At 42.0% G+C, this 144,179-nt stretch overlaps 3 protein-coding genes and 1 pseudogene across 6 annotated transcripts; 2 read left to right on the top strand and 2 right to left on the bottom strand.

Moving 5' to 3' along the window:
- Positions 1-10,486: 10,486 nt before the first annotated feature.
- Positions 10,487-77,262, top strand: FU (kinase family with ARM repeat domain-containing protein). 3 transcript variants are annotated; one of them, XM_087384490.1, is made up of 22 exons: positions 10,487-10,634; positions 10,741-10,815; positions 11,110-11,202; positions 11,388-11,462; positions 30,930-31,022; positions 31,367-31,430; positions 31,625-31,709; positions 31,870-31,942; positions 43,776-43,844; positions 43,932-44,012; positions 44,128-44,260; positions 44,403-44,579; positions 52,401-52,542; positions 58,936-59,107; positions 59,331-59,429; positions 73,044-73,601; positions 73,758-74,918; positions 75,048-75,284; positions 75,443-75,586; positions 75,794-75,874; positions 76,095-76,283; positions 76,391-77,262. In XM_087384490.1, the coding sequence occupies exons 1-22, from the start codon at positions 10,545-10,547 to the stop codon at positions 76,652-76,654; spliced, it is 4,155 nt and encodes a 1,384-aa protein (XP_087240616.1). In that variant the 5' UTR covers positions 10,487-10,544; the 3' UTR covers positions 76,655-77,262. The 3 variants fall into 3 exon arrangements, with proteins under 3 accessions (XP_087240616.1, XP_087240617.1, XP_087240618.1); XM_087384491.1 differs by having other exon boundaries at positions 75,054-75,284; XM_087384492.1 differs by having other exon boundaries at positions 44,412-44,579.
- On the bottom strand, positions 17,066-18,455 carry LOC147894849 (uncharacterized; annotated as a pseudogene).
- Positions 77,263-109,827: 32,565 nt separating the features above from the next.
- Positions 109,828-113,160, bottom strand: LOC147894850 (pentatricopeptide repeat-containing protein At3g26782, mitochondrial-like). Of its 2 annotated transcripts, none has more exons than XM_087385386.1 (3): positions 112,749-113,160; positions 112,489-112,670; positions 109,828-112,395 (listed from the first exon to the last, which is right to left on the bottom strand). In XM_087385386.1, the coding sequence occupies exons 1-3, from the start codon at positions 112,788-112,790 to the stop codon at positions 109,881-109,883; spliced, it is 2,739 nt and encodes a 912-aa protein (XP_087241512.1). In that variant the 5' UTR covers positions 112,791-113,160; the 3' UTR covers positions 109,828-109,880. The 2 variants fall into 2 exon arrangements, with proteins under 2 accessions (XP_087241512.1, XP_087241511.1); XM_087385385.1 differs by having other exon boundaries at positions 112,489-112,673.
- Positions 113,161-127,396: 14,236 nt separating this feature from the next.
- LOC147894851 (endonuclease V family protein) lies at positions 127,397-135,949 on the top strand. Its single transcript, XM_087385075.1, has 2 exons — positions 127,397-128,574; positions 135,812-135,949. The coding sequence occupies exon 1, from the start codon at positions 127,562-127,564 to the stop codon at positions 128,387-128,389; it is 828 nt and encodes a 275-aa protein (XP_087241201.1). The 5' UTR covers positions 127,397-127,561; the 3' UTR covers positions 128,390-128,574; positions 135,812-135,949.
- Positions 135,950-144,179: the final 8,230 nt, after the last annotated feature.

Raw genomic sequence — 144,179 nt, forward strand, 5'->3', positions numbered from 1 at the left:
GGAAACAATATGCCCCAGAAAATGAATTTCAACCAGAAAAACTCACTCTTCTTGGGGTTTACAAAAAGCCTTTACTTCTTGAGCTCTGCAAACACAATCGCTAAGTGCTCCTGATGCTCCTCTTCATCTTTTGAAAACATAATCGTGTCATCAAAGAATGTACTTACAAAGGCTCTGTAATTTTGAAAGATCATGTCCATCATGCGATTGAATGTTATAGGAGCACTAGTGAGTCCAAAAGGCATGACTAAAGACTCATACAACCCAAAAGAAGTCCTGAATGTCATCTTATGCACATCTTCTGGGCATAGCCCTTTTTCCAAGAGTTCATTAACTTGACTCATGATCTCCTCAAGTTGTGCCGCACTGACCTTGTAAGGTGGTTTATTAGGTGGACTACTGCTAAGTATAATATTAATTCCATGTTCCTCTGGCCTTGGTGAAAGCTCACTAGGCAATTCATTTGAAAAGCAATCTGAAAACTAATTTAGAAAAATAGCCCTTTCTCTCTCCATACGAGAAATAGTATGCTCTTCATTTACTGGAGGAATGTCCCTAGCAAAAACCATGTACGTAGAAATATGACTTTTATTACATAATTTATGGCAAAAGCCGTTACAACTGGGACATATTCCCCTTTCAATTTTGCATCAATTACATGGGTCTTCCCTTTATGACAAACTATAATTTTTCTTTTTTTGGCTTCTAACACTGCATCCAAATGGTGCATCCATGGAATTCCTAGCAAAACATCACAACCGGAGAGAGGCATGATATAGAAGTCTTTGCTGTCCACCAAAGATTGAATATGCAAGCAAAGCTTCCCTATAATAGGAGTGATAGGAGTGCTAAACTCTAGATTTTCCATGTCGGCTTCACAACTCGACCCCATCTCATCTGCACGGATCCCCAATCTAGCTGCCATATTTGTAGAAATGAAATTGGCCTTGGCACCAGAATTGAGGAAGATGAGGGTTGTTTGACAGATCCTTGCATTTAAAGTACTTATTTTCCTCATATAAGGACTTCGAGTCTTCAAGAGATAAATAGGCAGCCGCTTTCTTATTCTTTTGATGCTACCCTGCAACAAACATAGCTTTTTGGCAGTTGGCCTTCTTCTCAATTCTGAAAGAACTAGACCCAAATTTCTTTTCTATGCTATCCTTCTTGACCTCATGCTTTTGACCTCCCTTGAATCCAAAAGTCTTTCCCTACATCAGTGTGTATGTTGTGCTTGCATTCTCAATTAATTGAGACATGTTAGAAACTATCATTTTTGTATAGTAGTCTCCTAGCTCCTTTGGTAAGCCACAACAATTCTTCTCCACCTTCTCAGAGAAAGGGACATGCCGATAGGAGCTTACAGGCAACAAAGCCGCCCAAAACTTATTATTGTACTCCTCGAGATCTCAGCAGTTGTTTGAATTTAGCGCATGCCAGGTAGTCATAACATCAACCTCAAAAGTGGTAGTAAGCCGTGCAGCTGAGAACACTTGTTTGACTACCCAAGTAGTAGGTGTTGTGTTCTCCATAAGCATGGTGGTCCACCATTGGAGAGCATTATCCTTCAGAAAACTTGCAGCCTGACATATCTTAGATGCTTCAAAAAAGTTTCCTTCAGTATACATGCTGCATCAAATTGTAGGAGAAAGGTTAGAGCCTTGAGCTTGTCCTATGTACCACTGAATGTCTCACATTTTAACTGTAGCCCTAGCTTCCTTGTAATCTTTCACTTTCCCTTTCGGTGTTAGATTATCATATGTAGGTGTCTGAGCAAAGGGTACAGGAGCACTCACACTATCTCCCACACCAAAACTATGAGGCAAAGCTGAATTATTTAGACCAGCACTTGAATTTTGCATGTTTGGCATAACCTTATTGCCTGCTACTGGATTAGACATTCTCATTTGTATCCCTGGGGCCGCACCAACATTGGCATACATCAAATTATGTCCCATGGGTGGCATGTTTGGCATAACCATATTGCCTACTACTAGATTAGCCATTCCCATTTGCATCCCTGGGGCTGCACCAACATTGGCATACATCAAATTCTATCCCATAGGTTGCAAAGTAGGCTGAAACCCCACCATCTTACTCGCAGGCATACCAACAAAATGTGCTTGAGGGCTGGCCATCGCTTGAAAAACTAATCCTCCAGTGAAATAACTCTATTGCACTGGAGGTGCCATAACTCGTTGTTGTCCGAAAGTCATAGACTAAAAATTATTCGCTTGATTCGGCGCCATAATAGCATTAGATTGCTGCAAACCATAAGGGCTTTGTGAGGGCTGATCTTGAAAGCTAATATGCGGTCTCTTATTAGCTTCGAACTCCCTATCTGCATCATCAAGCTTCCTTTTCTTTTGTTGTGCATCAGAATTCAGCATCTTTTGGAAGCGAGGGTTCTATGTAAATAATGTGAAAGCACTCACAAAATCCACATCGCGCCTTGAATAAATCCACATCCTCCTCATAAGTATTGTCAACCTGATGCTCAGCAACATGCTGGTACTCCTCTCTTGCACCTTGATCATCAATAGGGGTTTGAGACATCCACTCTTCCTATTTCTCTTCTGTAGGAGTTTGAGATCTTTCCCTATAAGACATATTTACTTAATAGTATCCTATTTCCTTCGCCTAGTCTGGTGGACTTCCACCAAGCCAACCGTAGGCTCACCTCTTGAAGAAGTTAGGTGGATCCCAACCCAATGGAACCTTTGAAACTAGCTTTCACAAATTAAAGGGTGATGAGATTCACTTTAACTATAGCATGAACAATAATTAGCCAAACAATTAATCACGGGGAGCTAGAGCACCCCTACTCAAAAACAAGGACACCAATTGGCCCCAAATGTTGGTGCCCCTTGTGGTATTTCTTTAATTTTAATATAAAGCCAAGCGGTTGATTACAAGGTCTCCTGAAAGCTGCACCACAGGCAAACCACTGCCCATAGACTTCCAATATCCTGCACACCCTACAATCCCTACTCAATCTTATATGGCGAATAGACGTCCAATTACTAGGCAATCCTGCAATGTCCCTGGCAACCAAGTGTGCAACAGAACTGCAAAGGCATCAACTGACTGTGCGCTTTTTGCACTTGCACAACCCTGTGCCCAACTAGCCAGACATGGCTGAACAACTGTAGAAAAGCCCCAAATAGCCAAACTCTGGTGCAATCAATCTGCCATTTCGTTTGGCCACTGTATCGATGTGTAGGGTCATAGGTGTAGAAATATATATAAGATCCCCTAGCAAGTAATTGAGACTCACTGTGAGCTTTGATGCTCTCATTCATGAGTAGGGCTGCGTACAAGTAAAATGGAGTCCAAGCAAATGGTCAATTGAAACAATTGCTTAACTATAGTATACTGGCATGTTACATCACATTAGGGCTTCCGATCCATGTCTCCTCTACTACTATAGCACCTCAAACAAATCTACTGCTTCGTATACGACCTAAAGTGAGTCTTAAACAATAGGCACATGTGAATATATCGACAAGAAGTGAGTATTAGATATGATCGAGCTTACAATACTCATGGGTTGATAGGTCTTGCCAGCTAGGCAATCGACTAAAGAGTGTATAAAGATCTAGAGCTCACATAAGTTGATATAGAGCTGCCATAACGTACTATTGAAATGAACAAAGTGGTATGCCAGTGGTCCTCAAGCTCAAATCATATATGAGTTCACAAACCAATAGTGAAATAAGCATGTTGTTCATGCTCATCGAGTCTGGATATACGCATTAGTTTGCTCTCTAAGATCTTGTGTACATCCCACAAAGCCTTTGAGCTCACGTAGAAGTTTCATGCAAAGAGCCAACCGAGGACCCTTCTAGTTTGCAATGCTCATATTTATAAATCAAATGGTCATGATTCAAGGCTAGGAAGTCATCCCACGGTCTGAGTGCAGACTAATGATCACATGTGATAACAGAGGAAAGCGATCAAACATTATGTTCTTTTTGAAACTATCACCTTCGTTGCTCGCTACCTCCATAGTCAATAGTTCCGTGCCCATTATTCAGCCCTTGTCATTGAGCGACTATCTATTGAGTGCAAAGAATCAAGTGGCTTATCAAAAACTCCTATACTCACGACATGACAGTAATTGGTGGCTGCAACAATTAAATAGCTTTGAGGCCGAGAGTCAAAGACACCCAATAAGGTAGAACTCATGGAGTAAATTTTCCTCAGGCTAGAACTCCATGAAATTGCCCAAGATTAATGTAGGAGTAGAGTCTTCTAGTGTATCAGTGGGCAACTATGAAAGTAAGTGGCAATATATAAATCTCTGGGAAAGGCTTTCGTCACCTACATTATCGACCTTCCCACAGTTCAAATCACAAAAAGCTTTGGAAAAGGCATTCTGATAGAAAAGGCATTGTGATCGAATAATAGATGGGTGGCTAGACCATACGGGAGGCCAAATGCTTAAGTGCAGTGACACAAAGTAAACAAAGTCAGCAACATACGCTGGCTCATCAGAATTCTCACCTGAGCTTGAAGGAGAGGTCCATTGGCTTCAAAGCTTGCTCAATCACAATATTAGTGGCAATGGGCAGTGTTGACCACTGGAAAATGGCGATCGTGGAGGGACCAACAAGTTCAATCATCATGGACCAGTGCGTAGTCTTTGAATATATATTCTACTATGCTCTATTAGTGTCACGATGGTAGTAGTCTAGAGCTATGCATCCAATTATAATAGAAACCAGGGTGCACTTGGGTTGAAGCTCCCACCAAGGGACTCATATATTGTTGCCACGGCCCAAGAACTTGCATGCCATTCTAGCTTGCATGCTCCATATGTTCTAGCAGAAGTCTGAGGGGTATCCATGCACTGTCCAGCAACCAAATGGTCTTTCATCCCGCTCCCTTGAGTTTCTCAAGCTTCAGACTGTGAGCTCTTTGAGCCATGTGCCAGGCTGCTTAGCTTGCACTTCTATTTATACTCATACTGCGTGTTTACAAGGACATTAGTTAGTGTGCAAGGAAGTCAGTTATTACTGGTGATCAGTTGAGTGGGAAATTTAGATAGAAAATCAAAGATGAGAGATGAGAAGAAACCAAGCTAAGTAGGAGCTAGCAAAATGCTCCACCCTCTCCCGCTTCACTTTTGTATTCAAGTGTCCAATCCAACAAAGATAAAAGTAGAAATTATTTGCATTAAACAAAATTGGTCTCCTAAAAATACATTATCATGTATTTGTAAACACAATTGGTCTCCAAAAGAGAAATTATCATATAGATGTAAAAGAAAAAAGTGTATTGCTCTACGTTACTGTCACTAGTATTGTTGCTCTCTTCATCATGGCTAGAAGAGTCACTCACTATCTCCTCTTGCACATCCTACTCTGTGTATTGTCCAATAAGATTTCAACACTCTGTCCTTCACGTGATAGAATTTGGTGGAAATTGACATCGGCCCCTCTCGAATATCTATGCCAATTGTCAAAATTCAAAAGGAATAGTCAACAATATCAAGACAACATGAAGACTCTCCAAACAAGATTTGTTCAACAATCAAGATCAAAGAGGACTCCAAAGCAAATCACTCAATCAAATGGCTACCCAACAAAATATCAACATGGAACCATCAACTGAAAAGGCAGTGGTCCTTCAACAACAATTAATATTCTTAAAATCATATCCAATCCAAACAACCAAGGGAAAAATTTATCTGGATACAAACTAAAGATGTGCACCTTTGTACCCAACAGACATCAACACTTGGATAAAAGATTAAGGTGGGCATGGAATCCCAAAATATGTATCAAGAAAGTGGAGAATTCCCCTGCCCCAACACCAATTGCAAATATTGATAGACCATGCAATGTGCTAAAAGAAGTATGGGTACCTCAATGACAATGTGCAGAGCCTATAAAGAGTGAGTCTTATATCCACAAAAATGGGGGACACGCCAAGCATGTCACCATTTAAAAGTGGTCCTTGACATGAAGATCTCTAGCCCATCCTAGCCACAAATGGAATGCTTTCAACACGTGAAAAGAATCAAACCCAAGAGATTGAAAGCAAAGTAGATATAGATCTACATGCATCATCAAAGACATACAAATCAGCAGAGGCATGCATCATTAAAGGATGGAACACAATCCAATCATCCACCTTACAAAATGAAGAGGTTGCACTTTTGGCAAAACCATATCCAGATATGAACTAAAGTGTCAACTCCCTATCTAGTCCAACTTGCCAACATGCCTATCGACTCAAATTCAAGACTAGGAAAGCTTCAACCAAATCCAAAGACCAACATGACAGAGTTTCTCCAAGAAACATGTTCCCAATGATGATTTGGTTCTTTGAAAGAAAGAAGGATAAAAACAAATAAAGCAGTGGCATTTGGTAAAACTCCATTTGGGGGCCTAACCATGAATAATAACATGGTTCCTCAACCATGGCATCAATTAACAAGGTAGCAGATGTGAATCACAGGCATCGATATGTTAAGCACTCAATCACAAAATCAAGGCACAGTCCTCAGGATTCCTTAGGTGAATAGGTGTTCATATTGAATATCTGCTTTATGCAACATGAGACACCCAACAAACTCCAAGCATGCACTTTCACAGTCTTTAGGTGACAATAGGAAGTTGATATAAGCACCACATATGATATTAATGCAAATCGGTTAAAACCAAGTACACTCCACTCAAGTTATTGACATTGTCAATACCACAAATTTTCCCATGGGCTCCAAAGCCATACATAAAAGTGCTAAACCTCATCATCAAACACCTCATCCTTTATTCTCTTAAGCATTCCTCCCAAAAAACAATGAATCAAATTCCAAGATCTAAGAAGACATACATTCTATACAAAAAGATCGCATCAAGCACTAGAGTATGTTTTTGTGAGCCAAATTGAATGCTTGGGGTGCCAACTCCCTTTAGTAAGAAAACCTATAAAAATCTTGAGTATGAGATGAATTTAACAATACGATATGAGTACAAATTATTCATATTAACATGGTCGTGTTCTATACTAAAAGAGCTTCAAATATGTCTTTACACCTTGAAATTTGGGTAACACATGAAAAAGTTACATTAATTTGAAAGGAGATGGGTTTTCATATTTTAGTGTATTTTTTCTTTTACTACCCCTCATCCAAAAGACCCCCCCTTGTGCCTCGCATATTATGAAAAATATGTACAAATCTTAAAATCTTGCATATTTTTCAAGGTATATACCTTATGTTTGTGGGAGGGGGGGCATGAAGATTTCATATCTTTCCCTTGTATATTTGAAAATCTTTAAGGAAATCCATGCATATTATATATGGACCTTGTCCCCCCATACCCTAGATTTTGGATGAGGGTAGCAACATATTACATATTGAGTTGGTGCCCCAAGATTTGATGCCAGACAAGGTAATCAAACACAAGGCCTCTCAACATGTGCATATACATACCATGTACAAGACAAAGATGAGACATGCAAAGCATTATCAAAAGGAAAATTAAGGCACACATGCAATCTACAAGAGAATAGAAACTTTGCACACACTCAACAACAAGGCAAGGACTTTTTCAATGACATAATCACATTAAAAGAATGTACATCAGACCAACCCCAACAACCAAACAACTCCATGGAAGGAACAAAGTTCAAAAATATTCCCACTAAAAGCATCAAATACATGATGACGGGTAATCAAATCGGTTTGGGGGAATGTTCACTCTGCGGCAACAAGGGACTGAAGTACAGTCTATAGTAGCAAAACAAAGATGAGATCATTGTGTGTGTAGACTAGCGGCAAAGCTCGGCTTGTAATATCTTGAGCTTGAAAGATGGTACGATGAATCTTAAAGGATGAGGATAGTCAAAGTCCTCTCTAGAAAAGATCCAATCATACTTGCAAAATCAAGATCTAAAGAGAGAAAGACTAAACTAGAGAGAAAAAGACAAAAAGCAACAGTTTTTAAGGTCTCCCCACTTTGTGAAGGGACTCAAAAGGTCCCCTCACTTTGTGTAGGGACTCAAAAGGTTCCCCCACTTTGTGCAGGGACTCAAAAGGTCCCCCTACTATGTGTAGAGACTCAAAAGGTCCTCCCACTTTGTGTACAGACTTGTGAGGTTCCTCCACTTTTTGTAGAGACTCAAAAGGTCTCCCCACTTTGTGTAGAGACCCAAAAGGTCTCTCCAAAAAGTGGAGGGACTCTTGTCTAACAGGTCTCCTACAAAAGAGGTCCCACCCTAGGAATGGGGGAGGATGGGAGATTTCAAGGTTGGAGCATGCTATCACATTAAGGGAGCATGGACCCAAGGAGAACAAGCACATGAACACTAAAGTGAAGTGAACACTGATCCCCAAAGAGTGGGAACCTCATTCCATTGCGAGATATTTATACATGTTGGTCTCTTCTCCTCTTCCTCCCTTCTCCTCCTCCTCCTCCTTCCCTCCCCTTCCCTCCCCCCCTCTCCCCCCTTCTCCTCCTCCTCCTCCCCTCCCCTCTCCTCCTCCCTCTTCCTCCTCCTCCACCCTTGATCCTCCTTCTCAACCCTTTATGCCTTGAAGTCGCGAAGGAGACTATCTCTCCAGTCATTAACCCTAGACTCCTCTTGAACCCTGCAACCCTCTCCGAACCCTAGAACTCCTAGTTAGCTCTCTCAACCTTATCCCCCTTTTGAACCTTGCAACCCCTTTCTAAACCCTTGAACTCCCATGGAGGCGAGAGCCTCCACCCACCATTGTGATACAATCCTCTTTCTCACCAATGTGAGTATGAGAGTGCTTTCCAGGCTTTAGCCTACACCTCTCACTGGATTACGACCTGAGGACCTACGTTACACTTGTGAACACCTATGCTACAACGAGTAACAACATGATTGTAGGTGACCAACACCCTCAAAATCTGGACTTGGGAAAGAGAGTGACAACGCTTAAGACTGGCTTGTAGTGACATACTACTGGTGAATTGTTGTTGCCTTAGAGAACATGGCTTTCATGAGAGGACTCATGAACAGCTCTGATACTATATTAGAGATGGTGAGAGAGAGACTACATGATTGAGACACAAAGATTGATGCAATTACTGAGGGATTGATTGAATATTTTAAAGTACATGGTACCTCAGTTGTTTTAGACAAAATCTCTATACTTCGAATGAATTCAACATAGAAGATACCTAATCCTGTCATGCTCCTGTTTGTGTCTGGCAATGATGGCTTAAGGATTGAAAGCTCAAGGGATTTTAATAAAGCTTATCATATTGAGCAATGGCTCCTATGTGACTAAGACCCTGATAGAGGAACCACTTGAAAATTAATGTGTGTGTGAAAGAGAGAGAGAGAGAGAGAGAGAGAGAGAGAGAGAGAGAGAGAGAGAGAGAGAGAGAGAGAGAGAGAGAGAGAGAGAAGAGAGAGAGAGAGAGAGAGACTCATCACTACTTCATTGATTACTTGCTATGATGTAGGTTGTGTTGATGTATGTGTGCTAAAATGATTGACATATTTTAAAGTTTGTATGTTCTTATTGCCATGCATGTATCCAGTTAAATACAACCATTATCTACGAAAGAAGAGCACGAGCAACTCATCAAAGGTGATCTTTTTGCATCCGAACTACATAAAGCATAACAGAAAGCTAAGCAAAAAACAAAGCTAAAAGCACAACTGAAAGCTGAGCAAAAAACTAGGCTAAAAGCAGAGCTGAAAGCATAATTGAAAACCAAAACTGACAAGAGAGGAGCACACTCTCTCACATTATAAATAACCAAAGAGGAAGTGTGCCACCTCTCCCATACATCACGTATGGATTTTTTAAAATAAAAGGCTTTTAAAAATTTACGTTTTTTTCTGACTTTTACTTTAATAATTTTATTATTTTGGGGTTTTACAAAAGGGGAAGAGCTTCCTATATTCATAAATTGAATATTTAGAGTTCCTTTAATTCAAAATTAAAGTTATGATTTTATTTAACCAGTCCTCTCTTTTTTCAATGCATGTTCTTGATGTCGAGTAAAAGCTACGGAATCGAAAGAAACACCCATGCCACATACAAAATCAAAGGACGATAACACCAATATTCACGTGATCATTGTCTAGCTTATGATATCTCAAACATTCTAGTGATGATTACTTTGAAGTTATCAAAGACAGAGAACTTATAAGCTCATGGAAGCAATCCCTTATTCATGTCTCCATTCGGCTTTAGTTTCCAAAAAGCACATCGCGGATAATAAAAGCACTACCCCAGATACTTACGGAGAGGATGAGGTCCGATGGACTGATGTGTTTCATCTCATCTTGAATAGATTTATTGTTTATAATGTGATGGGTAAAATAAAAAATTAAAAATCATGTTATGGGAGGGGGCTTGTGTATTTGAAGATAAGAGGTTGCATCTATGCGTCTGTTTTGTAAAATTATTATTTGTCTTCCCGCGCTCTATTTCAAAGCAAACTTTGAGGTCCGGACGACATTTCTAAGCTCGCTGCTTTGAACATCACAACCACTTCTCATTTCCAGTTCCTCGTGCGCATCACGCCTTCCTTGCTCGTCGGCTCGCAATCATGGGAGTCGAGAATTATCATGTTGTAGAGCTCGTTGGCGAAGGATCTTTCGGTAAAGTTTACAAAGGCAGACGCAAATACACTGGCCAGGTTTGGTGTTGCAAATGTGTCGATTTTCAAGCCATTTGTGTCCTCTGCTCTTTCGTTAAGGCGTGTACAGAGGCCCGATCGACAATGCATTTGTTGTTCGTTGCAGACGGTCGCTATGAAATTCATTCTCAAGCACGGCAAGAGCGATAAAGATATCGAGAACCTACGACAAGAGATCGAGGTGACCCTCACAAACAATTATTCTTTTGGCCCAATCATTCCCTGGCCAGAGAGTTTCGAAAATTACAGCATGAGAACGACATGCTAACAGTTGCCCTTAAAATACGTTGTGGTGTGGTTGGCAAGATTCCTTTGTTCCCGATTCGGAATATAATCACTGTTGTTCCGATTGCTGGTTATTGAAATCTCCTGTTTTCTTATAAAAGTATATATCGATATGAATTGTCTCCATCTTATAATTTGACTTGCACTGGCTATCATTGACCAAATCCTTAATTTTAACAATTTGATTCAGATTCTCCGTAATTTAAAGCATGAAAATGTCATAGAAATGCTGGACGCCTTTGAAAGCCCTCAAGAATTCTGTGTGGTCACTGAATTTGCACAGGTAACAATATTCAGGTCGTTCCTTCTCTCATGCCTTTATCTTCTTCTTCTCCGTGATAACGCTGAGTACTGCTTGATCTCCTGTGATAAAATATAATTAATGTGATTAATTTTTTACAATTGGAGCCAGGGGGAGTCTTATAGCTAACTGGACTTCTCATGTCAGCTCTTGAATAATGTGGACAGGGTGAACTCTTTGAAATTCTTGAGGATGACAAATGCCTTCCAGAAGCCGAGGTTCAAGCAATTGCCAAGCAACTGGTAAATGATTGCTGTCTTTGCAAGCCACTTATTAAGTAGTAGCTAATGCTGTGTGGTCTGTTCTGGAAAGATGGTTTGTTTCTTACGAAACGAGTCCTCATGGTGCAGTGTGCTATCTAAGAATACTAGTGACGTTGGAAGTTAGCCTTTGTATGCTCTTCAGCTTTTCCATTGTATATTATGTATTGTGAACCCATAGAGAGAGAGCCCCCCATGGCTGTACCCAGCATTACAATTTTCTTGGTCCGATGCCCCTGGTGAGCCAGCATACTTAGGACGTAGAGAGAGAGAGAGAGAGAGAGAGAGAGAGAGAGAGAGAGTATTAACGTCCACGGGAGACCAACAGGTCTATGGGACAATTCAAAAAAACCCATCTAGTACATTTGCTTATGGAGGGCACATGGCAGCTCCCAAGGAGTCCAAAAAAGTGACTCCAGTTATTGAGAGAGAGAGAGAGAAAGAAAGATTAACATCCTCAAGAGGCCTCATGGGCCTATGGGACAAAACACACACCAAAAGGTAAACACCAAACATCAATTATAGATTGAGAGTCTCGTGGGAGTATGTATATCACTCACAAAGTTATTATAGGTTAACTATGGTCTACTACAAAAGACGATCGTCCTGCATTACATCAGTTTAAGATTGGGAGTCTTTGGGTTTGGATTTGAACTCTTTGATTAGTGCTTTTCCATCTTTGTAAACAGCCCATTTTCCTTCTTTTCGAGCATCCTTCAGGAGACATGGAATTATTTTATGGTGGTTGCATGTGGGAGGTGTTGGATCAAGAGCCTTGTTTCATGCAAATAGTGCTAATCTTCTCCTCACGCATGCCTTGTGCAGCACAAACCTTGCTTATAGTCTCTTAGATAATGCCATAACCAGCCATATGACTTTATTTCAAATCTTAGGGCTCACGTTTGTGAAGTAATTGAATGGACAACAATCCACTCTTTGATGTTGGTGTCTGATTGTCGTTATGATGGTCTCTTGTGCAAAGATGTTATCCTAGGTGAGGTGATCTTGTTTGAAATCAACTTGGAATTGCTCTTGTATCTTGTCAATCAGCAACTTCTTTCAATTAGCTCTTGGCTTATCAGTTTCTCTTTCTCTCTCTTTGTCTCTCTTTCTCAGTCTTTGTTACCAGCTATGCATAGAGTTGCACCTCTCTTTCTTTATAAAGGAGCTGTCTTTGGCGGAGCTCTCTCTGAGGAGCTGTCTTTGGAGGAGCTCTTGCTAAGGAGCTGTCTTTGGAGGAGCTCTCTTTGAAGGTCTTTGGAGGAGTTGTTTTTGGAGAGACATTGTTGCATCTAGCTTTGAGACCAAGCTTATTAGAATCTCTATCTAGATTTAGGGTGTTGACATTGCAAAACGAGGAATGTTTTGTATTGGGGACTAGTAGGTCCTATCTAGTGGAATTGAGAATGTCTTTTCATCTCATTGTCCTTTGTCTTGTTGCATGCTTCTAATTTGGAACGATGGGCTGTCCTCTCTTAGAGTGCATAGTATGAGCCCTAGTTTGACAGTTTCTCCCTTGCCTTACTTCTCTCCCTCTCTCTCTCTCTCTCTCTTTCTCTCTCTCTCTCTCTCTGTGTGCGACTAGTAGAGAGTGGTGTTGATACGACATGGTATGCACGGATATCCACGTGGTTTGGTAGTCACAGCATTCATATGGACAAACTTCCCCCTTTTCAGTACAGTTTGGATGCGCCACGTGAGATGATCCCACGAGATGAAATCAACCATATCATATGGTTGGACCTCCTTGAGCTCCACATCTAGGGCTTGGGGGGGAGAGGAGTTCTCCACCAAGATCTAGCTCTACCATGACCACTTCTTGAGGGTCTCAGAGCATGCTCTTGTCATCAGACCTTAGTATCTCGAGGACAAGAGAGTCTCACATGCATTGAGGGTCGCTATTGGTCAGTTGCGACTCTCATCACATTAGCTGCGGATTGAGGCTGGGAGAGTTGTAGGCATATCTAGAGAGCAAAGGACTTGCACACTATGCCAGATGGAGAAGATCGAGACGTAGGAGCATTTTCTAAGTGTTTGCCCAGTCTATCATGAGATACGAGGATGACACCATTGCTTCTTTCAGGAGGGGCATGGCTTTGGTCCACTTACATGGCTGATCCATTTTCACGATCATGTCTGTGTTGGGTTCTACTTGATTGAGATGCATCGACGGAGAGACATTGATGCGACGTATCAGACAGTAGCAGAAACTGATGCCATAGGTCACTAATATTGACAGGTCATTGACTTTTGTTATATATTTCTATGCATTTGAGTCAGCTGCCAATGAGGTTGAGGGAGAGGAGCTTGAGGGGATGAGAGCATCATGGATTAGCAGTAGGAGAGTCCACCACGATGCTGCCAGACGAGAACACACTCCACGTGCGACACGGATAGGGACCGGCACGCATGATCGAGGTTCGGTCTATCTCAACCCTTCTTAGAGGCGACCGTGAGAGGCAAGGCATCACCCTTGATGTAGTCCACCGGATCCAGAGATCAAGGAGACCACTCCCTCCCCCACGTTGCGAGACACCTCAACAAACATAGATATGAGAGCTCCTCACATCTCATCAAAGAGCCACTAGGTTACCTGGATATATGGAACTTGAGCATGTACTAGGAGTGCTAGCTCTAAGCACCTGATACTTCTCTGTTATTTGGCTTTCCCTACTCTAGCATTTCGACACTTGTTTCATTAGTTTAGCACTTTGGCTTTTTAGCTTTCAACAAGGGTCTTAGTGAACCCTTTGCTTCAGCCCTCAATGGCTTGTATGAGTCACCTTTTTGGCTTGTACTTTGTCTCATAGGCCCGCGAGGACTCTTGTAGATGTTAATACATCTTTCTTTCTCTCTCTCTCTCTCTTTATAAAGGTGTCTTTGGAGGAGCTCTCTTTGAGGAGCTGTCTTTGGAAGAGCTCTTGCTAAGGAGTTGGCTTTGGAGGAGCTCTCTTTGAAGGATCTCTCTTTGAAGTAGGTCTTTGGAGGAGCTATCTTTGGAGGACACTGTTGCCTCTAGCTTTGAGACCAAGCTTATTAGAATCTCTATCTAGAGGTAGGGTATTGACATTGCAAAATGAGGAATGTCTTGTATCGTGGACTAGGTGGGTCCTATCTAGTGGAATTGAGGATGGCTTTTCATCTTGTTGTCCTTTGTCATGTTGCATGCTTCTAATTTGGAATGATGGGCTATACTCTCTTAGAGTGCATAGTACGAGCCATGGTTTGACAGTCTCTCCCTTGCCTTACTTCTCATCAATATCTTTTAACAAGAATCCACGGCTTCATGGATTGAGGTTGCATGGCTCAGGACACCCTTATGGTGCTGCTATATAAAGCCTCTTGGAAGGAGGATCTAGGATTGGAATTTGGCTTTGATACCAATGTAAAAAAGCGAGCAACTTAATGCTTAGGTTGCATGTTGTTTAACATTGCATCTTAGAAGCAACGAGTATAACTTTTTTAAAAATCATAAAGGAATCTACTCCAAACACAATTAGACATCTTCCATAGAGATTAGGGATTAGAGAGGCCCTTTTCCCCCATTGAGATTGATTCTTGGTGCAATATGATCTATTTTAAAATTGATTCCTTATTAGCAAGCCACACAGTGATTGTAGAAGCCTTAAATTCATAGCACCAGAATACCCAAAAATGGTACAACTAGCACAAGTACTACCCGATCGTAGATTTTTGGAAAGACGTGAAGAAGATTTTCGGAGTAGATTGAGAGGTAACGATTTCTCAAAATGACTTTTTTTGTTGGAATATTAGTCCAAGTGGTTAGAGCATATGTGGGACATGAGCAAGAATAGATGGTGCGATGACTATAGAGAAACCCAGTCTAGTATCTTTCTGATTGGATACCTTGCTAATGACTCCATGTTGCGGAATTACACTGTGTATGCAATGAAAGAATCTCAAGGACCAAAGGAATCAATGTAATCTGACTTCAAATAATATGTGTGCACAAGTAGAAGAAGAGAACGCTTCAGTTTTGGAAGATAACTTGCAGTAGAACAGCCAAAATCCTTAGGTATAGATAGATGAATCAAGCACAAAACCTGCAGTTTTGTTAGCAACTACTTGGTGCACTGGTAACTACTACTACTGCTGTAGAACTCCTCTTGGATCACCATGTGCCCCTTTGATAGGCTCCAGTAGCTTGCTCTAAGGCTGCTCCCTCTCGCACATGCTTGTGCTCTCCTATTGGCTATAGGTGTGCACAAAGTGGTGCCCCAAATGGTTGAGGGCTGGTTCTCTCTTAACTACTCAATGTGCCCATAGTGGGCCTTTTTATAGGGCTAGGGAGTTGACCAAATCCGTTAGTTAAACATCTGTCTAGATCACTCAGTCAATGACCAATCAAGATCAGCTGACTTGCCATGTTTACATCTGTACGACCAACCTGTACTAGAGTTTGTCAACCTAGCAATTGACAGATTGCCCTATGGCTTTGTTGCTGGTGCAATCTATTGGGCCCTTTCCTAGCTCTTCTGCCCACTGCCTGGGCTCAAGCTCAAGGCTGGCCACAACATAGTCCTTAAGCTTGCCTTGAACCGGTGTTTTCAGTCAGCCCTAATTGTTGGACTGTGTTGCAGTCCATGTGGTAGCTTGCACTGTTGCCACATGGCTGCTTATGGATGTCCTCCACCTTGGTTTTCCCATGTGGCATTTGTATGTGATGCTCACACAACAGCCTTTGAAGGCTCCCCCCCACCCCACCCCGTCTTTGTAGGCAGCATGTCCCCTTGCTTCCTCATATGAGGGCTTATGGGTGTGACAAGGGATCTCCTATTCCAACACTAGTGGTGGAGATTGTCACGAAATTGTACTTCTCTCAAGAATAAAGAGAAATCTTTTATTTATTGACTTTGGTCAAAGAAAGTTTGGTTAATTAGAGCAAGTTTACTTTCCTTTGTTTTACATTTATTAGTGAGCATTGTGGGGATGCCCCCAAGGGACTAGGATTAGTCCATGAACTAGAATGCATGCTTAGCTAACCTCTAATGGGTTGAAGTGTTGGATATTGTATATTGTTTGTCCAGGACCTTGAAGAGTGCTAAAAGGCCCACGTTTTAAGGGGAAAGGTGCACGAACTTGCATAGTTACTAGGGAACGGGAATGTTTCAGGAACGGGGGGGGTCGGAACGGGAACGTTTCGGGAAGGGGGAATGTGGGAACGGGAATGGGAACGCCACGTCATATGACACGTCATCAATCACATGGAAAGATACCAAAATATGCTAAGAAAAACTAGATGTAGCAGCTTTAAGATTTCCATTTGATCTTTAGACTTTTAAAGACAAAAAATCCTTAGAAAATTGAAATATAAATCAATGCAAATTGAAATGTCCATTGTGCAATGTGCAATGTGCAATGTGCATAAACTTTAAAGTTTAAAGCTTTAAGTCATAGAATTGCAGATCATAGAGGCTCGAGCATATAATATGCAAAATACAACAAAATGAGGCCATGCCTCAAGCTTGAACAGAAGGCCTCAATACCAAATAGTAAAAAAAAGGACTCGAGACTCTCGAGTCAAGTACATGGTATATAGGAAGATAGAGAGTTAGGCTTGCCGCCTAATGGTCTACCGGAACAGAGGACTCCCCCTCATCCTGCTGAGCGTGATCTTTAGCCTCGACTTGGGGGTCATCATCCTCATGCTCATCCTCAGGCTCAGCCTCGTGAGCACCCTCTGCATCACTGTCGGAGTCCTCACGTGGTCGAAATCCAAGATACGGTTAAGGAGTGTAATTTGCCCTGAACTTGTTAAGCAAACGCAAGTTTGCATTAACAAATACAAGATCATTTGCCTTCTGAACGCCAAGCCTGTTCCTCTTTTTTGTTGCAATGTTCCCAAAATTACTCCACAACCGCTCAATGAGTGAAGAGCTAGCCCCCTGGCTGAGTATACGAATGGCCATATTCTGCAACAATGGAGTATTTGCCCCATAGTCCTCCCACCAACGAACGGAGGAAATCTTGAGCCTTTCTGCTTGTGCATCCTCCAATCCAAATAACCCTTTTCCTTGCCTATAAATTGACAGCTCCTCCCGCACCTTCTTCCTATCATCTGTACTTGGGACAAGTCATCTCAATATCCGCTCCCATCCTTGCACTGCCTCCTTATCTGTTTCTTGCCCCTTCCCTTGAAATTTTGGATCCAAAATAAAGGCTGCAGCCTCTAAAGGTGAATGATATTCCGTCCATCGAGAGGTTGCAAGTGCCCTAATCTCCTCCTTCCTCCAAGCATATAAGTCATCAATGCCCTGAATAGTCTCAATCATCCTATCCAGTCCTTCATACACCTTCCCAATGCAAGGACTATCCCCATCAATAAGCCTCAACATCAAAATAATAGGCTTTGAAACCCGAAGCAAGAGGCGAACATCATAGACAATGGTCTTGCATCTCTGAGCCCTTGTAGTGCTATGCTCACGCCATGCATCCCACTCACTCGAAACAACAAGCTGTCTCAATTGAGTTTTCAGCTTAAAAAGACGCCTCAACATGATGAAATTATATGCAAAGCGCGTCTCAGAATACTTTATGAGATTCTTGTTGGGGGATATCTTCCAAAAAACAGCCAGGATGTAGTGGTGGCGAGTGATGAAAGAGACAACATGATTACCCATATCAAAGATAGGATCCACCCAATCCAACTTACCAGTATCCTTTAGGAGATTATTCAGCCCATGTGCCATGCAAGGAGTGAAGGTAAGATGAGGGTACTTCGCTTCAAGAATCCTCCCCGCTGCCCTGTTGGCGTTCTTGCCATCTGAACAAGTTGGATTGGACATGTTGTGCCCCCACTTACTCAATGGCCTCCATACAAATGCTAGCCAACCTCTCGGCTGACTTTCTCACCTCTGAATTATCAATAGCTTTAATGAAAAAGCTAGCCCCTTTGGAGTATGCAATGATGCCCTGAATAGAGCGGCTCCTAGTGTCACTCCATCCATCTCCCATCAATGTGACATTGCATCTCAGCCATATGTCTTTGATGGGAGTCAAAGCATGCTCTATGGCCGTCTTCTCTGTCGCCAAGATTGTGGTGTGCAGCGCCTCACATGAGGGGGGAGTCTAAGATGGACCAAATGCTGCAATCTCCTTCACCATATCAATGAAGTAAGGATTGCGGGCCTTCATCGTGGGCACATCTGCTCCATAAAAGAATCGGCCCACTGTTGCATCTACCTGTGCCCTCCTCCCAGGATGCCATGAGGCCACAAGGCTAGCCTGCACGACTCTTGGAGCCCGTGAACTAGCAGCCCTTAAAGGTGTGGATGAAGCTCTACTCCCGAAGAAGGAGGCAAAAATGGAAGCAGCAAGAGTTGCTGCACTTAGGGCTGGTGGTGGCATTGGTGGTCGACCTCGAGGATCAAGAATGCCAGGGCATGCTCATGATTGGGAACAACATGGCAACAATTAATGCCTCTATTTGGAACTTTGCATAGATGAGCTTGCACTCGGTCTGCCCCTCCACTTGCAAAGGCAATTGCATGCTCCTCCTTTTGAATTGGCGTACTTGGCCACAGGATCCACCTCCTTCCACCACTCGGATTTCTGGTCCGTGTCAATGCCTCTTGGAGGAGTCATTGAGTGGGCTCGAGAGAAGAGGGAGGGAGTGTGGAGAGGGGGGGGGGTGCTGTTGGTGGAGACTTGGAGAGGGCTGAGCACCGAGTAGTGAGCAATGAGAGAAGGGGGCTGAAGGGAGTGGAAGGAGTAGAAGAGAGTGGAAGGAGAGGGGGCTGAGTGGCTGAGTGGAAGGGGGTGGAGAAGGGAATGGAAGGGGAGGGGGCTGAGTGGAGAAGGGAGTAGAAGGAGAGGAGGCTGAGTGGAAGGAGAGGGGGCTGAGTGGCTGAGTGGAAAGGGGTGGAGGAGGGAGTGGAAGGGGAGGGGGCTGAGTGGAGAAGGTTTAAGGGAGTAGAAGGAGAGGGGCTGAGTTGAAGGGAGTGGAAGGAGAGGGGGCTGAGTGGAAGGGAGTGGAAGGAGAGAGAGTAGAAGGGAGTGGGAGGGGAGGGGGCTGAGTGGAAGGATAGGGAGTAGAAGGGAGTGGGAGGCAGGATGGAGAGTGCGAAAACCCCCCATTGGCAGCTATACATGTTCCTGCGCAACTCAAACCGGGAATGCTAAACCCTAGACGTTCCGGCCGTTCCCTGGACATTCTCTAGCCGTTTCGGCCGCGTTCCTTGGCGTTCCCAAAATTGGGAATGTTCCCTGGAGTTCCTGGTAGGCGCTCCACCTAGGAACAACGTTCCCACATCCCAGGTTGACGGAACGCCATTCCCTCGTAACTATGGCACCAAGGTGGACAACCAGCTTTGAGGAAAGGGGCCTATGGAGTAAAAGCGCCAACTACAGCTTTATGGGTCGCCTGTTCCTAAAAAGACTAATTCAGCCAACTTTCCTTGGCTGAAAAGCTTGGTCCTTTTTCTTCTACAAGACACGTATCAGTTGTTGCTTCCATCAAGTGTCGTGCACTAGGAGGTCTTTTCCAGATTTAGGCCGTGCTTGTAGAAGATTACATATTTCTTTTGAATGGTTGCCCATGGGGGTGGTCTACCCATTGGCCCTTGGTTGGAGTAGATGTGTAGTTACTAGTGATGGGAGATGCTATCCCTGCACACAGATGGAGACCTTGAGACGATTCCATAGCCTTTGGAGTTGCCCCAGCACAAAGGATTTGGCAGGGGTCCTTCGGATAGTGACTTGGATGCATACGTTGCAGTGGGACGACAGTGTTTGGGAGACGGTGTCCAACATCACTGCTTGGAACACTTGGGTTGGTCGTTGCAGCTTGGAACATTTGGGTTGGTCGTTGCAGCTTGGTGATGGGAGGTCACCAAGTCTCCCTAGCAGTCACCCTTGTCATCATCTCCCAGGATATAATCTATACCCTTGCGTGCCATATGGGAGTGCGGGATGTCATGATCAAGGGCGACAATTGAGAGGCATCATAGTTGCACAAAACGTCGTTTCGGCACGTAGAAATGGAAATGCCAAAATGGCATTGTTGTCGAAATGGTGAAACGGTGTTTCGAAAACCTACTTGCCAAAAAATTGATAGGGTTTCTGGCTCACATTCTAGCCTCTCCTACTCCTATCCTACTCTCCTATTCCTACTCCTACTCCTACTACTCTCCTACTTCTCTCCCACTCCATCCTCTTCTACTCCTCCTACTCCTACTAACTCCTCTCCTATGCTAGCCTCTCCATCCTCCTCTATTCCTCTCCTCACTCTCTTACCCTCCCTCCTCATAATCATCATTCATGAATGATAGATCATAGAATCATAGATGTTGAAGCATGTTGCATGAGTCATGACTTAATGCTAAATAGCATAATTTGTCACTTTAAGCACTATATTGATATTTGTATTGTATTATGTATACAAAACTTATTTTAAAACATAAGTTGTACCATGTTGCCGTTTCTTGTTTTGTTGTTTTGGTTGGGGTCAAAAACTTCGTTTCGCCGATTTTTGCTGTTTTCGTTTCCCCAGTTTTTGTTTTGGCTTGCCTCTATAAGAGGCAGGAACGCTTTTGCAAGGCTTGGCTTGCACGTGTCTTTTCTGTATTCACAGAGTGCCGTATTTCTTTCATGTATAGTCCCCCACCCTATTCGTTGGCACCTGTTTTAGAGATTCCCTAGGCAGTGAGTTGGGTTCTTTGAAAACGGGCTAGTTGATAGCCATTTTTCTTTTTGTTACCCACGATCAACGTCTCACAGGCTGCTGATTTGTATGGTTGGTTTTTCAAGCATTAATAGAATTTCTTTTCTTTGGCGAAAAAATATGTCCGGTCAGTTGAATCTGTTGGAAACGGAGGAAAGACTCACTCAATCCTCACACCCTTTGCACAATAGGATCATCTCTGTCTCTCACACTCAATCATGCAGTGCACTGATGAAGACCTCACTCAAACAATAGAGAATAGCCAGCATATACAAGAGAGAGAAATAGAGTTAGACGTATTTTTCCACCTAGCAAAATAAGCTTAGAGGTGAGCACGAAACAACCAACAAAGGGCTGGGCAAAATTGAGAACTCTTTGTAAGCTAATCTTGTTGAACTCTTGCAGCCTACTCCGCGTTGCCTCTTGCAGGCTTCAGTGGCTCAACAATATATAGACATACAAAATATTTCATCTGATGATTTGGAAGACTCCATAGCTGAAAAATTGAAAGTACCGGTGCAAGAACAGCAAGTTGAAGAGTTCAAACTCGTAGTGGAATACCTCGGGCCTTGGAGTAGCAACTTCAGTTGTTGGGGAGCAGGTTGGGGCAGAGAATGGCGGCGGAATTTGAGGAAGATGGCGGGCAGAGAAAAGGCAACGGGCACATAAGAATTCCAACAATGCAAAAAGATTGATGATACATGAGAGTCACGCTATATCAAATGGGGCTGCAGCAACATCTGAGAGCTGGAATAGAACTTCTTCAAAAGATACATTACTTATAATAGCAATTGGTAGCATGAATTTTGTTACGAACTCAAATTTCGTCAGAACTTGAAGAAGCCATAACTTTGACTGAAAACTTGGATTAAATCAATGTAGAAGGAAAAAATATAGAGTTCAAAGTCTTCTACAACATTGCTGAAGACTTCAAGTCAAAATTCCGCCTCCAAAGTCCATCATCATGTTTGACTTCTGCATCTCTGTCAGAGTGCCATAGTTAACATGTCTAAATCTCTCATGCCACAACCTCGAGCGCCCATGGTCTCCATGTACTATTAAGGCATTGAGTTTATATAACCCATTCTCCTTGACTCCTTGAGCCACCACCTGTCCAGTCTTGTTGGATCGGATAGTAACGTGTTGATCTTTGAATAGTTTCCGACATCTTGTGCTTATCTGTCTGACTCACTCAGAGTAAATTTTTGCAAAGATTAGGCACATAAAGTACATCAAAAATTACCTTTCAATCCCCCGGGGTTATGATAAATGGTATGCTGCCTATACCCTTCATAGGGAATGTCGGGCTGTCTCCCACAATCACCTTTGAATTGAGGTGAGCACCTTCCATAGCTTTGAATCACGCCCTTTTGTTGGACATGTGTTTCGAGCTCCGCTGTCTACACACCAGCCCTCCTTGCCCTCACTCACTGTATAAGCAGAGCAGTGCTCAATGAGTAAGAAGAGCTCACCATAAGTGACATTGGCTGAATGTATCTTTGGCTTCTCCTTGTTCTTGGACTACCTCTTCCGCTTCAAGTCTGCCTTCTTCTTTTGGCAGTCCTATGTGTAATGGCCGAGTTTCTCACAGTATAAGCACTTAACCTTTTTCTTCTTCTCTACATTTGTAGCCTTGTTGCCTTTGGAGCCTTTAGACTTGCCCTTGCTTGGCTGTCTTTCGCCAGAAATGCTTTGTTGTCCTCTTTGTTGTACAACTCCTCACGGGCCTCCTCCTGCAGCAATAAGCATCCAAGCGCTTTGAATGTAAGAGGCTTGTTTTTCTGTCTTGTTGTGGCAGTTGTGACAAAGCCTTTGAAGCTTCTAGGTAGAATGCCAAGCATCAGCAGTGCCAATTGGCTTGAATCCACCTTTTGACGAACTGAGGCAAGTGGATCTCTCACTACTTTGACTTTCGTCAAGTGGTCATGAACATAATAATCTCCCTCATCCATGCTCATGCTGAAGAGTCAGAAGACGAGACATGTTGTCTATCTCATATAGATCCTTCAAAGTGGCCCACACCTCTACTGACGTATCTGCCATCTCGATGTGAGGAATAATTGAGTTCGCCGTTGTCACTATGATCAATGCAAGGGATTGGGCATCTTTATCCTCCCATGCTTTGAGTTTATCTGCATCTATAGGCACAAGAATCCTCCCCTTCCCATCCACTTGGTCCTCCGGCTTTGCCTCTGTTCTTGTTGTGAGCTTCCACATCTTCTGAGCCACTAGATGACTCCGGATCTTCAGTTTTTAGATGGGATGATTGGTCCCATCTAGTTCTCCGGACTCTCCAAAGTTAGGGATAGTAAAAGAAGGAATATGAGTGGAGGAGGAAGGAAGAGCAGTGGCTAAAGAGGTTGTGGAGTTCAGCATCTTGCTGCAACACACAACAAATCCGCAAATAACTCTTGCCGTAGGAAATGACAGAACTCTTGTGCAAACCTGAGTTGAATTGGGGTCACCTTTGTATAGAGGGAATTCTTCCTTCAATGTGAAGACCTAGAGCTGCAGCTTTGGCTCTGATACCATGTTGAAAATGGAGGAAAGACTCACTAATCCTCACACCCTCTGGCGAATAGGATCAGGTTCGTCTCTCACACTCAATGATGCAGCCCACTGATAAAGGCCTTACACAAACAATAGAGAATAGACAGCGTATACAAAGAGAGAGAAATAGAGAGAGAACTCAGATGTATTCTGCCCCCAAGTAGTGGATGAAACAATCTCAGCGGTGAGCACAAAACAACCAGCAAAGGGCTGGGCAAAACTGAGAACTCTCTGTAGGCTAACCTTGCTGAACGCCTGCAGCTTGGTCACCGCTTCCTCCTATAGGCTTTAGTGGTTGATGAAGATTGTGTGTGGGGAGATGGTTTTATATAGCAGTCTGTCAGTCCCCCTCTCTAGCCGACTTGTTGGTCGGTTGCCTTAGACTGGGCCGACCAGCCTAGTTGGCTTCTGGCCGACCCACCTGGGCAGGCCTATAAATAGGCCCTGCCAGTGGGCCTTAAGGCTTGTTGTTGCTGCACCTCCTGCAGCCCAAAATGCTGCTCCAGATCTGCCCTCGCAGTCATATGCCCCCTATGTCCTCATATGGGGGGGTCTCACAAGTGGGGACATTGACCTCCAACAAAACATCAAAGCAAGTATGGGATACTTTATAAAACATGTTCCAGGCATATCAGAACACTTAAAATAAGATCCAGGATCTTTGTGAGGAGTTGCTCAATATTGATAAAGTGATGGTAGACAATCTGCTCATTTCCACCACTTTGAACTCTTTGCGAGAGTGATACTTATCTTTTCATACGTCATTCAACTGGTCTATGAGGGTAATCCTAACACACTCATATTCTAGGAAATAGTGGGGTGGTTGTTGTGGAAAGAGCAGACATGGAAAAATATGGCAGCTGGCTCACGTGGAGTTAATAAGGTTCTTATTGCCAAAGACAAAAGGGAAACACATTTTTGAACTTTGGTTACAGATTCTACCCATTCTAATGCAAATAAGGATGATGATTCAGTCAGCTTTGTGGCTGAAGAATGCACTTTTTTTGTGTGCAGTTATGACGCTAGACACAAAGTTGCATCACTCAGTGTGCCTGAAACTTCATTCATTGTTTGGTACTTTGACAATGGTGCATCCACGCACATTGTTGGAATTATTTAGGTCAACTCCTCACTTGTGCGCCCCCAAATGAGGAGAAAGAAAGAAAGAAAGAAAGTTTATTAAAGTCTTCGGAAGACCGATGGGTCTATGAGATTGTGAAAAACCTGATACAATGAGCTATGGTATTGGAGCTACTAAACGAGCATCCACACCAATGCAAAATGGCAGTACTAAGTCCTAAGTACAACATAGTCATGTCGATAGTTGACTATATACCAATCTCAGCATCATCATCATCATCATCAACATCATCATAATAATAATAATCAGCATCATCAGCAACATGACATCAGGATGGGTGAGGCAGGCATGAGGTCAGCAATAGAGCGCTCTCGGTCCCTCAAGGGTGCAGTCTTGGTACGTCTCTTGGTCATAGCTCTGCGTCTAACCAAGGCCACTGTGACCCCTGTCGGTCTGGCTCCAACCCTAAACAAGGAGGGGATGTCCCCAAGTATGATCTATGTGTCAACCCTTTGTCTGAGCTGTCGGGTCACAGGCTTCGGGTCACCGTCATGTCGAGGTCTCGTCTCGTGGGGGTCTATGTGATCTGGCTGAAAGAACTCCGTGACAGAGCTCTGAGAGGTATCAGTCGAGGAAGAAGTCTACTCCTTATTAAGCAACTAGCAATCCCCAATTTCTGGGGCAAACATAACAGTTTGCAGGCCAGCCAAAAGGTCAGCAAGCAGGGCCAAACTAGTGGCCAGAAAGGCCAGAACTGGCCGACCAACTGGCCGACCAGCTGGCCGACCAGCTAGGTCAGGCCTATAAAGGCACTAGACCCCCACACTCTAAAATGACAGGACAGGACCTGTAGTTGCTCCTCATCTCCGCCATTCTTTGCTGCAGCCCCGCCTGCTCCATCTACCTCTCCTCTTCAGATTTGCCTTCTCTCTGCCTCTCCTTCTTGCCTCCTGGCTGCTCCATCTTCTCCTCCAGATTTGCCCCATCCTGCTCCAGATCTGCTCCTCTGCTCCTTCTGCTCCAGATCTGCTCCTTTTCTTCATCATGTTGCTATTTCAGATAGCTTGAAGGTTCCTTCCTCAGAGCATGCTGGTTTTCAGCCATTTCCTAGGGCAGCTCTAGCCCTTCATCTTCTTCGTCATCATCGAGCTACGCGGAGGGTTGCGTTTCGCTCCCTCTGCTGCTATCTTTTCTACCGTTTCTCTACATGGAATCATCTTTCTGATTCACCTCAGCCACGGTCCTTGAGACACACCGGCTGGAGGTTCTTGTATTCAGTTTTTCATATTACCGACAGGCACTATGTTTTCTGAGTTCTGTTCTTCAGTTGTGTCTGAGTATTGTCTATTTTCTGATCGCTCCACTGCAAACCCTATCGTTTCTCTATATGGTATCAGATCTAAAGACCCCAAATCTCTGGTGATCTAAAGATCCTGCTTCTTCAAGGAGGCCATAGGTACGGGGAGCATCACTCCTATGAACATATCAGTTTCCTCTTCATTCCGCTGCGCACTAAGGGAGAGAACTCCATCTTCTACTCCCATCCCTCCCTCCCTTTCAGAATTCCATCTTCTACTCCCATCCCTCGCTCCCTTTCTTACCTCCATCTTCTACACTCATCCCTCCCTCCTTTTTCGGTTTCAGGCTTGACACTCCCCATTCCTTCGAACAAGGAGGTCATGATCCTTCACCTCTACCAGATCTCCATCGGCATCGACTTTCAGGATCTACAAGTTCTCCCTAGGCGGGACCCTTTTTCTGTTCAGATGTGTCTTGATGACTGTTGTTTCGATTCTTCTACACTCATGGAGGCGGAGATAGACTCTTCTCTCCCGAGGTCCAAGATCGGGCACACACTGGCTCACTGTTCAGCTACGACCTCTTCCTTTGGGGGAATCCTACCATCTCTAGATTATCACTGCTGCTACGACATATTTGCTTTTCCCTCCACCTTTCGGCGTTGAGAGGGGGTGGCTTATTCTCTCAAGCTTCACAGTGTTCTTAGTTCTATATGGTATCATACGTGTAACTCAGGCACTTGAGGAAGTGAACAATTCCCTTGCAAGGGCACTCCTATTGTGACCTTCTCTGCATTTTTTGCATTTCATCTCTAGGGCATTTCGCAGGGATAGCCACCACCGTCGACATCCCTACACGAAGCTCCAAGCACACAATGTCTGCCCCTCCAAATTGGCAATTGAGAGGGGGTATTAAGCAACTAGCAATCCCCAATTTTTGGGGCAAACATAACAGTTTGCAGGCTAGCCAAAAGGTCAGCCAGTAGGGCCAGACTAGTGGCCAGAAAGGCTAGAACTGGCCGACCAGAACTGGCCAGAACTGGCTAGAACTGGCCGACCAGCTGGCCGACCTGCTGGCAGGCCCACCGACCAGTTGGCCGACCAGCTAGGTCAAGCCTATAAAGGTACTAGACCCCCACACTCTAAAATGACAGGACAGGACCTGCAGCTGCTCCTCATCTCCGCCATTCTTTGCTGCAGCCCCGCTTGCTCCATCTACCTCTCCTCTTCAGATCTGCCTTCTCTCTGCCTCTCCTTCCTGCCTCCTGGCTGCTCCATCTTCTCCTCCAGATCTGCCCCATCCTGCTCCAGATCTGCTCCTCTGCTCCTTCTGCTCCAGATCTGCTCCTTTTCTTCATCATGTTGCTATTCTAGATAGCCTGAAGGTTCCTTCCTTAGAGCATGCTGGTTTTCAGCCATTTCCTAGGGCAGCTCTAGCCCTTCATCTTCTTCGTCATCATCGAGCTACACGGAGGACTGCGTTTCGCTCCCTCTGCTGCTATCTTTTCTATTGTTTTTCTACATGGAATCATCTTCTGATTCACCTCAACCACGGTCCTTGAGACACACCAGCTTGAGGTTCTTGTATTCAGTTTTTCATATTACCGACAGGCACTATGTTTTCTGAGTTCCGTTCTTCAGTTGTGTCTGAGTATTGTCTATTTTCTGATCGCTCCACTGCAAACCCTATCGTTTCTCTATACTCCTGGCTCCATGCTCGAAGTATCCTCTCGTGATGTCTAAGCACCTCATGAATGAAACCAGCCAAACACCACTGGTTTGGGTAGGAGAGGAAACGGGCCAAAATCCCATAACTATCTTTGAAGAGGCAATAGAAATGCCCTCGGATCTCATAGTAAGCAAGCCACCTGAAGATTAAATGCTCCTCTATCTCAACCTCCTGCATGTCACACAGTGTGCATGTGCGCCTCTCCCTGGGTAACCGCTCTGCTCTGTTGCTCTCGATACGAAGTCTGTGTGAAGCATAGTTAGGGGAAACGGAAACGGGGAAACGGGGAACGGAAACGGAAACGGAAACGTTTCGGGATTTCTGGGAGGGCTGAAACGGGGAAACGCCACGTCAGCAAGGGAGGGGAGTAGATGATGATGGAGGGCTGAAGCAGGCTGCAGGAGAGAAAGGAGAGGAAATGGAGTGAATGGGGCTGAAGGAGGGCTGGAAAACCTTGAGGATGGAGAGAGTATGAGGCTGAAGGAGTGGAAGGAGCCTGGAGACCAAAATCAAAAGCAAAAAGACAAAAAATGTGATTTTGGAGACCTAGCAGCCTGTGTTGTCTGAAACGGCACGTTTCAGAACTCTGAAACGGCACGTTTCAGAACTCTGAAACGCGTTTCAGACTGGCTGAAACGTTTCAGCCAGCCGTTTCAGGGTCCTGAAACGTTTCAGACTCTGAAACGTGTTTCAGGAAACAGGGCTTCTCTGAAACGGCGTTTCAGGCCTGGCTGGGCTCTGAAACGCGTTTCAGCGTAACTGTGGTGTGAAGAGATCCGGAACTGCCCAAGAGAGATCCTCAGTGAGTGGGGTAGGTGAATTTGCGTGTATCCTGGTGGATCAATGAAACCCTCTGTTGTGATATGTAAGAAGTGATCTTTGTAGAAGCCTAGCTTCACTGGAAAATCACTCGGGCCCAACCAAGTCCGGAATGTGTGAAGTTGTAGTAGATCCTCACGGATAACCTGGTCGATCTCGTGTGATAGGAGTGGAGAGAATGGAGCATCCATGTTGTACTGGAATGGAGGTAGTCTGTCCATGTGGAGCCCTAGTCCCTCAAACCATCTCTCTGTGCGTGCGTACTAGCCCCTCTGGTCCCCCCTTGCTGCAAGTGCCATAGAAGAGGATAGTGCTAGCCATGGTATCCTGCTACGCCTAGAGGTGTAATCCCCATACTCCCTCACTCGGTACAGATATGTGATGACCTGAAATGCAGCATCTAGCTGTAATGGGGGTGACCCAAACACTAATAGGGACTCAGAGAAGCCACATAGGCAGCCACGGGGGCAGATTTGAAGGTATTGGTAGGGCTGCTACTGCAACAATGTAGTGTCTAGTGGTATTGTTTCACAACGGAAGACAGACAGTAATGCCCAGGAGCTCACATAGTGTGGTGTGGGGTATGGAATCACAAACTTCTTAACATAATGCGCAAGCCAGTAAATAGACAATGCTTAGAGACAAATATAGAAGCAACTTTTTATATTTCCGTCTGTCCAGAAACTAGGACAGGATACAAAACCAAAAGGTCCTTCTACTACAAGCGTGTCACTTCTAGATCTCTGAGCCCGCGTGCTCCACCTCGAGCATATGTAGACTCTCTGTCTAAATCCCTTCCACCTTGCTGTCCGGAAGCCAGCCTAGGTGGGCTGCCACTCTAGCTCAGTCTGCAGCTTCTCTTGGGTCACCTTGTCCTCCTGGATGTAGGCCTAAGGCTCCCCCTTTTCTGCTCCTGTCTGCTGTCCTGAAGGCTTCTCAAAGGAATGATTATGGAGGCCCCTAGGGCCCCCTTTTTATAGGGCAAAGCCCTACTCAAAATAGCCGACCCAAACTGGCCGACTTCAGGGTCCGTTTGGGCCTACCCTGGTCTGTAGGAATACATGCTGTAGGCAGCCCCTTTTAGGGCAGTTGTGGACCCTGCCTAGCCACGTGGCTTTCAGACATTGGCCCAGGTAATGCAGCCCTATATCCCGACCTGCAATGGTCCTCTTTTGCTGCCCAAAACCTGTCCATCTGTTGTGCCTCTTGCCTCTACTGGTTCCGCCTCTGTTCAGCCTCCTTCTGGCCCTAGAGTCACCTGCCCATGCTCCGTACACCCTGCTGTGTGCACCCGGTCCGTACATCAGCTGACGTCAGTGCCACATCATCGCAGCCTTTCCAGCCTGCAAACCCTGCTGGATTCCCTGCGCAGTCTTGTTCCAGCCAATCCCCGCTGGCCATGTGGCATACCTGCAGTCCTGCCCTCCATGGAGGCTGATAACTGCCTGGTACTGTCCTTGGCAGCCCCCTCTCTTTGTTTTTCTCTCTGGGTGTGTTGCCCACATGGCATCCAATCAAATCCCCATTTGGCAACCTTGACCCTAGGTCCACCTCCCCCATGCTCTCCTCATATGGGGGCTTACAGATGGGGAGATGACCTTTCCAACATATTTGTGATCTTCTTCACGTTGTCCCTCTCAATTGAACTCACTTGACTCTTATACCATGTGAAATTCGCCACGCATGTGATATGCACAAAGTGGAAGCAATCTTCAACCAAGAAATGTGACACATGAGAGAGAGATAGAAAATAAAATGTAGATCTATATATACACAGCCCAAGAAGGCTGAACATGAATCTCCATCACAAGCAGAACTCTTAGGAACCACTCTTTGCTCTATTGGATCGGTAGCCTTCCTTGGACTAGTCTTGAGACGGAAGGTAAATAAATTAGTGTAATGATGCACCATGATTTGGACACTCTTGCTCTCTTCAAGTGATGAAGGGGGAAGAGACGATGAGAGGTTGGAGCATTGACCTCCAGTCATCTTTATGGCTTTTAATTGCAACAGGAGAGGATAGAGGTAATGCTTACATTTGCATAGAAGGTTGTTGAATGCTATAATTGTTTTGAGGGCTTCATTTGGTGCAATTCTGAATGGGCTGTGCATGAAGTTTGTTCTAGTAAAGCCGTGATGTAACAGCACTATACACATTGTATTGTTGCTTTATACACCTGTCACCTCTACAGACAATTCACTTTCATGCAGTTTTACATCTCTGTTATTTTGTGTCCTGTATGTAGAACTATGTGTTCGCATTGTTATTGAAGGGTTTCTTTTTGCATAGGTTCGAGCTTTGCATTATCTACACTCCCATCGAATCATTCATCGTGACATGAAACCACAGAATATTCTGATTGGAGCAGGAGGCATTGTAAAGGTGAGATGGATGCTCAAGCTCTTCCAAGTTCCAATTCTTATGAGTTCTGAACTAGTGGTCTATCTTTGCTTTTAGAGTGCAGTTTTTATACATTTGTCTTTCAAGTCCTGGTATAAACTTTCTGTTTAAACCAACGTAGACCAGCAATTATCACTTTTCAAACATAGAAACACTCCATTCACCTCTTACAAAATGCATTCTTTCAGGATATTTTTTTCCTGCATTATCTAAACATTTGATATCAACACAGCTTTTTCAGGACCTAGCTTAGTTGATGCTGTATGTGCATCTTGTCAGTGACTTGCAAGTTTTTGAGCAGCTTTGTTTTGGGTTGATTTGGACAGCTATGTGACTTTGGATTTGCAAGGGCTATGTCTTGCAACACGATGGTTCTCCAGTCCATAAAAGGCATGCTTTCGTGATTCTCTAGGAAGAAGTAATGTGAAAATGGTGTTTTTGGCTTATTGCCTTCTGAAGTAAACAAATTTAGAGAAAATTTGCAGGCACACAATTAACAGGTCAAAGGGCTAGCTTGTCAACTTTTATAGCAATGAAGCTCTACAGTTACATACTCATAATTTAGACTTCCATACTTTGACCAGGGACACCTTTGTATATGGCACCTGAGCTTGTTAGAGAGCAGCCGTACAATCATACAGCTGATCTCTGGTCACTGGGGGTAATACTGTGAGTGATGCTTTTAACAGTGGTGCAATGCATTTGTGTGCAGATTTTTTGAAGCACGACGTGTTTTTACCAGAAGTTGCTCATGTATGTGACTATTATTTAATCAGGCCTTTTCTTTTTGTGAGTTAATGCACTCTTGTGTGTGCATATTTGCTTTCAGGTATGAGCTTTATGTTGGGCAGCCTCCATTCTACACCAACTCTGTTTACACACTAATTAGGCATATTGTGAAGGTATTCTGCAGCAGGCATCAAATCTGCCTTGTGAAGTTTGTTTGTTTGTTTTTTTTTTTGGGCCAAAAGATTACTTCATTAAGTATGAACGAAAACCGCAAGGGCAAGCTCAGGTGCGGAAGTACATCATGACAAGCATGAAAGAATAAACCAGCTCAGAAAGAGAGAACAAAAATCCAGGGTGGAGGCTCAGAGTGCCACGTCAACCTTGAAGGAGAATTAGAGAAGAAAGGAGATCCTCTTCAAACTCTGAAAGAATAATTCCTCCTAGCGGTAAGCTGCTCTCAAAGATCCTTGCATGCTCGCCCATATGGCCATCAAAGTATGTATAGTATCAGTCCATATACTGGCCATAGTCTGGGAAAGGTGAACCTGGGAACGCTTCATCGCCTCTGTATATCTGGTCCTCCAAATATGCCAAGTTGAAATACTAGCCAGTCTCCCAAGATGTCTACAGAGGCATGGGCTGCTCTGAAAGGAGTGAAAGCAACATCCTAGAGGAAACATGACTGCACAAGATGGCGTCTTACAAAGAAGGCAGAGTCTGAGCCATGTCCCTCAAAAAACACTTGATGACCAGTAAGAGACAATCATGCAACTGATCCTTAGGTCTTAAAGAAGGGTACTTTGGCTTCATATTCCAACACCCCCCCATGAAGGCAAGGTGAGAGACTACTGGAATGGAACCAAGAACAGAACATGACAATGACGGTCATCTAAACTGTAGACATGGCTCCCACACAATCTCAAGGGCAAGTGAGCATGGCTCAGAGGCTAGTGAGCATAATATAGAAAGCTCATCTAGCATGGCTCAGAGGCTCATCATGCATGGATGCATGATCAACTCAGAGGTCTAGGAAACCAATGCACCATCTTGGAACTCATATGCCAAGCTTGATAACTAGACCCTATCAATGCCAATACACGGCTCCCATAGTACATCCCCCTCTTGACTCTAGGGACTAACTAGAAACATGGAGTCACACACCATAAAAGAAATATATCATTTTAGGAGGACAATCCAAGGCGGAGGACCTTTATTAACTCTTCAAACATTCTTTTTAGAGGGACTACTCAAGGCAGAGAACCTTTAACTCAAACATATATAAAAAAATATAAAAGATTTCATTCATTTTATGCATAGCAAGGGCATAGAACCCATGAGCCCGAAGTAGCTACCGCACAAGAGTGTGCACATTCTGATGCAAAGAGGTATGTCAGGCGAGGATGCCCTCGAATGATGTGTCAATGAAGGCCATAGGAGCAGCTACCAAGGGAGATCACATCATGACCCTCAATGTGCTGATCGGAGAGTCACCGAATGCGTAGAAGAGGCAATGAGTAGCAGAGATGGTGCACTAATTGAAGCAGTCACCGAAGTGTACTGAGATTAGAGAAATGATATTTGACTGTTCGGGACAGTCAAACACCGCAATATCGCAATGTCGGAGATGACGAGGTGTGAAAAGAGTATTCCGCGTTGTCGAAAGCCTCAAGTCAATGTACTGGAGTGTCGGTACAGTCGAAATGACTTGTGGGTAAGATTGGGAAGCTCAAATCATTGATGGAGGTTACGGGAGTCCAAATCTGAGCAAGAAATGCCAAAAAGTAGCCTAAAATTGCTCGGAATCGCCTTCTGACAAATTGTACAGACTCTTGGCATTGTCGCGCATCCGTTGGCAGAGGTCTGTACAGCTGTGCGAACAAAAAGTCGATTTTTTTTTCTCGAAATGGTGCGAGACAGGGTCGTTTATGTTTGGGTAGTGTCAAAATGTCAAAAAACTTCAAAATCGGACCTCAAAAGGTCAAAAAACAGCCGTTGGACTGCTCCAATACAAGTTTTTGGCGACTAACTGACAAGGAATTTCCGCCAATGCTGAGGGAGAATCACGAACTAATGCGGGAGTGAGTTGAACTCACAAACGAGGACTAGGAGCAATCACTAGGACATCGGAGTACTTGATGGCGAGGAATCATGGCGAGGCTAAGGGAAGGGAGGCTCTATCTTAGAGGAGAGGGGAGCTTCCATTTGCAGGCTTCCCTCATCCTCTAGATAGAGCAAGAAGAAGGGGAAGGTAGGAAGCGAGGCTCTGATACCGCATGAAGGAACATGGTGGAAAGAGGGAGAGAGAGAGGAGAGACTAGGGAGAGAGGAAGTGATACTCAAAAGGAGACATAATGAAATGGAAATGAAATGACTAGAGCAATGAACAAAAAATGAGAGTACTCACATGTAGACCAAAGAGCTTGTAGCTTGATACTTGATTGATTTGACACTAGACAAGTACAGCTCTTATATAAGATCACACACACACATATGAACACCTATGCATATGGGATAACTCCCAATATGACACGTGGCATCCATAGGACACACTAGACTAGAACTCACACTAGAACACACTAGAACACACATTTTTGACTCACTTTGGCTTCATATTCCAAAAGTAAAGATCCATCTCGAGTTGTCCATCCAATCTCCCCTAAGAGAAGGTGTACAAGACTGAATGATGTGTAAGAAAAAATATTTCCAAGGCTCTTGTCCAGACATCAATCCTCTCACCACCATCTTAAAGAGCAAGGCCATACACTGCAAGTCCGGATCAATAATATTGAGACCCCCTTCGCCTGTGGGGAGAATGAGAGTCTCCCAAGCCACCCTGGCTATAGCATCTGTAGTGCCATCTTATAATTCAGTCCACAAAAAAATCCTGATGGGTCTCTTGAGTTGAGTGATACACTCTCTAGATTGGCACCAAGATGAACAAACAAACCAGGCAGTAGCCAACGCCACTTGGTTCACAACCACTACTCTGGATGCAAGGTCAAGTTTGGCAGAGCTCAAAAAAACGAGTTTTCTCTTGATGCTCTCCAATACGGGAGCGAATTGTTGTGCTGGAGAGATGCCCACTTTAACCTAGCATCCTAGATACCTGATGGAGATACTCCTCTGAATCCAATTGAACCCAATTTCTTAAAAAGGAAGGGGTCAGTCCTTCTGAGCACGGATACTTGCCCTCATGAAGGGCTTCTAAGAGCACAGTCCTGAACTCTATGTTGGTGAAGGGTGCATCAAGTGAAACTCTCATATCTCTTGTCACCAATCTAGGTAGGTGCTGCCAAATTGTAACCCTAGCATCATCTTTGGCCTATGTGTCAGGATCTGGTGTGAGAAAGGAGGCATAAAAATCTGTAGCTACCTACAAGACAACGTCTGGATGTGTCTGTAGAACCCCGTCTGAGTCAACAAGCTGCGAAACGCTCTCCTCACTATGTCTAGGGCCAATAGTAGAGAAGAACTGCTTGTTGACCCTACCTCCAATCTTAGTCCAAAATGATTCTCTGACATGAAAGGCATACTCTGCTCTCTAGTCTAACAATGACTGCTGAAGAGCTCTTGCTGTTGCAGCAAGATGTTCTTGCATCCAAGCATTTGTAGGCCTTTTTTGATCTTTCCTCTGAAGAGTTGCCAGTTGTTGATGGATACCAATCTCTCACATGAAAATCTCACCTCTCTTGACACGAGCAATTGAATGATAAAAGTCACTAATATTAGAGAGGACTGCGGCTACATATGAAGGGGATAGCTGTCCACCATGCATGTGAGATATCCAAATCTCTAACATTGCTTCTGTGAGGCCCTCCTCTGCACAAAAGGCATTTGGAATTTTTATATGGCAGAGCACCCTCTCACACGAGGCTTTGAAATCATCAAAACAACGAGAATGGTTTGGAGTGGACACCCCAGTGCTAATGCATACTGTCCCACCTTTATCCAGAGCGCTATCATCCACATAAAATCTGTCAATCCGTGCATGGATCAGCATCTGCAACCTCCTGTTTGACCAAAAAATAGAAGTGACTGTGTTGAGTGTGAAAAGCAACATCATACCAAACATCTTTGCCATTGAACTGAAACATGAAGGCATCCCAAGCTGCTCTCTCTAGGGAATGAATGCCACCTTTCCCACTCTCTCTTTATCTGCGGGCATCTCAACCATGTTGAAATCACCTCCAATAATCCAAGACTCTGCAATGGGGGACCAAGAAAGCAGCTCCTTCCATAGAAGGACACGATCCCCTCTGAAATTGGGGGATTATAGGTGTAGAAAGCCAACCTTATGCCCTTCAATGAAAAGAATGATCCACTGAGCTCTAGAGGGGACTATGACTCCGTGTCCAATCACCAAGGGGAGCATAGAAGAAGAGACAGAAATGCAAGTACCTCTCTTGGTGTCTGAGACCGGGCGACCAAAAAATATGCTCACCCGACTTGGCACAATCTTTGATGTCCAGTTTGTACTTCTGAAGCATACGAATATCAATGGGTCCCCCAGTAACACTTGGATGAAGTTGGTTATGAATCAACTGCCTATGGCACACCTCCGAGGCCCTGAACGTTCCAACTGGCAATCCTCGTCGACGAGAGGAGGTCGAATGAAAAATCCTATCCGACCTGGTAGCAGAGACAACCCTCTCTTGGGAAAAATTCCTTCTATCAAGAGGAGGGAAAACGATTGGGGAAAGCACTCCCACACTTGCTGAAGGGGAATCTTTGTCGAAAGGCATCCCGATCACTTGTTCCCAAAAGTAGAGTCTACAAGAGGAGGAAAAACGATTGGGGAAAGCACTCCCGCACCTGTTGAAGGGGAATCTTTGTCGAAAGGCATCCCGATCACTTGTTTCCAAAAGTAGAGGCTACAAACTCCTCCTCTAACTCAAACTTTGCCAAGTCTGTCAGGTATTGTGAAGGAATTCCTAAGTGAAGAGCCTGGACCCGGTGTGAGAAGGATCCCTGCACATGGAGTACAAGCAAAAACCTCCTTGCCTTCAGAGGTAAAGAAAGAGGAGCGGAGGAGGAGGGGGGCTGCTGAGGTGGTAGCTCCGGAGACTGAGCAATAACATGCGGGTCAGCATTGACTCTCTCCACAGGTGGTAGCCCCTCTTGATAACTCGATGAGGGGACAAGGGTAACCACATCAACACTAGGAACAAAGACATGGATGATTCCTGCTTGACTTGTATCACTTCTGCAATGATTTCTTGCTTACCATTTTTCTCCTTGTCCTTCACCTTCTTCCAAGGGCTAAGTAAAGGTCACACTTGGCCACAACAATGGTACTTAAGCTCGACAAAAGTGAAGACAAGGTAAGGGCATGCAAAAGATGGTTTCTACATATTGCAACGAGATTGTTGAGTAACCTCATCATATATATACCCGAAATCTCATTTCAAGGCTTGGCTTCTCAATGAGGGCACCTTCCTTGATGGATCACCAAGGGATACGACTTGCTTTCAAGGATATGTACTAATTATTCCAAAGATGCTTCCAAGATTTATAGATGAATTTGCTACTCTTTGCTTTTTGGACACTAGACCTTTGTAACGCTTGAGAGCGGGGCAACATGAAACAAGTACACGACATCATGCTCTCTTGCATCATTTGTAGCCCTTGGTTTCATAGTAGATCATGCAGGTAGAGTTTGAGCATAGCATCTATGGTTGGATGTGGCCTTATCGACCATCACGCAAATAGAGAGGGTCATGGAGATGGATGTCAACATCGGCATTATCCTCCTCACACAACTCACCCGAGAGAGGATGGGGAGTGTTGGTAGGCAAGTCAATGGGTCTACACATTGACAAAGTATACCCATCTAATGTAGCCTTTAGCTAACACAATATCAATGCATCTATTTAAGGCGAAGAGCAACCATGTTAGCAAATCGTATCTTTTGCAAATATATACGTCTTAATTGTGAATTCCACTCTTCTTCTACATTGCCATGAGCAATAAGCTCTACAAGGACCATTTTCTTCACCTTAAAGAGGGTGGATTAATCCATAGGCATGGATATCCTCAAATTTAATGGTCACATGTATTGAGGACCGCCCCCAAGTAGTGGAATTCCTCTCCCACTCATACGATATATTTAGATGTAAATCCAAGAGATCAAGGCGTCGATTGGATGTCACTTGCAAGAGCTTAAGCACCATTGTCGTGCCCAAGTGTGACCTTTCCCCCCCTCACAGTGTCAATAGATGTGGACAACTCATGGATGTAGAGGCTAATTGCGATTGTTGGTGACATATGATAACTTGGGTTATTATGTCAATGATCTCCTTGGTCTATCTTGTCATTGTTCCATTGACACCACTTGCAATAACTTTACCAAGAGCGAATGAGGATTTGCAAATAGGTTCATGAACACGTAAGAAAAATGGATTGCTCGAGCCCCATAGTCAATTGAATGAAGCACAAGCCTATTATGGAACCTTTTTTTGATTGGTTGATGCCATTGGCTGTCCTTGAACTAAGACGTTTCCATGCAAAAACATGAAGGTTTTGAAATGTTTTCAATTTGAATTAGTGGAAAATGGCAGGGTAGGATATCTAAGTTTTTTTAAACCAAAGAACATGCTCCTATTAAGTATGAAAGAAACTCCAGGAGTGAAGCTCAAGGGAGGAGTACATCATGTTAGTCATGCGATAACAAACACGTTAAAAGGGTAGAACCCAGGCTCTTGTAGGGATAAAATCCAAGGTTGAGGCTGAAAGTGCCACCTCAATCCTGTGAAGGACCCCGAGAAAAACAGGGAGCCACTCTAGTCCTTGAGGGAGGCAGTTCTTCTCGTAGAGGTTGCCCAAGAAGACCTCTACATGCTCTCCCAAATGGACACCAAGGTGTTTACAATATCTGTCCAAATATTGGAAATGTGTGTGCAGGGTGGACTTGAGTATCGGTCTCTTGCATCTCAATCTTCAAATATGCCACTTTGATATGCTCGCTAGGATCTCCTAGCAATATGTGGAGGCCCATAAGGAGAGCCAAGAACGTCATCCAAAGAACATGACTCAACCAAATATCGAGGAACTTGAAAAGTCATGTCTCTCATAAAACAAGCGAGGCTCAGATAGAGAAAGCCCAGGTACCGAGCTCTAGGTCATGAAGAAAGGAGAAGGCATAAAGGTGCTCAATAAACTAGCAATCCCCTTCTAGATTTTCGTCGCCTTTTTGCAGTCCCAAAAACAACGCGGAATAGTCTCTTGAGCAGAGAGACAACAAATGCAAGTAGAATCTGCCCTAAACATAGACCTCCACTAGTTCAGTGCAATCCCTTGATGAATAGAAAGCGAAAAGAGAAGAGCGATTTTTTAATTACCGAGGGATTCCCAAAGCCTCTTCCAAAAGGATTTCTGCAAGTTAGCAAAAATCTAAAGATTCTCCCAATGAGTAGCCATGGAGGGCTTCTAGCCTCTAAGGCTGAGCTGAAACTTCCTAGCATTACTAACAGTGTAGTGAAAGAAGGGAAAGCTCTTCTCTCGGTGCCTTGCATCAATCCATTCTGTTAGGGGGACGTGAAGTTTTGAACCGTGACTAACTTTGCCTTATGGGGCTAGCCCAGGGGAAGCGACACTTCCCATAAGTCCCTAGGTGCACACACTAGGCCTACTTGCTAGGGGCAAGGCAAGGTTTAGAGGGGTCTTAAAGTTAGGCCCAAGGAAACCAATGTTTCATTGGTTTGTGTGGGTTAGAGCATTAATGAGGGGGCCATGTGGCAGCCCCTCATGCACACTTAATGAGAGAGCCACGACAGCTGCGCCAGCGGACAGACTCACACATCCGGGTCCATGACATCTCGTCTCTGCTCTCTGCCCGTCCCATCGGGGTTATCATTGCCCTCATCCACAAGGCCACCCGCCGCCCCCGACGATCGAGCTCGACTAGGCCGCGTGACGTCAGAGGCCAATCATCTATCGTAGGGTTTTTTCCGGCCTCCCATTTGACGGCCCCTCTATGATTGGTCTCTGACGATCACCACCTGCACATATATACTGTATCTCCCCCCTCTTCCCCCTTTTTTGGTGCCCCCCCCTTCCTTTTTTGTATCATCTGGAGGTAGACACATATTTTTTGTATCAGGAATAGACACACCGTCCTTCATAACCTCTTTTTTGTAGAAACGGTTGGCTGGCCCATTTTGAGACCGCCACTGTTATGCTCATTGTATGAGTTATCTTTAGTCTCATAGACCTTCACGGTCTCCCGAAGACTTTAATAAATTTTCTTTCTTTCTTTCTCCTTTCAAAGCAAAAGGTACATGCTTTTGACGGGTGGGGGTCTCTCTCTCATTTTCTCGCATCCCAAGGTTGTTGTACAGACGATTGCAGGTACCCTGAGGTCATCTTGCCATCTCTCTCTCTCTCTCTCTCTCTCTCTCTCTCTCTCTCTCTCTCTCTCTCTCTGTGTCTCTCTCTCTCAGGGTCAATCAGCTTCTGTACGGCTGTACGGAAGCATTAATTGCTGGCTGTACGGAAAGATGTACACATTTCTAGGCTGATTGTACGGCCTTTCAACGTTGTTGTACGGGATGATTCCTTGCTATACGGATGTACGGATCAGGTTGGCATGTATCCTGAGGTCTAGTACAAGCTGGGAGGAATAGGCTGCATGCATTCCAAGGCTCGTAATTGTTGTACGGGTCTTTGCACGAGTTCCAGGGCTATTTTGGCTGCTCGTACAGACTGTTGGCACATACTTCAAGGTCATATGCTGGTTGTACGGACTGCTACCCATCATTCAAAGCTCATTCCTTTGCTATACAGTTCAATTGCACGTACATTGATGCCCCTTGTTGGCTGTTTGGTCTCATTCTCCTGCATGAGATCATCTTCAACTCTCTCTCTCTCTCTCTCTCTCTCTCTCTCTCTCTCTCTCCTGCCGGTGACCCTCTTGCACTCTCTCTCTGATTCGAGCCCTTCTCTCTCTTCCTTTCTCTCTCCAAGCTGCCATTTCCTCCTGCTGCCTCTTGCTTGCTGGGATTTGCTGCCAAGAGTTTGGGGCCAGTGTGGTGTCTTGTACTTGGTTTCATTGAGCAGGGGCATTCTAGCCTGCATCCAGTTATTTTTCAAATTGTTTCTAAGTGGTATTGCTTAAAGTTAAGTGGTTGGAAATGATGCAATGTGGCTGTGATTAATGAATATGCAATGCAAGTTATGGTCTACTGCCCTTTAGGAAACTGAAGGCCGGTTACAATTCCCACTCTTCGGGGTCCCACTACAAAGACTTTATGGGGACACCTCCAGAGAGCCAAATTCTCCATGAACTCTAGGGGATGTGATATGGGTTAGGGTCTAAATTCCATCTTGAAACCAGAAAACACTGCTCCACATGACCTACAACCTTGACAGCATGAAATAGATATGCATAAGTATACCATCCGTAGACTTAGACAACCTGTCCCTCGAATAAACCCTAGCCAAGTAGACCGAGAGCAAGGTGCGTCACGTGCAAGAGCCCAATCTAAGGATATGGCTGCATCAGTTTGCTGAATTCTCCTCTCACTTCTCTAAGGTGACTTACCAATTGGAGTTTATGATCATCTCGAAGGGTTTTGAAAGCCTTCCAAGAATTTATTGAGGAAGTAGGACCTCTCTCCCATCTAAACCACTGCATATAATAAGAATTACCTAGTGGTCTTCCATGGTCGTCAAATATGTAGTCATTCCATATGACATGCTGCTTGTCAATCCTTCTTGAGAGGAAGGGGAAACTCTCCGAAGAGTACTCTTGAAATTGGCCCAAGGTTTCAGGATAGCAGCCATAAAAGGGGAGGAGAGAGCCTTGAGATGGGCTGACGTGAAGATCCGCTTGGTGCTAACCTGTGGAAGAGAACATGATTGTATGCATCGGTTGAAAAAATCCTTCCAAGGTTCTCGTCCTAGAAAATTCCTTCAACCACTACCTTGCATAATTGTGCTTGGCAAGTCTGGATCTATTATATTGAGGTCTCCTTTCCACGTGGGAAGGATCAAAGTCTCCGAGGGTACCCTGGATCTAGTGTCTGCTAGGCCATCTAATCCACTTCATAGAAAATTCCTTATGGATCTTTTAAGCTGAGTGATACCATCCGTAGAATGGCGCCAACAAGAGCAAACAAACCGTGTTGTAGCCAGCAGGACGTGGGTGACCACCTCACCACCCTAGAAGCAAGGTCTAGTTTGGCTGAGATCCAAAAAAAAGCTTCCTCTTGATACTCTCCAACACAAGTGCAAATTGCTGTGAAGGAGAGATGCCCACATCGACTTGGCATCCCAAGTATCTGAGAGAAACATCCCTCTGAATCCGAGTAGAATCGAAATCAGCCCCCTAAGCTAGATGTCCTTGTCATTACTTCAGAAGCCATTGGATCTATTCCAATCGATGTGTACAACACAAGAAAAACCAAGGCTGCCTTGAAAGACGTGTGGTTTTATGGAGTGGCATTTAAAAAAACAGCATTATCATCAGCCAGCTCATTATCCAAGAGCTCCTCATCTTATAACAGGGGAAGTCTCAGCCCAATAATGTTATATCTGAGATCTCCAAAATATGCTCATTGCTTCAACCATAAATAAATACAAGAAGGTGGCAAGAGGGCATCCCTGGCAAATTGATCTAGAAATTTGAAACCTCTCTCCCCTTTCTCCTTTGATAAGCACCTGGTTGTGGGCTGATTTGTACAAAGAGGTAATCCCTCTGATCCATGCATATGAGAATCCAAAGCATACAAGGGTACCCTCCCAAAAATCCCAATCTACTCTGTCATAAGCTTTCTCAAAATCCAAGAGGAGAATGGCAAGGTACTGGTTGCTCTGCATAGCCCAATGTGAAGCCTTCCAAAAAATAAATAAATTATAAAAACGCTTCTGTCATGCATAAAGCCCGTCTGCGTATCATGAATATGATCTAGAAGAAAGGGCTCCAAATGAAGATTGATACCTTTGGCCAAAATCTTATAAAAGGGTGATGGGCTTCCATTAGGACAAGAAAATTTTGCAACCTCCTTTTGGGATAAGATGAATGGGGCCCTTTGTAAGTGAATCAAGCTTAGTATCAAAGCCCCAAGCGCCTTGCAAGGCTGAGGTAACGTGGTCTCTAATCATGTCCAAAAAGCAATATAAAAGTAAGGTGTCAACCCATCTAGACCCGGGCATCTGTTCTTGTGAAAGCAAGAAGTGCAGTCCTAAATTTCGGATTGCTGAAAAGTACGTCAAGTGACACTCCATATGTAGTTTCACCAATATTGGAATACACTGCCAAACTCTGTGTCTGGCATCATTCTGGCAAGTTACTGAGGATTTGTTCAAAGTAGGGAAGCATAAAACTCTGTAGCTATCTGCAAGACAACATTGGGATATGTATGCAAAACTCCATTCTCTACCATGTCTCGGGCCAAGAGTAGAGAAAATATGTTCATTGAATCCAAGCATTTGTAGGCCAAAGATTGGATTCTTAGAGGGCATGGATAGTTGAAGATGTGACTCTCCTATAGTGCATCGCCAAATCATCCGTCACCCATACAATTTGTCTACTTGGAGCCTTGCATCCTATGCACCCATGTTGATACTTGTGTTGCATGTTTCACCATTATAGAGCAAAGCTTCAGCAAGGCCCTGCCATCATCTCCGCCTCATGTTGCTTTTTGTTTTGGTGCACCTGTAGATTAGGTATTTTCATAACTTTTCCATGTTTTGGAAATGCCCCAATTTTGGAAATACTGGGAACTTGGTGGGCTTGAAAAGTCCGATATTAGATGAATTAGATGTGCTGGATAGTTGAAAAGCAGGGGAGCGGGAGGATCAGGGCCAAGGAATTCAAGGGTGGACTACCCGTTCAAGGGGTAGACTTCTCATATCTCTGTTCTTCCCCCATAGTATCTGATGTGGTCGATTCTATGTGAGTTTTAAGGTCAGGTAATGCTCACATACTGACTTTCTTAAATGTCTGTTCGTACATATGTTTAAATTTATTCTAAGATGTTCAATGTTGATGTAAATGTATTCTAACAGGATCCTGTTAAATACCCTGATAGCATGAGCCCAAACTTCAAGAGCTTTCTCAAAGGTCTTCTGAATAAGGTGTGTCTGTTTGTATCTGCTCACATTAGTACATGTTTAGTTAAAAGGTACCGCTTGTTTGAATATTTTGATGTTAGTTTTCATCAGGTATCCCAGAATCGGTTGACATGGCCTCAGTTGCTAGAGCACCCTTTTGTAAGGGAGAGTCCAGAGGAAGTCAAAGCTAGGGTAATGTAACAGAATGAGTTTCTATGCAAGCATTTGGGGTTGATCTTTCAGAAGTTCTCGCATTGAAATAATCTTTATATCGCTCTTCTCAATACAATTCTTTTGGCTCTCTTAGGAAGTTAGAGCAACATCAGGTACACACAGGGGCTGCGATGCAGCATGGAAAGGAGAGGTCCATAGAACTCTTTTAACTCCTATGTCTGGTTCAAGTCGGAATATGAATGCTGAAGCCTGTGGGAGCCCTGCTGGTGAACTTTCAGTTGATTTATTGTCATAAATGCATTGTTCTTTGAAGTGGATATTAATTATTTGTAACAATTTGCATGATGCAGTAGATTAAGAGATTCAGCTATTGTTCTTTGAAATACGTGGGTATCGATCTTCTGTAAGAATTGGCAGGACGGAGTAGATCAAGAGATTCATCCAACAAAGCAGCAGATGCTATCGAACGGCCTGCATTGACTCCACGCCCTTCCAATCATAATGTACAACAGCAACTGGCTTTAAATATAGATTCAGGATCTGAAGCTTCTGGGCCTGCAGCAGAAGCACAATCTCCTAAGACTGGTGCTTCTACTTTTCCTCTCTCAGTATTTCAAGCGAAGTGCACAATTTGTTCATGTACACTATTCAAGACGTTTCCAGTTGATCAAATGTTGGGTCATTGTCCATAGAAAGCACTTCAACAAGATACACGCATAAATCTTAAGGATTTAGGATTTCTCAAACACTACAAATATCCCCATCAAACGACCAGCATAGAAGTGTAATATAGGGTGCAAGGTGTACCAATTGCAATCTTCTCCATCTTTACAATTTAGCTGTAGCATAGATTGGACACAAGAGTTGGCAATTCCTCGATTTCAATTGCAATGTAGTAATGAAACAGCATATTTTTTGGTTACTTCAGATGAATTTTAACGTTCAATGTAAACTTTGCTGAAATACTTTGCTGTTCTTATCAATTTTGTGTTCTTTGGGGAAGAAATTAGAACTTTCAACTTATGAATTTTTATGCCTGCAGTGCACTGTCACATGCAAGCCGTGGAACAGATGCCAACTTGGAAGTGGGAATGCATTCAGAAAATAAAACAAAACGTTAAAACAAGCTTTGTCCATATACAAAAAACAAACGATTCCAGAGCATTTATCATCATTATCAAGTTGGAAACGGCTTAGTTTATCAGTGAAATTTGACAAGGCTTGATTTGGCCCAATGGATTTAAAAGTGAAACCAAGTGGCTTAAAGGTCGTTATCCAATTTTTCTTTTGGTGTTTAAGGCTCTTTTATCCTAGCTCTCAACTGAGACTCAAAATGCAGAGATGATCATGTTTGATATAAGCTATGTACAGAGTTTTTCTTCTTCTGGCTTTGTGCTCTACTTGTTACTAATACTACTTGCCAACAATGGCTCACAATTGGCGTATCTGCATGTGGGTCTTCTGTCAAAAGCACTGCTGCCTAGATACATAGGGGATAACTGATAGACTTGAAAATGTTCAGTAGAATTCATGTAAGAGTACTTTTAACTAAAGTGCAATGCATTGCCTCCAGAATTCAGTGGAATTCATGTGAGAGTACTTTAAGTGAAGTGCAATGCATTGCCTCCAGAAAATGGAGGGGGTGATCAAGGAAATACTGCTTATCTTGAATCATGGTAGAAGATCGTGATGGGAGGATGGGAGGTTGAACCCTACACAAAGATGAGAATGGAAATAAAGTGAAAATATCAAAGAAGTATGATATATGCAGGACAGCAAGCAATTCAGGGTCCCAGGCCTGTGCAATATTACAAAAAACCTAAGGTTACGAGCTATTGTGCCTTCTCATAGTACAATTTGTGACTTGGAAGAAGATGCCATAGTCCCCCCACATCCTAAGACAAGTTTGTGCTGTGTCCCGCTACCTCAGCTTTTCCATTCTCCAAAGCATCCAGCCCACTGAGAGCATATATAATCTCCCGTAGAACTTGTGACAAGATTTCCGACTCTATATGTTTATATGCAGTGACATGCAACCCAATTACATATTCTGGAGATAATATCAAATGAAAAGTTATCCGCAGAAAGAACTGTGGTGAAGCATGCTGGTCAGGCGCAGATCCCGCCGGACAGTTGGAGCAGAATGGCGCAACTGGAGCAGCACAACCAGCAGGTGGACAAATGGTGTGGATGGAACAGAGACGACGAGATGAAGTTGGAGCTTGGACAGGAGGTCGATGGGGCAAGTTTGAACAGCAACAATCAGTGGTGCGTTGGACAGCAGCAAACCAGCTTGGGGCTGGAGGCGGGTGGACTGAGGGAGGGAGGAAGGGGCTGAGCTGAGCTGAGGCCGAGGAAGGGAGCTGAGGCGGGGAGGGGGACAGAGCTGAGGCGGGGGGCTGGAACACCAGCACTTGGAGGCACTTGCAGAGGCAGGTCAAGCCAAGTATTTGAGAGAGAGAAAGAAAAAAAGAAAGAAAGTTTATTAAAGTCTACTGAAGATCGATGGATCTATGAGACTGATAGAAAACCTGATACAATGAGCAAAAAGGGTGGAGCTACTAAATGAGCATCCTAACCCATGGTAGAAAACAGTGTAAGACATAGTCATTGTCATCATCATCAGTATCACCATAGTCATAGTCCTCACTGTCATCATCATCATCCTAGTAGATATAACCTAACCCAATACAATACAATACACGTCATGAAATGTCAACGTAGACTCGATGACGGGCGAGGTTGTGTAGGCATGAAGCTCGTGATGGGTGTAGCTTGTTGTGACCTCTTGGCGATGGCTCTACATCTAACAAGTGCCATAGTGCCCCTTGTTGGCCGTGCCTCGGGATTGAACATGGAGGAGATGTCAGCTAGTGTGATCTGTGCTCCGTGGTCAGGGGGACAGTATGCTCTGGTTGGAAGAACTCTGTGATCACACTTTGAGATGAGTCTGATAAAGCCACCCGCCCTTGTCTCTATGATCTGATGAGACACTCTCTGTCGAACCGCCTCATGAATGAAAACAACGAGATACCTCTAGTTTGAGTATGAGAGAAGTCTGGAAAGGGGCCTGAAGCCGCCGTCTCTGAAGAGGCAATGGTATTGTCCACGGATGTCGTAGTAAATTGGGCAAAGTTAGAGAGAGAGAGAGAGAGAGAGAGAGAGAGAGAGAGAGAGAGAGAGAGAGATTATTAAAGTCTTCGGAAGACCAATGGGTCTATGAGACTGTAAAAATCCTAGTACAAACAAGCTGTGAGGGTGGAGCTACTAAACGAGCATCCACACCAATGCTGAATGCAAAAAAAAGCAAAATGATAGTACTAAGTGCAACGTAGTCATGTGAGTGGGGTCGACTACATATCAATATCATCATCATCATCATCATCATAATCAGGACATCTTGACGGAGGAGCTCAGTGTCTTGACAGGAGAGCTAGGCGGTGAGGCGACCTGATGGGAGAAACAAAGAAAGTTTATTAAAAGTCTTCAAAAGACCGAAGGCTCTGTGAGACTAAAAGAACTTAATACAAGTTGCTGAGGGGTGGAGGCTCTAAGTGGTTATCGACATTGATGACAAATATCCAAAAAAAAAAACCATACTCATAACAATACCGGTACATAGTGAGAAATCTCTGAGCTCATGGAGAGGATGGGAGCTAACGGTAGTGTGGTGTTCATTTGGAAGCTGGCAAGGATAGAGAGAGAAGGAAAGACGTAATAACATCTTCAAGAGGCCTCGTGGGCCTATGAGACAAAGTGCAATCAATAAAAGTAACTCATACAAGCTGTTGTGGGTTGAGGCAAAGGGCTTGTTAAGGCCTTTGCTGAGTGCTATACTAAGAAACTCAAAGCTTGTACTCAAACACAAAATACTTGAGAAATCATCAGATAACAAGAGATGGGTTTAGGTGTCGTCTATGATCCTGGTGCCATGGTAGCTTTGCAATGGATGCAAAGATATCACGTATCTATCTTGTCAGCTCGTCTCACATTGCAGTGGGGGGTGGTTGCCGTGATCTCCATATCCGAGGAGCCATGTCAAAAGTGACACCTCGACTTTGAGTAGAGGTGACATGCCTCCGCTCCAATGTGTCTTGTGGTTGACTCAAATGCGTAGAAATTTGTGACATGGTGTTGGAGAGAGAGAGAGAGAGAGAGAGAGAGAGAGAGAGAGAGAGAGAGAGAGATCCAGGCTGCTCTCATGTTAGCTACCTCCTCCTCACATGCGCTTTGACCACGATCACTCACCTATTTACTCGGGCCGTCTGTACATACTTCTCGCTTACGTTGACTTTAGTCTCCTAATCATGCGGGATTGTGGGACAGTGTCGAAGGACTTTCGAAAGTCTACAAAGCATGTGTAGACTTTCTGGTGTTTGGACCTCGTCTCCTTAATGATAGCCCTCAGAGTGAAAATGTCATCAAGAGTAGAGTGTTGCCTTTTGAATCTTGCTTGCCTCAGTGCCCGTTGCCTTTGTGCCTTGGTATGACTATTGATCTCCCTCTCTAGTACCGATCCATAGATTTTGGCCAGTGTGTGGCCAATCATGTGGGTGCGATAGTTCCCAATATCCGTAGGGTCTCCTACCTTGTGTATCGGTAGGACAGTTGTGGTGGTATGAGAGAGAGAGAGAGAGAGAGAGAGAGAGAGAGAGAGAGAGAGAGAGAGAGAGAGAGAGAGAGAGAGAGAGAGAGAGAGAGACTTTATTAAAAATCTATTTGTTAAAAGTCTTTGAAAGGAAATAGCATCTACCCGTTGTCATATGGATTCGTAAGAAGATTTATCCATTGTTGTTGCTGCGACAATCGTCCAAGAAGAGACTTTGCAAAGCTGTGAGGTTGGCTATTCCTTGGGGCAGGCAAGTGTAACATAAACAGAGAAACACTAGTACTAAAAGAGTCTGAGCCCATGGAGAGAATGGACGTTGTGGTATGGCATCATTGTGATGGTTCTTTGGGTGCTGTAGGAGTCACACCCATGGTAGGTCCCGATGATGTACAAGGTTGGGTCGCATAAAGCCCATCATAGAGCATTGGCGATGATCAGTATGTGTGGTCCGCTATGGTCTCCTAACTGTGGCCTTGTGTCGGACAAGTGCCACTGTCACACCCGTTGGCCGTGCCTCTAGTCTCGTGAACATGGAGGGAAGATTCCCAAGCTAGATCTGTGGATCAACATGCTGATGGGTTTGTTGCATCTCTTGCTTAAGACATGCCTCCTTGGGGCTTGCTTGTCCATGTGACTTGGATGGAAAGCCTGAGTGGTCGCATTCTTAGTGGAGTCTAGTTGAGCACCATGATGTGGTCTTTGTGCCTTGAGCAGATGGTCTCTATGTCGCACGGCCTCATTAATGAAAGTCGCCAAACCTCTCTGATCCAGTTAAGATAGGAGGCTACATAGGGGTCTGTGAATCCATCCTTGAAAAGACATTGGTAATGAACTCGGATCTCATAGTGCTTCCGATGTTCGAAAGCAAAGTGCTCCTTTGACTTAATCTCCTGTAGGTCACATAGAGTGTAGATGCGGCCCTCTCTAGGTATGCCCTCAACCTACCACTCTCATTGCGTAGTCAATGTGATGAAACACCAATTTGCCGAATTGATATCCTCAAAGAGTGGGGGAGGTGGATCCTTGTATAACTTGGCAGGCCTATGAAGCCCTTCTTTGGTATTTGTAAGCAATGATCTTCATACAAGATGAGCTTCACAGGAAACTCGTGGGGGCAAACTAGGTCTTGAATGTGCGTTGCTATAAGATATCCTCCCAAATAACCTGGTTAGCCTCGTGGTAAGTGAGCGGTCATCTTTTGTATTGTGTGTGTGTGTGTGTGTACATGTGAAACTCCTTGGGATGCCAGACGGTTTTGGTTATTTGGAAGATATGCCTCTACATCGGATTATATTCGGTTCTTTAGTTGGTGTCCTTATTGGGCTTTATTAAAGATTCCAAAGATGCTGATCTGGGGTGTGATGAGCCCATATGGGTCAGTCAGAGGCAAAGTCTGTGCCCCAGGCAGTCTATCGGATTGGGTTGAGAGCACGATTGGGATGAAGCACGGCTGACCCCTCTCAATCACTCTCCTCGGACTTTACATCAATGAGACCACATCCTTCATAGATTGCCTAGGGGGCGAGGGATCACTACAGGGCGACCTCATGATACATGATGACATATTCTTTATATTATCTTCAGCGGAGGGGTTGAAGAGACATCTCGAGGCCTTAGAGGGTTCTGCAGAGAGACCTGACAGTCAACCTTGGGAAGACCAAGGTTATGGTCTCCAATACCTCAAAAGCAATGCTTCACCGACTTAGCTTCACTGTTGGGTTAGTAGACTCATCCTCATGAGGTTAAGTAGGTTGGTTAGTGGACTCGCTTATTCACGTGGACTCCATGCATTGAGAGAATCACGTAGAAGGGGTGGTGAAGAGTCGTCTTCTCTCCAGTAGGCTCTAGAGGCGGTGATGAGGGTCGACTCTCGCGGTTATAGAGTGGGTACATGACCTTTGGCTTTTCCATAGCATTAGAGCCAGGAAGATTGCTGGCGACCACCTGAGGCAAGTTGTGTTGAAGCTTTATCTTGGCTGTGTAGGTTGACTTCGAGTGTGAGTTGTAGTAGTGTGTCTTGTGTGCCTTTGTGGCTATCAGTGGTGTTTGTAATGAGCAGCAAGCCCAATAGGGATGTGCTCTTGTTGACAATAAATTGATGTGTCTTTTGTGAGAGTTATTGAGTCATTTATCATCTTGGTTTCCTCAGTTTATATGCTTTTGCTCTCATCCCAGTTATAATTAGTCAGATTGCATGCATCAGTAAATTAAGGCACAAAGCCATCATTCACTTATCGTGGTGAGCCAGTGGAAATAGTGCAGTCCTACACATATTTGGGAGTAGTCTTCACAGGACCCATTTTCATGATGACCCATGCAGCCCAAGCATGACTCAAACGAGGGTGTAGTGCTTTGGCTACTAGAGCAACAGTGCTTCTAGGTGCACTTCCAGGATTCACTGACGAAGGGCAGGCTTTTCGATACACTGGTGCGACCGACTGCCATGTATGCACACCCTTCTAGGGATGCGATCTTTCGAGAACTGATTGGAGGAGATTAGGGCAGCTACAGATGATTATGGGGACCAAGATGATTTAGTGTAAGCCCTCAGTCCCACATGAGATAGTGCAGGTAGAATTTGCCATGACACCTCTCTAGGTTGATGCCATCTTTCAGGTAGTGTCTTTCATCCACAAAGTTTGGGACTTACGTCACTAGAGACTTCCGAGGCTAGCCCTAGAGTCATCCGGACAACTAGCAGAGAGCGGGGCTGACACATTCTATGCACGCATATCCGCACGGCTTCCAGGCATGGTATCCAGATGGACAGACTTCCCCCCTTTCAGTACAGCATGGATGCACCTCCTGAGTCGATCCCACGAGATGACATCAACCCTATCATACGGTTAGATCTCCTTTAGCTTCATATATCTCGGACTGGGGGGGGGGACCAAGACCTCCCCACCAAGCCCCAGTTCTATTGCAACCACTTCCTGAGAGTATAAGAGGGGGGTTTCATCATCAGACCTCAGTATCTCGAGGACAGAGGAGTCTCACATGCACTGAAGATTGCCATTGGACAGATGCGGGTTTCATCCCATCAACTAAGAGGCAGGGAGAGCCGCAAGTATACCCAGAGAGCTACGGATCTGCACGCTATGTACGTTGGGGGCGGTTGAGTCAAAGGAGCATTTTCTTTGTGCTTGCCCAACCTACTATGAGATTCGAGGGCGTTACCACTATCTGTACCTGCAGGGAAGTGGCTTCGGTCCACTATCGCGACTGGTCCATTTCCATGATTAGGTCTACTTTGGGCTAGTTGGGTGGAAGGTGCTGTGCGACGAGGAGTGGAAATAGCCGTAGCATACCTGCTCGAACAAGAGAGGCTGTGAGTAGAGGGACCAGTCATTGAATTAAAATGCACATATGTACACAAAAAGATGTTGTAAAATGTTTAGCCCTCTTTTAAATTTTCTTATAACATGTTGTGACTTGTGATGCAAGTATATGCTCATGGGTTATCTTTAAGATATTCTTTCAAGTATCGTGATTTGTGCAATTTGGTGTTGTCACACTCTCGGGTAGACATTGTTTGAAGGTAGTGGAACATGCTTTGGAAATGCTAAAGCAACTCTCTGTGGCTCCTAAGGTGTGTGGGATCATGCTGTTTCTTTTACGTTCTCTGAGTTTTGTACGGGGTGGCCGTAAAGGTGACCTTGATGGTTGTATTACTATTTTTCCTAGAACAGGTCAGCAATTAGTTTGGCATTTCCACTTTTATAATGCTTGATGTTAAATCCAATGTCACAATGTAAGTTTTTTTTAAAAGTTATCTATGTGATTTCATGTTTTTACAGATGTATCTATTTTGGATAAAGTTGAATGTACGACACGTAACATGAAAGGAGCACAAGCAATTGGACAAGATCGTGGAGCATTGGCACACATTTTGCATCCCTTTCGTAATTATAATGTGAAAGGCACAGCGGCACTTGCAAGGTAACTCTTTGCATCGATGATGACATTTTTGCCATCTGATGGTTGCATTTTTTTTCAATGAAAAACATTGTATTAACTATGCAAAAAACCTCAAGGGCAATATACATTATGCATAGCATGAGAAACAAAGTATCCTAAGGAGCTAAACAATATGCTTATCAAGAAAGCTAGTAAAGCACCGAGGTTGAGGCTGAAAGTGCCACCTCGAATTGTAGTAGACTTCGGAAAAATGGGGGAGCCACTTCACTCCCTAAGGAAAATAGTCCTCTTGGCAGATGTTGCTTGGAAGAGCCTATGTGCTCACTCAAATGGCCATCAAAGTGTAGTAGTATTTGTCCAAATACTAGCCTAGTGTGCGAAGGGTGGAGCTAGGAGCCATTCAGAGCCTTTGTGCATATGGATGTCTAAATGTGCCACGCTGAAATGCTTGTTAAAATCTCCCCAAAAGTATCCATGGAGGCATGTGCAGATCTAAGGAGAGTGTAGAACATCATCCAAAGAGCATTACTCAACTAAATGTCCTCTAATTGAAAGAGCTTAAGAAGAGTCATGTTTCTTTTTTTGATGATTATTGATGTAGTACTGAGTTTACTTTGGCAGCTGGCTACCTTTTTTTGACATGATTCATAATCATGGATGCTAGTAGCTACTATGGGTGTATTTTTATTTTTCAGACATTGATATGCCACATGTGACATGTCACATGGTTCATGAATTTGGAATCTGGATAATAGTAGATACTATGATGCTTTTTGCTTTTACAGTTGCAATATTGTAATTCATTTCAGATTGTTGTAACTGTTGTTGATTCTTGAATCTTGAAGCATCATTCATGAATGATAGATCATAGAATCATAGATGTTGAAACTTGAAGCATCATGCATGCTGCATAAGTCACGACTTAATAGCACTAGTGACTAAGTAGATGCTAAGTAGCATAATTTGTCACTTTAAGCACGTTACACGATATTTATAATTGTATGATGTATACAAATTTAATTTCTACACATAAATTGTACTATATTGCTGTTTCTCGTTTCCCCGTTTCGGCTTAACTACGCAAAAGTCTAGGGATTCCCTTCCAGATAAACCTTGTCTGTCTACAATCCCATAAACAATGCTGAATGGACTCCTCTGTGAAAAGGTAGCGAGGGCAAACACAAACTGAATTTTCTATTTCTGAGGGATTTCCAAAGTCATAATTTTTTGCAAGTTTGTAGAAATCAGAAAACTCTTTCAATGAGGAGCTTTGGTGGGCTTCTAGCCCCTAAGACTGAGATGAAATCTCTTGCCAATGCTAACTATGTAGCAAAAGAATAGGATGCTCTTCTCATGGTTCCTTGCATCAATCCATTCCCACTCCCGAGGTCCCACCGCAAATACTTTATGGGACACCTCCATAGATCTAAATATTGCATGGACCTAGGGGAATGTGTTTTGGGTTATGGTCTGGATATGAATCTGAAGTTAAGAAACACCGCTCCACATAACCCAAAACCTTGACAGGCTAAAAAAGAATGTCCACATGGATATCCTCATGTCTGGACTTGGATAACTTGCTCCTCGAGTAAACATAAAAAACCATGGCATCCTCGTCGCTGAATCTTATTGAAGCCCTATGACCTAAAGTGGAATGCCTCACCCCATAAAAGCCCCAAGCCATGTAGAGCAGGGGTGTGGTCTGCCATTTGTGGGGAAAGCAAATCAAAGGGTAGGACATCAATTTGCTCATTTCTTCTCTTCTCTCCTCTGAGGTGACGTACCAATTGAAGCTTACTATCATCTAGAAGGTTTTAGAAAATTTTCCAAGAACCCACACAGAAAAGCAGGTCCTGTCTCCCATCTAGACCATTGCATGTGAGAAGTAGCAAGAAGCTGCCATGATCATCAAGTATGGTGTTACTCAGAAAGCGGGTCCTCTCTCCCATCTGGACCATTGCATGTAGTGATCAGTAGCAAGAAGCATCCATGATCGTCAAGTATGTTGCTACTCCACATGACCGACTGCCTAGCAACCTCTTCAAGGGAAGAGGGGGGATTATGTACTCCTGAAGCTGTTGCAAGCTTTCAGGATGGTAGTGATCAGCGGAAAGGAAGGAATCCTACGATGTGCCAAGGTAAAGATCCACCTAGTAGTATCCATCCGAGTCTTTCCAGGGCTCCTATTGTGGCAAGAGTCTCTGACCACAACCTTGCAAAGCAAGGCAAATGTGGATCAATAATATTGAGGCTCGTTGCTTGTGTGGGAAGAATCAAAGTCTCCCAAGCAACCCTAGCTCTAGTCTGCGAAACCATCTAGCCCACTCCACAAGAAATCCTTACAGGCCTTTTGAGCTAAGTGATGCGTTCCCTAGAAAGAAAGAAAGACATAAAGTTTATTAAAAGTCTTCGAAAGACTGAAGGTCTATGAGACTTAAAGAACCTGATACGACGAGCTAAAGTAGTGGAGCCGCTAAGCAGGCATCAACACCCATGACGAATACAAAAAAAGACACAATCATAATGATACCAATACAAAATAGATATCCTTGAACTCATGGAGATGATGGGGAATAGCAACATTGTGATGGTCATTGGAAAGCTAGTGGGATCATCTAGCCTAGGAGGGGTTCGACGATATATGAGACTGCGGTGGCATAAAACTTGTGATAGAGTGCTAAAGGTTGCCAAGATGTGTTGTCCGTTTTGGTCTTTTGGCGATAGCCCTACGAACGAACAAGTGCCATTGTCACCCATGTAGGTCCTTGACTAGTCTGATTAATGCCTCAACCCGCTGGCGAGTTTGCTCCATCTCTAGCTTTGGTCCGTAGGTTTGTTGTCTCCCTAAGCCTTGTTGGTTAGTGCTATCTTCTTGGAAAAACTCAGTGATCATGCTCTGAGTGGAGTTTGGCTGTGCACCTTGATCTCGCCTACAAGTCTTGAGAAACTGCTCAATATGTCGGACGGACTCATGGATGAAAGTTGCTTGGCATCTCTGATTTGGGTACGACAAGAAGCTAGATAGGAGCCTGAAGCCATCCCTAAAGAGAGAATGATATCCACCTCTGATCTCATTAAATATAGGGCACTTGAAGATGAAGTGCTCCTTCGATTCAATCTCTAGTCGATCACTGTGCATATGTGACCCTCTCTTGGTAAGATCTCCACCTGTCCACCCTAATGAGAGACAGAATTGCCCGATCTCTATCCTCAGGGAGTGAGGGAGATGGATCTGTGTGTATCCTAGTGGAATCCGCAAGCAATGGTCTTTATTAAATTGAGCTTCATAGGAAGCTCGCGAGGTGCCAATCAAGTCTTGAATGTGTAGTTGTAAGAGATCCTTTCGGATAATCTAGATATGTGAGTGGAACGGGAGCGGGCCCCACTCTATACTGAAGGGGGGTAATCTGTCTATGTGGAGCCCCAAGCTCTCAAATCGTGCTTGCATACCAGCACCTCTGGTCACCCTCAGTTACCAAAGCCATGGAGTCAAGTCTAGCTGAACTCGATACTCTCCAACACAAGAGCAAACTGTTGCAAAGGACTTAGGAGAGATACCCACGTAGAACTAGCAGCCCAAGTATGTGATAGAGACACTCTTTTGAATCCATGTAAAACCAAAATCAGCCCTCCTATCCGATATGTCCTCGTTGCTAATCCGGAAGCCTTGGATTTATTTCGATTGATATGTGCACTTGTTGCAGAACAAAATATATTCAAGGCTCCTTGAAAGATGCGATAGTTGGGGGGGCGGTCTCCAAAAAAACAGGAGTGTCATCAATAAGCTCACTATCCAAGTTCTCATCTTGCCTTAGGGCAAGTCTCAGCCCAATAATGTGGGCTTGAGATCTCAAAAAGATGCTCATTGCTTGAGCCACGAACTAATACAGGAAAGGGCCAAGAGGGCATCCCTATCGGACTGATCTGGAAATTTGAAATCTCTTGTCCGTGTCCCCTTTTATAAGCACATGGATGTGGGCTGATCTATATAATGAAGCAACCCCCTTTGATCCAAGCATGAGGAAAGTCAAAGCACAGAAGGGTACCCTCCATGAAACTCCAATTTACTTTGTCATAAGCTTTCTCAAAATCCAAGAGTAGAATGGCTACCCCTCTGCATAGCCTATTTTGAAGCTTTTCAAAATAAAAAATATCATAAAAAGTGTTTGGCCATGCACAAAGCTCACCTGTGTACCCCACGAATAGGATCTGGAAGAAGGGGCTGCAAACATTGACTGATAGCTTTGGCCAAAATCTTACCGAAAGTGTCCAAATATTGATTGGCCTGCATTGGAAAACCGAATTTTTGCACCCTCTTTTTGGGATAAGATGAATGAGACCCTCTGTAAGTGAATGCATAGCACTAGAGTCACAAATGCCCTACAGAGGTGAGATAACATGGTTCCCAATCATGTTCCAAAAAGCAATGAAAAACAAGGGTGTCAACTCATTGGAGCCTAAGCTCTTGTCCTTGAAGGGCAAAATTTGCCCTAAATTCCAGATTGGTGAAAGGTGCATGAAGTAAGACTCTTGTATCTGGTTTTACTATTGTTGGAATAGCCTTCCAAACTCGATGGTTGGCATCACCTCCGGTAAGGGTGTTAAGCTTTGTCGCAAGAAGGGAGGCGTAAAAATCAGTAACAATACGTAAGACAACATCAGGTTCTCACTATAGGATCATGTTAGAGTCAATAAGCTAGGAAACACTTTCTTTACTGTGTCTCGGGCCAAGAGTAGACAAGTGTTTGTCTTCTTTGGACAATCTCTAGTGAAAAGCTCAAAGTCTTGCAAATTCGACACTGATCCTGCCTGGACGTGATCTTACTTTGTGCCAGAAAAGAGAGCCATTTGGACGTTGGAGCATAATGTAGTTATCAGAAATGTTAGGGTTGGACATGATACTTTGGGGACCTCATGAGACTTGATCGCCATCGCCTACGGAAGAGGATAAACCAGGGGGGGCTCTATGACCAGCCCAAAAGAAGCTTTGATCGTGGTAGGCGTCGGTGATGGACTCTGTGACCAGCCCAAAAGAAGCTCTGATCATGGTAGGAGTCAGTGATAGACCTGAGGCTGACCGGGTAATGTGATGAATAGTTAAGTGACCCGTCTGTCCTCCTCGACAGGGTCGAAACCTAAGAAGAAAGGAGTGAGCAAGATTTTCTGAGAATGAAGTGCCAAGGGGTTGGCCTTGAGCATTGTACTCGCGGCTCCGGGAGAATCAAATGCCACCTGAAAGAAACCTCATTCCAATAATCCGACGTAAAAAAGGCAGAGGTGAGGTTTGGCAAGCATCTAGTCCCTAGCTTGTGTCTTGGAGGGGTGGGGCCCGTAGATGTGTGCAAAGCGGGTGGTCGATCTCTTGAATTCCACATCTGTTTGAAGCTCCAGCAGTCCGTATTTTGAGAATATGCATGTTCTTGCGGCCAGTGAAAGTGGATTAGGATTGGCTGAATGGGTAGCCATTTGCCAATCAAATTGAAGATTTGTCCGTCGCTTATGAGAAAGAAACAGGATGGAGTGAGGGGCTGAGAGGGAGAGAGGTGGGAAGGGAGGAGCTGACAGCATAGTTGGGTCCGTATTCGTATGGTTGGCAGAGACATATGCGTATGAAATGATTATTCCGTACGTGTATGGTACGGCCAATCATACTTGGCTTTATGAAAATGTTTTTTTATCAGTTCCTTGACTTTAAAATTAATACAAGTTTGAAGTTGAAAGTTTTGTAGCTCTCTATCAAAATGAAATGTGTACAATGTATCTTTTCCTGCTTTTTTGTTTGTTTGTAAAATTAGGGTTACGTATGATTCAGCCCCAGGGCCCAATCATACTTCCGTACCTGTATGCAGTATGCGTATATGGAAAAAACTATGGTTGACTGGAGAGAGAGGAGGGAAGGGAGAGGAGGTAAGGAGGGGGCTGAGAAGAAGAGAGAGGCTGAGGCAGAGAGAGAGAGAGACGGGTGGAGGGTGGGCCAGGGGCAGCAGGGAAAAGGGGAGGCCGGCGGGGGGGGGGGAGGGCAGCAAGGGAAAAAGGGACAGGTAGGGGGCAGGGGCAGTGGGGGAAGGGAGGGGCAGCGAGGGGAAGGGAGGGCTGAGACAGTGGGGAGGAAGGGAGGGAGGCAGAGGCAGAGGCAGAGGGGAAAGGAAGGGCGGGGAGAGGAGAGGCAGCAGGGAAGATGAGGGAGGGGTGGGGAGAGGCAGCAGGGGGAGGAGGGACGTGGGGGCAGGGAGAGGGAGAAATAGCCACAGGGAGGGCTGCATTTGGTTCTTCTAGGTTTTGCTTCAGCCAAGAGGATGATGCTGGTAAATTTGAGGAGCTGTCTGGCAGAATCTATCTGTGAAAGGGTTCTTTCTAAGTGTGCTGCTTTCACTATCAACAGCCACTAATGATTTGATATGCTCATCAATGCAGTGAGCAGGCCAATGCCAGCGTGAACCAGTCGTTGCGTATCTTGTCCAACCTGTTGGCAGCTGGTGCTCTTGTTCCAAAAGCTGCCGTGGATGATGTGATTCCTTCTGTGTTGGGACTCATTCGGGCAACTTTGGGGGCAAGTATGCCACAGCATGTCAGCTTGCTGATCAAGGTTTGTAGTCTTGATAGTGATATTACTTTTTATTTCCTTTAGTGTTAATCTTTTACAATTTGTGGTATTTCTTTCTCTCTTATACATAGGATATGAGGATGTCAAGATGATGCTTCGTAAAAGATTGGATGTTTCATAGCTTTTTGCGACACTCCTGTTGGATCCCTATCATGTCAATGCGTGCATATACTGAGAAAAATATTATTGTTTTGTGCACATGCAGGGTTTTGGCATATTAAAGAAACTGATAGAAGTTAGCTCGTCTAAGATGGAGAGTGGATATTTGCATCATAGTGTAGCTCTCTTGCGGATATATCCTCAGGTAAGTAAGTTATTGTTCATATATCTATGCTCGTCTATAATTCATACATGGCCAAGGTGAAAAGGATGGCATGGCAAACCATGAGTGTTCTTCTGTTTACCTATGGAAGCTCTATTTGAGGAGGGTATCACTGATTAGGCGGGGGTCTGCAAGTGAGAAAAGCTCATTGGTTACCCATTGCCTTAAAAAAGATACAAAAACTCTCTCTCTCTTTCTCTCTCTCTCTCTCTCTCACACACACACACACACACACACACTCACACACTCACACACTTTTGTTTTTTTAGTGAGAATAAATATTTTATTGATGTGAAATAATTACATTCATAGATACTCCGAAAGCGGAGTAACCACTACTCAACCGAAAATCTCAGTATAAACCATATATACATCATGATCAATCAAACGAGTCTGAAAGCAATCATAAAACGATTGTCGCAGAGATCGTTTAAAAAAAACCAAAGATGGAAAAGTAGGATCACCAAAGACTCTATGATTTCTGTCCATCCATAGAGTCCAAAGTGCCCAGTAGCGCATCCAAACAAAAAATAAATCAAAACCCTGTCTAGCGCGATGAAAACCAAATAACCAGAAGAACCTGCCAAAAGTAACAGTAGGAAATCTTGCTCGAAGACCCTGACGAATGAGAGCGAGGAAATCACATGTGGACAATGTCGAAAAATGTGAGGCATAGATTCAGCAGAATGTAGACATCGGTGGCAAACAGCGGGGGCAATATGTCTATGCGCAAGTAACCCGCTGAGATGGAAAAATTCCAAGTAGGAGTCGCCAAAGGAAAAGCTGTTGCCGAAGAGGGACTTTATAATGTCAAAGGAGACGCAGTCGCTTTCTCCACCATTTTGATGGTCGATCCATATGCCAAACAGAATTGAATCAGAAACCCAACAACACTTTATACAGAGAAGGCATTGTGATGTGTGATAGCTTCAAAGGACGGGCTGAAGAAGAGGAAGAATGGAGAGTCCAATCCTCAAGTCTATCCTGAAGTCCAAACGAGGTACCGGCAAGAAAGGTTAAAGCATTTCTGCAATTTTGTGCCATAAAGGACGATAATGAGCTCCCAAACTATACTTGCTAGCAGTCATAGAAAAAGATAAAAGAGTGCCATCATCTTGAAGTACATCCGCCACAGAGGCAATACCTTTGAAAGATATAAAATAAGAACGCCTAGGTTCTTGTATAGCCAAAGGAGGATGGAATACTTTGGACTAGTAAATATTCTCAACCCTCAAGGAATTTCCCAACAAAGAATCCCTGCCATTCCATTCCAAGTGGGATAAAATATGCTTCCAATTGAATAGAGCCAAATAGAAAATCCCACTGTGTAGGTTGCGAATGCCCAAGAGCAGAAGTATCAATATGCAACAAAAGAGAGCGGATCATGAAAGCCCAAGGCTGATCCCCTTGCATAAACTGCAACATCATTTTCCCCATTTGAGCAAGTATATGCACTTGAATATTGAGTATGTTCAACCCCCCGTGCATCTTTGGAGAACAAAGACGATGCATAGAGAGTAATCTGAGACTTTTCTTGCCATTTTTTGAACGCCAAAAAATCTCCATGATAGCAGACATAAAGGAAACCAGATCGGCCTTAATAAACATAATGAGGGGCAGATAGAATTGTATGTATGCTATCAAAATGGATTACGTTATTCGCAAACGAACATGTAATGGCCAAGTTACAAGCTTCTAATATTCAAGTTTTTTCCTCAGCTTTGTGAGCACCCAATCAGTTTGTTGAGAACGAGTGAGTCCCCAACCTAGAGGATAGTTAAGATGTCGAATCAATTGAGAAGGTGGAACAATTTCCCCAGGCCACAAAAGACTATGCCAGTCTTTAGCATGCAACGGCATAGCTTAGATTTTTGAAAATTTACATGAAAACCAACAGCTAAGCCACATGTGGAAAGAACCTGCATAATCAAGGAGAGATCGCTCTGAGTATTTTTCGGGATAAAGAAAGAATCATCAGCATACACTTGAGCGATCATGCTACGGCTGCCAGGAATTTCCAATCCATGCAACATGCCTGTGTCCAAAAGGTGGTGCATATATTGAAGCATTGGATGAGTGGCTATGGCAAATAGTAAAGCACTGAGGGGACAGCCTTGCCGAACAGAACAACCAAGAGTCCAGGTTGTAGAAATATCCCCTGAAAGTATGCAGGCAGCTTTACTATCTTGATATAGCCAATTGATAAGTTGCTGCATTTTTGTGCCAAATCCCAAGGCCTGCATTGTTTGTGAAATAAGGTCCCACTGATCAGCACCCTGCAAATGTTTGTTTTTAATCTCTCCAGAGAAAAAGTGCTCTCCAGCATAAAAAATATCATAACCAACAAAATGTCCAGATTTTCCAGCATACATGTACTGATTATGCTCTTGCAAAGCCACTATATCAGGCTGCAATTGGCGTAGATACAGCCAGACCAGTTTCCATTTTCGAGCATCACTTAAACCCTGTACATTCAAAGTGACGCATTTGAGATCATCAAGCATATTTACAGATATAGGATAGGTATGTACAACAGCAAAAATGCCTTCTATGTCTGCATTTCCAGTTCCGTATTCGGGCCTTGGCCCTGAGAAGAAAACTCAGCCTGAGGAGAAGACAATAATGCAGCAGCTTCCTCTTCCGGAAAGAGGGTATGATTGGTTGTCACCTCAGCCCAAGTCAAACGAATACCAGAATTCTCACCCGGTGTTTTACCTTGAGATGAAGCACCATTCCAAGTCTGGGAGAGCAAAGGTCTCCTAGGTGAAAAGACTTTTCTTGTTGTTTGCCAAGCATCATTCAAAGTTTTTTCCTTTGCCTGAGGATGAGAGGCCGAAGGCACAGAAGGAGAAACATCACCATTTGAAGCAACCGGTGCTTTCCCTTTGTCTTGAACATCAAAAAACTGTTTCACCCCCTTAGTCTTCATCAAAGAGGGGGTAGTAGAAGTGTTGCTCAGAGGCGGAGACAAATCAGCCCCTGCACTGGCATTTTTGGAGTATGTGAAGGGCATTGCGAAGCCATATGCCCAAACTTCTTGCATTTAAAGCAAGCACTTGCAAAGAGACCCCATTTCAGTTTATAGAAGGCACTGCCCATGGAAACATTATTTACTATAACCGAATAAGAGTCTGGGGTTGGATTATCTGTGTCCCGCAAAATACAAAATCTGTTTGAATTGCCATTAGGCCGTGGTGGACAAACCACTTTGCCAAGAGATGCTGCAATTTTTGGCAAAAGAGAAGCCAGACATTAAGGGAAGTTCACAACTTCCACCCAAACAAGGCATCTATGTCGGATCAACGCTTGATAGTCTCTGGTGGGAGACCAGGGCAATCCATGAACCATCTGTTGCCCATAGAAAAGAGAAAAGTGCTCTAATAAAATTTGTGTGTGCTCTTCATCTGCCATGATCACTTCAAAAAAACACCTTGTTGCATAATAAACTTTTTTGACATAGCAACCACCCAGGGTTCTAGTCAACCAGTTACCAACATCTGCAGCAGCAAGCATCCATCCTGGAAAAAAGATAATGATGGCATGCTTGGCATATTCTTTGACTGGATCAAAAATATCATCCACTTCCACCACAATACCTGTAGTGGGAATTGAATCCTTCCAACTTTTCGGGTATCTTCAAAATCCTCATGCATCACCTCGTATACAAGTTGAGCCTCTGTAGAGGCATGAAAGGGGTCATCTTGACCCATGACCTGCTTTTGCTTTTTGCTTTGGATTGATATTCCTTTTTGAAAAGTCTTTACATATGGACAGTTTGACATTTTTTGAAGAAGAGGAAAGGTAAAGAAAGTGAAATATATATAGAGCGATGAAAGAAGAAAGAATAAAGGATTGGACAGGAAAAAGGAAGCTCTGCAAGAGGTCACAGAAAGGGCAAAGATAACTAGGGAAAAAAGGAGGGAGGGAGGAGTAAACTCAGGGGTAGACAGCCAGGAAAACGAGAGGGTTGACAGCAGCAGCATGAAGAAGCAACGTACGGAAGCAGGACTGTATGGAAACAACAGAGGAGCACGGAGCTGTAGACGGGGCTTGCCCGGAACCTGTACAGAGCTGCAGCAGGGTTTGTATGGAGGCCACACGGAACTGCAGAACTGTACGGAGGTAGCGCGGTCGAATTTGGACGGAATTGCAAACCGGGTCCTGGACGGGCATACGGACAGCGTACGGACGTTGTACATGGGCCGTACAGATGTACGGATGGAAGGGAGATGTTGTACGGAGGCCTTGACGGGGTTGTACGAGCGGAGATCGCTCCTCTCTCCACTAGGATCACACTTTTTTTTAGTGAAATCTTATATTTCTGTGTGGGAAATCCCAAAAAGAGGTAAAAACCCACCAATAAGTACAAAGGAAAAATTTACAAGTAAAGCCTCAGAGCAAAAGTCATGAGGCAGCCAAGTAAAAAGCTACAAGATCAAAGTGGAGAAGGATCAAACACAACATCCTCCAGTTTAAGATTGTTTCTTTGAAGAAGAACACACACAGACATACTTTTTTTGGGTGAAATCTTTGATTGATTATATCATATGAGTAGCAACCTCAAAACAAGGTGCTACAATTACGTCAACTGAAAGTTTTAGTATATGTCAAAAAGACCTCATGATCTATGCAGCGGGTCTGCAAGCAATCAAAGAAAGATTGCCCTACAGAGAACGCGAAAAAAAGCTAAACAGAGAGAAAGTAGGATCACCAAAGACTTTACAATTCCTATATGTCCATAAAGTCCATAGTGCCCACTAGCGAACCCAAACGAAGAAAAGATGAAACCCAAATAGCCAGAAGAAGTTCCCAAATGGAATAGATGGGAATCTTGCTCGCAGGCGCTGTCGAAGCAGATAAAAAAACTCATGAGAGCACGGTACACACATTTTTTTTAATTAGTGAAAACTTTGATTATATAACAAGAATAGTCACCTCAGAAAAGAGACGCTAGAAAATACATCAACTGAAGATCTTAGTATAAGCCAAATATACATCCTGATCTATCTGGCGAGTCTACAAGCAATCAAAGAAAGATTGCTGCAGAGAACACTTAAAGAAAGCAAACAAAGAAAAATTGGGATCACTAAAGACTTTACAATTGCGGTCTATCCATAAAGTCCAAAGTGCTCTATAGCGAGCCCAAACAAAGAAAAGATGAAACACACACACACACACACACACTTTTTTTTTTTGGTAAAACCAAGATACTTATATTATAAAACATTCATTTACATCCAGGCCGTGCTCAAAAGAGAGCTACAGCCCTATCCATCAGAAACAGTAAAAGAAAAGTTGGATACAAGAAACATCCAAATCTTCCTCATGTAAGGCATCATATAAAGACTGCCTTAATGAGGCTCTGAAAAACTCATAAGGATGCTGAAGAGGAGAATTCAGATATGCTTGGATGCGCTGCAGCCAGAGGGTCCATAAGGCCCAGTATCTGATCCAGTGGAAAAAGAGAGAATACTGTGACAAAGAAGCTGATAGTGTGCCATACATTCAGAAAAACCTGTAGAACCTGTGTGCTGGAAATCTGAGAGATAAAAAATAGGAGATTCTATCTAGAAGGTCTCTGGAATATGAACAAAACCACAATAAATGCGGAATACTCTCCGATGCAAGGTGACATCTTGGACAGAGAGGTGAAGCTATTCGTCGTTTAGCCAATTTCACTCCCACTGGGAGAATACCAACAATACATCTCCATAGGAATAGTCTTTGCTTCAATGGCATTTTCAACTTCCATATCATTTGCAATCTTCCTTTCCACCAGGCTAATGATTTGTTCAGATGCCATAAAGAATTAGCATGATGGGCAATCCAAGGAGGAGGTAATATTAATCTATAAGCCTGTATAGATGTCAATGACTGCAAAGGCTTAGAAGAAATGCTTGAACTCGAAGACCGAAGGTGCCAATCTTGAAGCTTGTCATTGCCATTCAATGTCGGAATCGGAACCAGAGGAAGTAGGAGATCAGCAATAGCTTTCCAAATAGGTCTATGATGCATAGCCAGGTTGTATTGTCTACATGCTGCTGGAAAAAGGAGAATATTTCCTTGCATATCTACAACGTCATCAATGAACCGGATACCCATTTTCATAAGATTGTAAGCTCTGATGGATTGTTGAACAGCAAGGGGAGAGGAAAACACAGCACTCCAATGAATACTCTCCAATCTGAGTGATGATGCTAGAGAAGCAGGATGAGGAGACCATTTGATGTGAGAGAGTACTTGCTTCCAATCTTGAATCAAGGAATTAGAAAATGGACAACCAGGAATTTTACCTTGAAATTTTCCAAGTACTACTTCCGATGGATCTACTATCCAATGTCCATAAGCATGTGTGCGCATCTGACCACACAAAATTGCTAACATAATAGACCAAGGCTGCTCTTGTTGAAAGAATGTTTTGAGCATAGTAATCTTTCTTGCCAACACATGATATTTGATGTTTATTATATTCAAACCACCATGCATTCTGGGTGAGCAAAGCAAGTCCATTTTGAGCAACCGTAAAGCTTTTTTATGAAGCTTGGTTTTCCAAAAAATCTCCATGGCTTGAGACATAAAAGATGAGAGATCTCGAGATGACCAATGTAATAGAGGAAGGTAGAACTGGACATAAGCTAGAACAATAGACTGGACAATTCGAAGCCGTACATGCAGAGGCCATGTGGAAATCTTCCAATATTGTAATTTGTCCTGAATTTTGTTGAACACCCACAACATTTGTTGCTTATTACTGATTTTCCAGCCAATAGGATAACCCAAATGTCTTACTATATTTTCCGGTTGAATAATCTGGCATGGCCACAGAATAGCATGCCAATCACAAAGCTTGAGAGGCAAGAGTTTTGATTTCTGAAAATTAATTTTAAGACCAGCTGCCAACCCAAAATCTGAAAGGGTATCCATCAAGAGGCGAATCTCCAATGGACTGTTCTTTAGCATGAAAAATGAATCATCTGCATAGGCCTGCGCTATGAAGGGTCGTGAACCAGAAATCTGAAGCCCCTCTAGCTGTCCAGTATCAACCATGTGATCCATATAAAGAAGCAAAGGATGTGAAGCGATGGCATAAAGCAAGGCACTGAGAGGACATCCTTGTTGAACCGAACGTTCGAGAGTCCAAGACTCAGACAAATGTTTCCCTATAAAGCATTGTGCAGTGGAATTTGAATAAAGCCAATATATGACATTAGATAGCTTTGGCCCAAAACCAAGTTTTTGCATGATTTGAGAGACATAATCCCACTGTACTGTATCAAACGCCTTCGCCACATCCACCTGCATGACCAACACATCTTGATCTGAATATTTAGCATATTCCATTGCGATAAGAGTGTTAGTGATATTGTCATGTATGTGCCGTCTTGGAACAAAACCATATTGCCTGGGATGAAGTCCATCATGAAGGATATCCTTTATCCGATGTACCAACATTTTGGCAATCAGTTTGTATATCACCGGCATCAAAGTAATTGGTCTCCAGTCATCCATAGTCTCACAAAGAATCTTTTTGGGCACAAGCCTACTAACCAAACCATGCTTCCAAGCTGAGGGAAGATGTTGGTGCTGCCATGCTGCATTAATAAACTGCAGAATTGGACCCTTTATTTCTGGCCAAAAGGCTTCGAAAAATTCAACCGTCAGACCATCCCAGCCAGGGGATTTATGTTTACCCAAATGCTTAAGGGCTTCATCCAATTCATCATCTGAAAAAGGCATTTCCAGCATTGAGGCTTTTTGCGGGGAGACAATGGGAGAAACAAGCTCAGTAAATCTGTTACGAGCCAATGCGACCTGAGGTGCAGAAGAGGATGGCTGAGAATAAAGAAACTGAAAATGATCCAGACATTGTTTTTCAAGCTGAGAGAGAGACTGGGTCCAGAGACCATCTGATTTCCTTACCCTCATGATAGATTGGCTTTGTCTGTGTGCATGTAAGTTCCGGAAAAAAGATTTAGAGGAACAGCCCTTATCTAGCATAGGTTTAACTCTGGCCCTAATCTGCCATTTAGACAGCTTGCGTTTGTCATTGGCATCAATTATAGAGGAAGCACAAGACAATAAATGCTGCTCAGAATCAGATAGAGATCTTTGATGACTAATCTGTACAAGATACTGCTTGTATGATTTTGCCCACTGGATATGTTGTCTGGTTTTTGCCAAGTACCATCTTCCATATTCCTTGATGACATTTTGAATACGATGTATGAAAGAGATCCAAGCAAATTCCAGATCCTCCTGAGCATGGGATAGCAATGGCCTGCAAGCCAGTCTGATCATATGCTGAAATTTTTCATGAGAAAGATAGAATTGATTAACGTGTAAATTTCTGACTGAAGAGAGCTGCAAGTCATCCAGAGGCATTCCAAAAGAAAGGGTGAGCCAAAGTGGAGTGTGATCAGATAATTGTTGTGAATAATCAGTCCACATCTGACATGTATATTCATCATATTGCTGAGCATGAATGAGATAAAATCTATCAAGCCTGGCCCAATAATCTGTGAGAGCATTATGGTGATATGTAAATCCCATCACTGAAGGATGAGTTGCTGTCCATAAATCTGCAAATCGAAGTGATGAAGTCATGTGTTCCCATTGCTGGATTTCAGAGGGCAGCATATGTGATTTATGCGTGGGATTGTCCTTCCAGTGAGGAGAATTGTTAAAATTGCCACAAAGTAGAGCATTAGAGGACCAGGGATATTGCTTTATGGAGTTTTACATTTGAGCTCTGGAAGCTGAATTTTGAGAGGCATACAAAGATCCTATTTCAAAAATCTCTCCATTGATCATGCATTGGATAATCATCCATCGTCCACCTAGATCATTATATGCTATCAAGGGTTGCAGATCATGTCTGGCTAAAATGCACAGCCCAGAAAATTGTTCCGATCTTGAATAAAATATATCATATCCTGAAAAAAACCCATGCTGTCCAGCAAAAAAATGCTGATTATGCTCTTGGAGACATACAACATCCGGATGAGTTGTATTTATATAATGCCAGAGAAGCCTCCATTTATTCTGGTTGCAGAGGCCCTGTATATTATAGGAAAAACATTTAAGAGAAGCACGCATGAAAATATATACAAGAGAATGATCGGTCCTCCAAAAGAGCGGGAGGCCTCAAGCCTCTGCCATTGCCACAGGGTCTTGCTGACCCTCAGCTTCCAATTCCCTGATAATATCATCTTCTTCACAAAGGGGAAGACCCTTCTTGACTGCATTGACCCAAGCCTTTGAGATGGGGCTGCTTGAAGAGGTAGAAGATTGTCCTGGAGAAGGAGCAGAGGCATCCCAATTACGAGATTGGAGAGGTCTTTGTTTGAGAGGGACCGTCTTCTTTGCAGTCTGCCATCCCTCATGAGAAGATGGAATGTTTTCTCCTAACTTGCTTTTGCCTTTATCCTTATTTTGAGCTGAATTGGCCTGGCTCCCTGTATGAACTGAAGGCTTTGCTCCTTTAGCTTCAATCTTTTCCACATATGTCTTCTGACCTCCTTTATTAGATGGCAGAGGAATAGCAGCTGGAGGAGGTGGATGAAGGATAGAAGGACACTCCGAAGCAAGATGCCCAAATTTGTGACAAGAAAAAGAAGCTCTAGCAAAAATGCCCCATTTTAAGGTGAAATATTTCTTGCCCAAATTAACACCCTCAATCTCAATTGCAATAGATGAAGGGGTCGGTCTATCAGTATCCCATAATATGCAAAAACGATTTTTATTACCTGTTGGACGAGGGGGACAGATCACTTGTCCCAATGTCATAGCTAAACCTGGAAGCTCTGTTCTCATATAATCTGGAAAATCAACCACTTCAACCCATACAGGGCAATGATGCTTGATGAGGTTCTGATAGTCCTTATTGGGGGACCAGGGCATGATATGCACCATTTGGCGAAGGGGACATTTCCAGCATCTTTTGTTTTGTCAAAGCATCCAAAAGATGAACTTCATAAAATCCTCGGGAGGCAAAATAGACTCCTACAAAGCATCCACCTAGGAGAGAATTCACCCATTGTCCCACATCATTAGCAGAGGGAATTTTGCTTGGGAAAAAGATGATAACTGCAGTTTGAGAAAGCTTCTTCAAAGGTTGCACAAGAGATGGCAGCTTCATTTTGTAAGTGAGTTTCGGAGCAGGTTGAATCCATTCCCTTCTGCTTTGTTGAAAATCATCATTCAGCATATCAAACACATAGGAAGCATCTTCAGAAGAAGGAGCTATGGGGGAAGAGGCTTCCCTTAGTTGTCTTTTGGGTTCAGGAGAGAGGGCTCTCTTGACATAGTACTTGTTTGCTTCTGCCATGGAGGCCAAGGGATTGAACAGATATCAAACAGGGAGAATCGGACAGGGCACAAAGAAAGGCTGGCAGGAAGTACGGATGCTGGGATGAAGCACTGTACGGACACAACAAAGAAACTGACAGAAACTGTACGGACAGATTATAGAGATTGCAAGAAGGACCGACAAGCTGTACGGGATCACTGACAGGCTGTACGGGACAACAAACAGTCTGTACGGAAGAGTTAACGACTGTACGGATTGATTAAACAGGAAAAAGACGGACAGACTATATGGGCTTCAGGAAGGAAAACTGCAGGTAAAAGTTGACGTGCAGGGTAGAAAGGATCGGCGATGATACGGTAATCTGACGCAGAATCCGTACGACGGCCGTACGATGGTACGGACAAAAGGATGGGCGCCAAACAACGACGGGCGACGCTGACCAGCAATCACGATCGACGCTCACCGTCACACACCGGCAGCCAACTCTCGTCGAGGCTCACACCACGCTCACCGTCACACACCGGCCACGCACACCCTCTCTCTCACGCCTCTAGCACACACTCTCCACACACACACACACCACCACACACACTTTTTTTTTTTTGGGTAAATCCATGATTATATTATCAGCAAAATTTACATGAGGGTCTCAAAAAAGCAGAGAGCCTCAACAGGAAATCAAAAGCAAAGAAAAACTATTTCCAGGCATGACTGAGGAAGATCTCCTTGATGGCAAGCATCATAGATAGATTGCCGTAGGGAGAGTCTGAAATATTCATAAGATTGCAAGAACGGATTCCCAAAATATCGCATACACCACCACACACACACACACACACACACACACACACACACACACACACACACACACATTTTTATAGTGAAAACTTTTGATTGATTATATTACAAGAGTAGTGACCTCAAAACGAGGGAGCCGAAATTACATCAGCTGAAAGTCTCAATGTATGCTAGATATACATCATGCTCTATGCAACGTGTTTGCAAGCAATCAAAGAAGGATTGCTAGAGAATGCTTAAAAAATCCAAACAAGGAAAATAGGAGCTGCATGATATCCTGTCTGAGTCCCTGAATAAGACCCGCCTGCTCTCGAATGGCCCTAGCCTGCTCTTGTATGGTGCGGCTCTGCTCCTGGTTGAAGAGGACCTGCTCTCGTGCGAAGCAAGCCAGCTCCATTTGACGCTCACGGAAACTATGTATCTCCGTGAGCGGGTCTCACGGGCCTCTGGTGTATCAGTCCACCCATGTCCATGCTGAAACTATGGTGACTGTGGCATGAAAGAGTGGGATTGAGTCCGAAAACTGGACGGTGACTGAGTGAGGAACGGAGATGACAGTGGAATGAATGAGGCAGTCCCAACGGGGTGTGGGAGGGTGGGCTGATTGAGAGGGAGAGGGGAGAGTGAAGTGTAATGCGGCATAGTGTATGACACCTCCGAAGTAGGGGTCATAAGCTGTGCGAGAGCTGTAATAGGAGAAGAGGGAAAGGGAACAACAACGGGCGCCATGGGCATGAGTATGTCATTGATCGTAGATGTAGATGGAGCTGAGATTGGAACTAGAGCTGGGCCTGAAGTCGAAGTAGAGATAGAGATAGAGGGAGCTGAGGTTGGAGCTGAAAACGAAACTGACACTGTAGCAGGAGTTGAGCTTGAGGTTGAGGTAGAGATAGAGGCTGAAGAAGCTGAGGCGGGTCCTACCTTTGCCTAGATCTTTCTTGGATTTGGTTTTGTGCATGTGATAGCAATCAAAACTGAAAATATCATAGTAGTAAGCGCTTGTGTGAGCATAGTGACTGCATAGCGAAAGTTTGTACAGTAATCACAATCATAACTTAGTAGGTCATGTACATAAATGTGCAGTTCTCCTTCTTAAGGTGTAGATCATCCTCTGCTTTTGGGAACAAAACCCAAAAAATAGGTTGAAGGGAAGAGGAAATCTGCCAAGGAGGAAGTCCGCTTGGTTCAATGATTGATTGATGCTTGTGTGAATGATTGTCCAAACGACGACTGATTGATTAATTGATGACTTTGTGAACGACTTCGTGTTGCTGATGGTTGAGCCAAAGCTAAAATGTCAAAGCTTAACACATCATTCACAAGTCACCATGGATTGCGAAACTGGTTTGTAGAAGATGCATCTGGATGTAAAGGAGATTGAGAGAATGTAATCCGAAAGGTTTTGAGAAACAAGAATCTCACGAGCCCAAAAGAACTGATAGCATTGTTTGAAGTATATTGGAGTAGAGTAATCTCTATCATAGAATGAGGGGTTTGTAGATGATTGCATAATTGCAATGGACATGTGGTCTAGGGGCTGCATTAAAGCAAGGACTGAAGGCAAAAGTGTGGTACTATGCTTGGCTGAAGAGTCCGAAAGACTAACAACGCATTGCAACTTGTCAAAACTATATGCTCAACATTCATGGGCTAAAGGTATGCATGATTGAACATCCATTGGGAGCAAATGTAACATCTGTCATACGCTCATAAAGTAACTGACAGTAAGAAGGCCTAGAAGCTTGAGATACAACTGAAAACAACATAAGCTGTCCCCAATGCATGTGAGCTATTGAATGATACTATTGGGACGGATCTTAAGTCTTGGTATCCAGCCACTAATTTGCATCAAGTAGGACTGTATAGGACATCCATAAGTGCAGAACAATAAGGTTCCCTAGGCTGAACCTGATAATGTGCGTCAATGTCCTCATGTTGAGGAATGACCTGCTGATTTGATATTGTGGTCATATCTGAATCCAAATAGTATGCACTGTGGCATAATTGAGCTGGTGCTAAGTCCTGATGTATTGATCACAACTGGTGGAAACTGAGTCCAAGGGCATGATATGCTCCAGGTTAGAAGTGAAAGCATCAGTGAGATTAATGCTGAAAGAAAATTGCCTAATCATGATTCTAGATAAACATAGACCATCCAACAAAAACAACCAATGTTAGTATCCAATGTGAAGATAAGTGTTGGGGACACTCTCTTCTTATTATCACTATCTTCTTGTTATGTGATGATATGAAATAAGGTATTTGTGTATATAGGTCTCACTGCAAACTCTGCAAGCCGTTTGAAATATATTGACCCTGCCATGAGTATGCAGTCTAAGGAATACAAAGGATGTGATGTGGTTTCAAACTTTTTGTTTATTTAAAGTTACTGTTGTATCTTTTACAAGGGCTTGTAGAGAAACTTTCAAAACAGGAAAGATATGTTTTTGCCAAAGAGTAGAAATCTAATTCTCTCTTGGATTGGACAGGCTGTGTCATACACACATGATTTATCTGGCCAGGTATTGTATGAATCCACGGCATGTGTAACCTTGTTGCTCACTCGTGTGGCATTTGGTTTAGCCAAGATCATTAATTCAGGTGGAGCACTTGAGGACACAGATGGAACTGCAACACCAGAAGGCACCATAATGTCCCAAATTTTAGGACAAGCCAAAGTTTTGGAGACAGTTGAGCAGCTGTGCTTGTGCCTTGTGTCTACTGGATCATGCCTTCTTTCAGGGGCCTGTACATCAGCTCCAGCTGCTGCTGAAGCCTGTAAAGCTATTTGGGGTCTTGTAAGTGGCCTTAATATTGTAACTAGTAGGGGTCACAGGCAAAATTTCCCACTGGTTCTTTTTAGAGGCTGCATTAGTGCTGCAAGCGTAAATGAGAAAGAAGCTGCAGGAGATTCAAGAGCGGAGCATGCTAGTAAAGCAGTCATAGACCGTGTGGTAGCCTTTCTTCTGAAATCAAGAGAGATGAATATTGCAGTCTGTTATGCACTTCTACATGGTTCTGAGTCTGGACTTTCTTCAATTATCCAGGTTACTGTCATTTCTTCAGCAATAGACTCTTTTTGCATGATTCTAGTACTTCTACTTGAGTTATCACTGTAGTGTAGGGTATCTTTGAGAAAGCTTTTTGGCTGAGTACATACATTTTATCTCTTAAAACACTTACTACAACTTTCTGATTTCCAGATTCTATTACGATGCTGTGTGGTATCCCCTCCTGTGTGTGATGTCCTCTCAGGCCTGTCCAGTCAAGAGCTTTCTTCCAGCAATATCAGTGGCGGGAGCGATGGCACAGCTATTGGTGCAATTTTCAGATTAATTATGCTTTATACGAACTCATTGGCAGCTAAAGACACTGGTTCGTGCAAAACAAATGATTTGGATACTACTGCAAAAAGCTCATCTTTGGGAAGTCTTGCTACTCAAGCTTGCCTAGTCCTCTCTGCTATAGCTCAAGGGCTAAGAATAATGGGTAAACATGGTGCTTCATGTATTTTGACAACCTCACAGTCCAAGCAACGTGACCGTCTAGTGGCTATGGCTCATTTGGCTTCTGTTGATAGCTCTTCATCTGATGCTTCATCAAATCAGCTTTGTGCAGCATCGACACTTGCCCTTGCATCTATTTTGCTACTTGAACATGGCCCTGGAAATTCTTCTTTACTTTGTTTGCTTACAGAAACCTCTCAAACTATAATACCTCAAATGTCTGATATCAGAACTCAATTATGGCCAGTTGCATCCGATGACAAAGAATCAAAGCCTGGCTGGAGTAAGCATGACGGGATGTTGACTGGTTGGCATGGAATTAGGGATGGGTACGTGTGTGCTTTAAAAGTGCGGCTTAGAATGGGTGGACTTTCTGCTATCGAGCAGGCATGCTCATTGAATATCCCACAACTTCTTGTTAATTTACTAGCTGGTGGCTTGAAGTGTCCTGAAAATGCAGGGCATCAAGATCTTAGCATCGGCTTGTCACCTGCGGGTGTAACATGTGCTTTGTCTGTTATCTACTTATGTCTGCGCAATGGGGCATTTAAGGATGTACTTTTAAAGAAAGAGCCTCTTGATGCGATAGTGAGCTTGATTGATGAGGCTCATTTGAAACTCATCAAGTCATGGGAAGGATTTGGCGGTGGGAATTCTGGTTTGAAAGAAATTGTCAATGAGGTCATCGACATTCTAGAATTTCCTTTCACTATGGCACAACAGAATCCTGGGTCACCTGCAGCTTCTTCATCCATCATTAGTGGTAACTCGCCCGTGGCAAGAGTAGGCTTTGAAAGTGGAAAACTGGCAAAGTCAATGTCAATGGATATACCGCATTACTGGCGATTGTTACAGGAGGTAGGATCCTAATTTTCCGTGCTTTGTTATGATTGGATAATCAAATATAGTGGTCTTTTATGTTATAGGGTGATTCCAATCTCTATAAATAAGATCACCCAAGTTTTATCTGAAACAATGCTTATGCAGGTGCAGGCTGTATCATATCTGATGATGTCTTTGAGAGTCTTGGATATGAAAGATCTAGGAAAGCCTATGTCACTGATAGCAAGGATAGTCCAGAATTCAAGGACTTTGACTAATGAATTATTGAAGGAGGGCCTCCTTTCAACTGCTGTCTTGCCTAAAATGCTAGATTTAAATAGCCCAAAGGAGGTTTTATTGGATGTGCTTATGGTCATTTCAGACCTTGCAAGACTTTCCAAAGTAAGCCTGATGCACTGCTCTCTTATATGAAGTTGATGAGTTTGGTCTTTCAAAGAACAAAAAGGAATCCTTCATACTTCTGTTACATACGAAATGTGTTGTGTTCTTTGCCATCCAGTTCTTGTTCTAACTTGCACGAAGTTGGGTTGTGAATGTAGGATTTCTATGAGCCAATTGGTGAAGCAAATGTCCTGGAGTACATGAAACTGTTGCTCAATCATCCTGATGCAAATATCAGGTCAAAGGCCTGTAATGCACTGGGTAATATGTGCCGCCACAGTCCTTACTTTTACAAAGATATGGTAAGATTGAAAACCAGGGGTGGGCTTTTGTTCTTGTTCTCATTGTGGGGCTTTTCACTTTGTTATTTGTAAAGACTACATGGGTCCTTTTATTAGCACTGTTCACATCTTCCAGACAACAGACAAGATACTTGGTATAGTAAATAAATTGATGTCGTCTCTATTAAGATGCTTGTTTTCTTAACAGAAATGTTCTGTGGTTTGCAGGTTAGGCAGGATATTGTCAACATGCTTATTGATAGATGTGCGGATCCAGATAGACGAACCAGAAAATTTGCTTGTTTTGCGGTAGGTTGAACTGTTGGAAATCAAGCATTGCTGTTTAGTTATGACCAAGGAATATAGGCACAAGTTTTTCTTACTAATTGCTCTTTGGACATTGTTGGGATCAGGAGCTTTGTCCAGTTTTTATTTTAGTTGTTTTTCTAGCAATTTGTACTCAGATATATTAAGACATGAATGTGCACCTGGAAGAATCTGAAGAATCACGATGTTTCTTTGGGAGCAGGTTGGCAATGCTGCGTATCACAGTGATTACTTGTACGAGCAGTTGAGAAGATGTATTCCTCACCTCACAAACCTGCTATTAGGAGATGAAGAGGAGAAAACGAAGGCAAATGCTGCTGGGGCTCTCAGCAATCTTGTGCGCAATTCAAGCAAGCTCTGTGATGATATCATATCCAAATGTGCCATACAGGTAAGTTATTATGGTCAAGCATTCTGCATCCATGTACATGGAGATAACTTATCTGGCCTTTACAAATTACCAGTTTGATAGGACCTTAAAGTTGCTTCTCTTTGCAGGCACTTCTTCAAGTAATAACTGATTACTCTAAAGCTGCATTAGGCTCAGCTGGTAAAAGAGACACTAGCAGTGAGTCTCCTCTTAAAATTGCTCTCTTTTCGTTGGGAAATATGTGCGTCCATGCCCCTTGTCGTCAGTGTCTGGCATCACCCGAGCTCTTTCAAATTCTGATCAGACTTAAGGAATCTCCAGACCCAACTATAGTCAAATACGTCAGTAGGATCATCAGCAGGTTTCCAGAGGCCTCAATCCAAACCACATGATGCTCTGCGATATTGGCAAACTCATCTTACAAATTCGTCTGCTTTTTGGTCAAGAATGCTTGTAGCCTATCGTTCCTTTTGTGATCTTTTTTTAAATGTGAATTATTAGCATGCGTCTGAGGAGAGGAGATGGTTTGTACGTGTATGCGTCTGAGGAGATGCTTTGTACGTGTATCTTATCATAAATAAAACGTAATTCTTTATTCAATGTAATTCCTCGAGTTTGGTGGGTGGAAATTGTGCCACCACCAACAGTGAACAGCAAAGGCTGAGGGTAATTCCACTGGTGTCGTTTATATGGATTACATCTCAGATTATTTTCCATAGCGATGGCGTTATCTTCAACAGGACAACCTTGTTGACTCTCAATGAAGCACAGCCATTGAGGCTATATAGCACCATCAGAGGAGGACATTATAATGACCATCTCTGGGTGATATCCTTTCAATTTACTAAATGCCTCAAAGAAGCTTCATTTTCTTGTGAAGAAGCGGACTGTAAATAATGGACTGAGTAATTATTTTTTTAAATCTCTATACGTACTTCCTTGTTTGACAGTAGATTTACTATTTTTAGAATGGCGGCTTCCTTATCCTGCACCTCTCCCAAAGTAGGGCCCTACTACTAATAATTCATTAACAACTCATTTATAATGAAACCCTTTTTCCCTTTGGATAGTGCTACAATGTTAAAAAGCTTCATTGTCCTCCCGCTTTGCCCCATGTCGGTTGGGAGCATGTTTCAGTTGGTATCAAAGCGACTTTGAGACTTTTGACACGTCAAAAAGCTTCATATCTTTCTTGAGTGTGGGGGGTGGGGAGTGTGAACATGTTGGAGCTTTAATTTTCTAGTGGATTTAATCGTTTTTAGCGCAAATGTGAGACCATGTGTAATGTAATGGTATATTCATGTGTAATGTAATGATTTATTCTTTGAATCGACACACCAATTGTTTTGTTGGAAGAGAAAAGAAACTATCATGTTGATGACTATGCTTATGTTTGTCAATTTAATATTGTATTATTCAAGGCGAGCTTCCTTGAAGTTTGTGCCGTTTGAGCGCACATCATGTTTGGCATTTTGATAAGAAATTTGCAAAGGGATCGGGTTTGATTTTAAGAGCAAATATATGTGAATGTGACTTCAAAGCATCATCATAAGAATCAATAGATAAATTTTGGATACTATAATGTCAACTTTTAATATTTGAGTTACCCTTGTGCATTACGCAAATGTCATGCACACTAATAATTTCTTCAGCATCATCAAGTTGACTTGAATTGAAGCGTTAGATACATTTTTGGAACAATGCACATTGGTATTTGAGATGTAATAAGAGTAAGTAATGAGAAGTAAACCACACAAAAATATGAATCATTGTTCCAAAAGCTTAATTGCTTTTGTTATGGGGTTATATCTTTGTTCTTATTGGAACATGGTTAAGTTTAGGGGACTGCTGCAAATTGATTGTACGAGGTGTGGAGGGAGATTGAAAGGGCTTTTAAATTTCATGACATAAGATAACCACCAATTTTCTCTCATTGGCCACAATAGTATGCATGACAGGGTTTTGCGAACGCACATGTGCGTGTGCTTGCACTCAGGCATATAATAAGCATATACGTATATGTATTGGTAGTGAATTGATCATGAAAGATTTGTTCTTATTTAAACATTGTTTGAACTTTGAAGTCATGCTTCTCGAGTAACACTTGAAGCTGATGGATGATCAAAGATTTATTTTGTATATGCAATGTATTTTAATGTTATGGTTAATCTTTCTTTGGTTATATTGTGTGTGCAATGTATGTTTAGATTATGATTGATTTTTAAGCTATTCCTTGCACATGATGGAAGATAGGGTATGCATTGGTAGGAGATTTATCATGGGGGTTTTAGATCGAGGATGTTCCATGAAATGACATTTTCAATGAGATTCTAGCATTTTGTAATTTGAATCTCTTTTCATATACAATCACACACTTCATCACTACGGAATAGTTAGAGTGTTTATGATGAAAGATGGCTCTAGCATCTGTGGCATTCCTACGCACAAGTTTCATACTCAAGATGAGGAATAGCAAGTCAGTAGAGCCAACGAGCTTTGGAAGGATGTAGTAAAGGAGGTAGGGAAAACATGGAATCCTTTTGTAGCTCGTTGCAAGGAGAGGCATGGTAGGTAGAAGTGCAACTTTTGTATGAATGAGAATATCCACAAGCATGTCGCACCCATTTAAAACTATGAATGGGACATCCGATATATCACAACTATCTTCCTTTATTCTTTTGAGAAATTACTCATGTAATTTAAAATTAAATTGTATTAGGAGTTTTCAAATATCCAATAGGGTAGTTGCCTCCCAAGTGATTGGATTGAATCGATCAGGGTAGTTGTCATTGAGTCTTTTAAGGTAGTAGAAGTAAACTTAGAATGCAAATTTGATTGAATTGCTTATTGATCAAGGAGGTAGATGATAGGCAACAATGTAATTTGACACCAAACACTAGAATGTTACGGATCAAATTGCCAAGGCGATTGCATTTCACATAGATGTTTCATGTAAATGATCTTGCAAACAAATGCACCATTGGGCGGCACATGTCCAATGAGCAACATGTCTCTTGACATCTCGATAGGAGATTACATGACATCATATGGGCAATTTTGAGTTTTCATCATGGAATTGGGACATGAATATCCAAGTGATAATTTGAGGTGTTCTAGGATTGGGAAGGTGAATATTCTTGTGAATGTGGATATTGAGGAGTTTGTTGGATTAATGGGTGGTCCTTTTGTAGACAATGACTCCATTGTTGGTATGAGCCATTGAAGTTGAAGTTGTATATCTAATCTTGATTTTCCATTGCTTGTTTTGAAGCTTTTTCACATTGTAGCCAATTACCATAGATTTTGTAGTGAGACTTGGTTTTCCATTGCTTGTTTTGAACCTTTTTCACATTATAGCCAATGAGACAGACTATTGATTTTGTAATGGCATGTGAGAATAAGGCAAATTTCATTCTTTTGCCTACATTACTTGAAAGGCTATGAACGGTATTTTTTTTGGCAATTACATATTAAGAGTTTGCAATTTGGTGTGTTGAATATTGAGTATGGTTCTCCATTAAAGTATGTTATAAGTACATTTCATTTGATGCTCTATCAATCTGTATCCATTTCATCTTACAAATTTAACGAGTTCAAATGTACATTATCATTATGCTTCACCCTTAGACTCAAGACTCCTTTGCCAAGGACTTCGCAAGTCTAAATTTTTTTAAAAGGCCCCTTATTTTTCTAATTTTCTATGAATGAATAGCTCTCCTAGTATATGGATTTATTTTTTGCATGTTCGTATAATGTCCATTCTAAAATATCATGCAATGAGGTGACATTCATTCTCCTAACTCTTTTAATTTTAAACTCTCTTAACCCCAATCATTTTTTAAGCGTTTAATTTGTTAACCCTTAACTACTATCTCCATCTCCAATCTTGCAAGGAAAGGAACCAACACATTAAATTTCTTGCCCCTTTTGCTATGAAAATGAAAGGATCAACATTGCTAGAACAGTTCCATCACCATGCATTTCCTACCACACATGATTTAGAGGCAAGATAGAGCCATGATGACACAATGGAAGCCTCAAGCAAGGAGACATAAACTCCTTGAGAAACTCCCTCCAAAATTTCATGCAATTGAGTATTAATACAATGTCCATGCATCTTCCATTTTATGCAAACTATACAATTGTTTATGTGATTTTTCAAATCACAACTTAGGTGCAATGCATGGTCCATATGATTATTGTAATTTTTGTGCTATGCAATAGCCCTACATTGTTATGCTAACAATGCCACTCTTGACTATGAAATGTAATAAGTGTGATGTCTTGACTCATGTGATACTCGTCCTTAAGTTTTCATGCAATCAATGCAATAGTTGTGCATCTTATTAATAGTTTTTGAATTTCATAAACGCAAAAAATATACCAAGAAAAAGTTCAAAAGAATGAATGTAGAAAAAGACGTATTGTTTAATCTTTTTATTTTATCAATTCAAAAATAATAAGCATGTAAATCCAAAACTTTTATTTTGTCTATGCAAAATAACGTGCTCACATGATAGATAAAGCATACATATTACATTCCATAAATAGGTTCAAGGTCAAATAAGGGATTTGTGATACAATCACTAAATGACATTTTCTCTTCCCTAAAATTTTTGGTTCGAAACTCTCTTCCTTAGTGCACAACCTATCTTCATGATCTTAGGCTAAAACATGTTATAATTCTTCATCTCTCCCCCCCCCCCCCCCTTGCTCGCCCCTAAAAACAAACTTCCCCTCTCGCAAGCCTTACAAGCAAAGGAACTACCATGACATGTTTTGTCTCTCTTAATTTGGAGACCAAAAACACCAAACAATGCCACATCATTTACTTCGCAACATCTTTGTAAGAGAAATCAGGGTATGTTTTTAACCTCTTTGGTTTGAAGACCAAGAAGAGAAGTAGCTCTAGGGCATACTTCTCTAAGTAGACACATAATAAAGATTGCAATCATGATGGTTTTCCTATCCACTCGATCTAAAGATTAGCTAGAGCAATGGTGGAGCAATGGAAGCCTTTGAACAAATATATAATAGAAATTAAAAGATTGCCATCTTGATGCTTTTTCTAACCCACCCCATCTAAAGATCTAATAGAGAGCGATGATATGAAAGCTTTATACCGGAGGAAAAAACTCATGATCATGAGGAGATCTCGTCTCAATTGAAAATAACTAGTGGGATGTCTTTTCTTATGATAAAAATATACCATTAGTATGTGCTCATACATAAATGCTTTATTCTTAATACTATCTAAATATATCTATATATATTGACTGTTACAATTCATCACCATTTAGGACTTGTAAAATATTTGTAGTTGCCTCTATCACAAATAAAATGTAACAAGGGAGAAAGAGGTCATCCCTAATAGACTTTTTTGATAATCTAAAACCTCTCTTCTCTACCACCTTTGATAAGAATCTAAATGTGAGCCAATTCATAAAGAAACGACACACCTCTGGCAACACTTTGAAACCAAATTTAAGTAGGATACCTCCACAAAACCCCAACCTACTTTATCATAGGCCTTTTTAAAATACAAAAGTAGAATAGAAAGGTCCTAGTCCCCCAATTTAAGGCCTTCGAAAATGAGGTGGTCTTATCAAAGATGCTACAACCATGCACAAAGTCTATTTGTGCATCATCGTATCAAATTAGAAATTAGAGGCCATTAGCAAAGACTCATTGCCTTCACTACAATCTTATATATAGTAACCAAAAGTGTGATCGCAATACTTTATCAAATTCTTACACCTCCTTGGAATGAGATAATAATGTCCTCAATAAGTGAAGGAGACATATCCCCAGAGTTCCAAATGATCTCTAGGACAAAAGTGATACGATCATTAATATCTGGCCAAAAAATAATGAAGAGCAAAGTGGTAAAACCATCTGAATCCAGGCACTTACCCGCACTTACCCTTATAAAGGGTAAGTAAAGTAGTCTTCAATTCAAAGATGGTAAAGATGCATCAAGAGAGATACCAACAATGGGACTTACACCCAAAACTTTACAAGCCATTGGTACTTGCAAAATGAAACTAGTGAATTGTGTATAGTATTGGAGCTTCATTGTATGTTCCCAACTATGTCACAATGTCTTTTATCAATTGGTGAGATACTAAAAAACAAAATGGATGTAAATTTCAATAAAATGGCTTCATAGCCTATGAACTTAATAATCCAAATACAATGAGTGCAATGTTTAAGTTTAGCCTTTCTAATTTTGAGAGCACTTATTGCTCATCATCAAACTTAAAACACTTATTTAAGCTCTGTGACACAAGGGATTTTGGTCATTTCAATTTTCAAAGTTTGGTTGTTTGAATAGATCAAATATGGTCCATGTTGGCATGCCACATGGCATGTGTAGAATGTATCTACTATGGGGTTCCCACACCCCTGCCTCTTAGCCCTGTAGGTCTCCTCACACCCCGAAGGAGCTAGCTAGGACAAAGACCATCACAATACCAATTTATATATGGACTAAGCTCCCCATGACATGTGGTAACTAGTGCCAAGGCCCTCCCCCTTCCAACCACTACATTATGCATGTGAGAGCTAAAGGAAACCACCATCTCCAACACCCTCTAGTGGTCAAATCCATGAAACACACAACAAATTGACCATGTATGTAAGCCCTTAAAGCACTTACAGCACCATGTATCATGACCACCTATCATAAACACATGTGTAGGACCAACAATGACTGTTGCTACAATCACAACTATATCAATGCCATCATGTGTAGTCCGGAGCCGTCGTATGTTAGTTGCACAGAGGCTGCCATGGGTCTAGCATCTCCAATCAACACAATCAAAGAAGTGGAAAGCGTTGGTCTATGGGGACCGCCTCATCCTTGGAGCCACTCCATTCCCTACTTGTCCCTCAAGCCTCAACTCAGCCCCCAACCCTCTGCCCTTGAGGCTTCTCCCACTTCCCGGTGCCACCCAGCTCCCAATCCCTCTCAAGTCCCACTCAGCCCATCCCCTCCCTCTTGATCCTCTTCTCAGCCCATCTCGATTTCCCCTTGCGCTCAACCCAATTCTTGCCCTACTCTTAGTGAATTTGTTCTACCCTGCCCCTCCTTTTAGCTCTCAGCTTACCTCGCGACCCAACCCTAGTGATAATATTGAGTGACAACGATGATGCTACCAATCGCAAGAGCAATCTGTCTAACATTGCCGTGTCCATTAGTGGGGGTGGACAAAGTCCACCATCACAGCACCACAAGACAGTGAAAATGGGTGAGTTTTCCTTCTCAAGAGTATTTTTAAATGTCTTAGTAGTCTAGTAGGTCTCCAAGTGTCTGGATACCACGATGTCCAAAGTTGTGGAGATAGTTTGTGCACTTAGTACTCCAAAAATATTTTGCAGACGGTATGTAAGAAGCACAAGCGATTGTTTCTTGGGACCATCCATATCAACATGATCCATCTATCGGCGTTAAAGGACTAGCTCTTATTCCATGCGTCATGAGATCAAGAGATTGGGAGTGACTCTTCTATCTAGCATGCAATGTATTATATACTCTTCCTTATTGGAGGTATCATAAAGTTACATATCTATGGACCCAATGCATATATTAAAAAATATGACAACGGAGCATATGATTGGGGATAGAGATTGCCTAAAAGCACAAGAGGACTTGAAAATGATGGGAATCAAAAGGGTCTTTTGTCCAAAATACAGGAATGGAAAGGCAATTTTACCAAAGGCACCATGGGCGTTGACAAAAAATAGAAGAGAGCTATGTGAAAAGTGTTTTCGGGATATTGAGAACCTCGACTGAGTATATGCACAACTTGAAGGGTGCCTTTACTTCAAATGGAAAATTAAGTGGTATCAAGTCCCATAATTGACACTAAACGATACAGGTAAATATGATTTTCACTTGCATTCAAACATATTTGAACTATTGTTTGAAATTTACTAATGCATAATTGGTACATATAGTATGTATGTCTACTTGCTTTGTGAAGATGTAATACTAAAGATGCATTGGATGCCATTAACAAGCTCAACCCATTTGTAAGGTATGTCAGAAGGTCTATTGTACATGCATAATTTTTCTACTCATTGTAAAAGTTAATTCAATGCTTATTCGATGGATATATGCAAGTGGATGCAATCAATAGAGATAAAGAAATCATCCATCTAAGAAATGAGAATTCTAGCCAAGGAAGTTGTATGTGTGAATGAAAAGACATTTTTAATAAATAATATGGGCATCCGATTGCATCTACTTATGTACTTGGAAAATGAACTGGCATATCAAAATTTTTTATAACCAATGGATGTTTTTGTGAAACAATTTATGAAGATGTTGAAAGGGTATGTCAGGCAAGAAGCTAGACCAAAGGGTAGCATGGCAGAAGGATGGCTAGTATAAGAGTCAATGTTTTATGTTACAGAGTTTCTTGTGCAACTGAATCCAGACATGCCTTGACTTTGGATGATAGCAATGATTCACGGGTTGGTGAAAAGATCGTACAAGGGAAGGAAATGAAAAAGAAAACTATTATTTCCTTGCAACTCAAAGCAAATACCTTTTGTGTCTACAATTCTAGAAAAATGAAAATGGATCAGACAATATGAAGAAGAAAGTGCTAAAAGATAGGAGGATTAAAAAGTGTACCGAAGGACTAATAGAGGTAGGAAGTATCCTCCAATTTTATGAGAAATAACTTCTTAAATACACCAAAGATTGGTTAGAAGATGCTCTCAAAGATGCCAATCAAAGAGGAAAGATTGTTGGTTTATAAAGTTATACTACTTTTATTTATATTCATTCATGAAACTTTTATGTATATGCTAAGAAAAAGCCTATTACATTTGTAGTACTATTTGTTCAATGGAATGTGGGCATATGATGGTCTTTTAACTATATATATTTCGGTTATCTTTCAACTATGCTCATGTCTTGCCCTTGGATTTCATTAAGCTTGCATGAACAGATCAAGGATATTTGTCTTCAATGATATATATTTTAGGTGATCGAGTGGACAACCAGTGGTGGTTCATGGTTTAAGTTGCACGTACAAACCAACATATATTTGAAGATGTGGAAGTAGAGCTTGAAATAGAAGATAAATATGTTAGAAGCTACCACTTTTAATATATTGTCTTCAATAAAAGTTTTGGAACATGAAGATAGTTTGTGTTCCACAGGGGGTTTCTCAGACATTGATTAAGGACACTTCAATTTACACATTAAAGATGTGCAAGCGTTGGCATCAATCTCATAAGGAAGATTCCATTGAGGCTTTGATTGGTTAAAGAATAGGAAACAACATTGATAGAAAATATTTTTTGATTGTGAAAACATTTAAGTGATTTTATCATTGCAAGGTGTAGGGTGAGAAATTCATCACACTGTCCAAGATTGTCAATGGTTAAGTGCTTGCAATGTTGTGTTTTTTCAAAAGCTTTATCAACACAAATATTGATGCTAATATCAACATTTGAGGGACTCCCTACTATAATATTAATGCCTATATTGATTTTCATATCGATGCAACATCATTTTGTCGGTAATATTGATGGATGCCATTTTCATTGAAGAAACAAGTAATGAGCATAGAAATAAGACCTAATGGTAGCTGTACAATACATGGAAGGCATGTGCATTGGCTGTGACACAAGCTACTAATGGTTTGTCATATCTCTATTGGTACAAAGACATGCTAAAGTTGATAATGTTGTTCGAGCGGCCTCCTTGATGCTAGATTCCTATGTGAATCATGACCAAACCACAAGGACCATGTTTATATTGCAAACACTCAATGGGCATGTTGTGACTGTGATTGGACACAAAAGGGAAACTTCTATAGGTAATAGGTAAAGGTGATGATTCACATGTACACAGAGGGGGACTCGCATAACATAACCCATGTGCCTAAAATGGTAGGTATTAGAGATAAGAAGACTAAAGCAGCTAAATATTTTCAGGTTCTAATTTTGTGACGTGTGAATTTCATGTTCTTGCAACTACATGGTAGATAAGGATACGTGTGATGAGGCCATTGTTACGGTAGATGTTGATGGAGATGGAAAAATGAGAATGGCTCGCAATCAAGCAGAACAGAGCCATGATGATTTTGATCAATTAATGCAAGTTGCATGTCTAAAATTTGACAAATTTGAATTGATCTATCGTTTTATAATTCCCTTTATGGTTCTCTTACGTCTGATTTTGGTGGTTGTGCTCTTTTGTAGATATCCTCATGTGGAGCCCATATCTACCTCCTTTATCTCTATATCCTTCCCCATAAATTAAATATCTATATCTATCTACTTCCTACCCATCCCTTATATCCCCTCTATCTTTATCCCCCATCTATGTCTACAATCTAGCTTCTTTCCTCCCCCTGTATTCATCAGCATATATCTATCTACTTATTCTATCTACCTATCCCTACCCCTATCTACCTCCATATTCATATTCATCCCTATCCCCATCCCCATCCCCATCCCCATCCAATAATAATCTCTCCATATTCATATCCATCCTTACTTCCATCCCTCAACAATCCCTCCATATTAAGACTATATCTACCTCTATTCTCCTACCCATTCCCTAAGTCTTGTCTATAACCAATATTCATCTACCATGTATATCTATACCCCTATCCCCCATAATATATCCCCTCCACCTATATTCAACCCATGTACATCCCATATATACTCTATATTCGGATATCCCTCCCCCCCCCCGCCCCCTCCATATGCAGGCGTCGAGATATCTACCTCTTGTATTCACCTCCCCCTATATTCAACCCATATGAAGCCCATGTGCAACCCATATGTATAAATGGAATGCTTAACAACATCCTCTCCAAGATTTGGCAATAAGCCCCAATATATATGACATCTCAAAAAATTAGAGAATCAGAGTATATCTTTTCCACCACCTATCCTACATCTACAATGGACATTATATTTATAGAGCTCATTCTTTCCTAGACCTGTCATTAAGTCCCAATGTATATGAAATTCATGAAAAATGTGATAGCCCGAATGCATATGAGACCAATGAAAGTGGGGGAATCCTGCAAACGATATACACAAACAAGTATCTGCTCATGGAAACCATTATTTAAAGAACATATTGCAACTTGTAAATTAAAGAACATATTGCAAACTAAAATTGCAATGACCCGAGGGTTGCTACTACTTTGAATTCTAGCCTCTTTTGAGTAATTATGAGGCCCATAAGGGCCACCTATAAACTCATGACATCATGTAGCCAAAACATAAGCTCGTGGCATTATATAACCACATGCCTTTTAAACTCCTGACATTATACTTTGAATAATTATGTAAACCCGTTACATTATGTAACCATAATATAACTCATGGAATTATGTAACCATAATATTAGCTCATGACATTATGTAACCATCATGACTCAAATGTATATTAACAACTTAAATGGATTGCTAAAATGGTATACAACTCAAATGGATTGCCAAAAGAATAATAACTCAAATAGGTTGCCAAATGGCATACAAATCTTGAGCAATTGTTGTCACTCTTGAGCTTCGCCAATCCTACACACTTCGAAGCCCATCTATCATAGCTCATGTTAGGTGGGCATGAGTCTCGTACAACAACGTCTGATAGAGCTATGTGGCTTCTCTTGCTCCCTAACCAGTGTGGTTGGATAGCCCTTTGTGCCTTCTGCCATCACGTCCTCTATTACATTTGAACCTTCATCGTTGACATCTTGGTAGTCCTGCCCACTTGTACACACATGATGCAAGCAATGATGATCATTCATATATTTTAGTCAAAAAATGCATTCAAAAAACAAAAATAGGGAGATTCTAACATTATCATACATTTTTTTGATAAAAAAATGCATTCAAAAACAAAAAAAGCGAGATTCTAGCATTATCATACATATGCCATAAAGTTTTAGGGTTCTACTCATCACTTTCTCCTTGCCTTTTGCTATGAATTCATCAAGACATTTATCAAGACCTAAAAACATATGATCATCCATGATAAAACCAGAACATTGAAATAGAGTATCGTTTCGTATTGAATGTGTCGTCAATGCATGAATTAGTAAAGGATTTGTAGTAGTCTACTTATTAGCTACTTTAGGGTTGCTGTTTAACTTTGTGAGAGCGTTTATAACTATAACCAACAACTCTTGAAGCTTGGCTAGGTCTACATATGAGTCTAAGATGTTGTGTGTATCTTGCATACTGGACATCCTTGGAGGCTCTGGTGGTGTGACCAAATCAACAATGATGGTTGGGATGGATGTGTGACCCTTCCAAACAAGTACCCATTAAGAATCTTATTCATAGAAAGTAAGATTTGAAAACAAGCAATCATCCATGATGATAGCACAATGTTGAAATAAATCATTGTTAGCATTGATCCACATAGTGGAATAATGTGTTTTAAATGCATGGATTAGTAATGGAATAATGGTAGTCCACTTACTAGAGCTACATCAAGGTTTTACATCAAGGTTTATTTTAACGTAATGTAGGCTTTTTCCTCCTAAGCCTTTAGGTTTAGGCCCCAGAAGGAGGTAGCTTTTAATATGATGACAAAAACATCCATCATTGCAATCCATGACTCTGGCAGCTTGGTCTCGATTTGCATGCAAGTCTAAGATATTTGTGTATACCTTGCCTATTACACTTCTTTGGAGGCACTGGTGGTGTGACCTAATCAATAATGGTTGGTTATCATGAACCTAAGACATATTGAGTCTTTGAAATCGTAACCCGTAATCTCACTCATGATTCTTTCATGCACAACAGCTATCCAATTAATGCTCCATCAAGTCATTGATGATCAACTGTTTTATGAAGTTGTAGTGAACCTCTATGTGCTTTGTTTGAGCATGGAACACTAGCTTCTTGGTGATTCCAATGTAACTTTGGTTGTCATTAAAGATCTCCACAACGATGGTCTATCCTCTAGGCACCATAGTAAGGTAGGGAGTGTGACAACATATGTTCACATGCTTTGAGGAACCACCTGAGCCATAAAAACTCACATGATGGGTTTCTTCTTACTAAGCTAGGAAAAGTCTCATGGCCTAGTAGAAAACAATGGAATGTTGAGTGTCCCTATCTTTTGACCAATCCAAATCACTGTACACAAATAAGTAAATCCCTAGTATGTGATATGTGATCCTGTAATGTGAGGTGCCCTTCAAGTACTGTAACACATGCAAGCATGATTGTCTTAGGGTTTTGGTGACTAAGAATGATTGTTTGTAAGATACAGTAAGCTCCCCACAAGTTACCAATATTTGGTTGAGTCCATCAACTTATAAGAAACTTCCTTTGTTGAGCTTGATGCCAACTTCCACAAGTGATACCGCCTCTTTGTCCTCTTCAATTTAAAACCCATTAGGATCTCTTTGCAGTACTTTTCTCTGAAGTTTTAACATATTATTTGGCCTTAGAATGGGTGATATCCTCTCCAGAGGACAATGTGTGGAAGAAGTTTCCATCATCATTGGCTGGAACATTTGGGTCACTCGTTGTAGTTTGGTGATGGGTGGCCAACAAGTCCCCCTAGAAACTACCCTTGTTGCCATATTGTAGGATATCATCTATGCCTACACACCATATTGGAAGTGATGGACAAAGGAATCTCAGGTATTTCCAAGAGGCACATGTGTATTTGTAAGGCTTGCCCTGCAAGTGTCTTCTACATTCTCACAGAGCAAGGAATTCACTAGTTGTCAAGTCCACCACTTGGTTGTTAGCCCCTACCCTAGAGATTCCCTAAGCAACTTGAGTTAGGTTTTCTATGAATAGGCTGGACAACAACCAATTTTCTCTTGGCTTTTTGCTTTCACAATCAAAATTAACAGAAAGTTATTTTCTTTGGGAAAAACGTCTTTGAGATAAAGGATGAGGAGGCAAAAGATTATGAGAAGAGCCTCACACTAAAGGAGATTGAGGAGTGCAAGGATGAGGAAGGTGATGAAGAGGGAAGTGATGGATTAGAGGGGTATTATAACATTAAAAGACAATGAAAATCTATATTGGTATAAACTTTGTCTCTTTCCTTTTACTTTCTTTTCAAGAACAAAAAATACATATTTGCTAATCTCATAAACTCTTCTATTTGTTTATAGGGCGAGCAAATACAACTCAATGCACAAGCAAATAGCTCCAAGAATCCTTGCTTCTCTATTCAAGAAGTATCTAGATGCCTAAACAACTAATTGTTCATGCACAAGAGGATGAGACAACTATTGTACCTAACTATGTTAGTGGCCCAATCTTGCTAATCTTGGCCACAACCTAGAGGATAGTGGGGAGTGGGGTGCTCCACTTTCCTTGTCCATACTTCTAGAAAATGAGTTTTATGTATGCAAAATTTACAAGGATAGTACAAGATGTACTATAACTATAGTACATAGTTCTAAACAATGTCATAAATGAACCTTAGCAAAATAAATGTTAAATAATAATAATAAATATAAAATTTAAATAAATATAATAAATATACATAGCCATCACTCTATGTTATCTAACTATAATAAATGGAAATACTCTTTCACATGGTTTTGTTTAGTATATGAGTTTTCTCTAGTGCGCCCCTCTTTGTTTCTCTATTTCTAAGCTAATGAGTATACACAATCACCTAGCAACAAAAGTCACTGCATGAGTATCACCATCTATTGTGTGTCAAAGTTCTTGCATTGTGTTTATTAACTCAAGTGCCTTCCATACATTGCTCTCTATAAACCGTGCAATCACATTATTGTCAAACTCTACAAGTCATTAAAATTTATATTTTGAAATTGAGATTCTAAAAGGTTGAATGCTTCAATGAATCTCTAATACCTTATAAAGGCATTGGGTTATTAGAAATGTAGTAGCACATTTCTTTATGTAAACATTCATGTAAGTATTCAGCTACATGTAGCTCAAAGAGTCAATCAAAGTAGTAACCATGCTCATTGCTTCCTAAACAATACGCTATGGCATTCCAATCCTTCACTAGATAATACTTTTGGAATCATATGGTTCCTTCACCATTATGTCAAATATTTTGACCACTCAAAAATGGAAAGAGTGTCCAAAAAGCTACCTTCTCTTTGCATCAAAACTTTCCTACCATACTTGGAAGTTGTAATTGCATGTATGCCATCTAGTAATTTTGCATATGGCACATACTTACATGGCTCACTAGTTTTTCTTTGTGTGGGAGTTTTAAAGTTTATCACATGAATGCAAGAATATTGTAATGGAGATGTAGGCTAAGATTATTTGGTGTAGAACTATGAAGAGTAGCTAGCATAAGAGAGAGAATCCACAATTGAGCTAGCCTTGCTTTTTGATTTTCAATGCATACTATAAAGGCATCTTATTAAGATGTTTGGCTGATGGATGGATTGCAATCTGGAATCCACTCCATGATCAGGTATATTGATGGCTAGATTAGAGGAGAACTACTAGATTAAGATATACTAATGACTAGATCAGAGGAGAATATTAAAAACTAGAGGCTCTTAAGGGTCGAGGATTGCTATGCCATTACTGCAAATGATGCTTCATGGAACTCGTTGAGTAGATCTAGATCTTGTACATCACATTTGCTAATAGGTTGCCTATTTTGGCCTATTTCTCCATGTGGCAAAACTTACCTACATATATGGTTTCTATGATTGCTACTATAGACAACCCTTGTGGCTACTACTACTATTTAGAAAGATGCTCATCGGCCCATAGATGCTTTTAATATAAATTAATAAAATAATTTACTCTTTATTCATCCTCTTCAAAATCTTAATGAATTGAAAAGTTTATTAATTCTAATCAAAGGACATTTGTAAGATAGTTCTTTCTCAACAACCCATTCTAACTACTCTCTTTTGTCTTGTTAGTCATCCAAGAAGTCATTCTATTACTTTACTTTGACGGTTATGTTCCTTTGGTTACATAGCATGAATTGAAATACAATCCATCAAGCTTATATCTAAGCATACCAATTATATGCATTTAGAGAATCCATGAGGTTTTGACTTCACCAAATTTTGAATAGTTGCCAGTAATTTAGGAATAGCGATAGCCATTCCTGATCAAATAGTACATATGAGTAATCCTTTATGCATGGTACTATACCTTTAAGGGAATCCATGAGGGTTTAGTTGCACCATTTTCAAATAATTTTCTTGTAATTTAGGAATAGTGCTACTCCTTCTCTCAAATTAATTTAGGAATACCCCTACTCTAATTCATATGCAACCATGGACATACATTGTGGATAGTGTAGGAGGAAGCATTTAAAAATATACCAAGATTTTCCTAAATGAGGCTTTTGTATTTTCATCATGAAGAAAACAAAACACATTGCTTGCATGGATGTATTAATTATTAATCTGCCAAAACATGAAAATTTTAAAGCAAAATAAGATCTATCATCCTCCTAATATGACTATAGATTGAAAATGTATCTAGGGGTTAGCTTGTGACATTAAGGGATCAAGACAAAGGTACAAGCTCTACAACCTTTGATTCACTACATTTCACACCTCATCTTGATTATCCAATCTAAAGAAATGGGAGTCTTAATGAAAAACATGAAAAAAATAGGATATCAATAACCCAAGCATGCAAGTTCTTTTTTTCTTACCCTATAACTATACACATATGACACCATGACTATGCTTCTTCTTGTTTTACGGAAGCGACATGAATCATGTAGTACACACACAACAAGAGAGGAAAATGGAGGAATACTTCTTCTTGTTCTTATAAATGAGGCTCTCACAAAATACAACATAGACTAACTGTGCCATATATATATGTATACATATACATATATATATATATATGGGCACTAGACCAACACAACAACATCAGCATGCGGGATAAGATAAAGTGTGTGTTCCACTTATTGGTCACCGGTGTGCTTTGCCTATCAATGATGAGCAAGCATATGCATGTTCCATTCATCTCAACACTCTCTCTCAAGCTCAACTCATGAGGAGGATGAGTCCTTGAGCTTGCACTACTCAAGCAATGTACTCCCATAAATTGACAAAAGTGGGCAGACTTCTCATGGGGCAATGACTTTGTGAAAATATTTGCAATCTACTCCTTGATAGAAACATGATGCAAGTCTGCCTCTCCACTAGTGAGGATCTTCTCCTGAATGAAATGGTAATTCATGTGACCAATGATCTTATGTCACATTTCAAGATCTAAAATTTCAACATGTAGCATGGCTAAATGATATTTTCATTCCTTACTCATAATGGCATTCAACTTAAACATGTAGCCAACTTTCTTTTTGCGAGTGACTACATGCATGTTCTACTATGTATCCAAGACTGTGCATCCATGTTTATTGAACGACAGTTCCAAATCTCTCTCGACCATTCGCCTTGCTGACACAAGGTTCTATGTGATACTTGGCACATACATAACATCACCAAGCATCTTCTTAGCTCCACCTTCTAACTCTATGGGTACTTTCCACTCTATGTAATCTAATGCTTAGTGTCATCTTATACATATAAGATGTATATATAGTGAGTTGTATGTTGAGGAGTCATGTGGTTGGATGCTCCCTAATCCACATACCATTCCTCTTCCATCTTTTGCATAGCACCAAATCTACACTAAATAGCCAATAGATCTCCTGCATGAGCCTGATCCCCTGATGCATAGCTACTCTATGTATCTTTCTTGAGTGTATATCCGCTTTCTTCTTCCTACTCTCACAAGCATAATCACAAGAAATGCCACAATACTTGCATGACCACTTGCTCCCTTTCTCCTTGCTCCTTAAGCACTTGCTCCACGCCTCTCTCTAGCTCTGCTACTCCATCCACCATGAATCCTTCGGACTCTTTATTCATCCTCTTCAAAATCTTAATGAATTGAAAAGTTTATTAATTCTAATCAAAGGATATTTGTAAGATAGTTCTTTCTCAACAACCCATTCTAACTACTCTCATGTCTTCTTAGTCATCCAAGAAGTCATTCTATTACTTTACTTTGAAGGTTATGTTCCTTTGTTTACATAACATGAAGTGAGATCCAATTAATCAATGCTTATATCTAAGCATACCAATTATATGCATTTAGGGAATCCATGAATTTTACTTCAATTTTTGAATAGTTGCCAGTAATCTAGGAATGGCCATAACCATTCATGATCAGATAGTATGTATGAGTAATCCTTTATGCATGGTACTATACCTTTAAGGTAATCCATGAGGGTTTAATCGCACCATTTCAAATAATTTTCTAGTAATTTAGGAATAGTGCTACTCCTCTCAAATTAATTTAGGAATACCCCTACTCTAATTCATGTGCAACCATGGACATACATTATGTAGAGTGTAGGAGGAAGCATTTAAAAATATACCAAGATTTTCCTAAATGAGGATTTTGTATTTTCATGATGAAGAAAACACAACACATTGCTTGCATGGATGTATTTATTATTTATCCTACCAAAACATGAAAAGAAGAATAAGATCTATCATCCTCCTAATGTGACTATAGATTGAAAATGTATCTAGGGGATAGCTTGTGACATTAAGGGATCAAGACAAAGGTATAAGCTCTACAACCTTTGATTCACTGCATTTCACACCTCATCTTGATTATCCAATCTAAAGATATGGGAGCCTTAATGAAAAACATGAAAAAATAGGATATCAATAACCCAAGGATGCAAGTTTCTTTTTTCTTACCCTATAACTATACACATATGACACCATGATTATGCTTCTTCTTGTTTTACGAAAGTGACATGAATCATGTAGCACACACACAACAAGAAAGGAAAATGGAGGAAGCATTCTCCTTGTTGTTCTAAATGAACATCTCACAAAATACAACATAGACTAAGTACGCCATATATACATGGGGGTACTAGACTAACACAAATACATCAGCATGCGGGATAAGATAAGTTGTGTGTTCCACTTATTGGTCACTGGTGTGCTCTACCTATCAATGATGAGCAAGTAGATGCATGTTCCATACATGTCAACACTCCCTCTCAAGCTCAAGTCATGAGGAGGATGAGTTCTTGAGCTTGCATTGCTCTAGCATTGTACTCCCATAAATTGACAAAAGTGGGCAAACTTCTCATGGGGCAATGCCTTTGTGAAAATGTTTACAATCTACTCATTGGTAGAAAGTCTACCTCTCCACTAAGGATCTTCTCCTGAATGAAATGGTAATTCATGTGACCAATGTGCTTGTGCCACATTTCAAGATCTAAAATTTCAACATGTAGCATGGCTAAATGATATTTTCATTCCTTCTCATAATGGCATTCAACTTAAACATGTAGCCAACCTTCTTTTTACGAGTGACTACATGCATGTTCTCCTATGTATCCAAGCTTGTGCATCCATGTTTATTGAATGACATTTCCAAATCTCTCTTGATCATTCACCTTGCTGACACAAAGTTCTTTGTGATACTTGGCACATACATAACATCACCAAGCATATTCTTAGCTTCACCTTCTGACTCTATGGGTACTTCCCACTGTGTGTAATCTAATGCTTAGTGTCATTATCTCATACATATAAGATGTATGCATAGTGAGTTGTATGCTCTCAAACCAATAAGCTTGAGGAGTCATGTGGTTGGATGCTCCCGAATCCACGTACCATTCCTCTTCCATCTTTTGCATAGTACCAAATCTACTCTAAATAGCCAATAGATCTCCTGCATGAGACTTATCCCCTGATGCATAGCTACTCTATGTATCTTTCTCGAGTGTATATCCGCTTTCTTCTTCCTACTCTCATAAGCATAATCACAAGAAATGCCACAATACTTGCATGATCCTAGCTTCCTTCCTTATTGAGTACCACCACGACCTTTATTTCTCTCATGCCTCTGGCAAATCCACCCCTATTTCAGTTCTTTTGGGGGGCTGATTGCTTCTTGAAATTGTTTCCAAACCAAGTTCTAGCTCCATGGAAGGCTAGAATATATATAAGAAACAATTTTTAGAGCCTGCCAGACCTCAATTCGGAGCTCCCAATTTTTAAAAAGAACACTTTTACTATTGTAGTGCATGCTTAAAAACCACCATTTATGTCTCCTTCAAGTTTGCTATAGTGCTCTGAAGTGTTGAGAAGATGCCCAACTAGTATCCAAAGCTTTGGAAAATCTCAAATCAGCTTCCAAATGCATTAAAAAAGCTCACTAACATTTGTATTTCACATTTTCCCTTTGCAACCCTCTATGAGTAGCTTATAGCCAAGACAACTTATAGAATACACCTTATGACATTGTGGTTGGGACTATTCTTAGGTTGGAGGTACTACAAAACTCTTCCTTTAGCAAGGCAAACCCAACAATGTCCTATTTTGAGCTAGAACAGCTTGAACACTCCTTATATATGCTCTTTTTTGTTCCTTAACCGTTAAGGAGCAACTTAGCAAGCTTGTGCAAATATATAATGGGATCCCATGAGCCTTACTAAAGCTTCTAAAGTGAAAAACATACTATTATTGAAGAAGAGAAATTGTCCTATGCTGCACAATGTTCTTCAACAAAACTAGTACGCAACGTGTAGCATGAAATGTGTCCATTAATAATAGCTATTCATGGATGTGAGCAAGGAAGCTAAGATATAAATGGAACAATGATGAGAAGTTTTGAAAGACTAGACTCTCTCACAAAGATGTTGTGGTTCATGAATGGAAGCACCATAAGCTTGTGGATGAGATCTCCACCAACAGTTAGAAGGTCAAGTGGATGTGGTGAGAGAGGCATTGAGAGCTCAAGAGTGTGAATGATCGGAGTGAATCTCTAATACCATGTTACAGAAGTGACATGAATCATGTAGCAGACACACAACGAGGGAGAGAAAGAGGGGAGGAAGATGGAGCACATACACACTAAGGGAGAGGAAGATGGATGAAGCCTTCTTCTTCTTCTTCTAAATGAGCATCTCACAAAATACAACATAGACTACGTGTGCCATATATATGTGGGCACTAAAACAATAACAAAGCTATATCTAGAATGCGGGATAAGAGAAGTTGCATGTCCCACTTATTGGTCATTAGCATGCTTTGCCTATCAGTGAGACACGCAGGTGGATAAAGATGCATGTCTCCATATATCTCAACACTTCTACATACATTAACTTATCAATCAGCCAAAACCAGTGAAGTTATTTTGTTTTGGAGCAGTGAAATTGTTTGCTTTCTAGTGGGTTGATTATACTGTCTTTATGTTTCAATGAAACTTTATTTCTCACATGTTGGTTGAGCAAATGGAGTTGTGTATGAAGTTTATGGCTTAGAACCATGACCTTTCCATTGGGCAAAGGAGCTTTGAGCATTGTAAGGCCTTGTACATCAAGAAACTCAAAGATGGGAATGTGTGTTGTTGTAAAACACACATAGGCTTTGACCTAGCCTCACAAGCTTTGACTAAATTGAGATCTGGTCTTGAGCATTGCTCCACAAAGATAGATGCCCATGTCTTGCAAATGAATGTGTAGTCTATAGGCCACCTAAACCCTCATGATGCATTGCAAGGGAGACCAAGTTTGTAGCCTAAGGTCTTTATGGGACCCAGTAGTTTGTCAAAAGGGAGACTTTGAGTGGCACCACATTAAATGCATTCATGGCACATGCATGGATTGTAATATGAAGAAGAGGAAATATGATGTTTATGCAAATGAAATGAGGGAATGCAACCTTGCTTCTTTAAAATGGAGGAGATTTTGAAGGATCATAGAAAAAGAGATGGCTAATATTGTATAAGAGCACTCAGTTGAGGGAGCTTGTAGAGCACTTGGTTCAATCCATCCCAAAATATGTGCTTCACTATTTAATACCTAGTTGGCAAGAAAAGTAGTTTAGGAAGTGCCTTGCCAATTTCCCCCTTGACACTATGTCCATGTCATCCATTTTGCAAAAAATTATACATTTCAAGAATAATATGATAAAAATAAGTATCTAGATATCAATTCTAGTGCATATCATGTACAGTCATTTGCTTGTTTCTTGTACGACCGATGCCAATCTTCTTGTTGACTCAGAGTCTAGGTCAGTGCAATGCACATACCATATCTGTATAGCATGATTTTCTATTACATTTTATGGCTAAAAATTGATAATCCCCATGTACAAGAAAATATAAAATAACATCGGGTGTGGTCAGATCATGCTCTCAGTTTAAATCAGCCCATGGATTCTACTTTGTCTCAAGGTTTAAATCTCTAACAGGTCTAAACATGATGTGGAACTTCTTTGGATTTGGCCATGGTGAGGGGGAACATGATGGATGTGGTGCTATTGTTAAGAAATCTCTATTCAAACTTCAACTAACATACTGTCAAGGAAAGCTCAATGATTCCCATGATGCTATAACATGGCTCACAACCAACCTCTCCACAAGGGCACATTCAACATACAATAAACAAAGCCTCAGGAATAGTGTCATGCAGAGAGGATTCCATGAATTGAAAGTGAATGAAGCGCAAAGGAGAAATAGACACGACTGTGAGGCCATTAATCTAACTCATAGTTTGCATAGCATATGGGGATTTTTCAACAACCATGTGCCAAAAAAGAAAACTTTCTTGATTTTGCAGTGCGTGCATCACAAGGGATCATGACAATTGTGAGGACATTGCAACTATGAAGAGATGGGAGTCAGCTCAAGTCTTCCCACTACATGAATGGAATGACAAAAAATGGCGAGACAAACAATGACTCACCATAGTTTGGGGAGTCTTTTGATGACCTCACTGATTATCTCAAAGAGGGGGATAGCTTTGCAGTTGTTGCTGACTCTAGGGGAGAACAAGGAAGATGACCCATACTTTGTGTTGCAATGTACCAAGCCCAAGCACAAGGTTGAGGAAGCATTTAAGGATCATTTGGGAACAAGATACGAGAAGTGGGATGTAATAGTTTGAGCTATTTGGTACAAAAAAACATCTAAGAGAGGCCACAACTACGAAGTGTTACATAAGAGTCTGCAAACATTTGTGTACTCTCATCTAATACAAGCTATTAAGTTTAGGTTGTTGCAAGCTGTGCCTAGATCAAAGAAGAGCAAGAGTGTCTTCAAAATGGATTTAGACACACATGATCGCATCATGGGTTTTCTTGGAGTAGTGGACAACTAAGACAGTACAAGAAAAAGCATTCTGAGAAAAAATGTATTCCACTTATTTTCGAAAAATTGAACCCACCACACTTGTTTTACAACCACTATGCTTGTTTTATATAAATCCCAAATAGTAAATCCCCACTACACTTGTTTTAAAAATATTGCAATTGGTTTTTATAGTAAATCCCAAACCCACTGCCCTTTTTTAGTAATTCCAAATGATTGGACGTATTCTAGTCTTGCAAAGGTATATTAAAAAAAATGTATGCTAGTATCTTGTAAAACCACCAGGCTAGTGACCACATTCATCTTGTAATAATTTTGAAGGAAACCACTACACTAGTGGTAGTTAATAATCCTAGATGACATATCGTGTGTGACCAACCATCATGCTGGTGTGCTAAAACAACTTGTATAAATGCAATTGTTGATATGGCCCTTGAGGAGTCCCCATTAGGGGCAAGGGCCATATCAACATGCCACTAGACATATAGGGCATGTCAATATGGACCTTGTCCCTAAAGGGGACCCCTCATGGGTCCACATATCATATGCAACCAACCATCGCACAAGTGACCACATCCTATACTACCACCTAGCTAGTTGTGATCTAAAAGTTTAAGACCATGTATGTTGTACTACCACAGTGCTGGTTGTTGCAATCCTGAATAACTTGTTTATATAAAGGAATATCCATAATAGCTTGTTTTTATAAAGGAAACTTGTATCCAAATGGTTGCAAACATTAGATAAGTCTGGCAATAATTAAAGAGTAGTTTCATCAATAATTAGATAGATACATCTCATACATTGAGGTCTTTCAGCTACATCTTATCATTTGGAAGTCTTTTAGGTACATCTTGGAGGATGGGCCCTTCTTGCTCCTTTCTATTAGGAGGTTGGTTCCAAATTTTACTTTCTGCTTTGAGCTTTCTACATCAGGTCACTTTGTGCTCCTTGGACTACATTCGCTCTCTAATGGGAGAATCGGCCCTTGTGGGGGGATCGGCACTTCTTCCCGAGGTTCAAGCTTGGACTTATTTCCTTCAAGTTCCCTTCTTGGCCCTTCTTCCTGAGGCTGGAGCTTGGACTTCTTTGCTTCATGATCCCTTCTTTCAGGGGGCTGGTTCTTTCCTTCAAGACCATTTCTTTTTGCTTGACCAACTTGGCAATTTCTACTACAGCATCTCGTCTCTTGCAGACACAACTGGTGTTTCCATGATGTGGGCAATGGGTAACCACAACCAGGTTCTCTACAAAGCAAGTTTGCATCCACAAACACCCTAAAGCAAAACGCATGCAGAGCATGGCCACACTTGGGCCATCGGATCATGCACTCATTTGTGATGTACATACGTCAGGCTCTGCACTTCTAACCCTTCTGCATTAGAAGAGAATAGTCACCCACTTTAACTACTGTGGTTTTGACAGGCACCCCTTCTGCCAAAAACTACAACTTAGAACTTGATATGGGGACCTTCGAGATGGACACTATAGTTATGACTGGCACCCCTTCCACCTATATACTCTATCTAATTTTTATCAAATAGTCAATGATGAGATCAATTATAAGATGAAAGAATATGTTTGCTCTGGATTTATAGAGAATTAAGGAATACATTGTTGTTTTTGCACTTATAAATAGTAGCAACAAAACTAATAACAAATAAGGCATGGACCAAAAAGAAACTAATAGGTAACAACTTGGGAAGGTGATTGAGCACAAAAAAGTAGATATAATCTCGTTCTCTTTTTACAATTTGGGGGTAAAGTTGACCCCAACTTCACATGAACACAAGAAAAGAGGAAAATTAAAAGGTTTATGTCCAACCTTAATAAGTTCTCCTTTTATCATTTTCCTTACACGTATTCATAACATACTTTCTCTCTTCTACTTTTGTGTTGTTGGTGTTACATGATCTTAGAGTGATTTACAAAACGTACAACCACCTCGATAACCAATCGATAACTACTGAAGCTTTATAGTTTCCTAGGTTTCTATATTTTCGTCTTTAAAAAGATGAGGTATGAGCTTGAATAGTTGAATTGTTTAATTTCTAAACTGGGCTGGCTTGGACTTCATGTGATTTTTTAAAACTAGCCTAGTGGTTGGAACATCAATATATAACTTAACTGGTTAATATGATTGTCATTTAATTGTTTAATTGTTTTGTTTTCTAGTAGCTTGATTAGCTTAATTAGTAGTGTGATTGCCCTAAACTAACCCGGTGGTCAGAACACTAAGTTGGAACAGGTTAGACACTAGTTCTGTGTCTATTCTAAACTAGTGAAATTATTTTGTTTTGTAGTAGTGAAATTGTTTTGCTTTTCTGCTTTCTAGTAGCTTGATTAGTTTAATTAGCTTGATTAGACTGTTTTTGTGTTTCAATGAAATTTTATTTCTCGCATGTTAGTGGCTGAGCAAGTGAAGTTGTATTTGAAGTATATGGCTTAGAACCCTGACCTTACCATTGGGAAAATGAGCTTTAAGCATTGTAAGGCCTTGTATGTTAGGAAACTCAAAGATGGGAATGTGTGTTGTAAAACACACATAGACTTTGACCTAGCCAAGCAAGATTTGAATGACTTGAGATGTGGTTGTTTTGCAGCATTTCTCCATGGAGATATGCCAATGTCTTGCAAATGAATGAAAAGTCTATAAGCCACCTAGGCCCTCATCTTGCATTGCAAGGGAGACCAAGTTTTGTAGCCTAATATCTCTGTGTGAGCCAGTAGTCTGTCAAACTGGAGACTTTGAGTGGCACCGCATTGAATGCATTTGTGGCAGATGCATGAATTATAGTTTGAAGAAGAGAAAATATGATATCTATGCAAATGAAATGAGGAAAGACAACCCTGCTACTCTAAAATGGAGGAGATTTGAACATGTTAATGTTGAAGGATAAGAGAAAAAGAGATTGCTACTATTGTATAAGAGCACTCAGCTAAGGAACTTATAGAGCACTTGGTTCAATCCATCCCAAAATATATGCTTCACAAATTCACGGCCGATTGGCAGGATAAGTATTTAGGAAGTGCCTTGCTAATTGTCCCCATGACACTATGTCCATGTCATAGATTTTGCCAAAAATTACACATTTCAAGAAGACAATGAGAACAATAAGTAGATATGAATTCTAATGCATATCATGTACAATCATTTGCTTGTTTCTTATACGACTGATGCTAATATTCTTGTTGACTTGGAGTCCAGGTTAGTGCAATGCGCATACCATTTTACATTGCGGATGATAGGGAACATGACACCTTATTTGTATAGCATGCTTTTCTATTGCATTTTATGGCTAAAAATTGTCAATCCCCATGTACAAGAAAATATAAAACAACATTGGGTGTGGTCAGATGGTCCTTTCTCTCAGTTTGAATCAACCCATGGATTTTACTTTGTCTCAAGGTTTAAATCTCTAATTGATCTAAACATGATGTGGAATTTCTTTGGGTCTAGCCATGGCAAGGGGGAACATGATGGATGTGGTGCTATTGTTAAGCAAGCTGTATTCAAAGTATAACTAGCATGCCCTTAAGAAAAGCTCAATTATTCCCATGATGTTGTAACATGGCTCACAGCCAACCTCCTCACAAGGGCACATTCAACACACAATAAACAAAGCCTTAGGAATAGTGTCATGTGCAAAGTGTTCCATGAACTGAAAGTGAATGAAGTACAAAGGATAAATAGACACGATTGTGAGGCCATGAAAGGAACTCATAGTTTGTACAAGATATGGGGATTTTCAAACGACCATGTGCTCAAAACAAGAAAAGTTTCTTGTTTCTACAGTGCGTGCATCATAGGGGATCATGACAATTGTGAGGACATTGCAACTGTGAAGAGATGAGAGATAGTTCAAGTTTTCCCTCTGTGTAAATGGAGTGACAAAAAATGGAGAGTCAAACAATGACTCACCATAGTTTGGGAGTCTTTTGATGACCTCACTGATTGTCTGGAAGAGGGGGATAACTTTGCAGTGTCCACTGACTAATGGTTTCATTAATAATTGGACCGATATATCTCATACATCGAGGTTTTTCAGCTACATCCTGTCATTTTAGCTTCCTCCATCAGGTCACTTTCAGCTACATCCTGTCATTTTACTTTCTGCTTTGAGCTTCCTCCAACAATTCACTTTGAGCTCTTTGGACTACGTTTGCTCTCTAATGGGAGGATCGGCCCTTGTGGGGGGATTGGCCCTTCTTCTCAAGGCTCAAGCTTGGACTTATGTCCTTCAGGTTCCCTTCTTGGGGGATCTGCCCTTCATCCCGAGGCTCGAGCTTGGACTTCTTTGCTTTAGGATCCCTTCTTTCAAGGGGCTGGTTGTTTCCTTCAAGACACTTTCTTCTTGTTTGATAGACGCACTTAGCAACTTCTACTACATCATCTCATCTCTGAGTGTGGATAGATGCAGTAGGTAGACACAATTGATGATTCCATTACATGGGCAGTGGGTAACCACAACCAGGTTTTACAAAGCTATTCTGCATGCACAAATACCCCAAAGCAAAGCAAATGCACATCCTAGCTGCACTTGGGCCATCGAATCATGCACTCATTATGATGTGCATATGTCAAACCATGCACTTCTAACCCTTCTACATCAGAAGAGGATAGTCATCTGCTTTAACTATTGCGGTTGTCAATACCACAGTTTGACCCTGCATATTAGCAAGCTGTTCATTGATTCCTTCCTACCTCATCTTGAGTGTGTGGACGTTCTCCTGCAGCTCCTCCACTTGATCTCCACTTGATGCTCACTCGTTGCAACAACTCTATCTGATTCTATCAGTTGCTCTTGAACTTGGTGAAATTGTGTAGCAGCTTCTTGATAGGCATGTTCCAAGAGATCCACTCTATGTTGGGTTTCAGATAAGACAAAGGATTGCTTATCAAAACTTTCAAGAGCCATGGCAAGCACTTGCACAACCCTAGTGTAATCCGATTTCATGGACTTGTACACATCTTACCAAAATTCCACATTCTCTTTGTCTCCTCCACCGTGGCTGCTCTCTTCCCGATCTGCATCCCTCCTTGACTTAAATCTCTCTTGCAGTAGCTTCTACATCAATGCTCTAGTTTTTGCATTCTCCCTTTTCTATTGCTCTATCATTTCATCGCTATTGATGTTGAATGTGGTCTGCATTTTGCATAGCCATTGGTAAAGAGCCTTCTTGTCGGCTCTTTGATCTTCAAGAACTTTTTCATCCCTGGTAGTTTTTGTTCCACTTTGTCCCCATCCATTTTAATGTCATCAAGCTACTGATGCAGTAGCTTGATGCACTTCTCTGCTTCTTTTCTTCTATGCTTTTTCATCTCGGCCGTTTTTCAGTGACCTCAACTTGCTCTCGCACCTGCAAGGCCTTTACTTCTACCTCCTTCATCTTGGCTTATGTACCTTCCCTTATCATTCTCTCACATTGCACTGTCTTTGTTGCATCGGTGGTTTTCATATGTAGAAAATTCATCTTCCTATCGTATTGCTCAAAAACTGATTTAAGGGAAGTCCCCATTAGTGCATAGCTGCTCTGATTGACTGAGAGGACAATTTGGATTTGCTGAGGAGCTCTTACATGTTACAATTTCAAGACTAGGGGAGGAAAGATTGTGTGAGACGCTCTTGGACTATACATGTTTGATTTCATTGCTTATGAACGCACAGTTTGCATATCGTGGTAATTGAACATGCTATATTTAGTCTTGCCATGGTGATGATTGAATTATCTATGTGATGACTTTAATTCTTGGTAGAAGTACTACTTGTGTGTCATGATACATTCCTATATTCTATTAACATCAGTGCTGCTAAGATTGCATACTTCATGTGAGTTCTTGATTTGTTTACATGCTAGATTGTGAGTCCTCAAAATATTGTAAGTACATTTTGATATGAGTATGAGTAGAATACTATTTACATGCTAGAGTGTGAGTCCTCAATATTTTGTGAGTAGATTTTGATGAGTATGAGTAGAATACTATTTACATGCTAGAGTATGAGTCCTCAAAATATTATGAGTGGAACTTGATATGGGGACTTTTGAGATGGATACTAAAGTTTTGACTGGCATTCTTTCCACCCAAAAACTATGACTTAGAACTTGATATGGGGACTTTCGAGATGGACACTATAGTTCTGACTGGCACCCCTTCCACCCAAATACTCCATCCAATTGTTATCAAATAGTCAACGATAAGATCAGTTATAAGATGAAAATATATGTTTGCTCTAGATTAAAAAAGAATTAAGGAATGCATTGTTGTTTTTGCACTTACCAACAGTAGCAACAAAACTAATAACAAATAACGCATGTATGGACAAAAACAAAACTAATAGGGAACAATTGAGCACAAAAAAGTAGATATAATCTCGTTCTCTTTTTACAATATAGGGATGACTTTTCTTTGGGGTTGGAGTTGGCCCTTTGACATTGTTCCCTGCTTATTCCTAGCTGCAGGTGATCTTAGTTTGCCATTGGTATTCAAGGCTCCAAGAAAATTGACATCAGGGTAAAATCTTCCTCCCAGTGTCCCCAATGTTCACCTCTTCAAGAAAATCTTCCTAAGAGAAAGGCATATTAGTATATGAATGGGGCTTGTCATGCGCTTAATAGGTGACACCACCTTTTCTGAGGAACCATATGTATTTGCAAGATTATAATCACTACAATAAGCTTGTACTACACCATATGAAATTAACAAGTGACTTAGCACCATAGCATACATTGATTAAAAGTCAAAACAAGAAAGAAATTATAGCAAAAAATTATGATATTGCACCTTGAAACTTTTCAACATCGCTATAATAATCACTTTAAAAAAATTTGTATCTAATTTAATAGTGGTATCAAGATTATAATAGTGGTTCTACAATCGGTATTTACACTGTTATTTTATCATCGAATTTACCAATGTAATGGTGGTTTTACACTCGGTGTTCTACAATTAGTTAGTACCAGTGATAGTTTCAACTAGTGTGCACCTCTCTATGTTTAATAATAGTGTTGTCACCTCTCTATGTTTAATAATAGTGCTGTCAACTAGTGTGCACCTCTCGATGTTTAAGAATAGTGCTGTCACCTCTCTATGTTTAATAATAGTAATGTCAGGAGGACAATTTTGGTATTAGCATCAATTTCATCTACAAATCCACTATTTATCATTGGAAATAGTAGTATTTGAAACTAGGTGTAGGAAAAAATGTTTGCTACCATTGGCTACTAGTCTCATCACCTTTGTGTCGTTCAAGGAAATCTCTAGGTTGTCGTATGTTTAGTCACTAAGAGGGCTTAGGTACTGCAATGCCGTTCGTAAACCTTGTAGGTCATCTTTGCGCTGCTTTAGTATAGGAGCATTGATTAGCTCACTGTACTATTTGCCTCCTCCAAGACCTTCTCTGCATTTGACAACGTTTCCTCGGGACCTGCAGGCTGCCATGATTTGGAATGCGCCTTCCTTGTATTGCAGGCTTCGGTTTCCCCCCTCGAGTGCTCCATTTACTAAATTGTGCGTGACATGGCATTTTTCAATTTATGCCTCACCTCTGCCAAGACATCTGCTAGCAGAGGAGTTGCAGGATCAACTTGGGCTTCCTATGCTCCCGTAGTGCATGCGTAGACCATGGCTGAACTCGTAGTGCCACTAACGAGGCCATTGAATGGCTCGCTAGTTTCATGGGAAAATTTAGATAGTTTTCTCAAAAAGCCGCCTTCTGCACTGAGTTTGTTTACAACGCTCTCCCCAAACGCAACCCATGTACTGGCTCGGTGCGCAATTCATACACAGAGCCTCTTGCAAATGCTAGGATTACTTCAGAAATTCGGAGGAGGCCCCTCATAGAACCTACTTATACTATATATAAAACCACGTGTAGTGTTCCTCCGTAATAGTCCTCAAGTTTACCTTTTGGCCCCTACACTCTTAGCCATTGCTTGGGTGCTACCTCTCTTTCGATAAGTTGCCTTGGATTTTCTCTTTCCATACACAAGCCGTACTCACAATTGTTTTGCAAAATGCCTTCAAACGACACGATTCAGCCTTGGGAGCACACCAACGGCTTAATGATTGCGTAGGAGGTAGAATTGCCTGATGAGAATTGAAGTAAAATGTCCTTGAATGAGGCTCATCCCACCTCTGACTAAAATCATCTAGATAGCAGAACTAGTAATACCAAAGAAACTACAAGCATATCTTTGTAGAGGGCGTGGCTTCAACACCTTTGCTCTTCCCTTATGCATAGGCTGATAGATGCCATTGCTGGAAACTAGCAATCAAGTACACTACATTTCAATCGGTGATGACCTTGCCTACATCAAGCAGTATAGACCGAACTTCAAAGCTACCTTAATTGTACTGAAATTATACTGAACCCGAGAAATTATACTGAAATTGCACTAAAATTATACTGAACCCGAGAACTTCAAACATAATTGTACTGAACCCAAAAATATGAGAGTTTTAAATCATTTCAAAGCATAGCTAGGCAAGTATGAATTGAGCCATCAAATTGAAAGGCCTGTTTAAGGATGCCATTGACATATCATACAAGTTGCAAACCAAATAACAAGCATAAGCACTCACTGATCTACATCCAAGAAAGCTCACATTCTACCCTCTCCTTTCATTCTCTCAGGGTATGTCATCCACCCCATGTCCTACTCATATGGGGGCTCACACTGGGGAGGCGACCCTCACATTCCAACAGATGGGTGTATGTATCAGTTTTGAGCTTGATTGAGAGCCAGTGGAACTATGAGAAGGTGAAAGCAATAGATAAGAGGATGCAATAGTTAGAGGAACTGGTTGCCACTTAAACACCCTATCAATGTTGATGAACCAAAAAAGATCACTTTGGAATTGGATGCCCTAAAGAACGGCTTAAGTGCCCTAAAGACATAATGGGAGCAGAAGCCTTGAGCTTTGCTAGCCTTCGTCATTATGGATGCAAACCTTATAATTTCTTGACAAACATTGCATCAAGCTGCTAAAGAGAGAAGACCTTGATTCAAATTAGCTCAAGGAACGAGAAACCTTGTGGTCATTGACTAAGTTCTTGTGCAATGTCCAAAACTGATATCGCCCAGCAAGCTTGCTAGACCCAAAGGAAGTACAAATCCGAAAAACAAGTCGACTTCTAAGACAGACAATCAGGAGGATGTATCCAATTCAAAGCCTACCTCAAAATTAGTGGAGGAAATGCATGACTGGCAAAAGTTTGTAGATTAAATGGCCCACAATTTTCTATAGCACCTTACAAAAATATATTGGTTCCTTATTGCTTGGAGCACGCACAAAAACAATTGGAATCCCCAATTCAAGTGCATGAGGAAGAGGAACCTCATGTATGACTAGCTCCAATCAAGCACCAACCATGGCAAGTAGCATTGTCTATGACAAACAACCAAGGCGACAGTGAAAGAAGCCCCTCATGACTGGCAATAACCCGAATGTGGCAAGCAAGATCACCAGATTTGGCTTAGAGTGGACACAAATGGGAGAATGCCAAGCGCAAGAAATATGTCATGATCGTTGAAAATAGCCTTACAAGCTTGGCTAAGCTCCATCAAACTTGTCTCTTTGAGTGCTCAAAAAAATGAATGCATGCCAAGATGCGTTAGTGCCGAGCTTTGACAAATATAGATGCAACCCAACTGACCTCTTGGGACGCCTGCTACAACACATGCTAAAATAATAGTGGCGCCAGGAGGTAAACTATTACATGTGCAAACCCAAATAATGCCTCTACCGCCAGCCCATTTAATTGCTATGGACAAGTAAATTTGCCAGATACTAGCAGGGCCTTACCTCAACAATGTTCAAAGTAATCCTCCTATTGTTATAATCTAACCCAATCAGTGGCATGTGAGTGTTTGCTTGTAGGATAAGTATATATACCTTCATAAGACTAGAATTCAACCTTACAAATTATATATATATATATTTTTTAAATGTAGGATAAGTATGTCTACTTTCAATGCAAAGAAAACAATTATTTTCTAAAAGGACGAAAGCAATGCTTGACCATGGTGCAAGCATGTGATTAAGAAGATATGGGAATTGCGAAGCTTGCAAACTTGAAAATAGTAGAGTACCTCCAACAACAAATTCAAACAGTTCAGAAGTTGATATTGACAGAATGCCAGAAAGAATGTATACAATTGTATGGTGTGTGAGGAGCTTAAGAAATAATGGACAGAGGCCTACCACAAAGTCAACTGACGTACGGCGCCCAGTTGGGGATGGTTCATCTCAATATAGAACTTGTGGTGGCAATTTTGATGCCACACTTGAGCACCTTCAGCTTGCAGGGGGATGAGCAGAAGCAGGGTTGGGGTCGCAACATTTACAGTGACTGCGAGTAATTATCATTTATGCAACACCGTACCCTTTATGACAGGTAGCTATGGCAGGTCTATAGCAGGTCTTGCCTTGGTTGATTGGCGTACACAAGTTGTAAGAACAAAATTCAAGTATAGGTCCTACATTGACAAGGCCCCATCAATAGTTGTCAACATATAAACACACAAAAGCCTTCAAATTGTTAATGCAATATGCATCCATTATAATGATGTTTTGTCTTTGAGCCCTACAGCTAGCATTTTTAGCATTATGATATCTGTTAAGCATCAGAACTGTGAATACGGCTAGAATGCTAGAAGCTTCAGCTTCACTGGCAAGCCCAAAGACCAGTGGCAGGCTCTCAACACCTTTGGACGAGACATGGTTCTTGTCTTCATCTAAGGTTCCCTCCAACACTAAGCTGAACTGTGGTACATATCCATTCTTCTTAATGCACCTACTTACTCGTTTGAATTTATCATCGATTACATCACATTGAGAAAGAGTTTCTCGACCAACAAGAAACTCATACACCTGACTGTTAAACTCAATCCAGGCTGTTCCTGGCTTCTTTGAAGCAGCCGCACACTTTCTCAACCCTTGTATTTTGTCAACTTCCTCCCACATGTGCGCATCAGCATAGATATTTGAAATCAATACATAGCCAGCAGCGTCAGTGGCATCTAACTGTACAAGCTCCTCAAAGCAATGTCTACCTAGCTCCATGTTACCATATGCTCTGCAACCATTTAGCAAAGCCTTCCACCCAACAACATCTGGTGAAATTGGCATACTTGTGATCAAATCTCTAGCCTCCTCCAAGCATCCACATCGGCAAAGAAGATCAATCATGATGTTGTACTGACTAATAGTTGGCACCATGCCATGCTCTTCTTTTATAGCTTTAAACCACCGCCGGCCATCCTCCAAAAGGCCTGAGTGACTGTAAGCAGTAAGAACAGAGGTTAAGATCACATCATCTGGCTTCAGACCTTGTTGCTTCATGTCCTCCAGGCATGACTCAGCCTGCTTAAAGTTTCCAAAACGAGCATACCCTCCAAGCATGGCCCCCCATGACACTAAGTTTTTATTAGGCAAATCATCAAACACTTTGTGTGTCTCCTCCATATTCCCGCACTTTGCATACATATCTACAAGAGTGCTACCAATGACAACATCTAACTCAATTCTGCTTCTCATTATTCGATCATGTATCAACCTTCCATGCCCTAATGCTCCTATGCTGCCACATGCTTTCAAGATCGAGAGAAAGATCACTCTGTTTGGTTTGATACCTTCCTGTTGCATTCTCTCAAAAAGTTCAAGAGCAGGAAAACCATAACCAAGTTGGGCATAGCCCCCAATCAATGCACCCCAGGACACCACAGTTCGATTGGGCAGTTCATTAAATACTCGGTATGCTTCCTCAAGGCTCCCACACTTAGCATACATATCAACAAGGGTACTTCCAATGTTCACATCTGATTTGTGTCCAACTTGAATGATCCGACCATGTATTGATCTCCCTTGCTCTAAGGCTCCTATGCTGCTACATGCCTTCAAGCTGCACAAAAAAATTACTTTGCCTGCCATTACTCCCTCCTGTTTCATCCTCTCATACAGATCAAGAGCAGGAAGACCTTGCCTGTGCTGTGCGTAACCTGTAATCATTGCACCCCAGGACACCAGATCTCTATCTGGCAACCTGTCAAATAAATCGCGTGCCTCTTCAAGCCTCCTGCATTTGGCATACATGTCAACAAGGGTATTTCCCATTAACATATCTAATCCCAGTCCACTTTCAAGAATCTGTTGATGTACAAGCCTGCCCTCCCTTAAAGCTTCAATGCTACTACATGCTTTCAAGATACACACATACACATATTGGTTTGGCTTAATGCCCCTTTGCTGCATTTTGTAGTACAAATCAAGAGCCATGTTCCCTTCCCCAAGATTGGCATGGACAGATATAATTGCATTCCATGTATATACGCTTGGTTTGGAAACTTTCCCAAAGACTTGATTTGCTTCCTGCAAACTGCCACACGAAGCAAAGAGGCGAATAAGATGGTCTCCCAGATATGAGATTGAATCAAGTTTTGCATTAATCATAAGGGAATGTATTAGCCTCCCAGCCGCCAAATCATTTGTCTTAGAGCACCCCTGCAAAAGACAGTGGATAATGCTTCTTGATACAGGAATCCCTTGCTGGTCCATGATGTTTGCAGCCTCAAAGGCTCCTAAAGCGCCTGTGCTGCTACATGATTTTAAAATGCACATAGATAAAAATTTGCTGGGTTTTATCTCCTCTTGCTGCATCTTTCGATATAGTTCTAAAGCCCTCTCGCCTTCTCCCAGGTTGGCATACGCTGAGATAATTGCATGCCATGTTGGAACACTTTTGTTTGAAATCTTTGTGAATACTTCCCTTGCTTCCAGCAAGTTTCCACAGGAAGCAAACGCTCTAATGAGGTGGGCCTCTAAAGATGGATCCGTATCAAGTCCAGACCTGACCATGAGGGAATGCACTTGCCTGCCAGCACCCAAGTCTTGTTTGATAGAACATTGCTGCAGAAGAGAGTGAATCGTGTGCTTGGGTACATCAATCCCATGTTGGTTCATCATGCTTGCTACCAGAAGAGCCTCGTCCAGCCGACCCTCCTTACAAAGTTTACTGACATCTCCGACAAGTCGAAAAGATTAAACATAATAGCCTCCCTAAACGGCACCATTAAAGCAATACAAGGGATACTCGTACAAGGGATACCTTACAGAAATTTCAATGCCTGCTTCATGCTGTAATCCAGAGTGCAGAAGGTGATGTGCATCTGCATCACACCCACCGGGGTATGCCACAGTTTGCTTCGAAGGAAAAGCCGACCAACCAGCAGCCCAGATCAGGGACTCCGTAGTCTCGTTGTGCACGAAGTCCACATACTTCTGAGTTTCCTGCTGTTGCATGCACCACCATCAGCTCATAAGCTACAACCTGCAGCACCACAAATTGATACAGGGAAGCAGACTCACATTACCGAACTTGCTGAAAGAGTTACGAAAAGCTCTAGCCATGTCAATTCCCTGATAGGATGCTGCTAGGCGGCAAGTTGTTCAGCTCCCACGGAAAGTGAAAGAATCTAGAGAGAAAGACCCATCTTCTTAAACTGCGACAGACGCTCATCCCCGTTTCCATCCCCAACTGAAGAGGAGTAGGAGGGTGAAAGGATTGCATGGTGGAGGCAGGGTGGGGATAGATTCTCTTCTTCAACGGGATGAGCTCTGAAGTGCTTAGTGTGCACACATGAAGATACATAGTGCTCGCAGAGCTCTGTATCTCTTATTGACCTCGCTCGATCATGGAAATGTAAAGAAAGCTCCAACAAATGCACGAGTAACTCATGAACTTTGGTGTTGCCCTTCTAGATTTAGTCACGCTTTAGAACATGACTATGATAACATTGGTGTTGCCCTTCTAGAATCGCTCGGAAGAGAGAGAGAGAGAGAGAGAGAGAGAGAGAATATTTACTAAATAAAAAACAAATATTTTCTTTAATTAAATCAATGGATGTTTGGAGAAGGATGCATGCTCCTCACTATGAGGGAATGTTGCAGAATCCAAAGAGATGACCATGAGCTCGAAAGGTTGCTCTCTCTCTCTCTCTCTCCCTCCCTCCCTTCCCCCTCGCCCCCCGCCCCCCCCCACACACACACACACATAGAGAGAGAGAGAGAGAGAGAGAGAGAGAGAAGAAACCCTACAAGGTTATGTCATATAGATTTCCTTATTTAGGTATACAATAAGAAAATTATTTTTTAACATCCATGGGGCATATAGGCCACATGTGGCACAAAGACCACTCAAAATGTGAAACACGGCAATCATTGTTCCGAAGTGGTCATCTTTGCAACAAGAACAAAGCCGCCTTCATAATGTGTTCCATATTCTTGAACATATCCCTTGGTGATCAATCTAGTTTTGTATTTGTTAATTGCTCTCTCTTAGTTAATCTTGACTCTATAAACCCATTTCCAATCTATGGGCTTTTTCTCTTCAAGTTAATATGTCAAGATTCATATTTAATTTTTTCTAAACGCATTGTACTCTTTGTTCATTACATGTTGCCATTCTAGAACTTCCATTGCTTCCTTGAATGACATACATACATACATACGTATGTATGTATGTACATACATTCATACATGCATGCATGCATGCATACATACATACATGCATGCATACATACGCATCATACATATATACATATGTATGTAAGATCAATCAACCACTCAGTCTCTCGTTAGCACTCTAGTTAAGGCCCATATGCCCATGGTCTAGTTGTTCAAATGCCCATGCACTCTCCAAGTGTAAAGACCAAGATCATAATGGTCATGGGAGCATGGGGGAGGTGAGCTTGATATGGATGCGGTCGTAGACATTGGGCATTGCATTATGAGTGGCGTGAATGAGGGGATTGACAATTCTTGGAGCTAAAGTCACATATAGAAGAGCTTGCAAGAAGCTTGACAATGGTTCACAGACACATGATAAGAATGCTTGGTGAGGGGAGAGGCAACCAATGAAAAATTACACCATTGATGGTAGTTGAAGAAAAAATGCAGAGAAGAATGTTAATGTTGGTATTGCCTTGGAAAGTATATCATACTTCTAAAAAAGTGCCCTAGTTCTTGCTACAATCCTCTATAGTTTAACACCTCAAAGCTTGTAATTTTGTGACAACAAGTTTGCATACAAGGACTACAGTATAGCAACACATCTTTCCTTGCTCCATCAAACCTCCAAATTTGACAAATATGGTAATGCAGTTTGCAATTGTAGCCACATATCATTAAGATATTGTGCCCATAAGTCATTGGAATGATGTTTTACATCTTGACTCTTAAGTAGAAATGCTAATAGTGGTTTTGATTGCTCAATCAGAGCACATATGTTGTAAATAAATTAAAATCTAGAGAGAAAATTTGCTCAAGGATTAGACATAAGGAGCAAAGAAGATACAAAATCAACAACACATTCCTTGACCTTCCCATAGGTCCTTCTTGTCAATTTTTGGATAATCTTGATGTGTAGATAATCTATCCATCGACATCACAAATGGAAGAAATGAGGGCATATGGCGATACCTTACAGAGCTAATTGGTTGAAGATAGACGTAGTGCAACAAGCTAGAGATAATCTTGCTCTGATACCATGTTGGAATCAGGGGTCTACATGATGAAGATAGCAATGGAGGCAATAGAGCTTGATTATCATTAATATTGATAGCAAAGTACAAGCTTAATTTTATAGGCTGGGCTAGCCTCATCTTCCACACACAATCTCTCACTAATGATCTCAGTGAAGTGATATCACACCATCGAATATAATCTACTTCCAGAGGTCAAGTGACCCTTCAAACTCACACAAGTCACAAACCCAACACCCCTTTCACACTCACACGTAAACTCGAACCTAGTTCACACAACCTGGCTATGAAATACCCCAACACAAACCAAAACATGCCAATCTGAGTATTAAGATATACTAGACCCAAATTTGAGACCAATAGAATAAATCTATACCCTTACATAGGAATCCACAGTACTTAGATTCGGCATTTGGAGCTTACACATTTGGAACATAAACTGAGATTTTTCACATAGAAACGAGCCTTTTATTAAAACTTGAGAATCAACCATACAAATTAGAAATACAACAAATCCTGGGAAAAGGGAAAAAAATAGCTGAATGTCATTAAAACTAGCCTGCTTTTGGAGAACCGAGCTCATTACTTAGGGAATCTCTAGAACAAGGGCTAATATCCAGGGAGGAGGTCTATATAATTAGTGAATACCTCTTGTAGTGAGGACATAAAAGACACCTATAGGCCAAGCCTTGTAGAAGCACTCCCCACCTTTTGATAGTCACTCTGGAACCTAAAGTCCCATGCTCATAAATGGCATGCAGTGTGTAAATGATATCTTACTACGTGGCCACCAGGGTGGAAGTCGGGAGAATCTATTGTCCTCCCATGACAAAACTACACTGGGTGACCTAGATGTTGCAAGCACTAATGCTAGATGCCATCTCTAAAACATTGTCCTTTGACAAAAGTGAAGGGTTCAGGTGCGTGTCAAGAGACAAAATATGAAGAAATGGAATGAATATATACAACCACCTTAAAGTAGGCTAGAAATTGTGTGTAAGAAAATAATAAAATGCCTGTGCTCAATAGATAACAGGATCTCATATGCAAGAGAGAAAACATATAGTATGGAGAATAAAAAATTTGATTACTGTAGAACTGATACAATAGATTGCCTCCCAGCCGTGCACTCCTGTGAGAGAAGCTTAATGGCATGCCTGAAACAGTAGAGGACGGAGGCTGGATGCTAAGGAATCATGGTTGTTGTAGCCAGTGATGAAATGGGCTTCGCGGGCTTGCTCTTATATAGCCACTAGTCGTAGTCGGTTAGACCCAATGTGGTGAGTGACCTAGTCTACCCAAAACGGTCGACTGGGTGGTCCCGAAATAGGCCACCGACCACACGATAGAACCGTGGCATAAAACAGAGCAACTAACCTATGGGTTTCATTCGGCCCACAGCCATCCGGGATCATCTGGGACTCCAAACGGCCCCACAACTTGAGAGTGGGCTGCCTCGAGAAAAGCTCTGTCTACCCTCAATGCGGTCAATCATGGGATGCCTTCCTGCACTTGCATGTAGCCTAGTTGGCAGTGTGCCAACTTCGTCCAGCCATCAGGCCACACATGGCTCCCATCTGGAGTCTAAACCAGGACCTACCGGATAACTGAGCTACTCAAATGCCTTCTCCTCATATAGGGGGCTTACAAGTAGAGTTAGTTGGTTCCCGTGTCGTGTAGTTACACGAGAGTGGAGCATTGATATCTAACACCCCCCCTCAATGTCCACCTGCAAGTGAACTTACTTTTTCAGACCAATGCCAAGTCGATGAAGATGCCTCTCTAGCAAGTCTCTTCCAAGAGCCTTCATGAAGATGTCCGCAGCATTCTCTGTAGTCGGACAGTACACCAAGTTGACCTCTCCATCCATGGTGAGCTCGTGTACAAAGTGATATTGAATCTCAATGTGTTTTGTGCGAGCATGGAACACAGGGTTCTTTGCAATCGCCATGCAACTCCGACTGTCACATGATAACTGCATAGGCTTGTTTTGCATTGCACCCATGTCCCCTAAAATCCTCCTCAACCACACTGCCTCACAAGAAGCAAAGCATGCTGATTTGTACTCAGCCTCGGTAGAAGAAAGAGCAACTATGGGTTGCTTCTTGCTGACCCATGACAAAGCTCCAGATCCAAGTGAGAAACAATAACCTATCACTGATCTCCTGTCGTCCACGTCTCCTGCCCAATCCGAGTCACAGAATCCGGTCAAGATGTTGCCCTTGGCATAGGTGATGCCATAATCAAGTGATGTATTTCAGCACCCGCATCCCTGCCCTCCAATGGTTCTCCCGAGGCTTATTGGAAAACCTGCTTAGTACACCAGTCGCAAAGGTGATGTCCGGCCGCGTGTTGCACAAGTAAATCAAGCTGCCCACAAGCCTTCTATACTTCGCTTCGTCCACCAGTGGTGATGAATCCTCGTTTGAGAGCTTCATGTCAACCTCCATAGGGGTACCAACTGTTTTGCACTCAGCCATGCCAAATGCCTTCGGTATCTCTCCAGCATACTTCAGCTATGAAATGAAGATCTGTTTCGGCTCTTGCCAAACTTCAATCCCCAAACAGAAATGAAGATCTGTTTCGGCTCTTGCCAAACTTCAATCCCCAAACATAAATGAAGATCTGTTTCGGCTCTTGCCAAACTTCAATCCCCAAACATAAATGAAGATTTGTTTCGGCTCTTGCCAAACTTCAATCCCCAAACAGAAATGCATCAGTCCGAGGTCTGTCATTTGAAACTCTCTTCCTAGCAAAAGCTTTGTCTGCGAGATCTTCTCTTCATGGTTCCCTGTTATGACAAGGTCATCCACATAAAGGACCACGATCAGACACTTGCCTCCTTCTCTCAAGATATACAAATTTGCATCTGATGGGCTCCTCCTAAACCCGTTTTGCAGAAAGTAGGCATCAATTTGCTGGTACCATGCTCGTGGGGCCTGTTTTAGCCCATAAAGTGCCTTCTTCAGTTTATAGACTTTACCTTCTGAACCGGGGATCACAAAACCTGGTGGTTGTTCCACATATACCTCCTCCTTGAGATCCCCATTCAGAAAGGCAGATTTTACATCCATCTGAAACATGGGCCAACTTCCCTGGGCAGCTGAAGCCAAAACATTGTGAATTGTGGTTAGTCGAGCTGTGGGAGCAAAAGTATCCTGATAATCAAAACCATGTACCTGTGCAAATCCTTTTGCCACGAGCCGAACCTTGTACTTATCCAATGTGCCGTCGTACTTGTACTTGGTCTTGTACACCCACTTGGTTCCGATTACCTTGTGTTTGGGTGGTCGCTCCACAAGGTCCCAAGTGTTGTTCTTCATTATGGAGCCATACTTCGACTGCATAGCCTCCATCCACCTATCATCTCCCTGTGCCTCTTCAAGACACGGGTTCATCAGCACGGATCACCTCTGTCATCAAAGCATAGTTGACCAAGTGTTCTTGCGCCCTTCTTTGCTCCTCTAATCTCTTGGACCGGCGGTGTTCGGATGGTTCCTCCTTAATGGCTAGAGGTTCTCTGCCGTCCAAAAGCTGCTTTACCCACTTTGGGAATGGCCGTTGCCATTGTGGTTCTGCAGGCTCTTCTTCATCTTCTTTATCTTGAATCCTCCCAAGCACCATTGGGGGAGTTCGGTCTACTATTGGTGGTGTTATTGGATGGATATCCTGGTCCTAGTTGTCTGGGAAGGAAGCATCCTCCTCCAATTGATGCAGCTATTCTGAGAAGACCACATCGCGACTTACTATTACCTTCTTGGTAACACGGTTATAGAGATGGTAACCCTTCGCCTCTTCACTGTAGCCCAAGAAAATACATTTTCGGCTCTTCGGTTCCCATTTGGTCTTGTTAGCATCAGGGACATACACAAAACAGTCACATCCAAAAACTCTAAAATGTGCAGCTGAAGATTTCTTACCAGAAAAGGCATGCAGTGGAGTCATCCCGTTCACAGCCTTCGTGTAGCTACGATTGAGAATGTAAACTGCCGTGTTACATGCTTCAGCCCAGAAAGTCTTTGGCAGATCTTTCCCTTTCATCATACTCTGACCCATTTCGCAGATGATGCGCATCTTACGCTCTGCTACTCCATTTTGCTGTGATGTATGTGGCGGGGGTTTCTGCCTCTTGATCCCGTGACTTTTGTAGTAACTCTCAAATTCAATTGATGTGAACTCTCCACCTCTGTCTGATCTCAACTTCTTCACCTTCTTCCCCATTTCTTTCTCAACCATTACATGCCATTCCTTGAACTTACTAAAAGCCTCGTCTTTAGTCTTCAGGAAGTATATCCATATCCTTCTATTATAGTCGTCGATCAACGTCATGAAGTAGTAGGAACCACCCAAAGCTTCCGTCTCCATCTTTCCGCAGAGGTCTGTGTGAATGAGCTCTAGAGGAGCCTTTGCCCTGCTAGCCTATTTAGGAAAGGGCTGCCGATGCTGCTTGCCCATCATGCAAGCTTCACATACATTGGGTAGATCTGAAATTTCTGGTAGGTCTGCAATCATTCCACTTTTATGCATTTCCTTCAAAGAACTAAGGTTTAGATGACCAAACCTCTCATGCCATAGCTTAGTGTTCTTCACATCTGCTCGAGCACTGAAAGCTGAGAGTTCGTAGATGTTGTTGCGCCGTGTACCTTTACCAATGACCTTCCCTTGAAGATCCACAATCTGTGCACCATTCTTATCGAAGTGAACTTTAAGGTCCCAATCCATGATCGTAGAAACGGACAACAAGTTCCGCTTGATGTCTGGCACATAAAGAACATCGGACAACTGTTTTACAACTCCATCTAACTTGAGAGCAATCATACCTTTTCCTTTTGCTAGACATTTTGCATCATTGCTGATTGCTACCAGGATGTCATTCCCTACCGGCTGTAGAGAGGTATACCAACAATTGCGACGAACAGCTCTACTGGTACTACCTGCGCGCTGTTGCTGGACTCTTTCTTTACTCCGTTCTTCTCATCTACAATCTTCTTCTGGTACTCATTTTGCTTGTGCCCTGCCTTGTTGCAATAGAAGCACTTGATCTTCTTCTTTCTCTTTTTATCATCAGAAGAAGATGGGTTACTAGAGTCCTTACCCTTACCTTTCTTTGATCCAGCGTAGAAAGCCGAATCTTCTCCAGTCCTCGTCTTTTGATGCATCTCCTCCTTTAGAAGCATCGCGCTGAAATCCTCAAAGTTGAGGGGCGGATTTTTGTTCTGCGTATTCAGCGCCGTAACAAGACTGTCGTACTTTGGTGGGAGAATCCGTATGCACCTTCATACTAGATTCTCGCTGGTGATGGTGATGCCAATCGCAGTCATCTGATCGTGCAGATTCTTCACCCTGGTGATGAACTTCTCTGCCGCTTCAGACTCAGACAATTTTTCGTTCGCGAGTTGAGTCTCCAGATTCTGAATCCGCGTCTGATTCGTGGTCTCGTATTGATTTTTCAAGACCGTCCATGCCTCCTCTACTGTGGTGACATGTTGAATTAACGCCATGACAGAATCACTTACACTGCAGACAATGGAACACAGCGCATCTGCATTTCTTCTTGTCCACGCGAGAATCTCATCCGCAGTTGGTACTATCTGTTGTCCTGCATTGGCTGGATCCGGTCTTGCAACCGGCCTCACGTCCACCCCAGTAGTAGTGTCCCAAAGCTCGTATGCACTTAGGATGGTCTTCATCTTGAACTTCCTGAGTGGATAGTTAGAGCCGTCCAACTTTTCGCTTTCGCCGAACGGTGGGATTCGCAGTCTTGTGGGCTGGGCCATCTCTCACAATCTGCTTGCAAATAGAAACACACTACCAATCTTCTTGCTAGAGTCCAGGCTCTAATACCATGTAAGAAAATAATACAATGTCTGTGCTCAACAAATAATAGGATCTCGTATGCAAGAGAGAAAACAGATAGTATGGAGAATCAAAAATTTGATTACTGTAGAACTGATACAATAGATGGTGCTGCCTCCCAGCCGTGCGCCCCTGTGAGAGAAGCTTCGATGGCATGCTAGAAACAGTAGAGGACGGAGGCTGGATTCTAAGGAATCAGGGTTGCTGTAGCCAGTGATGAAATGGGCTTCACGGGCTTGCTCTTATATAGCCACTAGTCGTAGTCGGTTAGACCTAATGTGGTGACCGACCCAGTCTACCCAAAATGGTCGACTGGGGGTCGGTCCCGAAATAGGCCACCGACTACACGACAAAATCGTGGCATAAAACAGAGCAACTAACCTATTGTTACCATTCGGCCCACAGCCATCCGGGATCATCTGGGACTCCAAACGGGCCCCGCAACCCGAGAGTTGGCTACCCCGAGAAAAGCTCCATCTACCCTCAATGCGGTCAGTCATGGGATGCTTTCCCGCACTTGCATGTAGCCTAGTTGGCAGTGTGCCCACTCCATCCAGCCATCAGGCCACACATGGCCCCCATCTGGTGTCCAAACCAGGACCTACCGGATAATGGAGCTACTCAAATGCCTTCTCCTCATATGGGGGGCTTACAAGTAGAGTTAGCTGGTTCTCGCGTAGTTACACGAGAGTGGAGCATTGATATCTAACATTGTGATGGGTTCATTGTTTGACATTGCCTAATCTTACCAAACCATTTAGAAACCTTTACTAGCTACTATGACCCAAAGATCTTATAATTTTAAAAAATATATGAAACCCAACACTTTGAAGGAACCTACACTTAATATAATTAGCTTGTAAGTGCACATTCAAAGACAAGCAAACTAGGCTTATCACACTTGTAGAATCCACAAAGTCTTGAAGGGAGCAAATGTATGCTGAAGAGAACAATTGTATCATCGTTGAGTATAGTGATGAGTGGGATATCAAGGTGAAAACTTGATGTAGCTTCAAAGGTAAGTTGAAGTTGTTCACCATGAAATAGAGTTATTACAATGTAGAACCAGGGGATGTAACATGGAAAACATCCAATGGTAGCAGATATGTACAAAATAGAGAAACTTACAATAGGGAAAATGATGACCTCCTTCTAATGAGAAGTATAAAAGATGTCCTTGATCCATGTCATCTAGGGATGGAGGGATTGTAGAGACCATCATTGTAGTGTTTAATTTAAAAGATAGTTTATAAAAAGAAATAGCATGAACTTGTACTCTACCTTCATATCTATTGTATCATAAACTATTGAGAAGCCCTCTTTTTGCATCATACGTAATGGAAGAGTGCTAGAGCATGAGAAGAGGATCTCACCCTCCAACCACCATATCCAAGCTCTCCAAACCCCAAGCATTCATGCCATTAGTACTCCTATGGTGGAGCTGTCCAAACAAGGTAGAGGGAAAAGAAAAGATAGTGTATTATGTGTGGCAACAAGCTAATGAAGGGTAGATAATATCTATGCGAAGTAAATTGATTTGCATCCCATTAGCCCAAATGGTGTTTCTTCTATGCCTCCAATGCAAAAAAAGCAAAGAGGGAGGAAATACATTGTATGTCTCTCAAAAAACCTTGATTTCATTAATGAGGAAAAACGATTTATATATCACATGAATAGACCCAAGCACCTAGAACTCATATGTTTATAATATATCACATGAGTACACTAATATGAGGAAAATGAATTATATATCATATGAGTAGACTCATGGACTAGAACTCAATGATTTATAGCATATCATATGAGCACACTAATGAAATTCAAACTTAGAGTCCAAAGCTTGGAACAAGTTAACCCAAAGCCTAGCAAATAATGAAACCAAAACACAAGACACTATGAAAACATGTATCCAATGAATTCAAAAAGAGAAAACTTAAAACTTGATAGCAAACATAATCAAAACTAGTGAACCCAAAACTTGGCAACCAATTAATCTAAAAGGAGTAAAGTGGGAACAAATGTAAATCAAAACCCAGAACAACCTCAAACTTGTGACACCAAAACCCAACAAGAAGTGAATTAGAATCAATGAATCTAGAACATATGAGAAAATCAAAATTCATATAGAGTATGAGAACTCCAAATTTGGAACAAGTGAGCGTGGAGCCTAGAGCAAGTGGACTTAGAACATATGAACTTGGGACATGTGAATCCAAAAACCCAAAATAGCCAATTGGGAAGCCAGAACTAAAAACAAGCAAACTAAGAACCCAGGATTTGCAACAACATGAGCTTGAAATAACTAAAATTAAAACTAGTGAATCCAAAATAACTTAATTTCATTCACTATCATCCAAAATATACTTGAAGTTATCATTAAACAAACAAAAGACCCATTTGAGTAAAACCTTGCCTACCATTCAGTTAAAGAAGCTCCAATGACCCATTTGACTATCTCCAAAGAGCAAGCTATCTACTAAGTTACATATCTAGCAGGTAAATAGGCTTCGAAAAGATACCATTAAAAGCGCACGTGCATGTGTGTATGTGTGTCTTGGGGGGGTGCACACATGTGGATAGTTGTGCATGCATGTCGGATTTGTATATATAAATATATATATGTATGCATATTTAAATGGCTATATGTACAAATTTGTATGCATATTTAAATGGCTATATGTATGCATGTATGTGAGGGATGCAAGCATGTATGTGTACACATGTACCTATGTACACAACCCCTCACATACGTAAGATAAGTTTAGGCTATTAATAAACTTAACACATGAGACTCTCTTAATGATGAGTTAACTACATTAGATCCAAAAAATCTTAAAAATTAAAAACTAGAAAGTTTAAGGATTTGTCGTTCTTGATAAAGCCATACACAAAATTCCATTCAAATAACACATCCACCATATCTTAAAATGGGGAGACTCACACATCATTGTCCTAATGATGGTATAATACATGATAAAGTGGGTCAACTTACTTGTTAGCATTCCACAAAACATGCGATGATGAATGGGGGCGTAGGATTTGATCCACAATCACTATCCATGACAACAAGATAAAGAAAGGTGAATGAGCTAAATTTTCTAACTTGATACAACATTTACAAAATAAGATTCCTTACATGAATCCAAATATACTATTTCCCTCTAAGAAACTGTGCCATAACTTAGAAAAGATTTGCATCAATAGTGTTGAGAAAGCAAGGGAGAAAGGAGTGCACATGATACCTTGGGTAGCTATACACTAGTGTTATGAACATGATGATGAATATATACCTCTCTAGAATAATGCAATTTACATTACTCTCAACACACCCTCTTAATTTGCAATGCATAAGTAAAGGATGCATGTACAAGTTTTTTTTTTTGATTTCTTGGTGCATATCATAGTAATTGAGACTAAAAAAGAAAATTGTAAAAATATATCATAGTAGTAAGGGCTAACGATAGTGACTGTACATTAGAAGCCTTCACATTGAGTACTTATTATACAGTTGAGCCTTCACTTCGCCAATAGGTTGTAATCATCCTTCACCCTTGGGAATAAAAACCAAAAAATATGGTGGAAGGAAAGACTAAACTATGCCAAAAAGAAATAAGTCCTCTTGGATCAAAGATTAGGATCAAAGATTACTACATATAGCAGATGGTTGATCCAAATATCAACATGTCACAAATCGCTGTTGATATGAAGCTTAGGGCCTATTCCCATTACCAGTTAGGGAGCACTAATTTAGGCTCTGAACAGAGTGTCCACATTAGTGTGCATTCCCATTAGCATTTTTAGAAAGTAGTTAAGGTAAACCTCCTAACTGCCTGTTAAAAATGTTTGTAAATTCAACCCTTTCAAAATAGGTACTTTAAGGACTTTTAAGAAGAGAATGTGAAAATTTAATGGTTAACTTAAGGGTGAGCAAAGGGAATGATACTTAAAACAAGATTCTTGTTAAGAAAATTTCATGGTCAAGATCAACTCGGAACTATACAACATGCGTACTCATTTGAAAGGTCTTGAAAAGAAGAATCCATTATGACCTTAACTTCAAAGAACTAAATTTGGATCGATGAGATAAACCATTTGGTATAACAAATACATCAAAAGTTTTATTTAAGACCACTTAGTCCATAACATAATGGGTTACCAATGGGAATGTAATTTCCATTTTAAGGTTAACTTTAACTTAAGAGAACTAGTTATGTTAAGCTCACTAGCATAACCTAACTACTAGTGGGAAAAGGCCCTTATTAATAAAAGAATCTAGATTTGGAGCACATCGAGATAGCTAAAAGAAGGTGCAATATGAAAGGTCGTGGCAAACAAGACTGTTACTAAGATAAGTGGCAACACTACACCTGATATGTGGAAGTAGAATAAGCTCTATCAAATAATGGGAGATAGTAGAAATTGCATGATCACTATCCATAGATGGGTCTAAGGGCTACTTAACATTAGGAGCTAAAGGAGAGCTATGATACTTGTAGTCTTCTCTGTGGTGCACATAAACTTGAAGTTGTATGTTAATAAAATGCTGAGGTTGATTCCAAAGGGAAGGCTTGATAGTTTGAATGCTCAAGTAAAATGAGCTAAAGAAGTAATCTGCAAGGGAGTGTTTCAAAATCTGTTGTCATTAGAGGCAATTGAATCTATCGTAAGCCCATCAAGAAATGAACTAGAAGAAGGCCTAATAGCTAGAATTGCAAAAGAGAATGCATGAGCTATCCCATAAGCATATGAGTTCCTAAATGTTGAAATAACATTAGAGGAACGGTGTCTGGATAAATTGATAGTCTTGGATTACAACACAAGATTGCTATTATAAATAGTCATGACTGCAGGTTGGACTACTATTGAGGTTGCTCTATGGTGGCAAATATCAACTATACTCTGGCAAGAATGACTTGATGCAATGTCCTCATGCTAAGGATTGATTTGTTGATTTAAAGTGGTGGTGGAAATTTAATCTAAGGATAAATCATTGACATAAATCTCTAAAATTTGATGGAGATGGAAGGGACTCATGCTAAGGGAAATCACTTGCGAATTTGCATGATCAAAAAGTGGAGTTTGTTCCATGCAAGCATGTGATGGATATACCTTACAATGTAGATGGAACAGCCTCATGTGAGGGTCTACCTACAAATATACATGATTAGCCATAAAAGCATGTGATTGTTGTACATCATACCCTACATCATAAAAATTAGACTATGCTAATGTAGATAGAAAGGCCTCATTCTATCATTGCCAAACTGGGTAGATCCAAACAATTGTTAGTATCAATTGAATAATTGAGATCAAGAGAGCTCACACCATTCTAAAATATTCATGGTCTAACTCAAGAACAAGTTATGGATATCGCCACCAAACCACTTCCCATGATAAATTCAACTATTCTCAGTATCAACTTTGTATTTTCTATGATGAAGCTACAACTTAATATTATAAACTGATGGCTAAGTTGTACTTTATGTACATGTACTCCCATTGCACCATGTATACATAGTTTGATTTTTTGTCATCTTTGTTGATTTCAAAGAAGTCAAAAAACATTTTTTTTATGAAACATCTTTTTCTTACAATTAAAAGGAGGTGTAAGGGCATATGGTAAAATCCACTTCACTATCCCACTTCTCCTAAAAACATGTGGGCTAAAGAAAGAAACTCTTGTCCACATAGATTTATATATCCTTCTTATCTTTGTTTTGACTATAATGCAATGGGAGGGTTTCAACTGAAAGTGTGTCCACCTAAGGGAGCTTATATGACATGTCAAAATTCCACATTAGGAAAAGTTAAGAAATTAGGGTTAAAATGCCAAGCATTGCAGATGATATGCCAAGAATAAGGTACTGGTAGCCTTTTCCAAAAATGTTTCCTAGAGCTTAAATCTCGAATTCTTTCTGGTCAAGAAACCTCTTTCGACTTTGGTGAAGGAGTCCCTTATTATAGCTAAAACTCACTCACAAACGTGTATTTTCATAGATTTATCTCTAATACTCATAGAACACTGTTGAACTCCCAAAACAAAAGGAGCCAACAATGAAGCGAGGAGTAAAGTGAAGGCCAAGGTGAAGGGCTATAGGTTCGACATGTACATTGAGATAAGACAAAGACATGGATGTGCCATTTATGACATGCCGCTTGTAGTGTATCTTGTTTTGACGAATGTGCAAAAAAGAATACTTTTATCTTCTTTGAAGTTAGTCAAAGCCATTTGGCAATGTATGTTTGGTGTTCTTATATATGGATTTGCATTCATCTATGGCTTTGTCTTTCATACCGTGCAATCTACACAAGGTGTTGTGAGCATGGTGAGTCCACCACAATGAGCCATCACTTTCCAATAGGCTTTCTAGAAATAGATATGCTCCCTTTGTGGAGCTTAGAGCATAAATAATTTAATTAAGAAGCTATGGAGTCTACTTTTCCAGGCAACAAAGACAATATGAAAGTATCATATGAATGGCCGTCTAGGAAGTTTAGACTATACATTGTACCTTAGAAGATTACCAAATTCACCGATTGGTGATCTATGGGTCAAATTCGAAGACGATTAGGACATGTTCCATGGGTCAAATTCGAAGAAGATTAGCAAGGAAATAGCACAAATCAGGTGCAACATAGGGTGCAAGAGCTCGTCTCAATAGCAAAGATATCAATAGACAAGAGGAGAGTGGGTGGCAAAAGTGAATGATCATACCCATGGAAGCTTGTAATTGAGAACGACGCCGAGGGAAGACAGTGGGAAACCTGAGTAATCTGAGGAACATGCAACCCCATTCAAGCGATCGCGACCTTGGCCATCAGCTGGCTGCTCCGGACCTGTCGCCACAGCAAATCTCATGGCAGGACGAACAGGAAAGGCTGAAAAAAGGATTGAAGCTTTATGACGATTTCTCTTGGAAGGTACCCCCCAATCTTCCCTTCAGCACGGAGTTGTCCCCCGACAGTGGCAATGCCAATGCACTCCTAAAATATGTCGGAGGAGTAGATTTAAGTTTTTGGAAAAAAGACCCTTCAGTGGCGTGCGGTGCAATTGTGGTTTTGGAGCTGCACAGCATGAGTGTTGTCTATGAAGATTTTGACATTGTGCATCTTAATTTGCCCTATGTAGCGGGATTTCTGGCTTTCAGAGAGAGCCCCGTGCTCTTGGGGCTTCTAGAGAAGCTATCTCGAGAGCGTGCCGACTTGTATCCACAGGTTCTTATGGTGGACGGCAATGGAATCCTTCACCCCCGAGGTTTTGGACTAGCGTCTCACCTTGGTGTGTTAGCAGATATTCCCACCATTGGAGTTGCAAAAAATCTGCATCACGTAGATGGACTTACCAGGAAAGAGGTGCGATTGGTTTCCGAAGACAGTGAAGAAATAAAAGACGTTACAACCTTGATTGGGAATTCTAAACAGATACTGGGGATGGCACTGAAAAGTCATACAGGTTGTAAAAATCCTATCTTTGTTTCAATCGGTCACCGTATTTCATTGCAGACAGCAGTAGACTTGGTACAACGATGCTGCAAATATCGTATTCCTGAACCTGTGAGACAGGCCGATATAAGGTCTAGAGAACAAATCCGGGTCAAGTGCGGCAACTAAGATGGGCTTCTTCTTGAGGGTCGTTTTCATCAAACCATGGTATGATGGCAATGAACGGTGCCCAGCTAGCAGCCGAAGAGTTGGTCAACCATGTAATTGCAAAAAACCAGGGCTCGTGACCTAGTATCGTTCTTGTGCACTTGCTTGGACTGCATTTGAAAAAAATGCGTGTAGCTTGCAACCAGGTATTCTTCTTTTGTCTGTTCTTTCTTAAATCAAGCTTTCTTACTGTTGCCTCAAGTAGCACAGAATCAGTAAAGAAGTTTTTGGTCTTTTACTGTAAACCTGACGGGTGTTCAGGCCTTCGCTCTGATTTGGTCATCGCATCAGTCTCACCAGACTAATACCTCAGCCTTTCGCTTAGTGTGGTAGAATCGTAAACAGTGTGCCGTTTCCTCTCACCGATTGAGCAGCTGCCAGCTGCTTTTTGTTATGCATGGAGGAGTTGGTGGTTGCCCTCTAGGCTTGAACAAGCAAATGCCGTTCGCCAGCATTATAAATAAAGTGGGAACGTATAAAGGTCAATTATTCTACTCAGCTACAGGTGTTGCCTTCGTCCTGCAGAAGATATAGTGGCGGTATGTTGCCCTATCAGCTAGTTTTGCTTAGATGGAGAGACTACAATGAAATTGTAGTCTTCACAAGCAGTTGTGGCTTGAATGAAGAGAATGTGGACTACTTTTTGATTAGCCTTCTCCTTTAGTGCTAGCCTTTGTCATGGCTGAGTCTGCCCTTCACCTCTGGAGTGCCGACAGAAACTCAGTACAAGACCTTTGTATAAATGGATGCTCAAGTATGTGTGTGTGTGTAGATTTGTATGAGTGAGAGCATATGTTTGTACTATGGTCTACACCCACCATTGGGCGCTGATGACATCGGTGGGGATGTCATAGTAGCTAGTCCCTGCTATGTGTGGATGGAATTTATGGTTTTCAACCTTATGAGTGACTATCATGAGATTGAAACTGCACTATGTGTTGTGTTTTTAGAGGATGAGTCTGGGCATGTTCCTGGATTCATCTAGATCTATATTCTATATTACAAGACTTGAACTATATAAATATTGTCCCAGAACCACAATAGGCCATGATGCAATTTAATTTCAGGATGGTCTTGGCATGTTAGTCGGGTCATGCAAGTCTGAAATATGAAAATTTCATATGGACTCACTCTTGAATTCTATGTACCCAATCCTTCTATATGGTCTTCGCATGTTAGTCGGGTCATGCAAGTCTGAAATATGAAAATTTCATATGGACTCACTCTTGAATTCTATGTACCCAATCCTTCTATATGGTCTTGGCATGTTAGTCGGGTCATGCAAGTCTGAAATATGAAAATCATATGGACTCACTCTTGAATTCTATGTACCCAATCCTTCTATATAGTGGAGTTAGCACACAACATGTAAGCGAAAATTTTGGACAACTCATCTGCAATCACATTTTCTTTTCCCTTCATGTATTCACTGTCAAAGTCGTAGGACTGTACTGAGGCTTACCAGCTCTTTTATTTGATGGACAAGTTGAGTTGACTGTTGAGTACTGATCTAAGCATCCTGTGGTGGCGATGCCACTTTTTGAAGGCATGCAGGATTGCCAACATTTCTTGGATTACAAATGCTATATGTGAGCTGTTTGTCATCAAACTCTGGGCTTTCAAAAGCGATCACACGATGCTTTTGCCTTCAAACAGTTCCCAATGCTTTGCCACTGGCGCATTGGCTTCCACAATGAATGATTGTGAAAGGTCCGGACACACCAACACCAGGGCATGAAGCAGAGCAAATTTCAGGTCTTCAGTGCTTGACCACAAGAAGGCATCTTCATAGAAGAGTTTTGTGGGGAGCTGCCCTTTTGCAAAATGATGTATAGATCATCTGTAGAATGAGACAAAGCGCAGCCCAAAAGTCCCCTCAATTGAGTGGGTTGTGTGATTGTGGCCATCCCTGCACACATTTTACATGTGAGGGGCCACTCAAGGTCCACCATCACCTCAAGCGGCACAACAACCCCTGCAAGCCAACCCAGTGTTGATACAAGATCACTGATGAAAGAATCGAAGTTCTCTTTGACAATAAGAAAGGCATACTGCTCAATCAGGACATAATTCTTGCACATTGTTTGAGTTATGATACACTATACAGGCTAAGATAATGCGACATTGTAGGACACTATGCACAATTGCTCATAGTGAAGCTAATTTGTGGCATCAAAGACTCCGGCACTTGAATTAGAACAATTTGATGCATGGTCTACCAAAGATCAGCAGATGGAATTTTGTGATGGTGTGTATGGGAAGCAGTGTAGGACAGTGAAGGAGTCTTAATACTAAGAACACAAGTTTTAAAATGTACCCATGTGACGTGTCCAATAAGGCTAGGATGAGGTTATTCCCAGATCTTTCTAAATGCTTGGATCAACGTAAACTTGAAAAAGGCACAAATCCATGCACCATCATTGGGCGGAAGCAAATATTTATTATTTTCATTGATGATTACACCAGAAAAACATTTATGCGTAAAACATGGGAGCATACAAACACCTTCTTGGTATTCCCAGGGCAGATCAGTCCAGACTGGGACTGTCATGGTGTTGCCCATATATGGGGCTGCACATGACCCTTGTAGAGGGGCACATAGCCCATGAGGTGGGCTATGGAGCTGGGCATAGACCCTTGTAGAGGGGCACATTGGTTAGTGCATATAGCCCATGGGGTGGGCTATGGAGCTGGGCATATATAGCACTGAATATGGGGGCTTTTATAGGTCCCAAGGCAGGCAGGTCGGACTGCCAGCAAACCTATCCTAAATTCTCAAGACAGTTTTTTAAAATCTTAAACTTAAGATGACAAAGTTTCAAACTTTCAAAGCTGTGGTATGCTTTTACATTAGATAAATCAGATTTGTATTTTTTTCCAAATCTGTTACGAATGGGAGCATGTTGAAAGTATGATTGGGCTCTTACAGGTGTGGCAGCAAAAATTGGAGAGGAACTTTGTGTGGATAGCAAGATTATGCACAGTGATATTTGCTTTTACAAGTATATGTAAATTGTTCCAGAGGGAAATTTGCGCCCTGTTGGGTGCTGATGACATGCCGATAAATATATTCATTCGACTTTTGCCTCGTAGAAAGTCTCCTCACAAAACAAAGAACTTTTTTTGTTTTCAAGAAAGCATCAAGAGTGTCTGTGGAAGAATTTCTGCTAGAGGAATGGAAAGAAACAAGAAGGTACATTGTGCAGAGATTCATATATGTGTATCGTGTGATGGAAGTATTGAATGTCACTATTTTGTCAAGAAGATTGAGATGCACATGACGTTTTGGCACAAATATGGAAAAAGAGCCATTGCGAATGGATACCATTAGATTGATATGTTAGAACTCTCTCTCTCTCTCTCTCTCTCTCTCAGCTACACCTCCTCTCCTGCTCCGCTACACCTCCACTACACCTCCGCTCGTGCTCCTCTAACCTCTAACCTACCCCCCCCTCCTAGCCTCTTACCTAAAATTCCCCCTCCCCTCCGAGCCTCTCCCCTAGCCTCTTACCTCCTCATTGATTTCCATCCCCAGGACTAGGTGTGCCTCCCGCCAGGGGGGGGGGGGGGGGGGGGCTCATGCTCCCGCTCTCGCTCCTGCACTAAGACCTGCACAAAGGATACATGGATCAGTTCAAAGAAATGGGCAAAGATGGCAAAGATACGGATAAAGCCAAGAAAGACGACAACAAAAACAAGAAACAAACATAACTGAAACTTGAGGATGTGAACACTCGCTACAACCAAAGTGGACTGGGAGTTGATAGCAAAGCAGAGACGGGTCCAACTCGGCTTCAGCTTCAGCTTCAGTTTCAGCCTCAGTCCCCGCTTCAGTTTCAGTTTCAGTCTCAGCCCCTGCTACTACATCCTCATCTTCAGCTTCAGTTTCAGCTTCACTACTACATCCTCATCTTCAGCTTCAGTTTCAGCTTCAGCTTCAGCCTCAGTTTCAGCTTCAGTTCCAGCCACAAACTCTACATCCTCAGCTACAGCTACTGCCAGCGACATACCCATATTCAGGACATCGATTGCTTCACTTTCCACTTCAGTTTCAGTTTCAGTTTCAGTCTCAGCCCCTGCTACATCCTCATCTTCAGCTTCAGCCTCAGCTTTAGCTTGAATTCCAGCTACAACCTCTAAATCCTCAGCAACAGCTATTGCCAGCGACATACCCATACCCATGACATCGGTTGCTTCACTCTTCTGTCGGATAGAGGGGGGTTCACTGACCTCATCTCTTCCATCTCTCGCTCCCTCTCCCGCTACAGCTTTCTCTCCGATTATGACACCCACTTCGGAGGGGTCATACACTGCTCCGCATTACGCCTCGACCTTTCTCTCCCCTCTACCTCTCAGTCAGCCTAGGTTCCCACACCCTGCTAAGATTGCCTCATCCAGGACACTATCATCTCCATATCGTACCCAGCTCACCTAGTCATCACCCAGCCTCCAGCCTCACCCTCACACTTTCATGCCACAATCCTTCCAGTTTCTGCTAGGACACGGACAAGCTGAGCCATAAGAGGCTTGGGAGAACTTGCTGATGGGGTACACAGTATCCTAGAGCGCGAGATGGAGTTGTCACGCTTTGCACACGAGCAGGGTCGCTGCACTTAGGAGCAGGCGCGCCTCATACAAGAGCAAGCTCGTGCTATTCGAGACCAGGCTGATCTCATTTAGGGACTCAGATACTGCCCTCTTGCCACACCGCGAAGGGCGTTCCAATCTGAGACAGTGCACTCTTGCACTTTTTGGTTGTGCTACCTATAGAGATTTGCTCCCAAACTTGAAAAAAAGGAAAGCAACACTGATCCTCTTACTAGGACACAACGAACTTGGTTTGCTTTCTTGAGCTCCGTACCACGAATTGAGCTCTGATACCATGTGAAGAGAGTGGGAGAGAAGGAAGGAGTCTCACTTGCAGCTTTCTCACATACACAATGGGGAAATATACACAAAGGTGGAGGCTGAAAACAGTTTTCCTCTTCTTAGTTGTGAAAGCCAAAAGAACTCTAAGTATAAAAGAATTGGTGAACCCTATGGGGTGTTTATGACACTTCTCTTCCCAACTAAGGTTTAAGCAGGTTCTCACCACGTTTTCCTTGTTAGATGGTGGCAGGTTGGCAGACTCCCCTCTTTAATAAAAGTGATGCTTGCCAGGACTTATCCAAGCTCAACTTCTATACAGTTTTTGCAAAAGTCATTTCTACAAAACGGCCCACTGCTAGTTCCTTTATAAACAGGGATTCACCAACTTGTACAAGCTTTTTCGTCAATGCAATTAGTCCTATTTCATTGTCTAGCTTCACTCTTTTGTCTTTTCACTATGCAAAGGGGTGTCGTAAAATCTTTCCCTCACACATACACACGTGTAGTTTATTGTGAAAATGAGGTACATGGATAATGACAAGTGCATAAAATGTTCCATTAAAAGCATAAATGCCAAGGTAATCTTTGTATGGATAATATGGCCTCTCCATGTTATGCATACGATCATGCATGGGCATAACATTCTTGCTTAGAATGAGAGTGTGGGTATCAATGTTCTTATGATACTTTTTTAAAGCTTCTAATGAGTCATTCTCACATGATAATGGTTCAAATCCGATACTAGGAGCTCATATCCAAAACTATGGGGAGATATCTAAGGCTCATTAGGTAATAGATGACGGACAAAAATTGAGATGGAAGGTCGGGTTGAACTAGGCCACCTATTTTTATGGGTGTAGTAATGGTAAACCATACAATCATTGATGAATGGTTTCATTGCCTAGTGATGACGTTTGAATCGACTGTGGACTGTATAATTACCAATGGTTTATGGCCCGAGACCATGTACTCGAGTCTTAGTATATAAGTTGAATCGCAGAGACTGCCCTAGCATCACAACCAATCAAGGAGCTCGGGTTCAAGGGTATAGCTCAATAACATCTCGATCACATGCTCACAGATGTGCATAGCTGCTCAACGGACGTGACAATTCTATGTGATACCTTTTAAAAGAGCTGTCGAGATTAATAAAAGTGAAGGCATAGAGCTATGGAGGTAAGAGCATATGCCATAGCCATATCCTAATCGGCCATCTTCCTCAAAGATACATTGATCTACCACCTTCTTCGGAGCCTTCTAACTATTGTGAGTTGGTTTAGTAGCCAGCCGGCGCTCCATCTCTTGGCTTTAGTAAGCTGGCCTTTCTTGTTTTACCTTCGGAATCTATAGCATGGCATCTATCACACGAGGAAAATTAGACGCATGCCAATACAATGAGCTAGAATGACATGCTTGTATGAGGATCAGCTAAAGGCTATCTAGATAAGCATGGCTAGCTTGGAGGAGCTTTGGCGAGGACCAGCAAAATAAGGGAGGCGTCATGACATAAACTTGGGTGCTGACGAGCTGATTAACAATAGTTGAAGACCGTGGTGATAGGTAGAACTAAGAAGATGGGAGGAAGATGATGCATGAGTGTGGAAATCAAACCCCTCGATTATATACTGATGTGGCAACGTTACATTATTGGTAATGATTCAAGTTTGTGAAAGCAATAGCCTTATACGCTTCTTGATCGGCTCTATTTTAACGGTCCTTGACTTAAACAGTTGCATTTCATATGATCATATACGAACCTCTGCACAACATGATCACATCATTGATTTCCCACTTGACATTAAATGTCATCAAGGTGTGTGACTTATCACCAAAGACATGGGAAAATATGTTTTTTGTAAGGCATGGGGAATTTGTGTTTTACTTATGGCCCCTAAATACATGGGGAGTCCTCAAACAATATAGGAAAGAAGAATACCTCAGGTTTGGCTCTTTTAGGATCTAGTACTTGGGGTTATATACTTAGCTCTATCATGAATATGACTAAAAAATGTGTGGGATTTTTAGTACATGTTTCAATCCCTATGGGTCTTCTCGATAGGCATCTACTTAGTACATCCATTGGTTTATATCTAAATGATCTTCTCTTTGCACTTGTTCACTTGCTCACCTTACCATGGAAAGTGCTTTAATTAAATGTTCGTAATCTCAAAGTATAAATCAAACACTCATACTTTTGCAAGGATTAACTCTAAGGGCTACTTCCTGTACTCATTGGGTAATAGTGTATCTCCCTAGTCACCTGGGAATGATGTATCTCCAAATACATGGATGACTTCATGATGTGCTGACTTCTTTTGGAACATCCTCAAAATGTTGACTTAAACATTGAGTTTCGCCATAGTGTACCTCTTGCTAAGGATATATTGATTTGGTTGGATTTGTAATTACATTTGATATTGTGACATCAATAACAAGTGGAGCTCTGCGTTGAGCCCTGCAGTCCCACAATAAAAGGTTCTTGTTCTAACATATCTTTATTGTGGATGGATGCAGGTGAGTGGAGCTCCTTCAATTTCATTTGCAACATGTTACAAGCTTATCAAATTGAGTTATCCTTACTTTTGTGTGTATATAATGTAGACCCCACATGCTGAGTCATGTTTATTTTGTAATATACTTTTGAGTAATGTCTTTGTTTGAGGGAGTTAATGCGATTGTGTCTCTCTTTAAAAGTCAACAAACACACGCACACGCACACGCACGCGCGCGTACACACACACACATACACAAAAAAAAGAGTAATACTTAGGCATGGATGCTTGATCATGCATAGCAAGGCATTGCCTCTTAAAGGTTTTGTCTAGTAGTAGATTTGGCTGCTTGTTCGAGAGTTTCCATGCGTATGCTTTGGTCTCTTGTGAGGTAGATTTGGGCGTAGGGTGAAATCTCTCTGCCAACATGGTGCTATGGCAAAGGCTATGAAATTAAGGTTTGGTTGTAAAGCCAAATCTCTAGAGTTGCACTTGAGTTAGGCGTGGTGCTTGATCATGCATAGCAAGTCATAGTCTCTCAAAGGGTTTTGCCTGCTAGTAGTTTTGGATGTTTGGCCAAATGCTTCTATGTCTATGATTAGTCTCTTGTGAGGTGCAACTTATGTAGATTTTGACATATGTTCAAATCTCCCTTCCAACATGGTGCTGTGAAGAAGGCTATGAAATTAGATTTGGCCACACTGCCAAGTCTCTAGATCTGTACTTGAGCTGGGTATGGTGCTTGATCATGCATAGCAAGGCAATGTCTCTCAAAGTTTTTGCCTGTAGATTTGGCCACTTGGCTGAAGGCTTCCATGCCTATGCTTGGTCTCTTGTGAAGTACAAAATATGTAGTTTTGGACATATGGTCAAATCTCTTTGCCAGCATGGTGCTATGAAGAAGGCTATGAAATCAAGATTTGGCCTCATGGCCAAATCTCTTGAGGTGCACTTGAGTTAGGCATAGTGCTCGATCAGGGCATTGCATCTCAAAGGTTTTGGCTACAGCCACATGGTCGAATTCTTCCATGCCTATGCTTGGTCTTTGTGAGGTATAGCCTATGTAGATTTGGATATATGGTCAAATCTCTCTGCCAATATGTTCAATGAAGAAGGCTATGAAATCAAGATTTGGCCACATGGTCGAATCTCTAAAGCAGCACTTGGAGTTAAAATTTGGCCATATGGCATGCATTTGAGTTAAGATTTGGCTACATGGTGAAATCTCTTTGCATGTGAGTTAGGCATGGTGCTTTGCATTAAGAATGAAAATTTTAGATTTTGAATTTTGAATTTCGAAATTCAAATCATATGCCTACTTTTAAATCAAAAGCATCAATTTTAAATTCATGTTTTATGTTTTAAGTTTCAAATTTCACACTAGCTTTACTTTTCCTAAAACAACATTGCTAATGACAAGGTTTTAGAGCAAGCTGATGGGAATGGCACGGATGCATCACATGCAAGGATCGTGTAAAATCCTAAATTATATTATTTTTTCTTGTTAAAAAAAAAAAAGTCGTTTAGCTAGATGATGACGAAGCCATGATGATGGCTTGGTCGGGCTTCTTCCCCTAGTTTAGAGCATTTATCTGTTTAACAGTGTTCTTTGTTTTCTTCCATCTAATATGATTCTCGAAGGAGTCGAGTTTGAGATTTATCGTTAGCTTCAATGCTATTGATATGTGAACCAACCAGATAGAGAAACCACCAAAATATATATTTTCGCCCACAACTATGGACACAATACAAGAGAGACAGATCCAGAGTCCCACCAATGGTGTGGTCCTCTGATCTAACCACAAGGTCCTTCTCCTATCTGCTGGCTATCTCTAGACTCGAGCCCGTGTGCTCCACCTCGAGCGTGAGTAGACTTTCCGTCTAGAATGATCCTCTCCACCTTGCTGTCTGGAAACCAGCCTAGGTGGGCAGCCTCCTGCAAGCTAAGTCTGCAGCACAAGGTACTTCTTTCTCCTCCTGACTATAGGCCCAAAGGTAGACCTGTTGCTGCTCCTTCTGCTGGTGGAATTGCTGCTCCAGATGATGTTGAAATGAGGCCTGAATGACCTCTTTATATAGGCCCCAAGGCCTGCAAAAAATACCGACTGGTCAGCCCTAATCTGGCCGACTCAGTCTGTCTGAAAACCGTCCCCACAGCTCTCCATTTATGGGATTGTGGGCTACCCTTTTGGGGCACTCATTACAAGGGCCCTTGGCCCACCTTTCAAGGGCAGATGCCCTATAAATACAGGGTCCAGCCCCCCCCAAAACCTACTGCAAACAGTGCGCCTCCTGTCCTAGATCCATCGCAATCTGTCCCAGACTGTCTTGCCTCTGCTCCGGGCTTGTTCCAGCTCTAGGGCTCCTGTCTGAGTTCCGTACGTGACCCTGAAACCAGCCGTACAGCACGCATCTGTAATCCGTACAGATCTGCCATGCTTCCGCACTTTCCTGGCCCTCTGTCCTGCCCATAACAGTTCTAGATGTGCTGCCCACATGACAGCCATGATGCTGTCTATGTAGCAGCCCCTTTCTCTCTTTTTCTGTTGGGTACTGCCCTAGGTCTCCCTCCCCCATGCTCTCCTCATATGGGGGCTTACAGATGGGGAGGTGACCTTTCCAACACCCCCTCTCACCGACACATCTTAGCCCAATGCCAACACGTCGATGAAGATGCTCCAGTAACTCCCTGGTCGTAGTCCTTTGGAACCTTTCGGTGTCGAAATCTTTTCCTGGCTTTGCATCCAGTGGCTCTTGCTCCACCAGGTCCGGTTCCGCTTCCGCACACCATCCTGGTACACAGGTCCATCTCTGGTAGCACCTCCTGGTACCACCTCCTTCAGTCACGTTCCCGCCTCTGAACTCGAGCAATCCAGCCGTCATGATCTTCCAGTCGTCCACCTCATAATGAGTGAACAACCTGGAGTCTTCCAGGCACCATGCTCTGAGGGTCTGTTTCAACCCATCCTTCCTTTGGCAAGGTCTGCAACCAATGAATATTTCCAGATAACCTGGACCATGAACTCTCGCTGAGTTCTCAAGTAGGTACTCTTCTGGCTTCAGTACTCTTTGTCCATCACCTTCTAGCAATCTGCGTCCGAGATTTGAAGAAGCACCAATACTTCCCCTTCAGCCTTCAAAGAAGGCCAATTCCTTCCAATCTCTTATCACCTGAGACAAATGAAGAGCAGAATCTCTCCACAGCATGCTATAAAGGCTCAAATGCAGAATATCAAATACATACCAGATTGTTGTACTGCTTGAATGTTCGCTCTGAAAGCAACCCCTGTACCTCAATGAGGCACCCGTCAAGATCCTGTGTAATCCTGTACTGTCCTATTCTGAAGTCCAGCATCCATTTGACCATGAGACCCCAGGGCCTTCCATGGAATCCACCCTCGTGTCAGTGTCAACAGCCACACACCTGGAAGGTACCAAGCGCTCCATACTGTCCTTCACCTTCACAAAGATATCTGACTCCTCGTCGACCCACATCTTTATGTCAGACATCCTTACTGTGACTTCTGGATCAACATATCTGACCTCGGTAACACTCGGTGATGTCACCAGGAACAACTCTTCGATTACCACATTTGCTTTGGCTTTTTCCACTGAATCTGAGTCAGACTCCTGTTTGTTTTTCAGATCCGCCTTTTTCTTTCTGCAGTCTTTTGCAAAATGTTCGGGCGTATCACAATAGAAACACTTCTTCTTGTGCTTTCTCTTCGAAGTCCCCTTGTCGTCAGAGTCATCTTTATTGGACTTGCCACCGTTAGGCTTGCCCTTTCCTTTGCCAGTGGAATCCTTCACCAGCATCGCCTTGTCATCTTTATCCTCGTTGTAGAGCTTCTCCCGAGCTTCCTCCTGTAGCAGTAATGGACACAACTCCTCAAACGTCAGAGGTTTGGTCCTCTGTCCTGCTGTCACAGCCGTAACAAAGCTCTTGAAACTCCGAGGCAATCTCCTCAGTACCATCAAGGCCAGATGGCATGAGTCTGTCTTCTGACCAATTGCTGCCAGCTGATCCTGCACCACCTTGACCTTCGTCAAATGGCTATGTACCGTATCGCCTTCTTCCATATCAAGATTGTAGAGTTGATGCTGAAGAAGCACAATCCGGGAGGTATTGTCTGTCTCGTACAGATCCTTCAGGGTGGCCCACGCCTCTACTAACGTCTCGGCCAGCTGGATATGCGGAAGAACGGAGTCCGCCGTAGTCCCTATAATTGTTGCCAAGGCATGGGCATCTCTTTCTTCCCAAGCTTCAAGCTCCTCTCTGTCTATTGCCATGAGTACCTTCCCTTTACTGTCCACCATGTCCTCCGGCTTGGACTCCTCTCCCGTGGTCAGCTTCCACAACTTCCGAGCCACTAAATGACTCCGGATCTTCACTTTCCAGATCGGGTAATTAGTCCCATCCAGGTTCCCAGACTCTCCAAAGTTAGGGATAGTGAAAGAGAGAAAACTGGAGGAGGAGGAAGGGAAAGCAGGGGCTGAAGAGGCTGTAGAGGTCGACATCTCTGCTGTATATACCACACAACAAAGTCAACCAAACTCAAATTCAGTAAACCAGAACTCTGAACGCACCTGACTGAACCTGAGTCACCCTTCTTCTCGCAAGGGCACAATCCTCCAGTCGTGGAAGTCGATTCCCTAGAGCTTCTGAATCAGGGTCGTCCTTCAGCAAGGTCCCTGCCTTCAGGCTCCCACACCTGTGAGCCTCCTACTTGGGCTCTGATACCATGTTAGAAAAGACCCAACAGAGGGTACACGCAGCAGAAGACTGATAGTAATGCCCAGGAGCTCACACAGTGTGCGGTGTGGGTGTGGAATCACAGACTTCTTTACTTATGTGCATACAATAGGTGTGCAAACTCATCAATAGACAATGAACCAACCAGATAGAGAAACCACCAAAATATATATTTCCGTCCACAACTATGGACACAATACAAGAGAGACAGATCCAGAGTCCCACCAATGGTGTGGTCCTCTGATCTAACCACAAGGTCCTTCTCCTATCTGCTGGTTATCTCTAGACTCGAGCCCGCGTGCTCCACCTCGAGTGTGAGTAGACTTTCCGTCTAGAATGATCCTCTCCACCTTGCTGTCTGGAAACCAGCCTAGGTGGGCAGCCTCCTGCAAGCTAAGTCTGCAGCACAAGGTACTTCTTTCTCCTCCTGACTATAGGCCCAAAGGTAGACCTGTTGCTGCTCCTTCTACTGGTGGAATTGCTGCTCCAGATGATGTTGAAATGAGGCCTGAATGACCTCTTTATATAGGCCCCAAGGCCTGCAAAAAATACCGACTGGTCAGCCCTAATCTGGTCGACTCAGTCTGTCTGAAAACCGACCCCACAGTTCTCCATTTATGGGACTGTGGGCTACCCTTTTGGGGCACTCATTACAAGGGCCCTTGGCCCACCTTTCAAGGGCAGATGCCCTATAAATACAGGGTCCAGCCCCCCCCAAAACCTACTGCAAACAGTGCGCCTCCTGTCCTAGATCCATCGCAATCTGTCCCAGACTGTCTTGCCTCTGCTCCGGGCTTGTTCCAGCTCTAGGGCTCCTGTCTGAGCTCCGTACGTGACCCTGAAACCAGCTGTACAGCAGGCATCTGTAATCCGTACAGATCTGCCATGCTTCCGCACTTTCCTGGCCCTCTGTCCTGCCCATAACAGTTCTAGATGTGCTGCCCAGATGACAGCCATGATGCTGTCTATGTAGCAGCCCCTTTCTCTCTTTTTCTGTTGGGTACTGCCCTAGGTCTCCCTCCCCCATGCTCTCCTCATATGGGGGCTTACAGATGGGGAGGTGACCTTTCCAACACTCTTGAACTTCAAGCTCTAGGTAATAGATGCCCTCTTGTGGATTTGAGATGGTCTTCATTGGGTGGTATGTCTTTCCCCTAGGAGTCAGGGCAAAAGCTACAACAAGCGAGTAAGAGATCTTGCAAGTCAAGGTTAAGGTCGAGGTGGCAAACAACTTCTTGATAGGTTCCATGTTGGCTTGCATAAAACTACCTACCCCAATGCTGGTCCTAACCTCCAAGTTGGGCCAGGGGTTTAGCCCAACCTAGGATCAATGGACTGAGTTGAAATTGAACTGGGGTTAAGAAATGCTGAAACTCAACTGAACCAGACTGTTGGGTTGAGTTGAACAAAATCGAACTGTACTGAACTGAAAGATAAAGACTGGCGGTGACCTGTAGAGGAACCTTAGGACCCAAAACCTTGGAGGAGGCATGCAGACAAGACAAAACAAAATGAGTCAAGTCAGTGCTATGGTGGTGAGATGGGATGGGCTATGGTGAGCGACTGTATTGTAGGTGAGCGACCAAGCAGTATACTAAGTCGGCTGGGACAGAGGAAGGTGGGAGAGAGAGAGAGAGAGAGAGAGAGAGAGAGAGAGTATTACAAGGAAGTGATGTGAAGTAGATAGAGAGTGAGAGAACAAGGGATTAATTGGCTTATTTTGACATCTTTCTTGGCTTCCTATGTAGATGTTTTTTCTTCTACCAAAGTCAAAACCCAACGCTTGGAGAGCTTCATCGGAACATTTCAAGTTTTTCATTCAAACATCGAGGAGTTAATGATCTCGGGATGGAGTCTTGCTTAACAAAATCTACTATTTTTTTCTATAATGCATGCTACAAAGTACCATGAAGAGTAGGTACATATGGAAGCCTTTGTCCTTTTCCTCTTCCTAACTTTGATAGTTTAGAATGGCCTCTTCCTGATCCATTATCTATAGATGCATTTAGAATGAAGATGAGATCTATTATTCAATCATCAATGAATTTAACTTTTGGTTCAAAATCTGTGGGTATTAGTTGGTGCATGCCCTCCATTGTATTTGTTTACTACTTTAAATCAAATTTCTCCACAAAACAAAGGCCATTGTGGGTATGCAAAGACCTAGTCATGGAACTTCTTGATAATCTCCTATACCCAATGTGGGATGTTAGGGAAGGTTTTCAAAAGGGAGACCATTTTAGATGTGTAGTTAGTAAAGAAAGTTTAGTAATACGGTATCAAGTAGTGCATAGTATTTGTTACATGAGATGCACTTATAGACATTGGAAGAATAATCATGGCACATGGATAGCTATGGATATTGATGTAGTGGACACCATAGAGGTAGAGATACATATGTTAAATGGGAAAATACAATGTCTTGAGGTCACAGATAGTTAGAACTTGAAGCACATTCGAGAATACATCGCTAACACCTTTGATGATAATAGTGATTTTTTCTTTACAATGATAATAAGGAAGCATCTTGAAGCAACATTAATGCTTGAGAAATGAAAGACTCCTTGTATTTTGGCCATTCATACTGGTATTGAATAAATTTAAGAGCTTTTGAAGTGTGATATTATTTGTAAATCCGTGTTATGAGTCTATACTTAATAAATTTAGTAGTTTCAAAGTTCACAATTTTTTGATTTTAAGCAATGACTCTATATTATTTTTTTGCATATTTTAAAATATTGATTGCATTTTAGAAAAGTGTCATGGTAAATTATTCTCATGCTTTATAGTATCTATTCATGGTTATAGTTTTAAATATCGGTTCCTAGATTTACTAGAAATAAGCTAAGATATTGGTTATAGATTTACTAGAAATAAGCTAAGCTCCAAATAGATTTGAATTTTGGTTCCTAGATTTACTAGAAATAAGCTAAGATATTTTATTGCCCAATATTTTATTACCTAAATTGTATTTAGACATCACCTTTGACTTTTAAGAGTGTTTTAAAGAGTATGGAGTCAACTATATAAAGGCCTTAGGGCTAAATATAGCCTTTATTGTGCTCACATCCTAGACAACCTCTCCAAACCCTACTCTTGCTAGATTCCATAGACCTCCTATGGCCACATCCTACTAGTCATACCACAACTTCATGGCTTCTACTTGTTATTTGAGTAGAGAGGCAGAGTTGTATGAGAGTTTTGATCGCGAGGTTGATGTCTTGCAACAATCCACAAGCACATGGAACTTTTCAAAGATGTTAAAAATTACAATGATAATGCTAGACTCTACATGATCTGTGCCTCCATCTATGCACAATTGTATTTTGGTGAGGCAAGATCCGGCACTTTCCACTTTTGGAGAAAGAATAGCAAGAAGGATTTTGGTGGCCACTAGTATGGCAAGTGTTTCCACTGCCACACAAATTGTACAAACCTTCACTTAAACCACTATCTTTGCACCCCATAGAAGAGCAGTAATATTGCAAAAAGTAGAGGAGGTAAAGCAAGATAAAATCTTGTAAAGTGAATTGTAATGAAGTATACAAAAACCATTATATATATAAATTAAAATCTAATATATACTTCTCCTTTTTCCTAGATATTGGTATTTTGCAACACCATCAAATTTGATGAT

Source organism: Dipteris shenzhenensis, chromosome 14 (assembly GCF_047967505.1).
Source record: "Dipteris shenzhenensis isolate YYH24624 ecotype China chromosome 14, Dip_SZ_1.0, whole genome shotgun sequence".
In the NCBI taxonomy this organism is placed as follows: Eukaryota; Viridiplantae; Streptophyta; class Polypodiopsida; order Gleicheniales; family Dipteridaceae; genus Dipteris; species Dipteris shenzhenensis.

What these genes read in the sequence shown, in the direction of transcription:
- LOC147894850 (XM_087385385.1), bottom strand. Translation starts at nt 112,790, where the DNA reads ATGGCTAGAGCTTTTCGTAACTCTTTCAGCAAGTTCGGTAAT. An exon ending in CTTTCAGCAAGTTCGGTAAT is followed by an intron (nt 112,674 to 112,748) that starts GTGAGTCTGCTT and finishes TGCATGCAACAG; the next exon opens with CAGGAAACTCAGAAGTATGT. An exon ending in GGCATTGAAATTTCTGTAAG is followed by an intron (nt 112,396 to 112,488) that starts GTATCCCTTGTA and finishes CGGAGATGTCAG; the next exon opens with TAAACTTTGTAAGGAGGGTC.
- FU (XM_087384490.1), top strand. Translation starts at nt 10,545, where the DNA reads ATGGGAGTCGAGAATTATCATGTTGTAGAGCTCGTTGGCGAAGGATCT. An exon ending in AGCCTGTGGGAGCCCTGCTG is followed by an intron (nt 44,261 to 44,402) that starts GTGAACTTTCAG and finishes ATCTTCTGTAAG; the next exon opens with AATTGGCAGGACGGAGTAGA. An exon ending in CTTACTTTTACAAAGATATG is followed by an intron (nt 75,587 to 75,793) that starts GTAAGATTGAAA and finishes TGTGGTTTGCAG; the next exon opens with GTTAGGCAGGATATTGTCAA.
- LOC147894851 (XM_087385075.1), top strand. Translation starts at nt 127,562, where the DNA reads ATGCAACCCCATTCAAGCGATCGCGACCTTGGCCATCAGCTGGCTGCT.